The sequence below is a fragment of the Hoplias malabaricus genome, chromosome 10, assembly GCF_029633855.1.
Source record: "Hoplias malabaricus isolate fHopMal1 chromosome 10, fHopMal1.hap1, whole genome shotgun sequence".
Classification (NCBI taxonomy): Eukaryota; Metazoa; Chordata; class Actinopteri; order Characiformes; family Erythrinidae; genus Hoplias; species Hoplias malabaricus.
The window spans coordinates 40,541,160-40,685,338 of record NC_089809.1 but is presented as its reverse complement, the minus strand read 5'-3'; the positions used below and the strand labels follow the sequence as shown (position 1 = coordinate 40,685,338).

General features: G+C 44.9%; 3 protein-coding genes across 14 annotated transcripts in view; 2 read left to right on the top strand and 1 right to left on the bottom strand.

The window, feature by feature from the left end:
• cobl (cordon-bleu WH2 repeat protein) overlaps positions 1-34,524 on the top strand; it is a 112,410-nt gene extending 77,886 nt beyond the window's left edge. For 3 of the 7 annotated variants that reach the window (XM_066682375.1, XM_066682373.1, XM_066682372.1), the window contains exons 9-16: positions 3,144-3,654; positions 8,962-9,117; positions 24,448-24,721; positions 26,564-26,670; positions 27,731-29,343; positions 30,655-30,771; positions 32,445-32,720; positions 32,928-34,524. In XM_066682375.1, the coding sequence (XP_066538472.1) occupies positions 3,144-3,654; positions 8,962-9,117; positions 24,448-24,721; positions 26,564-26,670; positions 27,731-29,343; positions 30,655-30,771; positions 32,445-32,720; positions 32,928-33,011 (3,138 nt within the window). In that variant the 3' untranslated portion in view covers positions 33,012-34,524. The remainder of the gene's footprint in view (positions 1-3,143; positions 3,655-8,961; positions 9,118-24,447; positions 24,722-26,563; positions 26,671-27,730; positions 29,344-30,654; positions 30,772-32,444; positions 32,721-32,927) is intronic. The other 4 variants (XM_066682379.1, XM_066682377.1, XM_066682376.1 and 1 more) reach the window with 3 other exon arrangements.
• Positions 34,525-44,452: 9,928 nt separating this feature from the next.
• grb10b (growth factor receptor-bound protein 10b) lies at positions 44,453-129,804 on the top strand. Of its 6 annotated transcripts, none has more exons than XM_066683716.1 (18): positions 44,453-44,867; positions 64,907-64,991; positions 65,078-65,196; positions 76,931-77,027; positions 84,248-84,470; positions 86,862-87,003; positions 110,975-111,131; positions 114,912-115,027; positions 117,880-117,954; positions 118,062-118,199; positions 118,556-118,666; positions 119,845-119,943; positions 120,065-120,142; positions 121,390-121,506; positions 121,732-121,798; positions 122,635-122,722; positions 124,042-124,135; positions 124,247-129,803. In XM_066683716.1, the coding sequence occupies exons 3-18, from the start codon at positions 65,182-65,184 to the stop codon at positions 124,391-124,393; spliced, it is 1,764 nt and encodes a 587-aa protein (XP_066539813.1). In that variant the 5' UTR covers positions 44,453-44,867; positions 64,907-64,991; positions 65,078-65,181; the 3' UTR covers positions 124,394-129,803. The 6 variants fall into 6 exon arrangements, with proteins under 6 accessions (XP_066539813.1, XP_066539812.1, XP_066539809.1 ...); XM_066683715.1 differs by having other exon boundaries at positions 44,453-44,871; XM_066683712.1 differs by lacking the exon at positions 65,078-65,196.
• A 3,998-nt stretch (positions 129,805-133,802) lies between these two features.
• On the bottom strand, positions 133,803-135,246 carry LOC136708058 (sericin-2-like). Its single transcript, XM_066682319.1, has 2 exons — positions 135,204-135,246; positions 133,803-134,527 (listed from the first exon to the last, which is right to left on the bottom strand). The coding sequence occupies exons 1-2, from the start codon at positions 135,244-135,246 to the stop codon at positions 133,803-133,805; spliced, it is 768 nt and encodes a 255-aa protein (XP_066538416.1).
• Positions 135,247-144,179: the final 8,933 nt, after the last annotated feature.

Sequence of the window (144,179 nt, the reverse complement as noted above, 5' to 3'; positions counted from 1 at the left end):
TCACTGCTGGTCCCTTCATCCCTTCCTCCTTGTGTAAATGCCTTCTGGATGCATCTATAAATACCATTATATCAGGCCAGGTAAATATTTTTACAGACTATTATATTGTGTAGAAATCAGAGAGCAAACTTGCTTTGTTTTATTTCCAGTCAAAACACTCAAGTGCCTGCTATTTTTGAAGCAGGAGATAAGTTTATAGAGCACCTTTCGAACACTGTGGCAGTACAAACTGCTTCACAAAACTGTACAGGAATGTTTCAATAGTAGAATGAAAAATGTAGAAGATAAAACACTTTAAACCCAATTACAATAGAAATTTAAACTTGTAAAACGAATAAAATAATGCAGTAAAAGAAAAGACATGATTTAACTGAGAGAAATCAAAGCACAGATTGTTGCAATGAACAGAATAGTAATTGTAATAGTACGTGAGCTACAGAGAATATAAATATCCGAATACTCCTTATAACCCTCTGGTAGTTCAGCAAATCTGTCATGTTCTGTCCATGCTTCAACTCAAAGTCCTATTTGGGTGGAGGTCCCATGTTCTCCCTGTGTCTGCGTGGGTTTCTTCCGGAGTCTCCGGTTTCCTCCCACAGTCAAAAAACTGTGGTGAGGTGAATTGGCTTCTCTAGTAACTGTCCTGGTGTGTGAGTGAATGTGTGTGTATGTGAATGAATGTCTCTGTGTGAGTGAATGTGTGTGCCCAGATATGGATTGGCACTGTGTCCTGGGTGAAACCCTTGTGCCTGATGCAATCCTCCAGGTGGACAGTCGTTCCTGGTCGAGAGGACGCTGTGCGTTTGGCTGCCGCTTCCCACCTCTCTCTCTCTCTCTCTCTCTCTCTCTCTCTCTCTCTCTCTCTCTCTCTCTCTCTCTGTGTGTGTTGTAAAGCACCCTTGGGTTTCTAGAAAGGCACTATATAAGTGTAACTTTAAATTAAATAAATGACTGAGCGAATGATATAAAGAAAACAAAAATGTAGTGGCCATGCCAGAGTAATGTGTGTGTTTTCCATCAATGAAATATGATTAACCATTACAGCTGCACTGTTGATATAGGTGTTACAGGTATTTGGGTTGCTCTCCATACCCCAGCACAGCCGTGAGGAGCAGAAGCTCTGGTTTTTAGCAGTTTTCACTCAGTTCTCTTCTCTTTCTGAAGAGACACGGGTAAAAAAAAAAAAAAAGCAGGACATTAAGAGCAGCATGGTTTCTGACGGGGTGGTTTTGTTTCACAGTGTGTGTGTTGGTGGGCTCCAGATACAGGGATTTTTCCCGACCTCTCTCCTTTAAAGTACATTTTCAATGATCAGTAGAACTCAGGAGCTGCTCCTTGCAGAAAATGCGCTCTGATTTCAGCCGCTACAAATCTGCAGGATCAAGGTCATGAGAGTTCCTTTGAATTACTGTACCCCTTTGGCAGGAGCAGAAGAATTCATTCGTCTCCTCTGGCCAAGAGAGTATTTCAGAGCTTGACAGGCATTTAATAGCTTTAGCTCCGTGCTCCGCGCAGGTTCTAGGCTCTCAGTGTGGGTTCACACCAGTCAGTGGAGCCTTTATAATAAATCTCTCAAAAAGAAACATTTGAATATCAGACCCTGCTGTTTTTGGTGTAGTCTACAGTGTGTTCTCTGAACACAAGTTTGCAGGACCAAGGTTTAAACGTCCTGCGGGACTCTGGACAATACCCTTGTGATTCAGTGTGGTACAATAATATGAAATGCAGTTATGTGTTTGTCTGTGGTCTAACTGTAGTTTGCTCAGTACTTTTTTCCTTTGCTATTCATTAACTGTTCTTAGAATCTTGTGTTCATTCATTTATTCATTATCTGTAACCGTTATCCAGGGGTCACGGTGGGTCCAGAGCCTACCTGGAATCATTGGGCACAAGGCAGGAATACACCCTGGAGGGGGCGCCAGTCCTTCACAGGGCAACACACACACGCACACACACCCCTATGGACACTTTTGAGTTGCTAATCCACCAACCAATGTGTGTTTCTGGACTGTGGGAGGAAATCGGAGCACCTGGAGGAAACCCACACAGACACTGAGAGAACACACCACACTCCTCACAGACAGTCACCCGGAGGAAACCCACGCAGACACAGAGAACACACCACACTCCTCACAGACAGTCACCCGGAGGAAACCCACGCAGACACAGGGAGAACACACCACACTCCTCACAGACAGTCACCCAGAGGAAACCCACGCAGACACAGGGAGAACGCACCACACTCCTCACAGACAGTCACCCAGAGGAAACCCACGCGGACACAGGGAGAACGCACCACACTCCTCACAGACAGTCACCCGGTGGAAACCCACGCAGACACAGGGAGAATGCACCACACTCCTCACAGACAGTCACCCAGAGGAAACCCACGCTGACACAGGGAGAACGCACCACACTCCTCACAGACAGTCACCCGGAGGAAACCCACGCAGACACAGGGAGAACACACCACACTCCTCACAGACAGTCACCTGGAGGAAACCCACACGGACACAGGGAGAACGCACCACACTCCTCACAGACAGTCACCCGGAGGAAACCCACGCAGACACAGGGAGAACACACCACACTCCTCACAGACAGTCACCCGGAGCAGAAATCGAACCCACAACCTCCAGGTCCCTGGAGCTGTGTGACTGCGACACCTACCTGCTGCATCACCGTTTTTGTTTCCCAATTTTAACATCGTAAACCGAATATAATAGTGAATAATTTTGAATGTAACTCTATATTTATGTCCTCCTGGTGAATTTAAATCTACAATCTAGATTCTCTCAGGCCTTGTGTACTTTATGAGGCAGGTCACATGAAATGTTGCATGAAACACAACACAGTACCTTTCACGTTTTATGTCATGGTTCACAACACCAGGGCATTTTTGAGAATGATGTATATATTGAATTCATATGAGCGCCCCATTACTGACACATTGGTCACGAGTGTGTGGCAAAAGTAGGCGTGTCATATTTGTATCATGCAAACGTTAATGTGATTGGCTTTGTAGTTAATCAGAATCATGTTGAAATAAAGCAAAATATTATTTTAAATTCAAAGAATTATTGTACTATTTTTCGACTTAAGTCTCTCCCTGTAATCTCCTGTTTGTTTGTTTTTCTATAAAGAAAAGAGACTCCCCACGGTCGGACAGTCAGATGAAGAAGCGCAAAGCCCCGGCCCCCCCACCCACGCCGACTCTCAGCACCCCGGAGCCAGCCATCACCCTCCCTGCTGTTGTCGTCCATGTACCACCTCCTGCTCAGTGCAGGACCTCGGTACCGGCCCAGGTTCTCCGCTCCACAGTCGCAGAGGACTCTCTCTCCGACCTGAGCCACAGTATCGAGGACTCTGAGCCGGCCGGCTCCATCTGCAGCAGCTCCAGCAGCGACGCAGCAGCGGAGTCAGCCAGCAGCAGCATGGCCGACGAGCCCATGTCCGAACTGCTCTACGAGATACCGGCCAGCTCTATAGCAGAACCACTACCAGAGCCGGAACCAGAACCGGAAGCAAATCCACAGCCTACTCCCAGACGCGCTGGAAAGCAAGAGCCAGGCCCGAGTTCCACACCCGAGGAAACGGAATCAGTCCAGGTGCTTAAGATGGAGGAGATGGAGAACAACCGCCACAGTGCAATAGGTATGAGTTTGGATCAGATTCTGAGTAGTTCTCAAACACATATATACAGTATAATAATATATATACAAACTAACAGAGATATTCAAGGAATTCAAAGGTCCTGAAGTGGCTTAAAAGTTAGAGAAGTGGGCCTGGGACTAAAGGTCGCTGCTTGGATCCCCGGGAGCTATAGGAGAAACAGGCAAAGTGACGGAAAAGTGCTTTCTCCTCCCTCAACGTCCATGCCTAAAGTTCCCTTACCACATAACCCTCAACCTCTCAGATGGCAGCTCACTCATCCAGGGTGTGTGTGTGTGTGTGTGTTCTGTAAGCAGCTGGCAACAGTGCAGTTCAGTTACAGTGTATGAGTAGGTGTGTTAACAGCTGATGCAGAAGATCAGGGTAAACACTCGTCATTTTTTATTGCTGATGTACAGTTAGCAACCACCACCCTGCTTTTTAAAATAAAAATAATGTTATGTTAAAAGCTACTGCCCTGTCACTGCTCGCACTTTCTGTGCACTATATAACAGTTGGAAAACTATCCTTCTTTCAAGATAAAATATTAAATTCCTGTAAAGAGTGCTCGTGCAGGTTTGTTTTTACGCACAGCGCTGGGAGTCAAAGTCATCATTTTTAGAATATTTTTATAGGCTTGTATGCTTTGTAAGCAACTGGATAGCTCCATTCCCCACTCACCAGAGCACATCATCACCCAGTGCTCTAATATCAGGCCTGGCATTAACTCTGCATACTCGCTGAAGTGCCAGAGTGGAATGTAATCGGAGCTGTTGTTATTGCAGCCCTTAAAGGCACAATAGACCATTCTGGAGAACTATAATTCTGGCAGAAAACAAACTCCCCTCCCAACTGTGTTCATTCAGAACCTCTGTGTCTTTAAAGGTGGAATAGTGTGTTTGAGTAAGTAACCACTCTGAGTTTACTTTCAATCAGTTAGTGCACTCCTGAATTTAGAGTGACTGTCTGTGAGGAGTGTGGTGTGTTCTCCCTGTGTCTGTGTGGGTTTCCTCCGGGTGACTGTCTATGAGGAGTGTGGTGTGTTCTCTCTGTGTCTGCGTGGGTTTTCTCCGGGTGACTGTCTGTGAGGAGTGTGGTGTGTTCTCCCTGTGTCTGTGTGGGTTTCCTCCGGGTGACTTGTCTGTGAGGAGTGTGGTGTGTTCTCCCTGTGTCTGTGTGGGTTTCCTCCGGGTGACTTGTCTGTGAGGAGTGTGGCGTGTTCTCTCTGTGTCTGCGTGGGTTTTCTCCGGGTGACTGTCTGTGAGGAGTGTGGTGTGTTCTCCCTGTGTCTGTGTAGGTTTCCTCCGGGTGACTGTCTGTGAGGAGTGTGGTGTGTTCTCCCTGTGTCTGTGTGGGTTTCCTCCGGGTGACTTGTCTGTGAGGAGTGTGGTGTGTTCTCCCAGTGTCTGTGTGGGTTTCCTCCGGGCGACTGTCTGTGAGGAGTGTGTTGTGTTCTCCCTGTGTCTGCGTGTGTTTCCTCCGGGTGCTCTGGTTTCCTCCCACAGTCCAAAAACACACGACTGTGGAAGGACTGGTGCCCCCTCTAGGGTATAATCTCGCCTTGCGCCCAAAGTGCCATTGGTTGGCCATGGCTGAGAGACAGAGAGAGAGAGAGAGACCGAGAGACCTGAGCCAGTTTGGACTGAGACACTTGGTTTGCGTCCCATTTACCAAGCCAGGCCTGTGTAACACCGTATTTTTGTGGCCTAACAAGGGGGCAGCCCGAGTGTGTGCTCACTACCACAGATGAGTTAAATTTGAGTGAATATATTAATTTACCAGTTACAAAATCATCCATTTGGGGACCAATTTAGACTACGCCCATATCTCTCTCATTCAGACTCCGGAGGATGTGTCTGGTGCAGGGAAGCCCTGCTCAGTTCAGTGAGTGCATGCCTCGCTGAGCAACTTTCCGCTTCAGCTGGCCTGTGCACTGTAATGAGCTTAAGTAATAAATACTATCGACCGCGTTTAGAACCAACCCAACATCGGGGCTAACGTTCCGAGCACTGACACAAAACCACGCTCCAAGGAACCTCTTTCCAAAAGCCCAGTAATGAAACCTTGGGTCCCTGGCTGATTAAACAGGGTTTGCCTTCACCTTACAGTTCAGAAAATGTGAGGAATGCTGGGGGTTATCACTGAGCCTTCAACAGTTTGACCCACGTCTGATCTGGAGTAGACATTTTATCTCAGCAGGTTGGAGCTTGTAGGTCAGAATACAAAATTGTGCAACCAATATCATTGGCATAAGTGCAGAAACAACACCCAAAAACGCTCTGATCCCAACTGTGATGGGCAACCATACAGTTCTCCACGTGTACGGGCAATAACACACTGCTCTTACATCAGCCTCAGCCTGAGGTACAGCGCGTGTTGATAGGAGGCGCTTTGTACTAAAAGCACGTGGCCTTCTCATTTGGGAGCGTCTTTGGCACAAAACCAAAAGTTGTGTTTTCAGCAATAAAAACGGTCTTTTAGGAAAAAGCTTACCCAGCACTGACCACAGCGAGTGTCCACCACCTGTCAGTGACAGAAGCAAGTGGAAGGTAAGGCAGGGAATGGAGGGAGTCCTTGTATCGATCTCTCCACCCACACTGTGTCTGTGGGAGCCAGTTAGTGTGGACAAGGTTTAGAGAGAGAGAGTGTCACAGAGGTGTCCTAAGGCTATAATTTACCAGCTATAAGCTAATCAGCATATATGAGCTGTATAATTTAATGCATTTCCAGCACCTACCTCTCTCTGTCTCTGTCTATGTCTCATCTCTCTGTTGGTGAGTCATCTATCACCTGTCTTTTTACATTTGAATTACTAATTACACTGTTTACACTAGGCATTAACACACATCCTCAGTGGTCCAACTACAGTTCTGGTGTTAGAGGGAACATCTACGGCTGTGGAGAAATGCAGTTCTCTCTGATTGTTTACATTCTGATTCTCAGCATCATTTAAGGTAGAATAGTGTGTTTGAGGGGGAAGAATAACTGTTGTTTGTAAGCGGCTGAAGTGTAACTTGTCTAAGTTTTCATTCACTGCTTGAATTCCCACAGAAACTCATTTGTAACTGGAGTTGTTTAGTTTTGTAGCTCTGTCGCTAATGCAGTTAGCTGTCTCCTGAGTTTCTACCTTAAGGGATCCAAAATGGCAAAAATAAGTCAGTGTTACCCACCTATGGAGCAGGAATAGAGCAACATCCTCATCTCAGTTCGTGCTTTTCAGCGTTTGTCTAACAACATCAAGATGGCGTTTATCTGTCATGAGCAGAGAGGGGGAAAGCCTAGCATCCAGGACCAAGACACTTTTTTTTTTTCTTCATTTACTGACACTGGGGCTTCGTAAAAACTTTAGACTGGTTTCCAGCGGGTGGCACGGTGGCGCAGTAGGTAGTGTCGCAGTCACACAGCTCCAGGGCCCTGGAGGTTGTGGGTTCGATTCCTGCTCCAGGTGACTGTCTGTGAGGAGTTGGTGTGTTCTCCCTGCGTCTGCGGGGGTTTCCTCTGGGTGACTGTCTGTGAGGAGTTGGTCTGTTCTCCCTGTGTCTGCAGGGGTTTCCTCCGGGTGACTGTCTGTGAGGAGTTGGTGTGTTCTCCCTGTGTCCGCGTGGGTTTCCTCCGGGTGACTGTCTGTGAGGAGTGTGGTGTGTTCTCCCTGTGTCTGCGGGGGTTTCCTCCGGGTGACTGTCTGTGAGGAGTTGGTGTGTTCTCCCTGTGTCTGCGGGGGTTTCCTCTGGGTGACTGTCTGTGAGGAGTTGGTGTGTTCTCCCTGTGTCTGCGGGGGTTTCCTCCGGGTGACTGTCTGTGAGGAGTTGGTGTGTTCTCCCTGTGTCCGCGTGGGTTTCCTCCGGGTGCTCTGGTTTCCTCCCACAGTCCAAAAAACACACGTTGCAGGTGGATTGGCGACTCAAAAGTGTCCATAGGTGTGTGTGTCTGTGTTGCCCTGTGGGGGACTGGCGCCCCCTCCGGGGTGTATTCCCGCCTTGCGCCCAATGATTCCAGGTGGGCTCTGGAGCCACCGTGACCCTGGATTGGATGAGCGTTTTTTTTTGTTTTTTTTTTTAAATCAAAAAAGTGTTTTTTGATTAAAATCATGAACGGCACCTTTAAGTGTGTACCTCAATTACACTCTTACCCCAAACAATGTTGAGCTGGTGAGTGATCTCACTCAATAAAACAACGTATCTGATGTGTATGAAATGTACGAGTATAGAGTATAAAACAATTACAGGAGATATCTGGTGTTCTAGGTACTAAGGACATGGTGTAAATATGAATTGTCAGTAAAATATGGCAGTTTTGAAATTCTCACAGCTCGGCCCCTGACTGCAGCTCTTATCGGCGGTTTGCTGACAGCAGAGAAATCCATCACCTTAATCTGTCTTTGCTCAAAGCCCATAAACACAGCATCTCTGCTCTGACACCCGGCCTGTCACGGCGAGCGTGAGTCTGCACACGTCCTCCCTCCGCCCTCAGTGCTAAATGATCGTCATTTCTGCTGAATAAGCACTGCTGAACAAACACCACCCCCGCACAACACACACACACACCTTCGCAGACGCCTCACGCCAGCTGTTCTCTGCTCTCGCGAGAGAGTTGGTGATGCTGAGTGATATAGTGATTAAAAACAAAATCTAAAGACTACAGAATGTAAACACTACGTTTGCTATTATCTCCACTAAACTTTAAAGTAGCAGTGCTGCTGGAGTTTTTAAACCCTTCAGTGTCACTGCTGCACTGAGAATCGTCCAACAGCGACCTGTGGGGGGCGTCCTGTGTCACTGATGAAGGACTAGAGGACGAGCGACACACACTGTGCAGCGACAGATGAGCTACTGTCTCTGACTTTACATCTACAAGGTGGACCAACGAGGAAGGAGGGTCTCACAGAGTGGACAGAGAGTGGACACAGGGTTTAAAAACTCCAGCAGCACTGCTGTGTCTGATCCACTCTACACCAGCACAACACACACTAACACACCACCACCACGTCAGTGTCACTGCAGCGCTGAGAATGACCCACCTGCCTTGTGCCCAGTGATTCCGAGTAGAACTGTGTTAAATACTGTTAATGTACCCTTACTGTAATGTGTTACCAGTGGCATTAAGAGGATAGAAGTGAGCTTTTACGCTGTGACTTATTGCTAAAGTGTATGGTGTAATCCTGGAGAAGAGCTCATTGGTACATGGCGTTTTGAGAAGAGGCCTGAAATCCACTGTGACTACCTCCAAACATGTCAAAGATCCACACACAACTTCCATAAATTGTTTCGTACACGGATTGTGTTCAAATGCTGTTTTCATCCCGGTCTGTAGGGTCCGGGCGCAATGTGCCACTCAAACCCAAGAGGAGTCCTTTACAGGAGCTGAAGCACTCGACCGACTCCTCTCCCACGTCCAACCTGCCAACACCCCCTGGACAGGACCACCAGCAGACCCTTGTGGACATCCACATACATCCAGCTCCACACTGTAGGTCTCAGGCCCTGAACTCCAACCTCAGGAGTCTTTCCACAGCCCTGCCTCTGTCCTGTCTCCTCAGCGTCTACTCGCCTCTCACTAACGTCCTTCTGTTTCAGCTTCACCACCTGCTTCCTCCTTCATCTTCTTCTTTCTACGAGCAGGATCTCTTCAGAGATGTCAGGAGAGATGCTGAGATGAACACGCTTTGTTTAAGCTTGGTCTTTTCTGTGGAGTCAATGGATTTGATGTAAGACCAGAGGCATGGTCTCCAGGGAAGTCTCAGGTGTCTGAGGCCTGAAGTCAGAGGGAACACAACTGGTGTCACTCTGGATGGATAGGACTGGTCCTTCCTGATCTCTGTGATCACGGTGCCAGTTGCCATCCTTCATATGATGTGACAGATCTGGGCAGTTTGCATTCTTCTCTGGTGTGCTAAGCTGTTCAGTTTGCATTAGCAGCAGTTAGAAATGAAACGGTGGCTTGGCTTCTCATGTCTCAGAGGAAGCATGTGTTCACGGTGTTCTATTGCGGGGGGCGGGGGGGAGGGATGTCAGACTTCGAGCTGCACAGTTGTGTTTACATTAGCAGAGCGTGTTCAGAACTCAGGACAGTGTGGGTGTGTGTGTGTGTGTGGCAGCAGGGAGCACCAGCACGCTGCACTGAGAAACATCACACCCCTCTTAACTGCCATCGAAAACGCAGTGAAAAAGTCCTTACGGCAGTTTTAAGATTTTGTTGCAATTTGCCTGAGAGCTGCACTAAAGCTAAGGCTTTGAAGACCGGCAGGATACAGAGACCACAGTGGCCTCTCCATGACTCAGGTTGTTTACATCCGAGAACCAGCGATTCCAAATATACACAAGGAGAATATACAGCAGAAGTATTGTTCTGTCTCTGCAGTTACAGGGAGCCTGTTTTTCTGGAGAAGCCACTGTCGCCTGTCTCCATGAGAAAAACATACCACGAATTAAATCAGGAACTGTGCAATGAGTCTGAACTATTATAGAATCCAAATAAAGTAATGAAACTGTATCTGTGAGAGCAAGAGGGAGAGAGAAAGAAAGGAGGGAGCAAAAGACGATATAGAGAGAGAGAGTAGAAGAGATTATCAAACAGAAAAGAAAGAGAATGAAAAGAGAATTGTGTTCTTGTGAAGATGTGGATTCTCAGTCATTCGCGATGCAGCAGCTGTTTTGCGTCACGTTTGAGGCACTGTATCAAACACAAGGCTCAGCATGACCCTGCTGACATCATCACAACACAAACCAATGCAGAAGCACCAAGAAATCAATACAGCACCTGATCTGATCTGATCTGATTCACTAACTCCAGCATAGACAGTCTTTAGAAACTCTCCGTCATAACGACCGTGGGATGGGGTCAGGAGGATTGCTCTGAGATCTTTGATGCATCCTGTTTGTTCTTTAGCTTAATTTTCTTACTGTAAAAGATGTTCTCAGTGATGTGACAGACCGCTATTGTGCCAGCCAGGTTGCGTTATACGGCTTTATATCAACTGTGAAATTAGTTTGAGGTTTTTTGTCCTGGTGTTAACTGGTTTTATAGCATGTGATTAGACTAACCACGTCGTTAGAAAACCCTCGTAACATTGGCTCTGTTCACACAGCAGGTAAAAGTGGCCCAAATCTGATCTGTTTCTTCAGATGTGTGGTTTGTGTCTCTGTGTGAACAGCACAAATCAGATTAAAGCCACCTTCACATGTGATATTGAGATCCGATCTATATCTGATCTATGGCAGTGTGACTGTGCCTGAACGGCCAGATCGGAATTCAAGGACACTCCGGCGCTGAGAATGATCTCCAGGTTATGGTCCAAACCATTTTACTTTTAGTTTGAGGTGTTTAGGACGTGGAGACGGACTGGTCAAGGGTTTTTTTGTTTTGTTTTGTTTTTTTTTTGTTTGTTTGTTTTGTAAGATATATTGGGAAACAAACTTGGGGCGGCACGGTGGTGCAGCAGGTAGTGTCGCAGTCACACAGCTTTAGGGACCTGGAGGTTGTGGGTTTGAGCCCCGCTCTGGAATGTGAGGTGTGTTCTCCCTGTGTCTGCGTGGGTTTCCTCCGGGTGACTGTCTGTGAGGAGTGAGGTGTGTTCTCCCTGTGTCTGTGTGGGTTTCCTCCGGGTGACTGTCTGTGAGGAGTGTGGTGTGTTCTCCCTGTGTCTGCGTGGGTTTCCTCCGGGTGACTGTCTGTGAGGAGTGTGGTGTGTTCTCCCTGTGTCTGCGTGGGTTTCCTCCGGGTGACTGTCTGTGAGGAGTGTGGTGTGTTCTCCCTGTGTCTGCGTGGGTTTCCTCCGGGTGACTGTCTGTGAGGAGTGTGGTGTGTTCTCCCTGTGTCTGCGTGGGTTTCCTCCGGGTGACTGTCTATGAGGAGTGTGGTGTGTTCTCCCTGTTTCTGCGTGGGTTTCCTCCGGGTGACTGTCTGTGAGGAGTGTGGTGTGTTCTCCCTGTTTCTGCGTGGGTTTCCTCCGGGTGACTGTGAGGAGTGTGGTGTGTTCTCCCTGTGTCTGCGTGGGTTTCCTCTGAGTGACTGTCTGTGAGGAGTGTGGTGTGTTCTCCCTGTGTCTGTGTGGGTTTCTTCCGGGTGACTGTCTGTGAGGAGTGTGGTGTGTTCTCTCTGTGTCTGCGTGGGTTTCCTCCGGGTGACTGTCTGTGAGAAGTGTGGCGTGTTCTCCCTGTGTCTGCGTGGGTTTCCTCCGAGTGACTGTCTGTGAGGAGTGTGGTGTGTTCTCCCTGTGTCTGCGTGGGTTTCCTCCGGGTGCTCCGGTTTCCTCCCACAGTCCAAAAACACACGTTGGTAGGTGGATTGGCGACTCAAAAGTGTCTGTAGGTGTGAGTGAATGTGTGTGTGTGTGTGTGTGTTGCCCTGTTATGGACTGGCGCCCCTTCCAGGGTGTGTTCCCGCCTTGCGCCCACAGATTCACAAGCACAAGAAGAGCTTCTTTGTAGTATTTCTATATCAGTTTTTCATTGTTCATGTCGTACTTGTGAATGTGGGTCAGTTTAGGAGAGTGATGACTGATCACTCTGATGCCAGAAATAGATCATATTACACAGACCGTGTGAACAGCCAAACACAGCAATTAGATTTGGGCCATTTGTGTGAACATAGCCATAGACGCACTGCTATTTTTATGTGACCCCACTGTGGTCACAGACATTCAACTGTGCACAATCTTCATTAAAAACAAGTATGAAAAGATCCAAGTGTGTTTTCGCGAGGACTGTCACAATAACCACAATAGAGTGATACCACGCTATTGACGAGCCATCCACAAGGAATGGCAAGAACCGTCACCACCACAGTGTAAACATGTTTTCCCTTTCATTGCATGGTCATTCTTGTTTTACACTTTGGTGTGTGTGTGTGTGTTTGTGTGATGAATGTTAAACATATTTGTTTTTAAAAAAAGCATAAAAAGGTCAGGCCGGTTCTATGTGATAATTAGCACTAGTGTAGCACTAGAATCAGGATTCTAGCACCGGACATTCTTTCACCGCCCTAGTGTTCACAGATGAAAGTCCAGAACTAGGTCCAGACCAAGACTGGTGTTTTATTACATTGTTTACAATTGGACAGTTTTAGATTCACACTTCAGTTTAGCACCTACATCATCTCCTACATGAGCTGCATCCCCACATGCTCAGCTCTGATGGGTTTGTAGAGCTGTATGAACAGATGGATCTGTGGCAATAAGCACATACAGCAGTTACTTTTGCAGCGTTTGTCCTGCTTTTTTAGAAGCTACTTATTCACAATTTCAGTTCCAACTTCATTCATTCATTCATTCATTATCTGTGACCCTTATCCAGTTCAGGGTGGCGGTGGGTCCAGAGCCTACCTGGAATCATTGGGCGCAAGGCGGGAATACACCCTGGAGGGGGCGCCAGTCCTTCACAGGGCAACACCGACACACACATACACTCACACCTACGGACACTTTTGAGTCCACCTACCAACGTGGGTTTTTGGACTGTGGGAGGAAACCGGAGCACCCGGAGGAAACCCACGCAGACACAGGGAGAACACACCACACTCCTCAGTGTCACTATCTGTTTACCACAGTGACACGAGGTAAAACCGTGGACAGTGTCTGTGTGAGACTGGAGAGAGGTGTGTTGTATTTTATTCTCAGTTGTGAACATCTCCGAACGTTGAAACACACAGAACCACTGAGAAATGAGCTACGTCTTGTGTGTGATAGGTTTCGTGTTCCTCATCTGCCGACAGCTACATATCCACTATCTACTATACTCTACAATATCCACCTTAAATCAAATCCAACGGGATCTGATTCACGTTTACCTTAAACCACAAAGTCTATGTTTGCTTTTCTCTCTTGTTTCTCTTCTTCTTTTCTTTCCCTGTTTCACTCCCTCTCTCTCTCTCTCTCTCTCTCTCTCTCTCCTCTGCAGTTTACTGCTGCGCTCCCGTCCTGCTGCACTCTGGACGCCGGTGAATGGACGGCCAATCTCTCGCTTCTCTCACCCCGCTTCATCCTCCTCTTCCTCCCTGCTCCTTCTCCATCTGCCCATGGCTTCTCCTCTCTGCCTTCTGTTCACCAGAGCTGCCTTTTCTCATCTGTTCTTATGAGTTTATCTGTTCCAAACGTTTTTGTACATGGCCCCCATCTCCAGGGCTTTACTGGGACATGGGGCGTGAACTGTGTGTCCAGATTTGAAGGTGGGGTCAGGTTATGACCACAAGGTAGTAATCCAGACTGTGCCGTTTAGACCGACTGAAGAGAGAACTGCTGCATGCTGTCTTAACTGGTTTTTACATAAAACTGAGCCACCTTTTAATCCGGGGAGGGCTCAGCTCGCGTCCTGGAGGCTCTGACCCCACCTCGGGTTTATTTCCCCGCTCTAGTGCCACAGTTAAACCTGTCAGTGTGTGGGGGAGTTAAATCAGCTGTGTTTAAATAGCACATAAGCCCCCGGGACCAGCGCTGAGCCCCTCTCCCGGTCTAAAGTGTGGGACTCTGGGACACTGTGCAGAAAGCCCAACTTTTCATTTAACTTCAACTTAAGTGTGTCTTTATTTATCGGCTTTGGAAAAGAAACATGAAACACGTTTAACACATAACCACACTGGAGCCTGGGACTGAGCTTAAGTTCAGTTTTTAAATCCATCTCCATTAGTCTGCTTCTGATGATCCAAATAATCCCTGACACAGATTTACAATCATCTCGGATCCGTCCGTGAAGACGTCTGCGTCCGGGGTGTGATTTCAGTTTTCTCCTGCTGCTCAATGCTAAAAGCTTTCAGAGCTGTTTGAGGTGGTGAGTTTTGGTGATCTGCCTGATGTTGTACAGTTGTGTGGCGTGTCATAGTTAAACACATAGGCTTTTATATATTAATGTGGATTATTTAAAATCTAATCTGATTTTTGAAGTGTGTTTGTTGTGAATGTATTGACTCTTTGAGACCCCTGAGTGCAGGTTTTGCTGGGAGGGCACAACTGTAAGTAGTTTAAGGGCGTTAAAGATTGGAGAGATGGAGCGGTGTCTGAGGCAGTGGTGGAGACAGATTTGATAAATAGATAATAGTAGGTTTTTCTGATTATTTCCTGATATTAAAAAAATAAATACCTTGAGAAATACTAAAAAAAAAAGTGCTCTGTGGCTTGTACAGTGTGTGTGTGTGTGTGTGTGTGTGTGTGTGTGTGTGTGTGTGTGTGTGTGAGTGAGAGAGAGATTGTTACTTTGTTGATAGCTGTCATGTTGGTCTTGAGCTGCTCAGGAGCTCGTGTCCACACAAGTGCAGCGTCTCATTGTTACACTCCCTGAAGTACAGTGTGACACTCTGTTGCCGTTGTCAGCTGCAGTGAAGGAGGACGCCCTGCCGCTGACAGAACTGAGGGCAGGTGTGTTCTCTGTGTTTATTAAAGCGTGACAATCTGATTTTTGACATTGACAGCACTGTCGACATTGACTCTCTCAAACGGCAGGTTTTATTTGACTTGGAACTGGTCTCTCCTGCAGGGGCTGTTGGAAGTTGTCGTCCTCTGCCTCGGCCCATCACACAAACATCCAGCTCCAATCTAGACATCATGTTATCATTGGGATGATGTCATTGGAGTGACACAGTTAGTCCACATTGAGAGATCTCACCTGGTCTGAGCTACATTCATAAACATCAGCTTCTGAAAAGTCAGCAGACAGCAACCAGTAAATACTGAGACTTTTGGGTTTGTTCTAAACCAGTGGTTCTCAAACTGTGGTACGTGAAGCAGCAAGAGGTGGTACGCCAAATGACATCAAAAGATGTGCTACTTGATTAAGGAACTTATTCATAACTGAAATCTTAAGTTTTATGTGTAAATTAAATAATGTTTCACAGTTTTCATAATTATAATATATAATTATACTACTATATATATTATATATAGTAGTATAATTACTACTATACTATACTTATTACTACTATACTATACTTATACTATATTATATAATATACTATATTATATAATTATATAATATTATAATTATAATACATAATTATAATAATTATGTCCCAATGAAATTCATTTGTGTTGTAGAAACGTTCAACGTGCTACGCATACACCATAGTTGATTACTTCTGTTAGGGCACGGTGGGTGGGGGGGGGGGCGTTCCTATGCTTTTTTTTCTCAGGGAGGGAACACGAACCCCCAGTTTTTGAGAAATCCGTATAAAGAAAGCCCAGTTTCAGTTGTTTACTGGACGTGAGCAAAGACTAGAGACAGACGTGAGGAATTTGCATTTCATTATAAAAAGGGCAAAGCAATAATGAGAGAAACAAGCTGAGACCAAGCTTGAGAAATACTCCGGAGCACAGAAGGACTAAATCCAAAGGCAGAAATAGAGAAAGACTAATCGTGAATTATGTACACATAAAGACGACATAAAAGAACACTCAGCTGAAGGAAAACATGGCCGTTCTTCGCATCACAGCACCGCGCCTCCTTCACCTACTCCTACAGGCGCCGAGAGCCGCTGTGACCTGCTCCCAGCGCCGCACTGTGTTCACTTGTAGCCTGTTAAAGTATCTAACTGATATTAAATCGACCTCTTCTGATTTATTTCTTTCAAAACATTTATTGCCCGTAAATTTTATATGTTCTCATAAATGTATAATTGTGTTTAAAACATTCAGCTTAAGCCTATAGTTATTCCTCTATATTCTCTTTATAATTTTAGTAATTACTTGAGATCATTTTGTGTAAAGCAAATTTCAAGTAAATAAAAAGCAACAAAAACTCTCCTCACAGACAGTCACCCAGAGGAAACCCACGCGGACACAGAGAACACACCACACTCCTCACAGACAGTCACCCGGAGGAAACCCACGCGGACACAGAGAGAACACACCACACTCCTCACAGACAGTCACCCGGAGGAAACCCACGCAGACACAGAGAGAACACACCACACTCCTCACAGACAGTCACCCGGAGGAAACCCACGCGGACACAGAGAGAACACACCACACTCCTCACAGACAGTCACCCGGAGGAAACCCACGCGGACACAGAGAGAACACACCACACTCCTCACAGACAGTCACCCGGAGGAAACCCACGCGGACACAGAGAACACACCACACTCCTCACAGACAGTCACCCAGAGGAAACCCACGCAGACACAGGGAGAACACACCACACTCCTCACAGACAGTCACCCGGAGGAAACCCACACAGACACAGGGAGAACACACCACACTCCTCACAGACAGTCACCCGGAGGAAACCCACGCAGACACAGGGAGAACACACCACAATCCTCACAGACAGTCACCCGGAAGAAACCCACACAGACACAGGGAGAACACACCACACTCCTCACAGACAGTCACCCGGAGGAAACCCACACAGACACAGGGAGAACACACCACACTCCTCACAGACAGTCACCCGGAGGAAACCCACACAGACACAGGGAGAACACACCACACTCCTCACAGACAGTCACCCGGAGGAAACCCACACAGACACAGGGAGAACACACCACACTCCTCACAGACAGTCACCCGGAGGAAACCCACGCAGACACAGGGAGAACACACCAAATCAAATCAAATCAAATCAAATCAAATTTATTTATATAGCGCTTTTCACAACTGATGTTGTCACAAAGCAGCTTCACAGAATTCCAGTAAGACAAGATTTGACATGAAATGTAAAGACAAATGTAAAACCCTCAAGTGAGCAAGCCAGGGGCGACAGTGGCAAGGAAAAACTCCCCCAGCTGAGGAAGAAACCTTGGGAGGAACCAAGGCTCACAAGGGGTGACCCATCCTCCTCTGGTCAATCTACTGGTGATGATAGTTAGTAGTCCATGAGAACTTCAGTGTAGGGACAGCTTCAAGGCACTTGGTGGTTGCTGGAGCGTGGGCAGCTGGTCTGAAGCGTGGAGGAGGATCTCGACAGTCATCCATCAGTGTCCAGACAGACAGGTGGGCAGTCGTTTACTCGGAAAGATGTAAAGGGATGGAATTAGTTTTGAACTGTTTTGTGTTTGTAAAGTAGAAAATATAAAAATTTCCAGAGTGTGGCTAATGACTCCGGCAGATCTGACTATGACAGCGTTAACTAAAAGGAGAGAACCAGGAGGACACACAGACACGGGAGCATCCTGAAACACTGGCATCCCTCCGCTCCACCGTCAACAAACCTGAGTGATCGCGAGAAGCGGCGGGACGACAGCACCAGCGTCTCAGTTTACTATAATTCCCTGTGTCCATGCACCCCCCGGATCTGCCGCCTTTATCTATGGGGGAGCATTAGCTACCAAATGATAAACTAAACAAATGAGTTTTTAGCCTACATTTGAAGATTGCGACTGTGTCTGAGTCCCGAACATTTTTTGGAAGATCATTCCAGAGTTGGGGGGCTTTATAAGAAAAGGCTCTTCCCCCAGCTGAGGCCTTCTGAATTCTGGGAACATTTAAAAATCCAGTATTCTGTGATCTGAGTGAACGTGGAGGCTCATAATAAGAAATTGTATCTTGAAGATATTCAGGAGCAAGCCCATGTAGAGCTTTATATGTTAATAACAAAATTTTGTAGTCAATGCGGAATTTAACAGGCAGCCAATGAAGTGATGATAAAACTGGGCTGATATGTTCAAATTTTCTAGTTTTAGTGAGGACCCTAGCTGCAGCATTTTGAACTAGTTGAAGTTTTCTTAAATTGCTGCTGGTGCATCCTGACAGTAGTGCGTTACAGTAGTCAAGCCTTGAAGTAATAAAGGCATGTACTAATGTTTCTGCGTCCTGGAGGGATAAGGCATTTCTAATCTTAGCAATATTGCGAAGATGTAAAAAAGCTGTCCTAGTGATACTACCTATGTGTTGATCAAATGATAAATCCGGGTCAATTATGACACCAAGATTTTTTGCTGCTGAACCAGGTTTAACTGGAAAGTCAGCGAGATTTAAAATTAAATCTGATAATTTATTTCTTGTCACTTTTGGACCCAAAAGCAGGACCTCTGTTTTGTTGCTGTTTAGAAGGAGGAAGTTACGCAACATCCAGCCTTTCACGTCTTTTACACAGTCCTCTATTTTCTTTAATCTGTGTTTGTCATCTGGCTTGGCTGAAATATACAATTGTGTGTCGTCTGCGTAACAGTGAAAGTTAATGTCATGGTTTCTTATAACTGTGCCTAGCGGTAACATGTATAATGTAAATAATAATGGTCCTAAAATAGAGCCTTGTGGAATTCCAAATCTTACTTTAGAATAATTTGAAGTTAGATTGTTTACTTTTACGAATTGATAACGTTCCGTTAAGTAAGATTTGAACCATAATAGGGCTGTCCCTGTGATTCCAACCATGTTTTCTAACCTTTCTATGAGAATATTGTGGTCTATTGTATCGAAGGCTGCGCTTAGGTCAAGAAGCACCAACAGGGATACGTGGCCTTGATCAGAGGCAAGAAGAAGATCATTTGTTATCTTGACTAGAGCTGTCTCTGTACTATGATGTTGCCTGAATCCAGATTGGAATTTTTCATATATATGATTCTTATGTAGATATGAACTAAGTTGTTGGGCCACAGCTCTTTCTAAGATCTTAGACAGAAATGGCAAATTAGAAATAGGCCTGTAATTAGACAGTGTACTAGCATCAAGATTTGGTTTCTTGATCATAGGTTTAATAACTGCTAGTTTAAAAGCTTTGGGTACATGGCCCAGACTAAGCGATGAGTTTACTATAGTTAAAAGAGGATCAATAATAGCTGGTAGTACTTCTTTGAGCAACTTTGTGGGAATTGCGTCAAGTGTGCAAGTTGTACAGTTTGCGGAGGTGATAATCTTCTCTAGTTCTAATTGTGGGAGTGGGTAAAAGGTTTCAAGTCTTTCTTTTACAGTTATATTATGTTTTATTTCATTCACATCGGGTGGCAGCCAGGATGGATTTGATCCTGTGGCTAGAGTTTGTTGTCTAATATTCTCAATTTTATTATTAAAAAAGTCCATAAAATCTTTACTGGTGAGAGTTGCTGGAATTAGTTGTTCAGAACCTGCTTGATTTTTTGTAATTCTAGAAAACACACTAAACAGTGCTCTCGGATTATTTTTATTATTGGAGATCAGCGAGGCCAGATATGCTGAGCGAGCTTTAGTGAGGGCATTTCTATATTCTATAAGGCTGTCCTTCCAGGCAGAATGAAACACTTCAAGCTTGGTTGATCGCCATTTCCGCTCTAGTTTTCGTAATGTTTGTTTTAAAGTACGGGTCTTATCGTTATACCATGGTGCGAGCTTTTTCTGTCTTATACTTTTATGTTTAAGTGGTGCTACCTTTTCTAAAGTAGATCGACAGGTATTTTCTAGGTAATCAGTTAGTACATCTAGGTCCATTGGGTCTGATGAAGTTGGAACTGGGGTCGATAGTTCTGGTAGGTTTTCTATAAATTGTAGGGCGGTAGATGGTTTTATTATACGCCTTGTAGAATAGCGAGGGTTCTTACATATATTATGGATAAAACGTAGCTCATATGAAATTAAGTAATGATCGGAGATTGCTGAGGATTGCGGTAAGATATTAATTTTGTCAATGTTAAGACCTAGTGTCAGAACTAAGTCTAAAGTGTGGCTGCAGTAGTGTGTAGGCCCTGTTACATTTTGAGTAATACCAATAGAGTCTAAGATTGAGGTAAATGCCTTTTTTAGTGGGTCACTTTCCTTCTCAAAATGGATATTGAAATCTCCTACAATTATAACTTTATGATTGCACACCGCTAGGTTTGTAGCAAAATCGCTGAATTCTTTCAGAAATTCTAAGTAAGGCCCTGGTGGTCTGTAAATGTTGCATAATAAAAATGCGTCCTTTTTTGTGACCGGATTTGTAATAATAATGGAGAGAACCTCAAAAGAAGAGAAGGTGTCACATTGTTTAAGACTAATTTCTAGGGTATTTTGGTAAATTACACATACTCCACCTCCTTTGCCCGATATTCTTGGGCTATGTGCATAATTATAGCCTAGGGGGGTGGCTTCATTTAGTGCTAAATATTCATTTGGTTTAACCCACGTTTCCGTGAGACAGAAAACATTGAATTTATGATCACTTATAATATCATTTACGATGAGTGCTTTTGAGTTTAGTGATCTTATGTTGAGTAACCCAAATTTTAGTTCTGAGGTGTTGCTGCTAGGTGTTGTGTATGATTTAATATTGATTAGGTTGCTGAAACAGGCTGATTTTGTTTTTCTACTTTTACATTTAGTTCGGGGGAAAGACACAGTCTCAATACAGTTGAACCTGGGTGACGTCTCAAGACAGTTCGCAGACGGTCGGTTTAGCCTGTCTGTCTGCGGCCTGGTCCCGGCTCTGGATTGTCAGCAGCTATCTACACTACTCTGCTGACTAACTAAAAGACTATGTGCTATACTGCAAGAAAGTAAGGCAGCACCCTCCCGCGTGGGGTGGATACCATCCCTACCTATAAGACCAGGCTTGCCCTCAAAACGTAACCAATTGTCTATAAAGCCCACTTGATTTTCGGAACACCACTTGGACATCCAGCAGTTTAACGCCCAAAGTCTGCTGTAAGCTTCGTCGCCACGCCGCATTGGTATGGGGCCAGAGCAGATTACGGCATCGGACATCGTCTGGGCCAGTTTAATCACCTCTGTAATATTACCCTTAGTTACCTCAGACTGCCGCAGACGAATATCATTGGCCCCTACATGAATGACTACCCTCGAATATCTCCTATTAGCTAACAGTCTAAGGTTGCCACTAATATCCGGCGCTCTGGCTCCCGATAAACAGCTAACTGTTACTGCCGGCGCCCCTAAAGGAGTAGCTAATTTCACGTGCCGAACAATAGAGTCTCCTATAACCAGAGCACTCTTAACAGGCTCCTCAGCGGGTGCTTCGCTGAGCGGGGCAAACCTGTTTGACACGCGAATCGGAGGAGCGTGGTGTCCCGGTGGGCTAGCTTTGGCCTCAGCGTTAGCATCAGCCTTCGCTTTCCGGCTATGACGCCGAGACGTCACCCATTCACCCCGCTGTGAGGGCTCTAACGCCGGAGTCGTGGGGGTGCTAACTCTCCCTAAGGCACCCGGAGTTGCTAACACTGAATCTCGCTGTTTATCCCTCAACAATAATAAGCTCCGGATGCGCACTTCTAGCTGGTCCACTTTATCCACCAGAGAGCTAACTAGCTGACACTTACTACAAATACAACCACTATATTTATCGCTAGAGGTGGAAAAGGGCGTTAAACTAAACATGCCACACTCTGAGCAGGCAAAACAGCCAGTAGTAGCCATGGAATTGCAGGTACTTACCGCTTTTAGTGAATTTTAGTAACTTACACCAAGAACGTTACTCCAGGGTCCGGTGGCAGTTTTAGTGCCTCTGTAATGAATATTCCTGCGGAGACAATCTAAAAGATAGATCTATGGATGGTTAGTAGGTTATAAAAACAGATATAAATATAGAAATAACAATGGAAACGAGTAAACAGGAAAACCCGAGCGATCAAAACAGCTTCCAAACGGGTACAGAAACAGCCAAACGGGTTGCCAGATCTCCAAAAGAGTCCAACAACCACCACCAGTCAAAGATTTTGACACCACACTCCTCACAGACAGTCACCCGGAGGAAACCCACACAGACACAGGGAGAACACACCACACTCCTCACAGACAGTCACCCGGAGGAAACCCACACAGACACAGGGAGAACACACCACACTCCTCACAGACAGTCACCCGGAGGAAACCCACACAGACACAGGGAGAACACACCACACTCCTCACAGACAGTCACCCGGAGGAAACCCACGCAGACACAGAACACACCACACTCCTCACAGACAGTCACCCGGAGGAAACCCACGCAGACACAGGGAGAACACACCACACTCCTCACAGAAAGTCACCCGGAGGAAACCCACACAGACACAGAGAGAACACAACACACTCCTCACAGACAGTCACCCGGAGCGGGACTCGAACCCACAACCTCCAGGACCCTGGAGCTGTGACAGAGACACTACTAGAGACACTGTTGCTTTTTGAAAAAACTTTCTCCATTTTAAATGGAAGTCAATGTAAAACATTTCATTCAGAGTAATTTTGGAGTGTTAATTCACACACAGTGTGACGGATGGCTGCTGGGTTCAAATGATGTAGTAATGTCAACATCCACAAACACGGAGATACAAGTTTTCCTCTGGACAGCGACGACATGCCAGAGTTATTTCAACAGTTTGTTTAAATGTAGACAGAAGGCACAGAGATGTTCATCGTCGCAGGAGGACGTCTTCCCTGTGAGACCAGCGCTCCCCAAACCACACTGTGGAGCTGAGATAAGGGAGCGTGGTGGTGTGGGGTGATGGGGGAAGGGTTAGGACCTGCTTTTACCCAGAGATGTGCTTTTGTGTTTGTGGTTGTGTGTCATGGCTTCACTCGTGCATGTGAGAGAAAGGAAGAGAGTGAGAGTGTATGAGACTTCCTACTCACGGCTGTGGCATGTGCTTTGCCATTAATCGTGTGTGTGTGTGTGTGAGATCTGTGGTCGCAGCTGCTGTGTTTTAATGCTCTGCTGGGAAACGGTTGGGAAACAGCACATGACTCATGATATATCCAGGAACAGGCTTCTCTTCACCCTCTCTTCGTCCAGATCTGACAGCGCACACACACACACACACACATGACCCGAGGTTACCTACAGGTTGCATCACTTTCTCAGGTTGCAACTCTTTTTCTCCATTTCTCTGAGCGAATGAAATCTAAACCAGACGTAGCGTTCTTCTCTGTTTGGCCTCCTGCGCTGTAAAGACGCTTGAGAGTTTTATTTAAGGAGCAGAAGCCCGAGAGAGTGTCCTGTCCTGGAGCTGGAGCTGGGGAGTGGGGGCTGGTGTCAGGGCGGATTAAAGAAAGCTTCAGAGCGGGTGGGAGAACAGGCTGCACTCTGGGAAATGAATGGAGAGGGCTGTCGTTGGAGAAAGTAAAAAAGAGACTTGGACTTAAAGTGGAGGGTTTGTAGATGAACACGGTGAGAGCGGAGAGGGCGAACGTTGAGCCGCCTGCTTATTTTGGCTCTGTTCCATGACTTTTGCTCCATTTGGCCCCGATTCCCAAACCGAGGTTCTGACAGAATTGAAACAAATCTGCTTTTCTCTTTCTTAACTGCACACTCTGGCCAGAAATGAGCAGTTTTTGTGACATCACTCCTTACATTGTGTAGTAACCTTATGAAACACCCTTCAGTCTTAAGGGGGTTAAATACAGAGGCTCGGTTTCTCCAAGGGGATTAATAAAGTAACACTTCTTATGTCTGACTCACACTAGAGTCTGGTCTTGTTCTGCGCAATAAACCCATTTCCATCCTCTGCACTTGTGGGAGTCTCACTTTCTCAGCTCCTGGTCGGAGCGTCTGTGTCGTTTCTGTCGCATAGAACAGAGGCAGGAGTTGGAGGGATGTCTGTTAAAAGCCTGAGGTCGCAGCTTTACTCCGGGGCTCTAGGGGGCGCTGTGCTGTATGAGCAGTAGGTGTGAACAAGCTGAAATGTCATTGTTTACTGATCTATTCATCAACTTTTCCACTTGGCCCAAACGTAACCATCTTTAAACCTCATGTTTGGGAGTTTTGGCCGATTTTGGGCCTGCAGGTATACTCACAAAACCCCCCGGTCTGTTTTCCCCTCTCGTCCTGTGCTTGACTCCCCCTGTAAGCCTCTCTCAACCAGGCATGGTCTGAAATGAACTGCAGTGTTTGAAGCATGCACCCTGTAATTACACCTGATTGATCATAAATAATGGACCTAATGTCACTGACTCTTTTGTCTCATTGTGGACCACTCTTATCGCAGCCTGGCTGCACTCCGTGGACGGGAAGGCGGAGCAGGAAGCGGAGACGGTGTCCGTGTGCAGCAGCGAGAGTTTGGCGGATCAGGGGTACGCAGCTTCCGAAGGCATGGCGGACGACTCTGGTCTTCTCAGCTCTCCGTCCGACCTGAGCCAGCCCACCTCCCCCGAGGACACCATCTCCCTGAACCATGACCCCTCGCCCACCCCCGGCCACCAGCCCAAAGACTGCTCCAGTGACAGCGACGAGGGCTGCGCCACCTGGGGCTCACGGCAGAGGTACCGCCGCACGCCAGGGCATCTTAGGCTAGCTTGTTAGCATAACGGATTTCAGCTCAACACGCTTAGAGGAGAGCACAAATATTCAGTAGCTCATACATAGATAATACCAGCTTCAACTCAGGAAAAGTTTTTTCAATGAGCTGAGCTCTGAGTTTAATACCCTGCTTCAGAGGTTACATAGTGCAGTTTCTGCAGTGCTGAGCCCAGAGTAGCAACCGCAGAGGCTCTGTTCTCCATTTTACAGCTCAGTGGAGCATGACAATGATTTTGAAGCTGTAATTTTAGGGTAAAATATGACATAATGTTGCTTTAAGTTCAGCTGATTTATTCTTTCATCACTGCCTTCCAACAGCATCCTATACTGCCAAAAGAGAGTGACCTCTGCTCACACCATTGCGGTTTGGGTTCGGCCCGCTTACAACACTCTCACAGTGAGGTGCATGTTCTCAGTGCACGTTTTCAAGATCATACATCACCCACCCTCTCCATCTCTGGCAGCTGCTCTGTTTAAACTGCTGCAGCGTGAATCAACTACGTCCGAAGTGCACAAGCTTTTAGACAAGGAACCCACAATGGTTTCTGTAAAGTTGAATTGTTATTGCCGTCTGGCCTTGTGCTCTTTTCATGAACTGGAAACAGAGGCGGCTTTCTGCTGTTCCTTATTTTGAATCAGAGTGCTGTTCATTTCAAGGTTAACAGTGTTTATTATTATTATTTTATCTCGTGTCCCTCCCGCTCGGGTTTCCTGGCAGGCGGCAGCTGCAGCTCTCCACGTCCAGAGGAGCTAGCACAGAGATTTATCTCCCAGTCCATCAGCGCGTTTCGCTGAAGCTGGCTCTCTCCCAGCCTTCATCGAGGCTAATGTGCAGGCTGCACAGTTTCTGAAGGACCACTTTAGGAAAAGTCTAATTTGCACATTTGTCCACATCATAGGTTTGTTTATTGGGCCTGTGTCTCATCGTAAAAAGCCCGTCCGAGTGGTGGAGGAAGAGACCTTTTAGAGCTTTGACTTTTCAAGGTGATGGTTTTGCAGCAGTGTTTAAATAATGCAAAAGCTTTCCTCAGATGGAGATTCAGGAGAAAACGGGCCGCTGAGTGTGATCAGGATGGACAGGTGCCACATCAGATTCTGGAGCTTAATCCCAGATCGTGCATCCTGTTGAGAAACAACCCTGTAGTAAACCTCTCCAGGGCTAGGCTTATTATTCTATTAATGAAAAGGTGATTATACCTCAGAATATCTTTATAACTTTCAGTAATTCCAGCACGTTTTTATCAGCAGCCAGTGAGAGCAACAGTAACTTCATACTTACAGCCAAACAAATGTTCCTTCACTGGTGCGAGTGGATCAGACACGGCAGTGCTGCTGGAGTTTTTAAACCCCCTCTGTGTCACTGCTGCACTGGGAACAGTCCACTGACCGAAAGCATCCGGCCGACAGCGTCCTGTGTGTAGACCACTGCTCAGAGAATCATCCACCGCCCAGATGATATCTGCTCTGTGTTGGTCTTGTGTGGGTCCTTATCATGGCTTACAAAGTATGCAGAGCAACCGACGGACTACATCTGTAGATCTGCACCTGTGTGGTCAGTGGAGTTGATAAAATAGACAGTGGGTGTGTGTACGGTCGAGTCTAAGGGTTCCACTTGACTGCACAGTGCGTACTGACAATGAAGAATTTCAGTAAATTGCAGTATTATTACAGCTTGACTATAAAAGTAGTTTGAAAGTGTAGTCGTGAGGTTTTGGGGTCGTTAGAGGGTCTTTTAATCAGTGCTGCATATTCCTGATGACGTTCTCTCATGCTGTAACTCCTTGTAATTCTGTAATGTGATGCAGTGGAGGGGTGCGACCGCCAGAGAGGAAACAGAACAGCTACGAGGAGGAAGCCGAGATCACTGCCCAAATCCACCTGACCTTGGCTGATCTGGACGCGGACCTCGCAGGTGAAACGCACTGATATTTGTCATGCACTCTCAGTCCCAGGGAAGGAAGTGAAGTGGTTAAAAATGGGGATTTAGGTGGATGTTGTATTGAAGAGGGGACATAATTCTATGTTTTCCACAAGTGGAAGACAGTTTAGACAAAAAAAAACCCCACAGCAGTGTTCTCCCCCTGTGTAAACAGCCCCTGTTCAGAACGCCCGCTTTCAGCACCTGTTCCTTTAAATGATAATGAGCCGCTCGCTGTTCACCCCGACCCCGAGCGCACAGCAGTGAGGAGCGAGGAACAGAAGCTCTGGTTTTTAGTCGTTTTCACTCTGTTCTCTTTCTTCTCTCTTCTCAAAGTAGTGTAAAAACGGTGAGTGAAGAATTTATTGGGTGCTGCGTTTGTTACGAGCTCCATCAGGAAAAAGCGCTGCTAAAGCATTGGATGGATTTGTTCTTTTCTTTGGGATAATATTGTATGAAAAAGTACATGTGAGTTTGGGTTTAGCTGATTTAAAGATGGGGATTTCGATGATAGCCATCGGGAACGTAGCATAGTAAGGCTTTTCATAGCAAGGCGTTTAGTTTTTTAAATAAAATGAAAATTGTAATTTTTTATTTTGTACCAGACTTATGAAAAAATGACAGAAAAGTGGGAAAATGCTTGAATTCTGAATTACAACTGTATCATCGCTGTCCAGTTAAAAACGTGTCTCTGTGTGTGTGGGTGTTTAGTTTACTACATCATTGGAACACAGCAGCTGTCCTTCACACTGTGTGAATATTTCCAGACGAATGACCAATAGAAACGCTCCAAAATCGTTATAATTGTAATCGTTAAGTTTGTATTTAGACAGCGACTAGATGTAACACATAAACATTTTAAAATATAATTATACTCTGTAAACATCCCCTTTAATGAACTCAAAACTGTGCTGACACTGTGATATTGCTTTGTTTTACTTTAATATTGTTTTACTGATATTAGCACAGGGTTGATGTGAGTGGGAACACAAATACGACATGAGCTCTCTTTACGAATGACTAAAATCTGGTGAAACTCTTTTCTTTGTGTTAGAAGTTAATCGCTCAGACGAGGCGTCTGTGAGCGTGGAGGAAGAAGTCCCGGTCTCTATTGTTGACGTGGACGTTCCAGTTACTGCCATCGACAAAGTCCTTGATGATGACAGACCCGGTCTGTGTGTCCCTGAAGCTATGTGCACAACACGAACCGAGAACAAACAAGACGTCATGGGTGGCTCAAACAAGCTGAGTGTGGAAGACCAAAAGCGAAACAACAAAGGAAGCGTTAGTAAAACCCAGACAGATCAATGTCGGCGCAGCCCTTTCAGTCAGGCCATTAAAAACAAAGTGGAGCTGGAGAAACCCAGTGTTCTCAGTGGAGCGGTGTCACGGAGGTCTCAGAGTCCTGTGGTACGTCCTGCTGCCCAGAGGCCTCCCACCATGGCAGACAGCACACTTAGGCCTCCACCCTTTGTCCGGAGCTACAGCATGGAGAACCCTCAAGTGGAGCCCTCAACCTTGCCTTCTAAAACTCCCACCGCTGCACAAATCAAGATCTCCCACAGCCCTGTGTCTAGATTCGGATTAAAAACCTTCACCGTCATCCCGCACAAACCAGCCATGTCCCTCTCCCAAAAACCTGCAGGCTCCCTCGGAACCGGCGCCATTAAGATCGACGAGCTGGGTAACATGGTCAAACACAGAGAGGCCAGGCCATCCTCGGCCCAGGACCGTTATAGCGGTCCCCGTGAATCGGCCGAAGAGCTGGACTCTCCGCTCCTGGGCAAAGCCAAAGCTTTCTGGAGTTCAGCGGAGAAGCAGGATCCGGCCCTTGGAGCCAACAAAGGGGCTTCTGTGAAGACTTGGGAAGCTGAGCTACCCAAACCCGTCCCTGTAAAAGAAATATCTTGCCCTCCAGAGAAGCCTACAGTTGAGGAATGCCCAAAAGAGGCCATTGGGTCAACAAACCCCCCAGAATCAGCAGTGATAAACAAGCTTCCTGTTTCAGATCCAGCTGAAAACAGCTCTGTCTCAGAGCAGAGGAGAAATCTTTCTTTTCTGAAGCCTTCCAGAAGAACCTCCAGTCAATACGTGGCCTCGGCTATTGCTAAATACACAGGGAAAGCCTCGGCTAGGGTAAATGGAATTCAGGAAACGGCTGAATCAGCTTTGGATGGACAAAGTCAGCCAGCTAACCGATGCTTTACACCTGAGATTAGACCATACCATAATCCAGTGGCTTATTTTTCTGGCCCCAAGCGTTCACAGAGCTACCCTACTCATGTTTCTGAGAAGTGGGAATGCTCTGAGGAACCACAGTTCACAAGCACAGCAAGCGCTCAGTCTCTGGATCCCAGCCCCGTAAACAACAAGCCTCCACAACAAACCCGCACTTCTACATACTCTGAATCCACGCAGTCTAAAGACAACACGTCCAGGAACGACTCCCCTACAAAAAGTCCATCGAGACCTACTCGTCCACCCATCCCAAAGAAGCCGGAGATGCACAGCCCCAGGGTTCTGCCCGAACCGAACCAGGTCACTCTGTTTGGGCCGGTCAAGAAGTTCAAGCCTGTAATGATGAAGTCGGTGGAGAAGGAGACGTCTCTGCACAGCTCCCTCATGGAGGCCATTCAGTCCGGAGGAGGAGCTGAACGTCTCAAGAAGGTAATACAAGCATGAGGGTTTGTCAGTCAGAGGCACAAGACGCTCTTTCAAGGCTCACGCACTGCTTCTTCAACTGCCACAATTTTAGGGCCATAATTGCTGTGGAAACACACATCCACTTCCAAACCTCTTTGGAAGTGAACGTCTTAAATCACTTCTACCTGTGTGCCCTCGCAGCTCCAAGCTTGGGCTCTGAGAGTTGCGCAGAGTCACATGTTTGGTCACAGTTCACTCAGTGTAGGTTTCTTCTTAAAGCAACATTAGGTGGTGATATGTGGTATTTTTGTTCCTGGGCTCCCCTTCAGCTGCAGAGTGTAATTCACTTTAACATCACTGTACTGAAATGAAATGGAAGAGAGAGTGGGCGGGTAGGGTTCCTCCACTTCTCCAGAGGCTACATAGTGCAGTGTCTGCAGTGCAGGCTCTGTTCTCCCTATAACAGCTCAGTGGAGTGTCATGGAGATTTTAAAGCTGTAATTTAAAGTATAAATTATACCTAGTGTTGCTTTAAAGGGGCGTAGATGGCAAGGTATGTCTGAGGTCAGAAGGTCTGATGTAAAACAATATCTCAGGCTTCTTACAACATATTAAACCATTTTATGTAATGACCATTTGCAAGGAAGCTTTAAGATTAAGAATAGACCTTAAAAAGTACTCCAGAACATTGCCTTTCACATCATTCTCAGCGCTGCAGTGACACTGACGTGGTGGTGGTGTGTTAGTGTGTGTTGTGCTGGTGTAGAGTGGATCAGACACAGCAGTGCTGCTGGAGTTTTTAAACTCCTCAGTGTCTGGACCGAGAACAGTCCACCGACCAAAAACATCCAGCCGACAGCGTCCTGTGTCACTGATGAAGGACTAGAGGACGAGCGACACGCACTGTGCAGCGACAGATGAGCTACTGTCTCTGACTCTACATCTACAAGGTGGACCAACGAGGGAGGAGTGTCTCACAGAGTGGACAGAGAGTGGACACAGGGTTTAAAAACTCCAGCAGCACTGCTGTGTCTGATCCACTCTACACCAGCACAACACACACTAACACACCACCACCACGTCAGTGTCACTGCAGCGCTGAGAATGATCCACCACCACATCACACCTGCTCTGTGGGGGTCCTGAGCGCTGAAAAACAGGGGAAAAGAGGGGTAGCAAAGTATGCAGAGCAACAAATGGACTACAGTCTGTAACCATAGAACTACAAAATGCTCCTGTGGTGTGTCATTTGCCTGTGTATCTTAATGATCTAATCATGCAAAAATGTAAACCGCAAAGACATGTTCCTCATAACTTTGCTGTGTTTGTGTGTAGGTGACTGGCTCATTCACCACCAGCACCAAGAAGCCATCCTACCTGGAGAGCGAGAACGAGCGGACTGCTCTCCTCTCTGCCATCAGAGCTCAGAGTAACTCTGCAAGGCTAAAGAAGGTGAGCATGACAGGGTGGGAACAGGCAGGGCAAATCAGTTTTACTTCTAAGGAGTGTCCACTTTGCAGATTACAAGTGACCAGATTAGGGTTGGGTGGTATAACAGTAGGTGATGCAGCAGGTAGGTGTCACAGTCACACAGCTCCAGGGACCTGGAGGCTGTGGGTTTGAGTCCTGCTCCGGGTGACTGTCTGTGAGGAGTGTGGTGTGTTCTCCCTGTGTCTGCGTGGGTTTCCTCCGGGTGACTGTCTGTGAGGAGTGTGGTGTGTTCTCCCTGTGTCTGTGTGGGTTTCCTCCAGGTGACTGTCTGTGAGGAGTGTGGTGTGTTCTCCCTGTGTCTGCGTGGGTTTCCTCCGGGTGACTGTCTGTGAGGAGTGTGGTGTGTTCTCCCTGTGTCTGCGTGGGTTTCCTCCGGGTGACTGTCTGTGAGGAGTGTGGTGTGTTCTCCCTGTGTCTGCGTGGGTTTCCTCCGGGTGACTGTCTGTGAGGAGTGTGGTGTGTTCTCCCTGTGTCTGCGTGGGTTTCCTCCGGGTGACTGTCTGTGAGGAGTGTGATGTGTTCTCCCTGTGTCTGCGTGGGTTTCCTCCAGGTGACTGTCTGTGAGGAGTGTGGTGTGTTCTCTCTGTGTCTGCGTGGGTTTCCTTTGGGTGACTGTCTATGAGGAGTGTGGTATGTTCTCCCTGTGTCTGCGTGGGTTTCCTCCGGGTGACTGTCTGTGAGGAGTGTGGTGTGTTCTCCCTGTGTCTGCGTGGGTTTCCTCCAGGTGACTGTCTGTGAGGAGTGTGGTGTGTTCTCTCTGTGTCTGCGTGGGTTTCCTTTGGGTGACTGTCTATGAGGAGTGTGGTATGTTCTCCCTGTGTCTGTGTGGGTTTCCTCCGGGTGACTGTCTGTGAGGAGTGTGGTGTGTTCTCTCTGTGTCTGCGTGGGTTTCCTTTGGGTGACTGTCTATGAGGAGTGTGGTGTGTTCTCCCTGTGTCTGCGTGGGTTTCTTCCAGGTGCTCCAGTTTCCTCGCACGGTCCAAAAACACATGTTGTGGATCGGCCACATGCAGGTGGATTGGCGACTCAAAAGTGTCCGTGTCCGCACTCACAGATATGAGGCTCTTGCAGCCCAATAGAGAACCCCCTCACCCTCAGTTATACCATATACCATACCATATAGGGATACCACCCATCCCTAAACGAGATTCCCATTGTTACCTGCCTTTGCAGAAGTATTTAGCTTTTCGTAGTAACAACACAAGCATGAGTATGTGACGCCTCAAACCCAGTTATGTTCACAGACCTGGATTTAAAATTTAAAACCTCCTTTAAGTGTGGTTTGAGTCGGACTGGGAGACACCAGATTTCATGTGGAAATTCCATGCTGCTGGAACAGAAGTGCCGCAAATATGATTCAAATTCAGATTCAGATGGAACCATTTGGTGCATTTACACCAAACATAAACTGGCTCCTGAACCATGCGTTCATTCTTATGTTGTAAGCGCTTCATCCACAACACGAACAAACTGAGAAAATCTGAGCGCACGGAGTAAGTCTGAGCGAGCACATATATGGGCGCTCCATTAATATTTTCCATTAGAACACATTCTTGATGTTGGTGTTTCAGTGACATGGGATTTGTTATTTGTGCAGTGGTCGGTTCTAACAATTCCGCTCCCAATGTCCTCAGACCAGGTCAGAGGCCGCAGTGGAGCTGGAGCAATTCAAGATGGCGGAGGACAGGGCCATCAAGAGCGACATTCCCTCTCCAACTTCATCTGATTCTCCTGCCTTTGTACCTCCTCCTCCACCTGCCTTCGCTCCCCCAGCTCCTCCTCCTCCTCCTCCTCCTCCTGCCCCGCCCAAACCAGCACTGGTGCTGCCCCCGGGGGGGAACCCAGAGTCAGCCAGAGAGGCCATGCTGGAGGCCATTCGCTCCGGAGCTGGAGCTGAGCGCCTTAGGAAGGTAAATATCCTTAACATTTTAAAGAGATACTGCTGCAGGAAATGTAAAACAATAGATTAATTAATATAGTAAATAATATTTTATATTAATAATTTTGATTAATGACTTCATTTAAGCATCTGTTTGTTTTAAAAACTGCTTTTAAGAGTTGATAAATGTAAAATGAATTCTGAATAGTGATCTTATTACTGACGGTTTGTTCCTCAGGTCCCTGCTCCAGTGAAAACACTCACAGTGAACGGGAGGCTGGGCATCATCCAGGCACCTGCTCCTCTTCCTCAAGAACACTAGAACCCATTCCCAAATCAGCTCTTGCAGTTTCAGGAATTTCTGTAGCCAAATCTCACGCTCATCTTTCTAACTCTCGTAGCACTCATGATTATTTATTTTAATAATAGTCATCCGCTGCTTCAAATCTGTGCCAATCCTGTGTTTTACTTTAGTTTGCCTCCTTTCAGGCAAGATTTTTTGTTAAAATGTACCTACTGTATACGCAGAGGGCCCTCCGTATCTGGGTCTGCATCCACGGATTCAACCCACCATGGTTAGAAAAAATCTGCGTCGAGGTCAGGTGTCCTAGAGAGCACAATTTTTCTCGCTTCTTGTGTTTGTAGGATGCTTCCCCCTCTTCCCCATCTCTGCATTCATGATGCTAACTAGTGCAGGCGTCAGCTGATGTGACAGATCTGTGGTTGCCAATGTGCAAGAGATACAGTGTGATAGTGTGATACTCCGGAACATTAGCGGCTCTGTCTCAGACTTTACCTGGAGGTAGGAGGATAAAGGCCACGTAAAGTCCGGGAAGAGCTGGTGTTCACATTTACACATACAGCTAGGTCACTCTGCATGTGTGAAAGGGTCTCTAGGATGATTTGACGTGTATGGGAAGAAGTTATATGCAAATATAACTTATATAAAGGGCTTGAGTATCTGCCGAGTGTAGTCCAGTGGTGGGCCCCAGAACCAATCCCACACGGATACGGAGGGCTGGCTATTTTTTATTTTATTTTATTTTACCCCAGAGAAATCTGCTTCTGTCTTCTTTTATACAGCAGTATTGGTCTGAATATTCCCAGGTGTTTTCTGTTCGTTTTACACTTTAGTTCATCTGTTGTTTTGGTTCTTTTTGAAAGAAAAGCTGCTGGTGAAGTTGTGCAATTCATTAAATATGACACTAGACAAACTCAGAGCAGTGCTTACAGCAGGCACTGGATTTCTTTTTGAGGCATCGTAGCTGACATTTGACCCTAAAGCACAGCCTTTTTTAGGGAATTGAAAATTGATCCGTCTCTGAGTTATGTTTATACTAAAGTTAAAGCTAGATTTGCTTTTAAAACGGTCAGTGGCCGTAGCCTGTACTCACCTTCTAACACTAGATTCTGACCTGATTGACTCTGACGGTACCCATTAATCAAATCGTTGTCTTCACGCTGCTGAGAACGTCTGCTAAGACTTAGATTGCCATTTTGATTTCAAGATTAAATCAAAAGGTACTAAACTTAGATTTGTTAATATATTCTTTAAGTTATACGTATTTGACGTTGTTGATTGAAAGGGACTGTATGACAGCTCCAGTGGATCTCGACAGGCCTCGCTTTTGAATCTGAGCGACCAGAATCAATGATGAATGCACTTTTTGAGAGCTGTATATTTTGTAGCAGTGCTTCTGGGATTCATTTAAAGACCGGACGCCACGGCATCAGTGGAAGGATTTTTCTTTTTCATATTTTGCTTTTTTTATGTAAAGGACACAATGTTTTTAAAGATTGCACAAAAACGGAATCACAATTTTTAATCAATAAAATATTTTGTAATCTTTGTGGCATTGGTTTACTGTTTTATCGGGGGTTTGTTCTTGAGCTCAGACTCAGAGCTGGCACACATTTACAGCCTGAACCTATAAGATTTTAAAGGGAACATCGGACATAACCAGAAACCATTCAGAATGACCTACAAACACTTACTCTGTCACAGTGTACACAGCGTTGAGGACACGGGCTGCAAACGCACAGGTGGTGTTTAATATAAAAATATAAAACTAAAAAGACCAGGCACAAGCAGGATACTAAACAAGAAAAATAACAACAGCACTAGATATAAACTACACACTCGACTGAGAAAAATAAACTGAAGCCAACAGGAACTTGAACTGGGAGAACTGAGCTAAGCCACAAATGGAATCTAAACAGTGCTGCGAACAACACAATACACTAACAATCACAAGGATCATCTGTAGATCATCAGTGATGAATCAGCTGAGGAGATATCTAAATGTTTTGTGCACAGTAATAATAAAATAATAAAACGGAGCAGGGAAAGGACAAAGAGCTTGTACTACGCACTTTCCCAATTGAATCTGATTTAAATTTAAATAAAATACTATTTGGATCTAAGGGTGGTGCAGCAGGTAGGTGTCGCAGTCACACAGCTCCAGGGGCCTGGAGGTTGTGGGTTCGATTCCCGCTCCGGGTGCCTGTCTGTGAGGAGTGTGGTGTGTTCTCCCTGTGTCTGAGTGGGTTTCCTCCGGGTGCTCTGGTTTCCTCCCACGCTCCAAAAACACACGTTGGTAGGCTGATTGGCGACTCAGAAGTGTCCGTAGGTGTGAGTGAATATGTGTGTGTGTGTCTGTGTTGCCCTGTGAAGGACTGGCGCCCCCTCCAGGGTGTATTCCTGCCTTGCGCCCAATGATTCCAGGTATGCTCTGGACCCACCGCGACGCTGAACTGGATAAGGGTTACAGATAATGAATGAATGAACTATTTGGATCTAGACAAAATAAGGGGCATTTGAAAAGATATTTGGTGTAGTGTTTATTAAAAAACAGAAATGGACCTTAGTCTTTAGAAGGAGTAAAACTGTTAAAGGTTCTCGGGTAGTGTTGCAGACAGTTCCAGATCCCAGGTCATTTATGATTATAACTAAAAAAAACCACTTCATAAAACTTATTTGCTGCCCTCCAGTCAGTTTAAACCGGTCTAATGTGTTTACAAAGCCCCATAACGTTGAAAAGCATGAACCGAAATGAGGATGTTGCTCTATTCCTGCTCCATAGGGGGGTAACACTAACTTATCTTTGCTGTTACAGTTACATTACTTAAGGTGGAACTGACTAAATTCAGTAAATCGATAACAGCATAAAAGTAAACACCTCCAGTTACAAATGAGTTTCTGTGGGAATTTAAACTGTGAATAAAAACTTCAGCCACAAACAGAGGTTTTTCTCCTGAAACACACCATTCCACCTTAAAAGATTCAGAGCTTCTGAATGTAAACAAACCAGAGAGAACAGCTCTTCTCAGCAATCGTAGGCAATACCTTTAATAACTTTGCCCTAATGTTACTTTCCCATTAGATATTAACGGATTGCATCTGCATGTGACTTTATCCTGTCAACCTTTGCTCCTGGTGTATGCTGTGATTTGACTGAGGCTGTGGGTCGGAGGCCTCGGGCTCGTACGTCTCCTCGCAGGCCCAGGGTAATCCCCTGTAAACACTTTTGGACCCACAGTCGCTCTGTTGGTCAGAACTCCAGCTCATTTGTGGCCATTCTGATCTGCGTCATGAAACTGGTGAATGACTTTGCTTCCAAACCAGTGCAGCCATGAGTGAAAGAAAACAAGTTCAGGAGACACAGGATTAAAGGCCTGGTGATCTGTGAACGTAAATATATCTTCGAAGAATGTCGCCTACTCGTTTTTTCAGCTGACTGACATTCGGCAACTCATTATGAAACACACAGCTCTGCAAACATGAGGAACTCCAGTTACCCCACAGCCCTGAGTTAAAGGACTCTCTTAAATGTCACAGAAATGTAAATGCATACCATCTCCGAGTAGTGCATCAGCTAGAGTAGAGATACCTGTAACACCGCTGGTACACAAAGCATCCTGGAGTGGTACATCAGAAATCCATCCATCCATTATCTGTAACCGCTTATCCAGTTCAGGGTCGCGGGGGGTCCAGAGCCTACCTGGAATCATCGGGCGCAAGGCGGGAATACACCCTGGAGGGGGCACCAGTCCTTCACAGGGCGACACAGACACACACACATTCACTCACACACTCACACCTACGGACACTTTCGAGTCGCCAATCCACCTGCAACGTGTGTTTTTTTGGACTGTGGGAGGAAACCGGAGCACCCGCAGGAAATCCACGGGGAGAACACACCACACTCCTCACAGACAGTCACCCGGAGCGGGAATGGAACCCACAACCTCCAGGCCCCTGGAGCTGTGTGACTGCGACACTACCTGCTGCGCCACCGTGCCTCCCGGTACATCAGAAATGACATCTGAAAATGTACTACCTCAACTGAAAAAGGAATTATTGAATAAATGAAAATCTAGTTTTCATGTGTAAATTACACTTAGTTCTGTTTTATTCATTCAATGTATGTAACCCTTATCCAGTTCAGAGTCGCTGTGGGTCCGGAGCCTACCTGGAATCATTGGGCACAAGGCAGGAACACAACCTGGAGGGGGCGCCAGTCCTTCACAGAGCAACACACACACTCACTCACACCAACGGACACGTTTGAGTCTCCAATCCACCTATCAATGTGTGTTTTTGGAGCGTGGGAGGAAACCTGAGCACCCGGAGGAATCCCACGCAGACACAGGGAGAACACACCACACTCCTCACAGACAGTCACTCGGAGGAAACCCACGCAGACACAGGGAGAACACACCACACTCCTCACAGACAGTCACTCAGAGGAAACCCACGCAGACACAGGGAGAACACACCACACTCCTCACAGACAGTCACTCGGAGGAAACCCACGCAAACACAGGGAGAACACACCACACTCCTCACAGACAGTCACTCGGAGGAAACCCACGCAGACACAGGGAGAACACACCACACTCCTCACAGACAGTCACCCGGAGGAAACCCACGCAGACACAGGGAGAACACACCACACTCCTCACAGACAGTCACTCGGAGGAAACCCACGCAGACACAGGGAGAACACACCACACTCCTCACAGACAGTCACTCGGAGGAAACCCACGCAGACACAGAGAGAACACACCACACTCCTCACAGACAGTCACTCGGAGGAAACCCACGCAGACACAGGGAGAACACACCACACTCCTCACAGACAGTCACTCGGAGGAAACCCACGCAGACACAGAGAGAACACACCACACTCCTCACAGACAGTCACTCGGAGGAAACCCACGCAGACACAGGGAGAACACACCACACTCCTCACAGACAGTCACTCGGAGGAAACCCACGCAGACACAGAGAGAACACACCACACTCCTCACAGACAGTCACTCGGAGGAAACCCACGCAGACACAGAGAGAACACACCACACTCCTCACAGACAGTCACTCGGAGGAAACCCACGCAGACACAGGGAGAACACACCACGCTCCTCACAGACAGTCACCCGGAGCGGGAATCGAACCCACAACATCCAGGTCCCTGGAGCTGTGTGACTGCGACACTACCTGCTGCTCCACTGTGTCGCCCACTAATTCGGTTTTAAATAAATTAAAATAACACGTAATACAGTCAGGGTTTTAGAGTGGTCTCAACACACACGGTCTCTATTTTGAGCTTTTTTTGTTTCATTTATAAGCTTAGCTGTTACATAAACAGCTAACCGCAGCTAGGCTAACAGTTTCCAAAGGTTTTTCTTAAAGGTGTTGTTAATAATTTTAATAAATAAGCACTTCTTACAACACTCTGAAGATTTCCTCTCCAGCTCCTCTCCAGTCGGTTTGCGCTGGAAACTGGTCAAATGTGTTTACGAAGCCCTAGTGTCTGTAAATGTTTTTTTTTTTTTTTTCAAAAAAACAAAGTGTCTCGGTCCAGTATGCTAAGCTTTCTCTTTCTCTCAGACAACAGAGAGACTCCAAAAGCTGAAACGCATGAACCGAGATGAGGATGTTGCTCTATTCCTGCTTCATAGATGTGTAACAATTACTTATTTTTGCTGTTACAGTTGCTGAGGATGCTGTTATATTACTTAAGTAACTGACTGACTGCATGAAAGTAAACACAAAATGAAACCGTTCGATTTACAATTGAGTTCATTGTAAAAAGTTACAGACAAGTCGCCTTCTTCTCAAACACACCGTTCCACTTTAACAGACATACAGCTTCTGAACAGAAACAAACCATAGAACAGTGTTTCCCCAGGGATGTACGCTGTGTACCTGTTGGGAGCGTGTGACAGGGTGCTTTTTGTCTATCGCAATAACCTGTTTAATTAAGTGGCTGTCCTCTTTATCTCAAACCGTTAATGACTGGTCATTGCAGAGTGACCCCAGTGTTGATCCCATCCCTCCGCAGCTGGCCTCTGTCTGCAGGCTGCTTCGCCCTCACCGTGGTCGGGATGGTTCCAGATCATTACCCTGCTGGACGGCGTGGGGCTGCGGCTTTTTCCCAGGGCTGAGCCGCTCCAGCAGGGGCACAGATGCTATCGGTTTACTCACAGGGGGCTACCGGCCTCCGCTGAAAGACAATAGCCAACTGTTTCCAAGGCAAACACAGAATGTGACCTCTCGGTTTCTCGCGTTGGGCAGTAACATATTTGACGAATTGGTCAGACACCTTTTCATCATTTCCGATAGAATATATAACGTGTTCTTTTGTGGAAACTTTATTTAAAAAAATGATAATAACATGAGCAACAACATCCCACCAGTTGTTCGTAATAGGAACTGTAGGAAAAGGCCTGGATTTAGACGTTCGGAAAATACTCGTACAATCTGCGTATTTAAACGTTCCAGATGATTTGGATATCATTTACGTGCACGCTAATCATTCGGTACATCGTTGTTTGGAGTCTTTGTTTCACGGTTCTTTACATTTTACAGCTACACTCTTAAAAAATGAAGCTGCTATAAAAGGTTCTTTGCGCGATGCCATTGAAGAACCACTTTGGCTAATGACTTTTAAATGAAGAGTGTAACTCATTTCTCAGAAGCATCATTGTGTACTTTATGATCGAGTTGAGGCCGTCCCTGAGCTTGAGGAGAGCGCAGCACTGGTATAATTTTATTTACAAAGCCTTTCTGTGTGAACTCCCTTCGTATCAGTGTAAATATTTATCACGTGTCAGCGGCCGTTCCATTCATCCATTTTCCAGAGAAAATCCAGCCGTAGCCCACGCTGCACCAGTGTAGATCTGTTACATAAACACTGATCAGCCACTGTAGTCCAGCTGTTGCTCTGCATACTTTGCTACCCCTCTCTCCCCCTGTCCCTCAGCACTCAGGACCCCCACAGAGCAGGTGTGATGTGGTGGTGGATCATTCTCAGCGCTGCAGTGACACTGACGTGGTGGTGGTGTGTTAGTGTGTGTTGTGCTGGTGTAGAGTGGATCAGACACAGCAGTGCTGCTGGAGTTTTTAAACCCTGTGTCCACTCTCTGTCCACTCTGTGAGACACTCCTCCCTCGTTGGTCCACCTTGTAGATGTAGAGTCAGAGACAGTAGCTCATCTGTCGCTGCACAGTGTGTGTCGCCCGTCCTCTAGTCCTTCATCAGTGACACAGGACGCTGTCGGCTGGATGTTTTCGGTCGGTGGACTGTTCTCGGTCCAGACACTGAGGGAGTTTAAAAACTCCAGCAGCACTGCTGTGTCTGATCCACTCTACACCAGCACAACACACACTAACACACCACCACCACGTCAGTGTCACTGCAGCGCTGAGAATGATCCACCACCACATCACACCTGCTCTGTGGGGGTCCTGAGCGCTGAAGAATAAAAGGGGTATAAGGGGGGTAACAAAGTATGCAGAGCAACAGATGGACTACAAAGTAAGTGTAAAACTACAGAGAGACTGGAGTGTGAACAGTGGAGCTGAGAGGGTAGTTTAATGTTATGGCTGATTGAAGTTGCAGAAATCGTTTTGGATTTTGTAAAAGCGTTCTTTTTTTTATTCAAAACGAATGAATGCCCACTTTGGGTCAGAACTTGTCCAAAATGCTGTGAATAATAGAAGGCTGCGCCACGGCTACGTGGATCAGAGCCATATCACGCGCTCTGTTTATCCAGTGCGCTCATTGGTCAGTTTTGGGGGCCTGGCGGAGACTCGGCGCGCTATTGGCTGAGCAGGGGGAAGCCCCCGCCCCTCCCGCACACGTTGTGTTCTAGCGGACTCGGGAGTGCACGAGGAGCGGACTTCTCTGCCCGTGAGGTAAGAACAGAACAGGCTTCTCTCCGGAACAGTTCACCCGAGTCGAGAACAACGCCGTTCCGCCGCGCCCGGGGGTGTTACAGAACTCAGAGGGAGAGAAAGTGTGGGGAGAGGCAGCGGGAGCCGAGGCGGGGAGGGGAGGGACCAGCCCCAGAATGAATCGACGAGTCATTTGTCAGAATCGAATCTTTGTAATTCATTCGAATCATTTTAGCCAACTATAAAGGTATGTTTCTACGTCATGTCTCTGTTCATTTTTTAATTGGTTAAAGATCAGAAAGGTGTCGCTGTCACATCTGAAGGGTCTCGGCGTCCTTGGTTCGAAACCCTCCTCGGGTCACTGCGAGGAGTGTGATGTGTTCTCCCTGTGTCTGTGTGGGTTTCTGCCCACAGTTAAACACACGTTAGTAGATGGAGTGACTGTGTGACTGGATGAATTTTTGTGTGTGTCATTTCTCCCAGGTGTGAATGTGTGTATGAGTTTGTGTGTGAGTGACTGTGTGTGTGTGTAATTCTCCCCAGGTGTGAGTGACTGAGTGTGTGACTAGATGAATGTGTGTGTGTAATTTTTCCCAGGTGACTGTATGATGATTGTGTGAGTGACTGTGTTAGTGTGTGACTGGATGAGTTTGTGTGTGTGTGTAATTGTCCCCAGATGTGTGTCTGTGTGTGTGTGTGTTTGTGTGTGTGTGTGTGTGTGTGTCACTGTCCCCAGGTGTGTGTGTGCGTGTGTAATTGTCCTCAGGTGTGAGTGAATGTGTGAGTGTGTGACTAGATGAGTTTGTGTGTGTGTGTGTGTGTGTGATTGTCCCCAGGTTTGTGTGTATATGTGTTATTAAACTGTCCCCAGGTATGTGTGTAACTGTCCACAGGTGTGTGTGTATGTAACTGTCCCCGTGTGTGTGTGTGTGTGTGTGTAATTGCCCACAAGTGTGAATGACTGGGTGACTATGTGAAACTGTCCACAGGTGTGTGTGTGTGAGTGACTGGGTGAGTGTGTGAAACTGTCCACAGGTGTGTGTGTGTGTGTGTGAGAGTGACTGGGTGAGTGTGTGAAATTGTCCACAGGTGTGAGTGACCGGGTGTGTGAGTGACCGGGTGAGTGTGTGAAACTGTCCACAGGTGTGAGTGTGTAAGTGACTGGGTGAGTGTGCAAGTGACTGGGTGAGTGTATGAAACTGTCCACAGGTGTGTGTGTGTGAGTGACTGGGTGAGTGTGCGAGTGACTGGGTGAGTGTGTGAAACTGTCCACAGGTGAGTGTGTGTGTGTGTGTGTGTGAGAGTGACTGGGTGAGTGTGTGAAATTGTCCACAGGTGTGAGTGACCGGGTGTGTGAGTGACCGGGTGAGTGTGTGAAACTGTCCACAGGTGTGAGTGTGTGAGTGACTGGTGAGTGTGTGAAACTGTCCACAGGTGTGTGTGTGTGAGTGACTGGGTGAGTGTGCGAGTGACTGGGTGAGTGTATGAAACTGTCCACAGGTGTGTGTGTGTGTGAGTGACTGGGTGAGTGTGCGAGTGACTGGGTGAGTGTATGAAACTGTCCACAGGTGTGTGTGTGTGAGTGACCGCGTGAGTGTGCGAGTGACTGGGTGAGTGTATGAAACTGTCCACAGGTGTGTGTGTGTGTGTGTGTGTGTGTGTGTGTGTGTGAGTGACTGGGTGAGTGTGTGAAACTGTCCACAGGTGTGAGTGTGTGAGTGACTGGGTGAGTGTGCAAGTGACTGGGTGAGTGTATGAAACTGTCCACAGGTGTGTGTGTGTGAGTGACTGGGTGAGTGTGCGAGTGACTGGGTGTGTGTATGAAACTGTCCACAGGTGTGAGTGTGTGTGTGAGTGACTGGGTGAGTGTGCGAGTGACTGGGTGAGTGTATGAAACTGTCCACAGGTGTGTGTGTGTGTGTGTGTGTGAGTGACTGGGTGAGTGTGTGAAATTGTCCACAGGTGTGAGTGACCGGGTGAGTGTGTGAAACTGTCCACAGGTGTGAGTGTGTGAGTGACTGGGTGAGTGTGTGAGAGTTTGGTGTGTTGTGAGACCCACACAGACACAGAGAGAACACACCACACTCCTCACAGACCAGAGATGGGGTTGAACCCTTAACCCCAGCGCCACTGAACTTGAGCTTTACTTGGTCACAAAATGGATTCGGTTGATACTAGTGACTCGGTTCTGCAGAGTCAGGTAATGAATCGGTTCTAATGAACCATTCATTCAGGAGTTGGAATCGGGTGGTGTGTTGGGAGAATCAGCTGAGTGTGTGTGTGTGTGTGTGTGTGTGTGCATGTATGTAAGAGTGTGTGTATGAGAGGGAATGTGTGTGTGAGAAGTATTGACTTTGTGAGTGTGAATGACTGCCCAGACAGCGAGTATATATCAGTCCACTGGAGTAAAAATGTTGGCACCCCACTGACTGTAGACCACAGTTTGTCCACCATCGGACCCCTCAGACTACTGTCCTGTACCGGATAGAACTCCTTTATAACCTCCTCAAAGAGACTTTACATTCACAGGGACTTTTATTCTGGAAAACACACTAATACATAATACTAAAATATTACCAACAACTCTGAGAGATATAATAAAGAGTATGACCCTGGTATAAAATGATTACATGCTGATTATAGTTATTTACTGATCTTATTAATAAAGAGCAACAGAAGAATCTACTGAAGGAGAAATTAATAAATAAGACTGTGAATGGAAAAGTGCTAAAATGTGGGATTTTGTCTAAAAGTCTGTTTAAATAAACTATGATCCGCCCAGAAAACGTTGTGCAAAACGACAATGGACTTTCAACTTTGTCCTCAGTCACCAGCCGTGGTCCGCCGTCTCCTCGCTCTGTGTGTGTGTGTGTGTGTGTGTGTGTGTAAAAGAGAGAGTGGCTGAGTGTGTGTGTGTGTGTGTGTGTAAAAGAGAGAGTGGCTGAGTGTTTGTGTGTGTGTGAGAGAGAGAGTTGTTGAGTGTGTGTGTGTGTGTGTGTGAGAGAGAGAGAGTGGTTGAGTGTGTGTGTGTGTGGGAAAGAGAGAGTTGTTGAGTGTGTGTGTGTGTGTGTGTGTGTGAGAGAGAGAGAGAGAGAGAGAGAGTGGTTGAGTGTGTGTGTGTGTGTGTGAGAGAGAGAGAGAGAGAGAGAGAGTGGTTGAGTGTGTGTGTGTGTGGGAAAGAGAGAGTTGTTGAGTGTGTGTGTGTGTGTGTGTGTGTGAGAGAGAGAGAGAGAGAGAGAGAGTTGTTGAGTGTGTGTGTGTGTGTGTGTGTGAGAGAGAGAGTGGTTGAGTGTGTGTGTGTGTGGGAAAGAGAGAGTTGTTGAGTGTGTGTGTGTGTGTGTGTGTGTGAGAGAGAGAGAGAGAGAGAGAGAGTGGTTGAGTGTGTGTGTGTGTGTGTGTGTGTGAGAGAGAGAGAGAGAGAGAGAGAGTGGTTGAGTGTGTGTGTGTGTGTGTACGAGAGAGAGTGGCTGAGTGTGTGTGTGTGAGAGAGAGAGAGAGAGTGGCTGAGTGTGTGTGTGTGAGAGAGAGAGAGAGAGTGGCTGAGTGTGTGTGTAAAAGAGTAAGTGAGAGAGTGAGAGAGAGAGAGTATGAGAAAGATAATTTGCTTAAATAATTAAGTGACGTCAATAAAGACCAGCTGAATCGAATTGAAATTGAGAGAGAGAGAGAGAGAGAGAGAGAGAGAGAGAGAGAGAATGAGAGTGTGTTAGAGAGAGAGAGAGAGAGAGCGAGAGAGCGTAAAAGAGAGAGAGAGAGAGAGAGCGCGTCAGTCGTGGTAAAGATCAGTCTTGTGGGAGCAGAGAGTGGAGCTCGGTTTAACCCGCGGCGCTGGGCGAATAAGACCCAGGTTCTGAGGCGAGAAGACCGGACTGTTTCTCTTTAAGGTTCGCGCCCGGAATCTTCGGCGGGTGACGGAAACACAGCTGGGACATTTCTGAAGGATATCGGACCGACTGTAACTCGGATTACTCGGAGCTGAAGCGGACCGGGGCTGTGTGTAGGTTTGTGTTTGAAACCTTTTTCGCTCCAAGTTTTCTTGTTTAAAACCCGTTCCAGGTGAAATCTCGGCGTGTTTCAGAGAGAGAGTGTGGGTAGGAGCGGGGTTTCTGTGAGATTTACACTTCTGTTTCGTGCTTGTTGCCGTTTGTGGAGGTTTATTCGCGTAAACGTGTCTCACGTGCTCAGCTGGAGGGTGTGAAAGTGACCGTTAAGTTTAGGGTGAGGTGAGAACATGGCCGACCCGCTCCTGTCGCGGGCTGTTGGCGTGGTCTCCACGCTCAGCGCACTGGCTTTTTTCTAGAAAAACTTCAGACCCTTCCCCACCCGAAGAGTTACAGCACACCCGTCCACAACACACTCCAGGACACCCGAACACCACACACCTGTCCACACAACAGAACACCACACACCTGTCAACACCACACACCTGTCCACACAACAGAACACCACACACCTGTCCACACAACAGAACACCACACACCTGTCCACACCACAGAACACCACACACCTGTCCACACCACACACCTGTCCACACAACAGAACACACCACACCTGTCCACACCACACACCTGTCCACACAACAGAACACACCACACCTGTCCACACCACACCTGTCCACACAACAGAACACACCACACCTGTCCACACCACACCTGTCCACACAACAGAACACACCACACCTGTCCACACCACACCTGTCCACACAACAGAACACACCACACCTGTCCACACAACAGAACACACCACACCTGTCCACACCACACCTGTCCACACCACACCTGTCCACACAACAGAACACACCACACCTGTCCACACAACAGAACACACCACACCTGTCCACACACCTGTCCACACACCTGTCCACACACCTGTCCACAACACACCTGTCCACACAACAGAACACAACACACCTGTCAACACAACACACCTGTCAACACAACACACCTGACCACACAACAGAACACAACACACCTGTCCACACAACAGAACACCACACACCTGTCAACACCACACACCTGTCCACACAACAGAACACAACACACCTGACCACACAACAGAACACAACACACCTGACCACACAACAGAACACAACACACCTGACCACACAACAGAACACCACACACCTGACCACACAACAGAACACCACACACCTGTCAACACAACACACCTGTCAACACAACACACCTGTCCACACAACAGAACACAACACACCTGTCCACACAACAGAACACAACACACCTGTCCACACAACAGAACACAACACACCTGTCCACACAACAGAACACAACACACCTGTCCACACAACACACCTGTCCACACAACAGAACACAACACACCTGTCAACACAACACACCTGTCCACAGCACAGGACACCACACACCTGACCACACAACAGAACACAACACACACAACACACACCACACCTGTCCACAGCACAGGACACCACACCGCAACACACACCTGTCCACAGGACAACACAACACACCTGTCCACAGCACACCTGTCCACAACACAACACACCTATCCCCACCACAGGACACCAGAATATATGTTGAGTGTTTCCCTTTAAATCATCTGTAACACATGCGCATTCATTTTCTCTGGGATGTAGGAAGAAGGACCCGGAACGTCAAAGGTTTACCACAATAAAAAGTTTATTTGCAAAGAGCTCTCTGGGAACGATGTCCACTCACTAGGAGTTCAAAGAATGTCACATACACTAGATTATACAGACAAACCCCCACGCTGTTCTGAGTTGTGCAGAGGCATCGCATTCCAACCACAGCACTGGTTTGAACCAGGGAATTGTCATTTGTGCAATGTTCATTTCCTGTTGCCGTAGGTCTCTTGGTTCTGAGTTTTCGTTCCCTGTTTAGATGCATTTGCCTCTGCACTCTCTTCACCCCACATCTTTCCCCTGATACTGCTAATAAACACACTCTTATTCTACTATTTGCAAGCTTTGAATATAATTCTTAATACTGCTGCTGTGATACTAATTGTTAATGCAAGCTTTAAATACATCCTTAATTACTGCTGGTGTGATGCTGATTAATGTGAACTTTTCTCACACACAACACAGGATACACCCATCCACAGGATACACCCATCCACAGGATACACCAGAACACAACACAGGATACACCAGAACACAACACAGGATACACCAGAACACAACACAGGATACACCAGAACACAACACACCCGTCCACAACACACCACAACACAACACACCAGAACGCAACACAACACAGGACACCAGAACGCAACACCAGAACGCAACACAACACAGGACACCAGAACGCAACACCAGAACACAACACAACACAGGACACCAGAACGCAACACCAGAACACAACACAACACAGGACACCAGAACGCAACACCAGAACACAACACAGGACACCACAACACAACACACCCGTCCACAACACACCCGTCCACAACACACCCGTCCACAACACACCAGAACGCAACACCAGGACACCAGAACGCAACACCAGGACACCAGAACGCAACACCAGGACACCAGAACGCAACACCAGGACACCAGAACGCAACACCAGGACACCAGAACGCAACACCAGGACACCAGAACGCAACACCAGGACACCAGAACGCAACACCAGGACACCAGAACGCAACACCAGGACACCAGAACGCAACACCAGGACACCAGAACGCAACACCAGGACACCAGAACGCAACACCAGGACACCAGAACGCAACACCAGGACACCAGAACGCAACACCAGGACACCAGAACGCAACACAGGACACCAGAACACAACACAGGACACCAGAACACAACACAGGACACCAGAACACAACACAACACAGGACACCAGAACACAACACAGGACACCACAACACACCCGTCCACAACACACCACAACACAACACACCCGTCCACAACACAACACACCAGAACGCAACACAACACAGGACACCAGAACGCAACACCAGAACACAACACAACACAGGACACCAGAACGCAACACCAGAACACAACACAACACAGGACACCAGAACGCAACACCAGAACACAACACAACACAGGACACCAGAACACAACACAGGACACCAGAACACAACACAGGACACCAGAACACAACACAGGACACCAGAACACAACACAGGACACCAGAACACAACACAACACAACACACCAGAACACAACACAACACAACACACCAGAACACAACACACCCGTCCACAACACACCCGTCCACAACACAACACACCAGAACGCGACACCAGAACACAACACAGGACACCAGAACACAACACAGGACACCAGAACACAACACAGGACACCAGAACACAACACAGGACACCAGAACACAACACACCCGTCCACAACACACCACAACACAACACACCCGTCCACAACACAACACACCAGAACGCAACACAACACAGGACACCAGAACGCAACACAGGACACCAGAACGCAACACAGGACACCAGAACGCAACACAGGACACCAGAACGCAACACAGGACACCAGAACGCAACACAGGACACCAGAACACAACACAGGACACCAGAACACAACACAGGACACCAGAACACAACACAACACAACACACCCGTCCACAACACACCCGTCCACAACACACCACACCAGAACGCAACACCAGAACACAACACCAGAACACAACACACAGGCTGTACTCTAGAGACATATACAGGACAGGGGATACTCTAGGGGATACTCACTTTTTAACCCGTTTCCAGCGCAGACCCACTGGAGAACAGTATACGGAGAGGAAACATCTGAAATGTATAAAAAGCCTGCCATTATGCTACAGTCTATTGATTTGATTATAACACTGAAAACACCAATCAGAGTGAAACTAATTATAGTCCATTGGTTTTGAAGCGATCTGAAGCTGGTGACAACTAGAAGATTCATGAGATACCACTGTTTGAGCAGCGTTGGCAGCTGAAACTCTTTCAACAAAGGATTGGACCGTGGGTTTCAGGTAGAACTTCTGGATGGGTCTGTGTCAGTAGTTATTCTAATGAGACATTTGGGTCAACAGCACTAAAGCTTTAAAGCCATTTCTGTGGCAGTGAGTGAGCTTTCGGTTTTGGCAAAGCACAGAGTAAACGATAATGCACTTTAATGCAGTAGAAAGTTCTTGTTGTCTAAGTATTGGATGGAGATGGTTTTGGTTTGGTTTCAGATCTCCCCCAACCCTTCATTGATTTAAGTCAGGGGCCACTGAATGAATGTTGATGGCTATCTCAGCAGGGTTTGAGAAGTGTCTCAGGGCTGGTCTTCATTCTGTTGACCCATGTTTGGCTTTTCTTGCTTTTTCTGTAGAATAAAGCTGGTTTGAAGTGAATCTGCAGCTAAGATGGAATTTGTTTGCTTTGTAGATGTTATTGTTTCTCTTCAAATAATGAAAACCTTACCTTTTCAACATAGATCAGATCTGTTGTGAAGAGAATGACTCAGTTCTTAATGAGAGAGCCCCACAGATGTCGGTATTTTCTTCTCTAAACACTAAGGTCACCGGTGAATTATCTTAGTTTAATGTTGGTTCAGTTGATTATGGCTTTTTACTTCAGAACAAACAGGGGAAAAAAAAGCATGGCTAGTATCCGATGTCTTGGAATTTCCAGTTCCACCCTAAGTGCTGAAGCGAGTACATGCTAGTGCTTGATGCTACAGCATCGTTTAAGGTGGAACTGGAAGTTTGAACTGAAATCTGCAGAACGAGAATTCAAATTTAACTGCTTTCTGTCTCACTTCAAATCTCTTCTCAAAACTTTTGTTTTCTTCCTTGTGTCTTTTACATATTTTAGTTTTTTCCCCTACGATTGTGGGCTTGGAACACGTGTGTATCATCTCAGTCTGATCTGACCGTGCTGTAAACAGTGGATAAACCATGAGGGCTGTCACAGTAACTGAAATATGGTAATTTCTCAATATTGACCAGGCTCACAGCTACAAATGGTAGATATGCTTCCCAATATTTGAATGGTCTTGTTTTTGAGAAAGTAATTTCTCTCAACTGTTGGCATCTGAACGGCTGAGTGTCAGCCTTCGTTTTACAAAATGGACGCAATGGCAGCAAACCAGCCACAAATCCAAATGCAGCTTTGGCAGTTTGGGAGCATTTCAGCTTTTTAACCAAATGAAAAGGGTGTGCCAGGTAATATAGACGAGGCAATGTGCCAAAGCAGTGCCAGAAAAGATGCATTGAAACGGGGAAATGCAAATTTGAGATCTCATTCAGCTATCGATGCCCAACCGCCTCCAGCAGCGTCAGGTCACGGAGCAGCCTCAGAACAAACGGTTCAGGCCGGATCCAGGTGACAGTGAGAAGTGTAGAGCTAGAAACAGGATGAATTAAGTAATTTGGGGCGCATGTTGCACTGCTGAGTCTTGTTACCTCACAGCACGGGGAAATCTTTCAACGTGACTGCCCTAACTCAGCTCTGGAGCTGAATTCAGACACAGCGATGCTGGAACACAGCGCCCCCCCACTGATGAGGTTTCCTTGGTTCCTGTCACTGTTGGAAACTTGGGCCGGTTTGTTGCAAAGAACCAACGTTCGGAAAATCAGGAACAGACCATGTTCAGGATCCAGGTTTTTATTTATTTTTTTTTTTTTTGTTGGAACAGCGCTATGAGACACGGGCAATGCGATAAGACTAGGGCGAGGCCTGGACACCACTGCTCAGTGGAATGTAAATCCCTGCTGGACATTGTTTATCTTCTTATGGAGGTTGCGTTGGACTCTGGAAAGGTTAGGTCCCGTCGGCTGCTGTGATCAGTGAGATTACGACGTTCCTTATTTTGGTGAATCAAGCTGTGCACGTTCAAGCTCTGTGACAGCGTGAAGCCACTGAGTGACGCTAGCTCAGAAATAATTTAGAGGATTTTCTGTTTGATGCTGTAAACCCAAAACGTAGGAAGCGATTCATATAAGCAATGTTTATATAAGTCACTTTCAGAAAGCAATAACTTTTCTCTAACAACCTCCTCCTAGGATGAGTGCAGCTGTTAAATGCAACATTAAATGTGTGAATACAGTGTTTAATCTCTGGAGCAGGAACGCAACAACTCTAGAAGGAACACTAGTTTCATTAAAGTGACTAACTTCTGACTGGAACGTCTGTGCTTCTCAGGCTCACAAGATCTGGCAACCTTCCAGCAAATATCACACAGTCTATACACTGGAATCTTAATCCCAGCTCTTAAACAAACTAACTTCACGAGCGACTTGCCAACCAGTGCATTCTGGAGTACAACTGAGCCCATGTAAGATGGGTAGTGTTTTTTAATTTTATATATTGTTTTTTCTGTTTTGTGGAATATTTCTGATACATTTCCAGTAAATTAGTAGTAACTTTCCATGGTACAATTAGCTTGGGAACTTAAACTTTTACTTTGAGAATTTATTGGAATTAATGGATAATAAAGAAAATATCATACACTATCATCAATGTACTTTTTTCTTTTTTAAAGCAGACATGAAGGCATAACAATACAATAATTAATGACACCTGTGATGTCATAATTGATGCACATGGCATTCTTCTGTTGAATAAAATGACAATGGTCTTCAAAATGTTAAATAATAAGTATTAAATCTTGGTTAGAGAAACCTGTTGAGGCAAAAACTATAGGTAGCTAGCCTATGCTAGCCTTGTTAAGCTAACCTTTTGCTAGCCTGCTTGCCTTGATAAACTACTCTCTTAAATGAAGTTGCTTAAATAGTTGCTCAAATGTTTCAGTGCTAATACTGTCAATACAAATATGAACCTCGTTAAAGCTTGCGTTTAGACCAAAGCACTACTGAAAGTCAGGTGTGTTTTCAGGAGGTGACTGTCAGGTTTCTAGAAATCATCTGGACATATGCTGTACATGTGATGGAGGAATGAACAGTGCAGGGGCTTGGTCTCAGTAGCCCTTCAGTGTGTAATGTGCCATGTGCTTGGGATTGAGGTGCAGCTTTGCTATTCTAAGGTTTTGAAATCATGTCTAATTTTTTTGAGCCAAGATTATGCTTCAGTATATTTTTTTTTTACCACAAATATGTAAGTTTCCCACCTTTAGCTTTGATTATATCCATTTTATTCCGGTTAATTCCCATAATTACCTGTTAATCCCCATGGTAAATTTCCCAATTTAGAAAGTTCTTGGAATTTTGCAACACTACACTCTATCAGCTTCAAAACAGTTACATTCAGACCTGCCAGTGAGTGTATATTGTGAAAATTGTGGGAGTGAGTGGTTCTCAGGTGTGTTTGTTGAACTTTATCGTACCCATACTGTGAGGAACAAGGATAATCCTGCCCTCCAGGTAATGCAGTTCACGTTGTCCTCAGTTCACACCAGGGCTGAACGATTTGGGGAACTATTTTCGGACCAATATTGTGATTATGATTTAAAGTAGCACTAGGTATTTTAAACTGTGTCCTGAAATAAAGGGAGGGAAGGATGGTGGTGGGTGGCGCTGCAGGTAGTGTCTCTGTCACGCAGTTTGGGGTGTTTGTGGTTGTCCTCCCATGGTTCAAAAATGCATCTTGGTAGGTGAATTGGTGATGCAAGTGTCCACAGGTGTGTGTGAGTAAATGTGTAAGTGTGTGGTCCCTTCAGGGTGTGTTCCTGCCTTTAAAGCAACACTAGGTAGCATAAAGTACAGCTTTAAAATCATTGATGTTCCACTGAGGTGTATTTTAGCGATACCGACATTTTTGGCGATATGACAATTGATTTAAAACTGTCTAAAAAAGTGTAAAGTTAAGCCTAAATCAATCTTTAATGTAAATAAAACAAGAATTTCCCTCTTTCTGTTGATCGTCCCTCGCTACAAAAAAGCCCAACCAGCAAATGTATGGGAGACTGTGAGTGGTGTTGACGGAAGCTTCCCGTGCCTACAGCGTTCAGTGTGAAAGCAGCGTAAGACCATGACTCCACCAGATGTGCAGATTAAAGAGTGCATTTACAGAAACGTGTACATGTCACCCATCTGGTAACACACCAGTCTTAACATGATGGAAGTACTCTAAATTATTAAGGCACGGTAAAACACAAATATTGTTTGTAAAATCCCGCTACATGAAGGTCGATGCTGTAGTTATTGAGGCTCGCTCTAGGTGGTGAGGTCAGATGGTGGCAGTAGACCCTCTCTCTGGAACAAACAGGACTATTCAATTCGATCCAGAACACAGACGACGACACACAGCAGAGTCTAAACCTACACACCGCCGACTGTCCAGAGCTGATCCAGAGCTGCTGATTCCTCAGATTCTTCCACGAGCGCCAAGTCTGTACTGTGACTCTCAGGCTCCGTAAACCAGTCAGAGGACGCTGACGGAGAGAAGCGGTGAATGTTCTCATTGCATCGTACGATACTTGCTCCATATACTGGGGTTTAGGGCTGCGTCTGTGGCGCGTCGTGCTTTCGTCACTCGGTCCAGTCTCTCCACAGCTGTGATCGATGGAATGAATGAAATGCCCCTAGAGTAAAGAGACGAGAGCAGAGCCGTGTTTCTTTTGGAGCTAATTTCTTCTGTCTGTCTTTGGGAAAGCTGAGGACTATCAGTATTTCCTGTGCTGTTCCACTGGAAACGACACACAACAGCAGCACAATGAGGCCTGATATTCTTTAAGATGACCTTCACTAATCTCAGGTTTAGCGCTGTGCAAACATTTGACATCATTCGCCCCAAAATCCATCGCCCGTTTGGAATATTAATGGCAGCTTCCGTAAATCAAATTATTTATTTAGAGTCATTCCATCATATTATAGCTTACTTGTTACCAGCTGTGGTTTTTTGATTTGGACGCACAGCTCCGTGCAGAGTTTGCCAATAGTCCGTGAAGCTTGATCATCTTCCTTGTTCATACTTTTGTGTAACATTTTTGTTTTTCTCTGAAGCATGGATGGGACCTATTGAATTTCGTATTTAGAGTTTGGGGCTGGGGGGGGTTGGAGGCAGGCAGCCAGCCCACCCACACAGCAAACATGGGCACAGGCGTTACAGCTCCCATCCCATTTTTCAGTCCGGCTGCATAAAGGCCTGTTTCCTAGAACCCTCATCCAATTAGTGATTGTCCATGTTCCCAAAAGCCTTTCTCCAAGCGCAGCCATTCATCTCCGTGACATCAGGCTCTCCCCCGCCTTTCGCTCCACAATGATGACTCTAGTCATTAATAAAATCATCCACTAGTGCAGTATCTACCGAGATGTGACCACTGTGCTGGCCACTGGTTTGGGAAATTCCACCAGGAAGCTATAATGAGCATAAATGACTATAATCTATACTTGGATACAGTTGCCGTCTTTTAAAGACCTTGTCCGATTTGAGTTTGTTCTCTGATTGGACTCATAGATTATTCAAGACTTGGTGCAAATTAAATCACCACACAGGGAATTCTTTCACCGCAACAGCTCTATACATGGGGCAATGGATCCTCAGCTGCTCTCAGCACAGCTCCGCAGACTTCTCCTTGGAGCCACCGTGGCTTTGTTTCAGAACCTGTCCCCAGTGAATCTGAGATCGTCACCACTATATCAGCAGCGAGAACTGATAACTGTCTCTAGAGCTGTTGACTAGTTTGGGCTCGTTCTTTTGGCTAAGAGTTGACCCAAGTTCTTGTCATAGTTTTGTTCCATGCTGCCAAGCCCAGTTTGTGGATCTACTGGCGCACAGCTGCTGGGAATCTGCCGGGCCCCTGGGCAGCAGTGCCAAAGCAAACAGATATTTTAAGAACTGTTTACAAAGTACGCTCTTAATGATCGTAAGGAAAGTGCTGCCAGAATTGTTTGTTTATACGAAAGAAGAGACTCGGCCTCATGATTTTGAAAATGTTTGTGTCTCTCTCTCTCTGTGATGAATTTACTCAGTGGATCTAATGCCTGCTGTTGTCTGGGGCCAGTTTGACTCTTATTCTCACTTTAGGGTCTGGCTTCGTATTCCCTCTGCTTTGGGGCCCAAACCTGTTTTTTTGCTTAAGGAAAAAAAAAAGGATGGGGATATGTCCATTTTACATCAAAGCTGTCAAAACCTTTCAGCGCCTGTTCCTTTAAATGATAATGAGCCGCTCGCTGTTCACCCCGACCCCGAGTGCACAGCAGTGAGGAGCAGAAGCTCTGGTTTTTAGCCGTTTTCACTCTTCTTTTACGTTCTCATTTTCTGTTTTTACTCAGTGCTTTTTGCACTCTGCACTCTCTTGTCTTTACGCTCCCACATTAACACAGGTGCAGCGCTGCGATTGGACAAACTCAGGCGAGGGGGCGGGGTGATTGTAAAATCTCTGCACTTGACGTTAGAAGAGGATCATATTCAAAACAGCTTGTTTTATCCCTTGTTTTCTGATTGTTTCACAGCATGTGTCTTGGTGGGCTTCAGATGCATTCAGGGTCGCGGTGGATCCAGAACCTACCTGGAATCATTGGGACGCAGGCGGGAACACACCCTGGAGGGGGCGCCTGTACTTCATAGGGCAGTATTGAGTTTAGAAAAAAAACAAAAAACAAATCTCAGATGAAGTTAGGTTGAGAGTTCAGGGGTCATCACTCCACGTTCTCTCGTCTGTCACTGAGCCATAGTGGAGAAGGCAGCTCTGACTCCAGGTCTGACAGGGTACCCTTCCCTCCACACCCACCTGCTCGCTCAAACACATGAACCCAGGAATGTTATTGTTTTGATAGATGGTATCGGAGAGCAGCCCCTTCTTATTGTCTGCGGAGTATTTGCTTTGTGCCGCGGCCTGCGTGCGAGTACGTGTCACGGCACAGCGGCGGATCCTCGAGAATAAAGCTCTCGCACACAAAGCTGACGTAAGGGGTTTGAGCGCTACAGTCGTGTCAGATCTGCGCTAAGCTTGTCATAACACGATGTTCTGCTGATCCTTGTGGTAATCACAACCTTGGAAAAGGTATGTGGGGATGTGCCTTAAGGGGGTCTCGTGGTGTAGGAGTCAGAGGAATCCTTGATTTCAGCAAGTTTGAAGAATTCAGTCATGTTGAAAAAAGATAGACAATGTAGAGTCTTCAGTGTTTAAGAAAATAAAGTAGTGCTGTCAGCGTTAACATATTTAATGATTAATCTGGAATTGTTAATGCTTGCTTTTTTTATGCAAATAGATCATTTTACCAAATTTCGTAACAAATTCCTCCCATAATGCACTGGTTTTACAGAGTGTAGTGATGTATTAGGAGATGTAAACACAGTATCGTTGAGTTCAGAAGCCGCCTTCTCCTTCTTTTTCTCCCTTCTCCCCCTTTCTTTCTTCTTTTTCAAAAAGAACACTTCCCTTGAATGCCTTTGTTGCATATGTCACTTTATACATTTGTTTTATTGCCCTTCCAAAAAAACAAGGAAGTACTAGCGTTTTGACTTGTGATTAATCACGGAATGTCCCTGTGATTATTTTTTTTAATTTGATTGACCCCCACTAAAGGAAATGTTTCTGAAATGATGTAATGCTATTTTTACTCCTGAAGAACAGACAGAATTTCAGTTTGATTGTTTTAAACTTTCATGTCTTTTCAAACAGTAAATTGCTATAGTTTGAGGCAGGCTTGCTGTTCCCAGTCACTTCATGTCCTGAGCGCTCCATCAGAGAGGTGTGGTGATCTTTTTATTTATTTATTTTTTTCCCCTTATCCTTCTCCAGAAGTTACATAGTGCAGTGCCTGGAGTAGCAAAAACAGAGGCTCTATTTTCCCTGTTACAGCCCAGTGGAGCATCACAGTGATTTTGAAGCTGTAACTTTAAGGTAAAAATACTACCTAGTGTTGCTTTAAAAGCCATTCTGTATTTGTAACCTGCAGTGAGTGAGACTGAGTGTTTGACAGAAGTCGCCTGTCTATAATCTGACCCACTAGTGATCTGGGTTTCAGAGTTAGCTGTGGAGTGTGGTCTAAAGCTCTTATCTCTTACATTTCTTGCACCCAAGATGCAAACTGCTGACTCACAGCTGATCAAAATGCTGACCCCATGGCTGGTGTTGCATATGAATTAAGTCCAGTATCGTCTTGGCTACTGTACGCAACCGAGCCTCCAACATTTTGACACCAACATCCATCAAAAGCCTGTACGTGTTCCAGCGTTCAGATCATTTAAAAGGAATGCAGCAGGGGTGAGATTAGTATTTTTCCAGAGAATGTACAGACTGAAGTAATGTGGGAATTTATTTAATGAGGGGAAAAAAAAAGTCTGGGGTTTGTACACAACCCTGGCTCCATGAACAAGAAACAGAACAAACCAAACGGTAAAAACTAGTTCAGTCAATCAGCAGCACTGGGCTTTCCTGGTTATTAAAAGGACGGGGGAAGGGGAGGAGCTTACAAGCAAGTCAGGGTGTTCAACTTAAACCATTCACAAGCTACGACTGGATCAAAGATGCACCTTAAAAGGTTCAGAAACTTAGCTGCCTTAAAAGAGAGCTTTTGGATGGTAGCTGCAAGGTACAGCGATGCTAGAATCCAGTTACGATCATTCTCAAGAATCATATACTGCACCTTTAATTTTGAGTGTTGAAGTTAGAGCTGCCTCTGTTTTTCTAGAAGATACAGGGCTTAATTTTAATTTAATTTTGTTTATTTTGCACAGTTTAAACCGATCACAAAAGTAGATGTGCGTGGGTTTCCTCCGGCGACTCTGTGAGGAGTGTGGTGTGTTCTCCCTGTGTCTGCGTGGGTTTCCTCCGGCGACTCTGTGAGGAGTGTGGTGTGTTCTCCCTGTGTCTGAATGGGTTTCCTCCGGGTGACTGTCTGTGAGGAGTGTGGTGTGTTCTCCCTGTGTCTGCGTGGGTTTCCTCCGGCTGACTGTCTGTGAGGAGTGTGGTGTGTTTTGTGTATGCGTGGGTTTCCTCAAACATGTGCTGCTGTGTTTACATCACTGAATAAAACCTCTAAAGCGTCACTAGAGTAAAAAAGAGAATTATGGGAGGAAGGTGTGGTGACATTTGGTAAATGATTAATTAGCTTTAAAAAAAATAAGGCATTTAATTCCACGCGTTCATTTTGACAGCACAGTTTTAGTGATTCAGCAGATCTGTCTACAGCCGTGTCCAATCAGAACCTAAACAGAGCGAGGTCTGAGAGCAGTGCCGTCTCCCGCTGGAGAGGAGAGAAGGGCTCGGTGTTATGGCTTAGACTGGGGGCTGAGGGTCATGGGCAAGACTCTGTTGCCTCTGGACATCACAGCTGGACAGGACAGGCCAAATTCCCTAATCTCTCTCCACCCTCCCACCCCAGTTTTGCACTTTGGCCTACAAATCAATGTGTGCCATTCAGCTGCTCTTCTCCCAATACCCCATGTGGAAAGAATGTGCTCCCAGCATTCCCGAGGAGTGTTTGGGATAATGGTGTCCAGAGGTATTCCTCGCTGTGAGCGGCTTGTGTTTGGACAGAGTTAAAGAACCAGAAACCGCTTCACTGAGCCGTGATCATCTTTATTTAGCTGAAAGCATGAGGGGGTTGAGCAAGACGTACCGAGTTGTAGTTGGCTTGGTTTACAGGCCTTTCATATTAAGGCAACTCTGGGCAGAATTTTTACCTTAGAATTACAGTTTCAAAATCCTAGAGAGATTAGAGGCATTGTCGTTACTCCGGGTTCAGCACAGATACAGATCTATTAAAAATATACATGCACACAGCTCCTCGCTCCCTCTACAGTGAACTACATCAGTCATAAACTACACTGTACACACACAGCTCCTCGCTCCCTCTATAGTGAACTACATCAGTCATAAACTACACTGTACACACACAGCTCCTCGCTCCCTCTACAGTGAACTACATCAGTCACAAACTACACTGTACACACAGCTCCTCGCTCCCTCTACAGTGAACTACATCAGTCACAAACTACACTGTACACACACAGCTCCTCGCTCCCTCTACAGTGAACTACATCAGTCACAAACTACACTGTACACACACAGCTCCTCGCTCCCTCTACAGTAAACTACACTGTACACACACAGCTCCTCGCTCTCTCTACAGTGAACTACATCAGTCACAAACTACACTGTACACACACAGCTCCTCGCTCCCTCTACAGTGAACTACATCAGTCACAAACTACACTGTACACACACAGCTCCTCGCTCTCTCTACAGTGAACTACATCAGTCACAAACTACACTGTACACACAGCTCCTCTCTCCCTCTACAGTGAACTACATCAGTCACAAACTACACTGTACACACACAGCTCCTCGCTCCCTCTACAGTGAACTACATCAGTCATAAACTACACTGTATACACACAGCTCCTCGCTCCCTCTACAGTGAACTACATCAGTCATAAACTACACTGTACACACAGCTCCTCGCTCCCTCTACAGTGAACTACATCAGTCACAAACTACACTGTACACACACAGCTCCTCGCTTCCTCTACAGTGAACTACATCAGTCACAAACTACACTGTACACGCACAGCTCCTCGCTCTCTCTACAGTGAACTACATCAGTCACAAACTGCACTGTACACGCACAGCTCCTCGCTCCCTCTACAGTGAACTACATCAGTCACAAACTACACTGTACACACAGCTCCTCGCTCTCTCTACAGTGAACTACATCAGTCACAAACTACACTGTACACGCACAGCTCCTCGATCCCTCTACAGTGAACTACTGGGTCCTTAGTGCTTGGTACCAATGCTGTGGGTCTGTGCTATAAAAAGTTGTTAAAGGCCTTGTAGGTGTTTATATGTTTCTGGAATTAATGACAGCATGGAGTCAGAGTTGTGTAAAATGAAAGCGATCAAACGATGGTGTGTGTGGCCTCTTTAAGCATGTGCACTTCGTGTTGCTGTTTGCATTCTGGAAAGCCAGGTCTATAAATGACGCTGGTATTTTTAAGCATGCCCAGTTTAGAAGCTGGAATTTATAGCCTTGTGAATGCAGGAGAGTGGGGGAAGACTTGTTGTAAACACTGTTTAGAAGTTGCACTGTCCCCAGAAACATCCCGCAGGTAATTTGTGTCGTCATTCGGGCAGAAATCTCAGTGTACTAGGGGTGGGTGATATTCACAGATCCACAGCTACTGTGCAGAGTGGGTGTGGTCTGTGTAATATTGTTTACAGCAGTTATTTTTTGGGGCAATATATTTATCGTTGTTGTGTCATTAAATCGCTTCGGTCTGTTAGCGTCTGCATTTCGGTGTCCAGTGACTGACGTGCTCAGGTAAGGATCAGTTCAGAGAAACACTTTCAATCAGGATTAACTGTAAATAGCTGGTGGTGATCCCAGACCTGGCCTTTGCTCCAGTTCTAATCGCAGCGAGACATTAAAGCTCACCCTGCGCAGTGTCAACCCTCGTGAACTTCTCACCACAAAGCCATGATGTCGTCTCAGCCTCGGCACCATTTAACTGTTCTGATGGCTGTGAGACTCCTGCGCACAGATGTGCCAAACCTCATCTTACATGTGTAATTCAAACCCCCTGCCACAGTGTTAGTCCTGTAAGGTTTAGGGTGCTTCCACACACGCCTGGTTTGGACTCTTCCGTTTGGTCTGAACCAGAATAGCAGATGTGATCGATGCCAGAGCAAAGACCAAAAAGTGGTCTTGGTGCGAATTAAACTGAACTGGTTTGTGTGTGGTGTGAAACACCTGTTAACCCCCAGCTCTGAGAACTGTCCTCATCTTTTATGATCTTCTGCATCAGAAAAAGATATTCTCTCTTTTCTCTTTTCTTTCTTTCTTTTTCTCTCTAGCCAGTTCTGGACCCAACACTGAAATTCTATGACAGATTTGAGTGTAGGAGGCTCAAGCCACTGTTGCTTTATTTATACACACACAAGGCCACTGGTGAACAGTGTTTCTTTTCTTTCCGGAAGTCTCAGGGATCGTAAAAAATAATTATTTTGCGTCCAATATGTATGAATAACATGCGTTATTAACAAGAGGCCCCTGTGGTTTCAGCTTTTGATTTCACCTCGGGAATTCTCAGAGGACCCCTGTCTCCTGCAGGGAATCCCTAGAAATCACAATTAAAATGGCATTGACTTTTTCCTGCACTTTCGCTCAGAGAAAGCAGTGCATGTTCCACCTTGTTGCGGGGAGATTGACATTCTCAGAGTCCCTGCTTTTCCTTCACTTCTAGTCCACTGTCTTTTAAAATACTCAGTAATAAGTCACATAACGCTGGTGCTTTAGACATCTGTGCAGTGCTGCAGGAGAATGTTCTAAAGGCTTAAGGTTCTTTTAAATGCACACATTTTGAAGAACTAAAGAGAGTGTTTCCTTGGATATTATGCAGATTATAATTAAAGAGAATGTCTACAATTGTGGGCAGTAGTCTCGCCGTTGATTGTAGAGCAGCAAATGGTGAGGAAACCTCCTCAATTTTATATAAAATATATATAGTTTAATAAAATTTATCAGAGCATTGTTAAAGTTCAACAATTTATCCATGGGTTGTAGATGACATCACAGTACAGAGCAGCTGCCATATTAGGGACCTACTCAAATAAAAAACTGATGTTTATGTAGTAGTTTCTGTCGAAACTTCATTCTCATTTAGACGTTAAAATGATAAAAAAAATATAACTATGAAACGCTGACCCATTAAGCCACGTCACATCTGTAAACAGAGCTCTGGTCACTAGAGGAGCTCAGGCCGTGTCCCAAGTAGTGTCACACTCCCTACATAGTGCACTTCACAGATAATAAATCTAATAATACTGCACCCAGACCGTAATTAGATGCTACTTCCACAGGGAAACGTGAACCTTATAGCTCACTAAGCATTATTTAATACGTGAGTGCACAGACACTATGTGGGTGTGTAAGGAGACATTTGGGATTCTGCTTCGCTGCTGCATGAAAACGTCTCTCACTAATCACACTCGTTTTCAGACAAGGAGAACTACTTTATTAAACTTTAAATCAAACCAAAGGAATAATTTAAGCCGACAGTCACAATAAAACATTACCCTCCAAGAATCTGTTCCACTCTCAGAGCTCACGGACACCGGGATCAGGTTATTTATCTGTAAACACGGCGAAAAGACTGAAACAGATCATACACAAGCACAAGAGACTACAGACACAAGGCACATATTCCTCTGTGTATGAATAAATAATGAAGAGCAGAGAAACGCATACCATTAAATCCTATGATGAAAATGCTAATATGGCTAACAGTTGATAACTTCTCATAAAATCTCTCCTCATTATGCTCCACTGTGGGATCCTTTACCACCTGAGAAACAGGCAGTGGGCATCTGTTTGTAAGTGCTGTGAGACTCTCTCCAGCGCAGGGAGTAGAATTGTGTATGAGATAAACGTACCTGTCTTTCACTTCTGTTTACGTTGCCGATGTGCTCTGAAACACTTGCTCCTCAATATGACCCCGCCCACTCCACAAAATAAATCAAAACAATTTGGGGTGGAACTTAATGTTGGTAGCAGCACGTTTACGGTACAAAGTGTCTCTCAAATGTATTCTTAATTTAAAGGGGTGGGGGGAGGGGCACTGGAATATGATTATAGCACCATTTAAAGTAGGACAGAGCACTGCACATTTAAGGTGGTACAGGCAGGTTTGTAATTCTGGCTTTAATGTGTTCTTTATTGTTGTTTTACTTTGTATAGGTACATACACATGGTGTGTGTTCGCAATTCCTAGTGGTTTTCCTTCTGGGTGAAATGTACTTGAATTTTCACAAAGAAAACGCCATTGCTGATGATGGCACACCGAGTTGGTGCTGAAGCCCAGGGTTGAATCTCAGCAGGTTTTCTTCATCCTGAACATGTTGAAATGTAATGAATTTTCTTTCCCCCCTGGCCGTAATTCGACTGCATCCCCGCTCAGTTGCGTGACTGTGTGTGTGGATGCATGCTGCCAAGTGTATTCGATGAGGCAGGATCGCCGCTCCATGGCTGAGTGAACCCCAGGCATTGAGCGTTTGAGGAGTGCCATTCAGCGGTACTCAGCAAGCCTGAACACCCAGGCTGGGCACAGGAGGGTGTGCTGAATGAAAATGCTGTGCTACTGTATTTCTGTCCCCTGATAAAATTGTGGCAGATACCTGTTAACAAAAGAGACACTGTCTCCCTTCCACAGCCCACGGTGGGGTCATGTGATTTACGGCCATGACATCATCCCCCAGGGCTGCCCTCACTTTTGTTGTCCTGGTGAGTAGAGACCATTGACCACTGAAACATTCAGATCCAGCTCCCATTATGTAAGGCAGGGCCCGGAAATGAGGCCTTCTGGACCTAACCCAGACAACAGTGAGCTCTTAGAAGGCTGGGAATAGTCTGCGGTCACCGAGGTGCCCCTCCTGAGCCTCCACACATCAATTAATGGCTGTTCAAGTTAGCGTTATATTGTGTTATAAACGGTGATGACAGTGGAGTTTGTACATGATGGAGCTCAGGGAGCGATGAATGTCTACGATGGTGGGCAATTGCTTATCTCTCTGGTTGTTTATGTTCCGAAGCTAAGCATCTTTTAAGGTGGAACATTGTGTTTCAGTAAGAAGTACGTACGTTTTTATTCACTGTTTGAATTACCACAGAAACTCATTTGGAACTCGAGCTGTTTAGTTTTGTAGCACTGTTGCTAATGCAGTTAGCTGGCACCTGAATTTGTAAAATTTTAAAAAAAGTGTTGTAAGTAATTGTGTAGTGCTGGACGTCATCTTTCACTGCACAATTTATTCTCCGATATTCAAGAACACAAACCTAGAACTATTAAAGTCCTTCGATGTTCTTGATCTCGGAGTATGCGTTGATTTTAAAATGTCGGCAAGAACCACCTGAACGTCCCATTGTTTATGACTTTTCATTCTTCACGTACTTGCTGTTAAGAAACGGCCTGTATCAATCAGAAGCAGGATGTAGTGGTTACTATTAGGGTTGGGCAGTATAACATTAATAACGTATGGTATTTAAAAATGTGGACGGTATCTTGAAATGAGGGCGGTATTTAAGACGTGTGTCAAATTTCTGTTGTTTCTTTAAGAACATGGCCAAACATATTTGTACATTTAAGTGAGCCACCAGAAGGGGGCACTGTGGGATAAAAAAAACAAGGTCAGTAGCCCACCGCAGTTGAGTTTAGTGCTGCGTTTGTGTTAAAAGAAAAGGGAATGAAGTTGAAAACAGACAAAATACTCAGACACAAAAGCTATGAGGCGTTAACCTCTAATTGTGTGTGATTTGAGCCTCAGTTCACTAGAACATTGTGCTGTGGTGTGCTAAACCAAGCCACCTCTGCTTCTAAACAGTGTAGAACCATCTCAGTTCTTATATTTTGCAACTTCTCTTCCTCCAAAATGAAGTCGCTGAAATTTGATCTCTACGAAATGGGTTTTTATCGTCAAAATATGCGTAGGTTGAGCTGGACTGCACATCACAAACGCTCAGAAAACCCTTCACTCGACTTTGTGCTCACAGGTATAAGGCTCAGTGCAGCATGAGTGCACACCCTCGCCACAGTAATACCGTACCCTGTGATAAGATTGAGACTGTATGATAGTACAAAAATATGGGTACCGCCCATCCCTAGTTACGTTCTCCCCCTACGAAACCAGACGATCCTTCAAGATCCTCATATGGCGTCAGAACACAAATAAAAAAGCAGTTCTTCAGCGGCTGTCTGCTTATTTTGATCACAGCTTCCCTTTCCACCTTAAATGCTGAAGCAATTACATTCTAGCACCTGTGGCATTTAAGGTGGAACTGGAATTTCCAAGATGTATGCTGTTTTCTGCTTGTTCTGAAGGACCGTAATCCTCTGAAACTACATTAAACTAAGATGATACACTGGTGATGAGAGTTTAAAGGAGTAAATTCTGACATCTGTGGGTTTCTTTGGGCGCTGCACAGCATCTTCACAAGGCGTCATAACCCGCCGTTTGGAGTGTGACTCTGAAATGCCTCAGGTTCAAGGGGTACATAACCCCCAGCCCCAGACAAAACGGAGAGGTAGGGCTAGGGGGTAAAACGGGATTCACCTTTAGGCTCATCTCAGAGTGTGTACCTCTTGCTGTGCTGGATTTTTAAATGTACCTCTGTATTTGTCTTTTTCTAGGCTCTTTCTTCAGCTGAGGTGAATTTTTGAGAACATGGCAGTAGCTGAATGTCCAGATTATTTCGTACACCACCCAAAATACCAGGTGAGAAACATGGTTGTGTCTTTGTGCGTTTTCTTTATTTCTTTGTGAGAACTCAGCAGCACACTGACAGTTTGCCTGGTGTTTAGTAACAAGTCTGACGTCCTCGTGGCCCACCCCGCGTTTACAGAAAAGGGTCGTCTACGGTGATACGTTTTTGTGGAGCTTCTTCATTATTTTCTGAGAGAAAAACATGGCTCAGGAAGAGGTAAGAAGAATACCCAAAATGTAAAATGAAATTTATACCCAAGATGATGAAGTTGTGGCTGTAATTCTGAGCGCTGAAGGTAGAGCTGCAGATGGTCAGTCAACTGTGGTTGTGATCTACAGCACAGTGGCTTCTGATTGGTCTAACTCTGTTATATAAGCTAAATATTTACAACTTTAAGATGTTGCTGATGCTGCAGTTCTTGTGATTTCAGTTGTTTAGAAGTCAAATGTATTTTTATAGCATTTTTCACACCTGAAAATGTTATAAACAATTTTTATTCACACTGGAATTACCTTTTTAATGACCTTATCCTTCCCTTCATATAGAGATTTGGACAGAGATTTTCTGATATTTCGTCCTACTTACTGTTTTATTTACATTTACATTTATGCATTTGGCAGACGCTTTTATCCAAAGCGACTTACAAAAGAGGAGCTAACATTCGAACTACAGCACAAATTATGCAAAATACCTTACATTAAGTGCAGTATGCCAGGAAGTAAGTGCATTATTAAGAAAGACATTCAGTGCAAAAGATACTCTCGGAAGAGCTGGGTTTTCAATGATTTCTTGAATGCAGAGAGGGTTGCTGTTGCTCTGATAGTGCTTGGAAGCTCGTTCCACCAGCGTGGTACCAGAGATGAGAATAGCCTCAACTGACCTGTACGCAGGGTTGGTCGTGTTAGTAGGCGCTCCTTTGAGGAACGGAGAGGGCGGGCGCTAACGTATGGTTTTAAGAGTCTATTGAGGTAGATGGGAGCAGAACCAGTGAATACTCTGAAGGCCATCATTAGTGATTTGAATTTGATGCGAGCAGCTAAGGGTAGCCAATGCAGCTCAACTAATAGGGGCGTGAGATGTGCTCTTTTTGGTTGGTTGAAGACCAGGCGTGCTGCCGCATTCTGGATCATCTGTAGCGGTCTCACAGCACAGGTCGGAAGACCTGTCAGGAGGGCGTTGCAATAGTCTAGACGGGAGATTACTAACGTCTGAACGAGGAGCTGTATTGTATGTTGAGTTAGGTATGGCCTAATCTTCCTTATGTTGAATAGGGAGAAGCGGCACGATCGAGCTACAGCGGTAACATGATCTGCGAAGGTCAGCTGGTCGTCAACCATGACACCTAGGTTTCTTACAACCTTGGTGGGAGCCACTGATAGGGACCCTACCTTGATGCTGATGTTGTGGAGTATAGCTTGCTTGGCTGGGAGGACCAGTAGTTCAGTTTTGGATAAATTCAATTGGAGGTGATGTTCCTTCATCCATGTAGATATGTCAGAGAGACAGTCAGAGATTCGAGTTGCCACTGAAGTGTCTCCTGGAGGAAAGGATAAATAGAGCTGTGTGTCATCTGCATAGCAGTGATAGGAGAAGCCGTGCGAATGTATGATTGGGCCTAGAGAGGTAGTGTACAAGGCAAAGAGGAGGGGTCCCAGCACCGAGCCTTGGGGCACACCTGTGGTGAGGTGTCGCGCTGATGTTTGTCCAAGCCATTACACACTGAAGGATCGTCCAGTGAGATAAGACTCAAACCAGGAGAGTGCATTGTTCTTGAAGCCCATGTCAGTGAGTTTGTTTAGTAAGATGTGGTGGTTGACCGTATCAAACGCTGCTGATAGGTCGAGCAGAATGAGAACTGAGGATTGACCTGTTGCTTTTGCATCTTTAAGAGCTTCCATTACTGACAGAAGTGCAGTTTCCGTCGAGTGGCCGCTCTTGAAGCCGGACTGGTTCGAGTCAAGAAGGTTATGTTGGGAGAGGAATTTTGTTGCCTGCTTAAAGACAGCTCTTTCAATGATTTTAGACAGGAAGGGGAGGAGAGAGACTGGTCGGTAGTTCTCTACTATAGAAGGAGCAAGAGCAGGTTTTTTGAGTAGAGGTCTTACTTGAGCTTGCTTGAAGGTGTTTGGAAATGTTCCAGAGGTTAGTGAGGAATTGATTACATGAGTGGCTGCGGACACAATGGACGGGGCTATTGTTTGCAGTAGGGTGGTAGGAATGGGATCCAGTGAACAGGATGTGGGACGGCCACCTCTAAGAAGATTTGATACCTCGTCTTCTGTGAGAGGAGTGAAAGAAGGGAAGGAAGCAGTAGGTTTAGGAGGATTCAAAGGGGGAGCCGAAGGCTGTGTAGAGGGGTCAGAAAACCGGCTGCTGATTGCAGCAACTTTGCTGGTGAAGAAGTCAGCAAATGCGTCAGCGGTGAGGTTGGTTGCAGGGGGTGGAGGTGGAGGGTATTTAGGTGGCTGTACTTAAATGTGAACTGGTTGCACATCTCGACAGAGCTCTGGGGTGTAGATTGACTCTCATTTGTGTAGTAATTTGTAATCCACGTGAAATAGCTTTATAATATCTCCCAGTGAGTGCTGCCACCATGTTGGCTCAGACAGGGCAGAGACAGAGGAGCAGCAGTGGTCAGGGACGTGAAGTTCAGTGTCAGAATTTACGGATACAAACCCTGTGACCGCGACTTTGTTTCTCTCCAAAGAGCCGCTGCGGATTCAAGGCGATAGGGCTTTAAAAAAATACAAAGATCGGGGTAGTGCCTTCATCTTGAACGTTTCTATTCTTCTGACTTAGTGTAAGAAAAGGAATAAGGTTCCATCGTTGAGATGTGTATAAACAAATCAGTGTGCACACACTTCACATTTCAGACAGATACAGGTCTCACATTTTTGAGTAAGAACTAGGGCGTCAAAATAGTTTCTAAAGTTCTGAGAATCCCAAAAAAACAGAATCCATATCCAATAAATGACATTTTATATTTAAGGAAACTGTCATTAATATTGAGAGTTATAAAAACAGGTTTATAAACAGTATATTTCTGAATATAATCGTCTATTTTGAGTGTAATCTTGAAAAATCCGTTTTCGTTTTCATTCCGCCTTTTCTCGCTTGCGCTTCTCAGTCTCGCTTTTGACTTTTGACGGTGTCGGGATCTAGACAGTCATTGGCTGCTAAAGTTAAGCCCCGCCCACCCAGCAGATTCTGCAGTTTTTGACCGTTTTTGTCCATTTTTATGGAGACTGCAAAAAATTTCACACTACACAACCCTAAACTCCCCAACCAAACACACAACTAATGTTTCCTAGGAGACACCGATTAAAAACGTACGTACAAATCTCTACGGTTATTATTGTCGATCCACAAAAAAATATGTAAAAATGTCTTTGGGTCATGGATGGGAAAGCAGTCAGCGCGATCTCTACACACTGCAGCGGGAGCTGGAGATTAGTTGAAAAGCACATAGTTCCACCTTAAATGGTTCAGAAATATTAGCCGTAGCGCGCTCCACAGTGCTGCGCCATTTGAGGTGGAATTGAAAATTAGAATAAAGTTGGATTAAAGTCTCACTATGTTCTACACGTAATGCTCGTTATTTGGGGACGTGCATCCAGCTCTATGTAGTATATCGTAGTTTTTAATTCTTTTACCGTTTTAACTTGTCGAGCTCCACTGTATGTGCCTGTGTTTACTTTCTGTGCTCTGTTCTCATTGGCTGTTGACAGGATTCGTTCGGAGTCGAGTTGGTGGAGTTTACACTACGTGACTACATTCAAAGTCGGGTCGATAAAATCAAACGTTTGATATTCTGCAATTTCAAGGCAAAAATGTAAAATCATACTAAGTCTTGTAGTTTAACCCCATCTTAAGGCGTGTTCCAAAGACCACTGACTTCATTCAAGCGAACACAGAAGCGCTAACACAGGTCAACACAGCCCTTAAAGTGCATTTCAAAATATCATCCTCTTGACAGTGTAAAAAGCTGTTCCCTCAGGTTTAGTAAGATTGCCTTCCTACTTGTACTTGTTACTGCTTTGTGGATTTATTTATTTTTTTGTTAATGGCTCTGAAACTAATGTGCATTTAAAAAAGTAAATGTTGTTCATTCAAGCTGCTTATATCTTATTAGTGATACAGAACACTGCTTTAACAATGTAAAATCTGCAAGTACAGTATAAATATCTGGATTTATAGTAGTTAAGATGGATAGATGTGGTGTCTGTACTCTGTATCGGCAGATGGTATCGGTGCATCCCGAAATTTACTCCACTGAATTAAATGGGGCACTTGTTTCTCTGTGGGGGATTATGTAACTGAGAGTGGTGGGATTCTGGGCTCCGGTCCAGGGTTTGGCTGTAGCCTGTCGAACAGAATGGCTGGTGATCTACTGATTATTATAATGTCCCTGTCTCCTTTGTGAAGTCCATGAAGTTGTGCTACACACTTAAAGCCACCGTCCACTTTATCATGTTTCTTCTGACATTAATCCTGTGATAAATGTGTGCTGAAGTGGTGCTGAGAAAACGACATTGGCTTTTGTCATTCTGAAGGTTTTTAAACTTTTTTCTTTAGTTTGTCTGAATTTTTAGTGGGCGGGATTAATTTGGCCCGTGTGTTGTCAGGTCTGCCACAGAACCAATCAGTAGTATTTTTACCTTTTAAATTATAGCTTCAGAATCATCATGATGCTCCACTGGGCTATAGCAGGGAGTCTAGTCAGGGTCTAGTGCTGGGCAATATGAGTGCAAATCTATATCACGATTGTTAATCGTAATCAAGGTAAAATACTCAACTAGATGTTTATTTTGTTGTTTTCCTTGGTACCAGCTGCTCGAGTCGCTCGGTCGCCCTTTGTGTTTACCCCATCCAATATGCCGCATGGAGGACCTAGAGTCCAGTAGTGTGAAATTAAAGGGACAATACATGATCACACCGTGGGGCCATAACTGAATTAACAAAAAGCTCTAAAGCCCTGCTGGGTGTGGAGTATCTCAGGGGGACGTCTCCTCGGCGATACCTCTGCTGGATTGTAACGTTAGGACGAGCAAGTTCTGAAACATTTCGCCGCCAGGCGCTGTACTGTCTGCGAATTAAATACTAGTAAAAGGAACATCTATGACTGTGGAAACAGTTCCAAGCACTGCATCTTTTAAGGTGGAACCATGTGTTTGAGGGGAAAAATTACTGTTGGTTTATGGATGAATTGTAATTTGTTTTATTCATCCTTTGAATTATCGCAGTAACACGTGTAACTAGCACTTTTTTTGTGTACATTTGGTAAAGCGTTTAGCCGTCTCCTGATTTTGGAGACAGTTCCACCTTAAATGATCCGCAACAGCATAAATATAAGTCAGTGTTACTCACCTATGGAACAGGAATAGAGCAACATCCTCATCTCAGTTCGTTTGGAGTCTCTCCGTTGTCTAATATCCTCCAGATGCCGTTTGTGTGCTAGAGAAAGCCTAGCATATCGGACTGAGCCGCTTTGTTTTTTTTACTGATTTATACACACTGGGTCTTCGTTAACACATTAGACTGGTTTCCAATGCAAATCGACTGGAGAGCAGCACATGAGGAGGAGTTTTTTCAATCGTGAACTTAGCCTTTAAACTGAACTACGGTGTAAATAAATGTTGAATACTTGAACACCGGGGTAAATGTTTGTTCCATGGACTTTTATTTATTTATTTATTTTTAACATTTTTCTACTGTTAAACACACAGCCCGTGGCTTTAATAGCTGAGACAAGTGAATGTTAGTTCATGTTTATTACTAAATCCTAAGCCAGTGTATAGTATTTATGACACCTTTTAGTTTTTCATACCCTGGGAAACAAACACTGATCTTCTGGAGGTGAAAAGGACCAGTGTCCTTGCTTGCCGTTTGCTTTTAAGCGGACTGTTTTCCTAGCCCAGTCTGAGCGGATGTCAGGCTTGTTTTGGACAGGGCAGCGGCACGTTGGCCAGTTCCTGAAGATCTGCTCCTGAAATGTGGGTTTGTCATTACCGTAACGGCCGTGTTGGCTTCATCTGTGCGCTGCTTAAGCCATTAAAGGCCCTCCTCCCCGGACACATCGGCAGTCGGAGAGCAGTACATTTTTCGCCTTGAGTTTTATAGATGTTTTCAGAGTGAATCAAGTGGAGTTTTGGCAGCGTGCGGTTCCCGTTCCTGGAAGTCAAACTTCTAGTTGTCTGCGTTTCTTGGAATCGGGAGATTCAAGATCTGGCTTTTTTTATTTTGTTGTCAAGAGGAAACGTTTTGGTTAGCGCTGAGTTGCAATGAAAGCCCTGTTTGCTTCCATTGAGACAGCACTGTCCTGTTTTACAGTTACACACTGCAGTCCATCTGTTGCTCTGCATATACCTTGTTAGCCCCATTCTTCAATGGTCAGGGGCCCCACTGGATCCCCACAGAGCAGGTGTGATGTGGTGGTGTAGAGTGGATCAGACACAGCAGTGCTGCTGGAGTTTTTAAACCCCTCAGTGTCACTGCTGGACTGAGAATAGTCCACCGACCTTTACATCTACAAGGTGGACCAATGAGGGAGGAGTGTCCAGAGTGGACAGTGAGTAAACACAGGGTTTTACAAACTCCAGCAGCACTGCTGTCTGATCCACTCTGCACCAGCACAACACACCGCCACATCACACCTGCTCTGTGGGGATCCAGTGGGGCCCCTGACCATTGAAGAATGGGGCTAACAAGGTATATGCAGAGCAACAGATGGACTGCAGTGTGTAACTGTAGAACTACAGATTGCTCCGGTGTGGTCAGTGGAGCTGAGAGTGGTCATTGAGGGTAGAAACAAGGTGGTTTTGCCTGATTGGGGTAATCCGTCCTCCTCTGGAATGCTCAGTAGTCTGACCTTTTAGGGTTGGGAGCTAAGCTGCAGTGTAACCGTTCTGTGCAGAGGGGGTGAGCACCGCTGAGTCGGACCATGGTCCAGATTTTACACTCCACGAGTTCATTGGCACAGGACTGACATGTAAATACACTGGAATTTTTTAATATGCTTGTGGCACACACTGATTTTGCTGATGTTTCACTGTAAACGTAGCTGAGGTACAAAGCTGATAATCTTCAAAAGAAAATATAATACAAATATCAGTATCAGCAGATAATTGCCTTTTTTATTTGTATATTATCGTGCACCTTTAGCAGTTATCTGCTGATACTGATATTATTTGGATATTGCTGTGCACCTTTAGTTAATCCCTTTTCCATGAAACGAACTGTGGTCGTCTCATGTCCCAAGCTTTCACAGCTGCTTCATGATCTTTAATAAACATTGTCTTCAACGGTTCGGACTATAGGGGAGAACCTTGACGTCTAGAGCCTTGAGATTGTTTGAGTCACTCGCCCAGAACAGCGTGGTGTCTCCTGCTCTGAGAACAGTGTGCTTAGGGATTAATTGGGGCGAGGCGTTTCACGCTAGTGTACAGATGTCCTGTACAAATGAAGCTCTGTGGGTACGAGTTCTAGGAAAGGAGGTCAGTGGTTGATTACGACTCAGTCCTGAGCTCTAGAGGTTCTGCAAACAAGTGCACCTTCAACAGAAACGGCTAAAAACACCAGCATCGTTTAATAATTCCAGAGTTGTCAAATGCTGTGAAGATCTGAGGGCAGGCAGTAGGAAGGTTACAGACTTTAGAATGATGGCAGTGTGATCTGTACCATCATTAGATGATCTGCAAGACACTGAATAGGGCTGGGCGATATAACCCTAAAATAATATTGTGATATTTCAGGGTTATTTGGTGATAAAGATATTGTTGGCGATACGATAAAACACTTAAAATGAAAATAACAAACAAAAAATAGTAATAATAAATATTTACATAAATATATTACTCATAAAATTCAATGAAACTAAATAAAAGTTAATATTAATTGCATGAAATATATTTAGAATATATTAATGTTTGTTTTTATTGATACAATTTTAACATTTTCCTACAATGTAACAATTTCACAGTCAGTAATTTCACAGTCCAAGTGTAGACTGGAAACACAAGTGTCTGAGGCCGGAGCGGGACACCTCCTGCCGTGAGATTGGGTGGAACTCTGAATGGATCTGTCACACTTGGCTAACTCGGACCTTACCTCCGTCACTCTGGGATTAGTTTGATGTATGGAGATATACAATCAAAGTAAACCCCAGTAGGTTGCCTTTGTATGTGTCAAAGCCTAACGTTAGTCCAGTCTTAGCCAGGAATTTAAAATATTTAATTTATGGAATACGTAATTGTAAAAACTAGACACGCACAGTGCAAATGTTTTGCTGTTTAATATGAAACAGGTTTATTGTTCACTTGAGGGTGGTATGTCGTGTCGGAGGAAGCAGAGGTGTGTTGTTAAAGAGAGATTATTTATTAATTTATGGCAACAGATTCCCACAACCACCAAAAATTGCACAGTAAGAAGGGTCAGAGAGCAAGACATAAAAGGTGTAGACAAATGGCACACACCGTCCACATAGTTATTTATTCAATGCACAAATGATTCATTCATTGTCTGTAAATGCTTATCCGGCGCCCAATGACTCAGGGTAGGCTCAAGGTGGATACACACACTGGAGGGGGCACCAGTCCGTCACAGGGAGACACACTCATAACTACGGACACTTTTGAGTCACCAGTCCACGTAGGTGTGTGTTGGTAGCAATGTGTGTTTTTAGAGCATGGGAGGAAACCGGAGCACCCGGAGGAAACCCACGTAGACACGGGGAGAACACACCACACTCCTCAGACGGTCACCCGGAGGAAACCCACGCAGACACAGGGAGAACACACCACACTCCTCAGACGGTCACCCGGAGGAAACCCACGCAGACACAGGGAGAACACACCACACTCCTCACAGTCACCTGGAGGAAACCCACGCAGACACAGAGAACACGCCACACTCCTCAGACAGTCACCCGGAGGAAACCCACGCAGACACAGGGAGAACACGCCACATTCCTCACAGACGGTCACCCGGAGCGGGACTCAAACCCACAACCTCCAGGACCCTGGAGCCGTGTGACTGAGACACTACCTGCTGCGCCACCGTGCACAAAATAGTTTTATACACATAATGAAGATGTTCTATGAACTATAGGTTGTAGTTCATGTTCACGCCCTGATTATGACGGATTACAATATAAATGCAAATGAAATGGATGAAGTGTAAGCACTGCCTGTAATGCTGTTAGCCGTCGGCCAAGTTTGGAGACAATAATACCCACTAATGGAGCTGGAATAGAACAATATCTTCATCTCAGTTTGTGCTTTTTAGCGTTTGGAGTCTCTCCAATGTCTAAAAACCACCAAATGCTGTTTCTTCTGCCGTGAGCAGGGAACGAGACTAGCACACCGGCCTGAGACACTTTTTATTTACTCGTTTACCGACTGGAGAGCAGCCAATGTTGAAGAAATGTCCTCAGTGTTTTATATTATTTAAAAAAAAATTAATTAAAATGAGTTGTGAATGTCATCTCTGTATATTACTGACATTAACCTGGCCCTCTGATCCCAGAACTGTGAACTTAGTCAATGAAAACCTACATTAACCTGCGTTATAGCGGTCTCCACAGTTTAACCCTTAGCCGTCTCACACCAGCGCGAGTAACTGGTTCAACACGAGACACGTCAAAACGAACATTGCTGTAAATTTTTGTCTAAATTATCCTTTGTTTTGAGGACAGACAACATAGGAACAGAGCTTTCGTGATTGAAATGTGACTTTTAAAAAGAGTCCTCAAGAATAAATGTAGACAAAATGGAACAGGAAATACGCTGTTTATTTTAATCTCTTCATTTCTTGTCAAATTTTGTTATTTTTCACTTTATAAAGATACAGAAAAAAGTGAGAAATCTACTGACTCTTTACTACAACCTGAATACAGTATTTGGGGGTTGGGGTGAATTTGCTGAAAGAGAGAGAGGGGGCGAGACTCCTAAGGGTTAATCGTCAGTTCCACCTGTGTGGGGTCAAATCAGTGTCTAAAACATTGAGCTTGTGAAATCTGAACATGCCAGAGTTATCTCAGTCAGTGACTGTACTGTGTTGGTTCCTTTAAATGTTTCACCACAGGGTTGAGAAGTCTGAGTAGGAATTGCTGCTTTTGAAGGTGTGTTTTTTACCGTCACCAAACAAGAAGGACCAAATATCACTGTCTGTGGTGGGACGGCACCTGCAGCATTTCTGAAGCTTATACCGTAAACAGTGATTACACAAATAGGAACGTGACCTTCTGCCAAGCTCCTCTAATCGTTCATTACAATCTGCTGTTGTTGTTTCAAACCGTGTTCTCTTCTCTGTGTGAGACCCGTAAACTTTGTCCCCTGGCATTGGGAAAGTAAACAAGCTCTAATTCTGTAACGGTTCTGTAGCTGCTACTCGCGCCCACATTAGAGAGCGTCTCGCAGCTCTGCGGTCGGCCCCGGAACACCATCTCCACACAGCAGAGCCACAGGACGTTCTGTTCCCGTCTCCTGCTGTGAAAGCCCCAATCAGCACCGCTGCCTGAGGTATCCCAGTCTGCCGCGCCTTTGTACCACGTCCAAGACGCTGAGCCGTTCTCTGGTACGAGGAGTGCTGCGGACGGGCGGGGGGAACTGAATCAGGAGTTCTGTTCTCGCTCGGCCAAAAATGAGGAGTGTCTCTCTGCTGTCGGTCACGAGGGAAGCACAACAGACCGATCTCAGCTGAGCTCACGCCGTGGACTGGGTCGAACGCCAACACCTTGTGTCTCATGAGCAGCCCGAACACACGGCCATGATCCTGTCCAGATATAGCAGGGCACACAGAGGCCAACCCTTCCCTGACCTCACATTGCATTCATCACTGGAGATCCAGCTTTGAGGTCGTGTTTCACTCTCCAGAGATAAACCTGCGTCTCCAAGTTTGTGGATGTTTCGTTTACTACATCATTTGACATCATGAGCTGTCTCTCTCACACTGTGTTTGAACTTCATGATGAATGGACCAATAGAAATGCTCCTTAATTAATTCAACCTTTTTACATTGACCTCCATTAAAAGTTGAAGCTTTGTGAAATATTTTGGAAATAAAGGTTTTTCTTTGGACAATGATGAGATGCAGAGAGAGATCTAGAAAGCTGACTGCACACACTCTCTCACACACACTGATTGTAAACTGTACCAGCAGCCATTATATACGGTCACAAATGGGTCTTTCCCAGTAGTTACTGTAGTTAACAAAGACTTCCTCTCTCATATTTAAAGGTTTTATAGACAGTTCTGGACACTACTGCTCTCAGACATTCTCCAGTGTTTGTGTTCATTCAGGAGCTCCTCGTCTTTTAAGGTGGAACGGTGTGTTTGAGTAAGAAGCGACTGTATCTTGTTACCACGGAAGCTCATTTGTAACTCGAGCTGTTCCACACAGTTGGCGTTCTCCCGAATTTATAGTCGGTTCCACCTTAAGACGTGTAGCTGTAACAGCAAACAAGTGTTGCTCACTTAAGGAGAAGGAATAGAGCAACATCCTCTTCTTGCTTCATGTTTTTCAGCTAACCTTTTCTCTACTGTCCAAACACCTCCAGATAGTTTCTCAGTGTTGGCTCAGGCAGCGATGCACAGAGAAACCTGAGCCATTTTGGACCGAGACAATTTGTTTCCCCATTCACTGAGTCAGGGCTGTGTACAAACAGCAGAGAGCAGCAAAGGGTGAAGAAACATTCTCTGAATTTTTTAAAAACGTGTATTGGATTTAAATCGCAAACATTGCCTTTTAATGTGTGTATGCCCTGGATGAGTCACCTTTCATTTAAAGGGAACATATGATAAGGAGTGATGGCTGAATATTGGAGTGTTGTCTAAACCTCTGGCACGCTAAGGATTGGCTGGGTTTGTGGGTTAAATGTTCATGAGAGTGTAAGTATTTAATACAGTCGTTGACATTAAACCATATTCAAGTTCTCTATCCTTTCCCTCCACAGGACAATGTGGACAGAACTGCCAGTCACACAACAGCACAACAACTCATCGGGTCCAGTTTCCAGCAGGCAGCCAATCGGAACTCTTCAAACCATCAAGGTTAGTCCTGTTCAACATTTGTGTCCGTGTTCATTAATGTTTATAGTTCTAGCTTCACTGTCGAACCACTGCAACGTCACTGATTTAACAACACTGTGTTGGATGGTGGGTGGGTGTACAGGGATGCAGGAAATGGTCCTGAATTTTCAGGATTATTACAAGTTTAAGTGCTAAAAAAAATGTAACAATGTGAACTATTTTATAGTTTATAATAAAATCGGAGAAGAAAGAATTGAGAAAAAAAAAAGCTTCTGCTCTTCGCTCCTCACTGCTGTGCGCTCGGGGGCGGGGTGAACAGCGAGCGGCTCATTATCATTTAAAGGAACAGGTGCTGAAAGCGGGCGTTCTGAACAGAGCTGTTTACACGGGGAGAACACTGCTGTGGGGTTTGGACCAAAGCAGGTCACAGACGTTTCATTAAAAACCAGAACCACATGGAGAAGAGGTAGAACTGTGTCAGAATGTAAAGTCTGACATGATGTGAAGTCTATCTTTAGCAACTTTGTTGGTATAAAGACAGTAAACAAGTCATAGAAACGCAGATAAGAAGTTTACACTTCCCAAGTTATGATGCAAAGCAGGGCTCTGTCTTTCTCTTCCAACTGTTCTTCGTTTGCTGAACATCTTTGGTGCCAGAACTCCAGAGACATCTGTGGACATTATCTAGTGCGTGTCGAAAGTCAGACAAACATTGCGTGATTTTGGAAATCTTATTTCTGTGGTTGAAAAAACTGTGCTCATTTGAATTGTTTGCCATGTACGAACAAAACAGGCATCTTATACGCTGTCTGAAAGTAATCAGTCGGACACATGCTGTGGCTGAAACACAGCCCCTCAGCAGAGTTCTCTCTACGTACACACACTCAGTGCGGCAGAATACGGCGCCCTGTGTAACAGAACATTTAAAAAAGTGCACAGCTGGGCTAACTTGTAACTTTTGCATGCTGAAATGCCACGAAAGCAAGCGTGGAAGAGACAAGTACCCGCAGGTGGCTGGGAAGACATCGACAATACGGTTTGTTCACTTTGCCGAGAGAGTTGTAAGTGAGCTGTGACTGCACTGTGTAACTCTGTCCAAATCACTGTCAGCTCGCTCTGTTTTCTGAGACTGCGATGTTGAGAAACCGTGTGTCACAGCGAGACAAGCGACAAATTTCTGACATGTAAGAAATCCATCCAGTCGTCCAGCAGCTCACTCGGAGCTCAGTTACGTAATTAATCTGGCGTCTCTTCTCCCGTCAGACCTCAGCCAGTGGAGCTAAAAATTCACAGATCCTGAAATTCAGGGCCAAAATTGCAGTGTGTGTCTAGTTTAAAATGCGTCATGTCTGAACTCTGTTTAGGCTTCAGTGCCCTGCTTTTAGCTGTCCACACCCTCCGTTTCCTCTGCGCTGCTCTGGTTCGGTTTACAGCTGCAGTAAAGCCAGGTTTGTTGAACGCAACAAACATCCCTCATCCTCCTCTGTCCACTAGTAAACTAGTTTCAGAAAACACTTTCTTGTATCTTTACCAATTCAACCACGTTGCCCCTGCTCAGCCCCCTCAGGATCACCAGAGGTTCAGGGGACATTGCTGCAGACAGGAAAGGGAATCCCAAGATGCTCTACACAGCCATCTGCTGGCAAACCACAGTTCTCTGAGCTGGAGCAGGCACAGAGTGATCTACCCTCAGTTGGCCATGATCCCTGCTTGGCCAAGCTTCACAAGAAGAAGAGAAAAGCAAACAATGTAATACTCAATTGAGTCAAGCCCTCGCTACAGTCTACAGAAGGCTACAAAAGAGAATCAGTGACAGGGCCTAAAGCAAACCGGAGCACGAGCCAGGCTTCGGACCAGCGTTGTAGTCTTATACTGAGCTTCATAAAACACGCCTTTTAAACCATCTGCAGAAAAACACGAGGGGTTTTCCAGCAGAAAAACTCTGGAACCAGTTTTATTCCTGATTCTTGGAATTTTGTTTCTCTCCAGTGAACCGTTCTCCCATGTTTCCACCAGTTTTGATGGGAGCTAAGGATGCCTCGCCAGCTGGGGGCGCTGTTTGGGCTAAGTTACAGCGTGGCTGTGTCTGAATTCAGCTCCAGTGTCAGAGAAACAAATGGAGTCAGGACAGAAGTGGTTTAGCCACTCTTTACAGCACGGTCAGATCACAGTGAGATATGATGCACATTTTCACAGAAAGGTCCTGCTGAGCTCAGTGGAGAAATGTTGCAAACGCTCCTAGTGCTTCACTTAACGCAGCCACAAATATAATGCAGATGTGGCATTTATTTCGTATTTTAAAATGAAAAGCTCCACAGATGCTTCTGGTTCTTTGGTCTTTACCCAGAACAACATCGAGGGCAATATAACACTCTGTAAATGACCCGTCCACCTCCACTACACCATAATGCTTTATTTAAGGCTGAGCTCTTTCTGGAGCTTCTTTATCTCGACTCGTCCACAGACGCCTTCACGATTTGAACTGAACTAAGTTGGGAACATACTTCTCTGGTTTAGGAACCGATATACACTGGTAGAAACGCTTCAAACTGTTCCATGTTTAAGTTCACAAACTGTTCATATTGGTGGAGACGTGCTAATGGAACAGGGCTAATACACTTTATATGTGAAAAGTGGCAATTGAACTGAAAGCATTTCATCAGAAGATTAAGTCACATACTCAATTCTAATCAGCTTTGGGTTTTGCCTTCCCCTATTATGCATTTTATGGTCAGTGCTTATTCTTGTGCTCATCCTTGTTTCCATTTTCTACACAGTGCACGTCTCTCACAAGCAGTGCCTTATGATGCTATTCAGAGTGGCTTTTTGAGACCTGGTTCTACTAGCTTTACCACTACCACAGCCTCCACAACTTCTAATAGGAACAGTGAAGTTTATAAACCACAACAGTGACCACAATAACGTTAAGCAGTGTTTACTCATGGTGTATTGGCGTGTTGTTTTTGTTTGGGACTGAACACAGCTCCGTCATCAGTTCAGACAGATCAGTAGAGTTTGTAGCGTCCAGCTCTTGCTGGATTCTTTCGTTGGCCACCGATCCAAGGAGCGTTTGAACCTCTTCAAAAGACCACAGCGTAATTTTACGAGCTGCCGTCGTGAGTCGGATAAAAACAAACGTGATCTCTGCTGCAGCTGTAGATTTTACAGATGGAGAGTTGGTGCTGGTCGTCTGCGTTGCGTGGCGTAGAGTGACGACTCTCTCTGGACGATCAGCGCTCTGCAAGGTTTACACGCCACGGTTTAGTCCCTACTCAACTCGCTCTGAACCACGATAAATCAGGTCCTGGAAGCAGGTTCTTGTTTAGCGGCCGTTCTATCTGGTACCTTGGAGTCTTCCTTTCCAGGTGCTGTAGATGAGACCCTGTCAGTCTCTGTCTCCCTTCACCTTTCCCTTCCCTTTCTCTGTCCCAGTTCGACTTCCCCCCTCCCTGTCATGGTACTCCCTCCACATTGTCTACAGCACTTCAGAACTCTGTACAGTGCGGCCTGCTGCATCTGTCTGAAGAGAACAAAGCTGCACCGCTTCCTATCACATGTCTGCTTCCGCAGGCCTTATTTTGGGGTTTGTCACTGCTCCCCCTCCACTCACTGTCACTCTCTCTCACACACACAGAGACAGGGAGGGAATCCTCGGCAGGACGCCTCTGTCCCAGCCCCCGCATCCTCCATTCCCATAACCCCTCTTTGTTCTACCTCTATTTGGATGTTAATTGTCATCTACACAGGACTTGTTCAGAAAGTTGTAAACATGCTGCTTTGGAAAATACAAAACACAAACAAGTTCCTGTTCAGTTGTCTCTGGGTCAGTGGGGGTCGGAGCGGTGCGTCTCTCTGATTGGCCGCTTTGCTTTGACTGGACACATGCGTCCTGTTTACACACAAACTACATTCTCCATGGATTTATTTTAAAGTTGTATTTTCCTCAGTAAACACTAAATCTGTAACAGCTTTTTAAAATATTACAATCTTCCTCCCCCTTCCCTCCGTCACGAAAGCTTCAGGTGCGGATTTTGTCTGGAATGTTGTGCAGTTTTTAGAAGTCTCGGTTTTTGGCTTTAATTCTGAGCCCTGAGTGTCAGGTGCCGGAGAGTCGTGGCTTGGTGGGGAGCACGTTCTCCTCTCAGCGCTGGGATCTTGGGTTCAGAGTTCCCATGTTCTCCCTGTGTCTGCGTGGGTTTCCTTCCACAGTCAAAAAAACATGGAGGTGAGGTGAATTGGGTTCTCTAGTAACTGTCCTGGTGTGAGTGAATGTCTGAGTGAATGAGTAAGTATATGAATGAATGTCTGTATGTGTGAGAGTGTGTCCTCCAGGTGGACGGTTGTTCTGTCTGTGTGTTTGTGTGTGGATTGAGTGTTGAATGGAATGGTGTTCTGTGCAGTGTTTGTAAAGCGTCCTTGGGTGTCTAGAAAGGCGATATATAAGTGTAACGGTTGTTGTTGATTGTACACAGCACTGTGCTATATATAAATTTATATCTGATGCATCCTCATTTAAAGCATGTAAAGTTGTTGATGATGGTGCTGACTAGAATTAAGAATGCAGCTCTTGTGATTTGAAAATGGCACCGTTTCAAACTGATTTCAGTTAAAAAAAAAAAAATAATAATAATAATTATTCAAAAAAGTTCAACATCCAGACCTTCAGTGAACACTGAAATGTTTTAAATGTGATTAAAAAAAAATGAAATCCACTGCTCTTACTGCTGACCCTGACAAACTGTTGTTGTGGTGGTTGTTTTTGTGGCTGGTGTTCTTGTTGTGGTTGATTTTGTTGCGGTTGTTGTAGCTGTGGTTTTTGTTGTGGGTGTTGCATTTGTTTTTGTGGCTGTTTTTTGTTGTGGTTTTTGTAACTGTTTGTTTTGCGGCTGTTGTGGTTTTTGTTGTGGCTGTTGATGTATTTGTTGTTGTGGTTTTTGTGGCAGTAGTTGTGGCTGTTGTAGTTTGTTTTTTGTTGTGGCTGTTGATATAGTGGTTTTTGTGACTGTTTTTGTGACCGGTGTTGATGTTGTGGATTTTTTTTTTTTTTATGGCAGTTGTGGCTGTTTTTGTGGCTGTTGCTGTTGTGCTTTTTATGGATGTTGTTGTGGCTGTTGTTGAATGATGATCCATCAGCCTCAGATGTTGACCTTGTCCACTGTGCTCCAGTCTGTGGCGCTTTTCTCCGTCATGAAGCTGCTGTTATGGGAATTTGTGCAGGAATAATTCATCATTAATCAGAGGCCTCCAGCTGTGAGACTAAAGAGCTCCTGCCTTTTCGGGGAAACATTACCCATTTCTAGACGTTCTGCAGCTGATGTGGTGCGTAGCTGTTATGGCGAGGACTGATGTCATTAGAGGTTTTCGTTTCCGGAACAGTGCCCCTCACAGGATACAGGAGGTCAGGAGGTCATGTGGTCAGGAGGCATGATCAGTTATCTGAACACTTCTGAGGAGGTTCTTGTTGGTGACAGAGGGCACATGTTAGACGGTTATGTTCTGTTAAAGCTGATCTTATTGGGAACACGTTTTAGTGAACTCGGGTGTTGTTGTTTGGAACTGAACACAGCTCCGTCATCAGTTCAGACAGATCAGTAGAGTTTGTTCCTTCCTTGTTGCAGTGTCCAGCTCTCGCTGGATTCTTTCGTCAGACACCGATCCAAGGAGCATTTGAACCTCTTCAAAAGACCACGGCGTCATTTTACGAGCTGCCGTCGTGAGTTGGATAAAAACAAACGTGATCTCTGCTGCAGCTGGAGATTTTACAGATGGAGAGTTGGTGCTGGTCGTCTGCGTTGCGTGGCGTAGAGTGACGACTCTCTCTGGACGATCAGCGCTCTGCAAGGTTTACACGCCACGGTTTAGTCCCTACTCGACTCGCTCTGAACCACGAGAGAACAGCCACTAAACAAGAACCCGCTTACAGAACCAGGACCTGATTCACCTGGTGGAGGAGCAGGAAGGATGTGTTGAGTAAAGGAAAGAAAGGCGTGAAATACTTTTATAGTATTTTTTTTTTTTTACTTTATTTAAACAACAAACTTAATGAACAAATGAAAATGGATATTAGTTGTATATTGAATACAGCCCTCTGTGTATGCTTGCAGGGGGGTGTGTGTTTGTGTCTTAGCTCTCGAGGATCTATAAGCAGTGAAGGGGATTACTGGGCTCTATTATTGGTGCAGGATTAGTCAGCAGTGATGAGGTTAGCTGACACATTTTCAGGAAGAGGTCTGTGAGGCGCCTGGTCGCTCCGAGACAGAGCAGGTCAATAACATTTAGGGCCCAGTGCACCCAAAATACCCATTCACATTATCCATTCTCCTCATCCGCTTTCTCCGAGCGCACCTCAGACCATCTCGGGCCGAGCAGACTGGAGGGTTTAGAGCTGCTGTAGACCGACTGACCTCGGGACAAAAGGCTAAGCCCAAATTAATCAGCAGATATTTGAGGCGAGGGCAAGGGGCCTGGCCGTGTGTGTTAGTGTCCCGTGGCTGGTAACTCTGTTTTGAAATGTTTGAGTTTGTTTTTTTCTGCTGTGCACTTGATCGAGGGAATATTCCTGATTAATCTAAATCTGTGGCGACCTCTAGTGGACGAATGTAGAAATGAAATGAGAGACTGTTTAGACTTAGAAAAAAACACCACATGCTCAGCCTGTCACTCATGCCATGGACAAACACCACACTCTCACCCTGCCTCACACACACACACCTGTGGACAGTTTCACACACACCTGTGGATCCAGGGGAAACCCACACTAACACAGGGAGAACACTACACTCACAGACAATGACCCATGAAGCGGGTCCCACCCAGGACCCCGAGCCTCTGCAGCAGTGTGGCGCGGACCGTCCCTGCAGCGCCCCCTAGCTGCTCTTGATAAACAATTACTGTTTCATTATTTGCAAAAATTGCAGGGTTTGTGTTTTTAAAGTTGATTTGGAATGAAGCAGTCTGTCAATGATGTGCGGCTGGGTTTCACACGTTCCTCATTATAGCCGTGGTGTTCAGCCAGCTGGGGGCGCCAGATACATTTCACACAAAAACGGATGCTGTGACCCCTGGTCCATCATAAACAGCTGAAAAGTCTTTTAAAACGTCTCTTATCTCCTAAAATACAGTATGATGCATGGTCTCTTTCTCTCTCTCTCTCTCTCTTTCTCTCTCTCTTTCTTTCTTTCTCTCTCTCTCTCTCTTTCTCTCTCTCTCTTTCTCTCTCTCTCTCTCTCTCTCTCTCTCAGAGGATGACGTGGACCTGGAGGCACTGGTGAATGATATGAACTCTTCGTTTGAGAGTCTTTACTCCACCTGCAGCGTCCAGAGCGAGACTGCCCCCCTGCTGCGCAACGGCCAGCCTCATCGGTCCAGCGAGCTCACGCCTTCACACAGTCATACGCGTGCCCAGCCCACATCCCCGCGCCAGAGACTGCGCCGCTCCCAGCCCATGCACATCCTCGCTGTGAGGTAACTATCTCTCTCTCTCTCTGTCTCTGTATCTGTGTCTCTGTTGCGCTCTCTCTCTCTCTGTCTCTCTATCTCTCTATCTCTCTCTCTCTCACACACACACACACATACACACACTGAACATATGATACATCTTAGCTGGGGAAAACTGCACTTGACCTCCGAGAAGAATTTCATGCCTCTTGGCTTTTTCCAAAACAAACTCAGTCCTAATAACAGTGCGTCTACTTTTAGAAAGTTTTCATTCTTTCCTCAAACCGCAGGCGCTCTCTCACACACACTGCAGAGAGCTGAAGTCTCTCAGAATCCAGAACCAGATCCATACACTACAGCGTGTTTATAATGTGGAGGATAACGAACCGTTTGCTTTATCAGCGTCTCTTTATGGACATAATGAATACATGTGTTAAGGTTGTATTAACTCTTGCTGTTTACAAGCAGTCTGCCTGCACTGAGAGTCCATGGAGGTGTCCCTCTCGTCCGCTGCTGCGCTGCATGAATACACACGTAGCTTAAGAGGGACCTCCACGGGTCACGGGGGTGGAGCGGCACCGAGCCCTGACACACTGCTCCCCGTCCTGTGACGTCAGAATTACTCAGATGTCACACGAACAGTCCCTGATGATGATGATAAGGTCACGGCTGTGGTCGGTTTTAATGATGTTATTGAAAAAAGCAATGTTACGTTGTGGTAACGAAGTAATAAATATGACCTCCTCCTCGTCATCAGCGGCGATGCCAGTGTAGATTTAGAAAATACAGAAAGATAACAGCTGATTTAACGTTATAGACATGTCACACTTGTCTGTCTACATTTCATTGTACAGTGACAAATAATTACAGACTTACATTCCCACTCTCTGTATTCATTTCTATTAAAACCTATTTTAAATATTAATATTAAATATTCATCGTCTCAAACCAGTGCACAGGCCCTACATCTCTCCAGAGTTACAGCTGTTATCAGCTTTCACACAAACACAAGCCCTGAGCAAAGGGCACTAGGACCCTGAACCCGGAGATTTACAGAACATTCTCCCAACATCTGAGACCCAAAACACGCTGTAACCAAGGCTCAGGGTCTTTATGGTGTGCACTGAGAGGGCGCTATGTTAATTCTCTCTGGGTTTAATGCATATTAATGTTCCCAGACGTTTGATGAATGTGTTTGTCTGGTTTTTATGTATTTGCTCATGTGATTATGCCGTATACAGGTCCTAGTCTGGACGACTGTGTCCCGAATGGTACCATATTCAGGTGTGTGTACGCAGCTCAGAGCTGTGGGTCAGGGCAGGCTTGAGTGTTAGAGTAAGGGTAATGAGCTGAGGTAGAGCTGCTTTTTATGGGTTCACTCAGAGGTTCACATTCAAACTAAGCCGTGACCTCTGTGGGACACACCTCTCCTCTGTGTGTGCCATGTCTGAATGTTAACCTTAAAGTGAACCTACACACACACTGACCTCTGCGTCATACAGGCAAATCTGCTCTGAAGTGTGTGTCTCTCTCTCTTCCCACTTCAAAAGGTCCTTCTCTCTAAGACCAGCCTCCAAAAACACCCCATATGGCGCCAGAGCAAAGCACAGAAACACTATCAGTGACTAAACTTAGAGCCCTAAATATCTCCCTCTCTTCTCCCTATTTCTCCTCTTATCTCTCTCTCCTTTCTCTCCTCTCTCTCCTCTTTCCCTCTCTCTCCTCTTATCTCTCTCCTTTCTCTCTCTCTCTCTCTCATATTAAAACAGTACCTTACACATTATCATATAAAAATGTTTTGTAGATGGTCAAAAAGCGTTAGTAATAAATGAGTGAACTGAACAAAAAAAGATTTTCAGATTAAAAAAAAAAAAAAAAACACTGCATTTTTGTTTTCAGCACTTTTTTTTTTTTGTTGTTGTTCAAATGTTTCCGAGCCCTGAGTCTGAACACTTCTGGCTCCAGGGTTTTGGACGGTGTCAGTGGGAGGAGGTTTCTTGCCTCGGCTGTTTCCGTGTCCAGTTCAGGAAGAGATTAGGACCGAGGGGGGTCAGGAGTGTGGTTAAAGCCTCACTGCACAGTCTCCAAACTCGAACTAATCACGCTTTGTGCTGTAACGAGAGACGGAGAAACTGAGTGTAAACAGCTCATTGTCTTTTCTAATGTACAACGTGGGATAGAGCTCTTCATTGTCAGGCTCTTTTGAGGCCTAATGTTGTACTCTGTGGAAGAGCTGGAGGGTAATTTGAAGATGTGGGTGTTTGATCTGTGCAGCACACCCTCTGTTTCAAACACACGCTGTGGTCGTTTACACGCACACACACACACTCTTAATGCAGAAGTGTTCACCAGTGGAAGGAAAAGGATGCTGCTTTTATTTTAGTTTATTTGCTTATTTATTCTCTCTCTCTCTCTCAGGAGGCTGCAGGAAGAAGAGCAGCAGTATCGAACATCCTCCCTCCCGGCCATCCCCAACCCCTTCCCAGAGCTATGCAGTCCGGCCGGCTCCCCCACGCTCAGCCCTGGCTCCTTACCTCCAACTCAACCCTCAGGCAAATATGTAAGCCCCCATTCCTCTGTCTTTCTTCTGCTGTGCTTTGCTTTCAAGACAAAATGATGATGTCGTGTGATTGGTCTGTTTAACTGTCATCTTTGGTGCAGTGTTGTGGGTAACGCCGCTGCTGTCTGCGCAGTACACCAGGGTTATGGCACTTTTCCACTGCATGGACGCGCAGAGGCTTGTTTTTTCCGCTCCTCCACCAGGTAAATCTGGTCCTGGTTCTGGAAGCGGGTTCTTGTTTAGTGGCTGTTCTCTCGTGGTTCAGAGCGAGTCGAGTAGGGACTAAACCGTGGCGTGTAAACCTTGCAGAGCGCTGATCGTCCAGAGAGAGTCGTCACTCTACGCCACGCAACGCAGACGACCAGCACCAACTCTCCATCTGTAAAATCTCCAGCTGCAGCAGAGATCACGTTTGTTTTTATCCGACTCACGACGGCAGCTCGTAAAATGACGCCGTGGTCTTTTGAAGAGGTTCGAACGCTCCTTGGATCGGTGGCCGACGAAAGAATCCAGCGAGAGCTGGACGCTGCAACAAGGAAGGAACAAACTCTACTGATCTGTCTGAACTGATGACGGAGCTGTGTTCAGTCCCAAACAACAACAACACGCCAATACACCATGAGTAAACACCGCTCAACGTTACCGCCGCCATTGTTGTGGTTTATAAAGCCCGCTGTTCCCCTTAAAGATGGGGTTTGAGACGACACTGGATACAATTTGGGGAGGAGCTGTGGGAGTGGTGAAGGGACCAGGGAAGAGCGTTGAGCCGAAACCATGCAGGGGAAAAGTGCCTTTAGATTTCCTGTTTAAGTGGCAACATCGAGGGTCCTATGTCAGGATTCCTATCACTGCCTGTTGTCTGTGTGAAAGAGCATCTGCCAAATGGGGTAAATGTAAAGAGATTGATCTCATAGTTAGTGATATCACAGGATATTTACACCGTATCGAGACTGACAGGTCTTAAAGGAGACATTGAAGTAACTTGCACAGAGCACATTCACATTAAAGTATGAATCTGGAGCCCACCAACTCACACACTGTGAAACAAGACCCCCTCTGTCAGAAAACATGGGATAAAGAGACGTTAGAATTACCCCACCCCTTCGTCAGTGTCTGCCCAATCACAGCGCAGGACCCGTGTTTTTTGACGCAGATGTTTGTGAAGGAAAAGTGATGTTCGTTTCTGTCTTTGAACATTTCAGCTCTGTGTGAATCATGTTTGCGAAGTGTACAGAATGTTACAGGCGTCTTTTGAAGCCGAGTCCAGAGCGGAAACAGTCTGAACTTTTGTCCAAGGACTGTGTTCAAAGCCCGTTCCCTGAGGGTAGCGCTGTTCCACACTCTGCGCGTGACACACAACAAAACACTCATCACAGCTCAGAGAGATGGGCCACAGATTTCTGCTAATGTCTGCATTGATGTGTGTGTGTGTGTGTGTGTGTGGAGTCTGTGGTCTTCATGGTCAGTTATGATTGTGTTTGTGTGTTTCCTCCCTATGTGCTGCTCTACAGTCGGTTTACGCTGGAGGTTCTTAGACAGTGGAGACACTCCAAAGTAGAAGTTTGAACAATTAATAAAAGAGAAAATAGCTAAACAGTCATCAATAGTGAGCTAAACTCATTTGATGTTTTTGCAAAACGACCAATCACATGGACCCCACGTGTGTGTGTGTCCACCTTTCCATGTAACACTGACTTATCTTTGCTGTTTGTAATTATTCAGGTAGAACCCTACTCTAAATACGAAACACAGTTAAATATATTGTTGCTGTCTGTTTCCAAAAGGAGAAACCTTAACTTTCAGTGGAGGTTAATGTAAAACTATTATATTCAGAGTAAAGTAATTTTGGAGTGTTTCTATTGGTCCATTCATTACGAATTGAACACAGTGTGGAGGACAGCTGCTGTAGTAAACACCCACAAACAGATACAGGTTTACATTTGGACACTGACGATATGAAAGTAACGTGATGGGGTTGATCTGTTCTTGGGGGTAATATTGTAATGATGTTTGGTTTTTAGGTGATTTATTGAGAACAGAGCATTAGTGCTTCATTTATAGGTTGTTAATTTTAATACGACACCAGTTACAGTAAAAGCCAAGAGCGGGAGAATGTACACGTTTAATAATTGATTTTTAATTGATAAAACACTAATTAAATTAGTCCTTAAATGAGCGATCCAAATTTAGCAAATACAGTGATTAAGAATAATCAGACACTGGAATATACGATTGTTTAAATGCCCTAAATTAGCTAAACACATAAAGAACCATTGCTCCAGAACCGAGCGAGTGGCGAAAACACTGGAGATGTTTATTCTTCTGTAAACACTGACTGTCGCTGACCTCAGTGTTGTACACAGAGTAATGTCCGTCTACTGAAGGTTAAATCAATGATATCACGGTGACAGACGGAGTTGGAGCATAGAGATAGATGCTGAATACATTGAGACGACTTGGATCCTCTGAAACAGGTGTTGAAATGTTTTCCTGCAGGAAGCTGAAGACCTGAAAGGTGGAAAAGCGATGCATGCGCTGGAATTTCTGTTTAATTTCTATGTAAAAGCTTCTGTGTAATTTCCTGTTAGGGGTGTTTCCGGTTTTCCCCTGATGCCCAGAAATGAAGCTGCGTTGACTGGAAATTAAGTAAAAATGCGGTCGCACATGTTGACGAGCCCCCGTCTGTGTCCCTTCCCCAGAATGTGTGTAACAGTTTCCACCCCATCATCATATTCAGCCCTGCTGTATTTCCAAAACTCACCCCCCTCCCTCCTTCATAATCATCTCCACATGGAGCTCTGCTCTCTTACTGTAACAGTCATCATTACTGTAACATCCGCCTCACATTTGATTGAGTTGCTGTAATCCCCCATGTTTGATTTAGTTTTGTCCCATGGATGTGTCCCAGCAGGCCTCTGACACCAGCCCCAACTCTGTGTAGCACCCCAGTGTCGCGGTGCAGAGCCAGAACCAACAAAGTCATTGGAGCGCCCCCTTCCTGCTAATATCAACCGCGTGGTTGCCCTCGTTTGCACGTGAGACGTGTGTGAATAGCTGGGATTCCTCTCGTATGAAGAGATGCATGCGTTTCACATGTCTGGCGCAGTCTGGAATGCAGACAGGGAGCGGTACAACGGCAAACGTGTGACACCTTCACACGCAGGTCCTGTGTCAGAGCTGGTGAACACCTGAGCACCAGGACGTAAATCAGCGTACAGTAGGAAAGAGAGGGAGAGACGATCATAAATGAGGTTTATTACCTGCACAGTATCATTCACTGGATATTGATTAGACATCGTTCAATATCAATCATGGACACAGACTTGGTTGCTGTTCTTTTTCAATGTGTAGCTGCGCTTTTATTTGTCTATTTTTAGTGAAAATTACTCTTTAAAGTAAGGTTTTGCCACTTGAAACTCCCCACTGTGATACTGTAGCCGTGTGTAAAGAAATGTAGCTTCCTGTAATCTCCTGTATCCCTTCTAGACACATTTCCCCCGCACCGTGTGCTGTCTCTGCCTGCGTCTCCCCCTGTGCCTTTTTACATACAGACAGACGTAGTTTGAGACAACAGATGTCCTCCTGGCTGCACCCTCTCTCGCTGAGAAGTGAAATGTGGTGTTTATTGAATTTTCCGAGCTGCAGGCTTTTTTCTGACAGGGCCCCTGTTCCCTGGCAGCCCCCCCACACGAGAGGCACGCGAGCTGTAGAGCGTCCCAGAGCTGTACACGGCTGCGCAGATGCACTGCCTTTATTTGCTGCCCTTTCTTTAAACCCCCCACCGTGCACGTGATGTGGGGAGGGCCATGTGTTGTGATTTTCAGAGCGACCAGTTTAACCCCTTTTAAACCAGACCAGTTTAACTCAATGAGACTCATGAACAGCAGAGGGTCTCAATATAAACACAAGCATAAGTGTCCTCGGTGTGATCAAAGTCCTAACAATGTTTTATAAGTTAATCCTTTGCTGGAAGCTGTGATAGTGATGATGGTTGGATGAGGATGGTCCCTGAGTCTTGACACCCTTTCACACAGGCGCAGTAACCCCTCAAAGTCCTCTACACATACAGCTCCTCCGGGCAAACACAAACACCCACTTCATTCATTCATTCATTGTCTGTAACCCTTATCCAGTTCAGAGTCGCGGTGGGTCCAGAGCCTACCTGGAATCATTGGGCGCAAGGCAGGAATACACCCTGGAGGGTGCGCCAGTCCTTCACAGGGCAACACAGACACACACATTCACTCACACCTACGGACACTTAAGTCACCAATCCACCTACCAACATGTGTTTTTGGACTGTGGGAGGAAACCGGAGGAAACCCACGCAGACACAGGGAGAACACACCACACTCCTCACAGACAGTCACCCGGAGGAAACCCACGCAGACACAGGGAGAACACACCACACTCCTCACAGACAGTCACCCGGAGGAAACCCACACTCCTCACAGTCACCCGGAGGAAACCCACGCAGACACAGGGAGAACACACCACACTCCTCACAGACAGTCACCCGGAGGAAACCCACGCAGACACAGGGAGAACACACCACACTCCTCACAGACAGTCACCTGGAGTGGGAATCGAACCCACAACCTCCAGGTCCCTGGAGCTGTGCGACTGCGACACTAACCTGCACTCGCTTTAAAATATAGTTTAAAAACATACATTTTGACAAAGCCAATGGGTTTTTGTTTGATGGTTGTCTCATTTTATTTTTAGAATATTGTATCAACCCAAATTAAGAAATATATCACGACATACATTTTGGTCACATCGTCTAGCACTAGTCTGGACCATGTCTGTGAATTAAAAAGTTTGTTTATTCGAGGTGTGATGTCAAAGCGCACTTTGGGGCCCTTAGGCTTCTCTTTTTAATCTTGACATCAGTCGATACTTAATCGTGGGATTTCGGTGCCGATGTGAAGTGCTTCTTGTTTTCAGAATCGGTTTGGATTTTATTTGTGGACCCCATTACATCGACACTCTGGGTTCCATAATTTATCTTTATCACTAAATCACCCTTTCACACATGTTTCCGGGATGACAGGCCTGTGGTGCCCACTCTTCTTCATTGTGTTGTTCCTCACTCTTCTTCCCTCCACCCCCACATTCCTCCAGAAGGGAAATCACCTCGTCATGCCTCCTTTGCCTTCTCCACGCCCTATTCCCATGCTTTCCTGCACCTCCACCTTAGGGCACACAACTTCCTGTGTGCGTGGGTTTTAATCCATTTAAAGCTTTCACTGACCTCACTCTGGCGCTGGCAGTAAAGGAGTGGGGCAGGAATAAAGGGATGAGCAATATCTGTAATAGCATCTTGCCTCGCTTTACTGTGGTGCTGCCTGTTTACTCCGGGGTGAGGTAAGTGTCTGGAAATAGCCCAACTCCGGGCCGGCCGCGCCACTTAGACTGCAGCGTCGGCTCCTATCTCGGGCCGAGCCGATCTACTCCTGCAGGTCAGAAGTTTGGCGATGCATAAAATGATCCAAAGTAATGCCTGTGCATTCAATCAAATCTAAAGCTAAAGCAGAATCAGTATCTCGACCGGGGACGATCGTCATATTCGGGCATCTGTGAGGGTTGATTAACCACAACGACAGAGGAGCACGGTTATGAACAGACCGTGCGTCGTTATTCTGAACAGGTGAGGGAGACTGGTGCTGGACTGGTGTAAACCACATCTGACTCATCTTATTAGGGATGCGCACGAGGACTTGATTGTTCTGTGTCAGTATTCAAACTCGGATCAACTTCACGATCCAGTAAGGGTTACTCGAGAAGCTATTTCAAAGTCTCTCCCTCTGTTAGAGAGATCTAACGCCCCTCGGTTCTTTATAAAACTATTAGAATCACTTTATTGGCCCCTGTGCTGCACACAGAGGAATTTGTTCTCTGCATTTAGCCCAATCCGTGCAGTGAAACACATTTACACACTAGTGAACACTAGGGGGCAGTGGGCAGCCCTAGCCACGGCGCCTGGGGAGCACTTGGGGGTTAGGTGCCTTGCTCAATGGCACTTCAGTCATGACCTGCCGGCTCTGGGGATCCTTCTGGTTACAAGCCCAGTTCCTCATCACCAGGCCATGGCTTCCACAGAAAGACTGAACAAAGAGCCATGCCATGAAAATGAGACTTAAACACGTGGACAAACTTAACAAGTGTCCTACAGGACAACAACTCATCGTCTCGCACACGACTGGGACCTGGAATGTCTTTTTAGACACTGACAGTGTGGTGCTCGTTAATGGCTCAGGGGTCTGTCTCTGTTTTAAAAATGATTATTAATGATCTTTTAAGATGTTTACAGATGTTAAACCTTTAAGTGTAGCCTGTTTAACATGGTACTCTTTGTAAAGTGTATGGGCATATGTAGAAAACACAGTTCTGGTCTTGTCTGCTGTTCTGAGGACGGCGAGGGAAGCTGGAACTTAGTCAGCAGCTCCGTCTCGAGGAAAGTAAGGCCTTCGTTCAGTGGGCGGGTGCTAGGAGACACACCGCTGTCACATGTCAAATGTTAATGAATAGTTTGGACTGCTTTCTATTCTGAAGCACAGGTGCAGCCAGGTTTGTTCAGCGCTGAGGGATTAGCCGACCTCACAGGGCTCAGACGCATTCAGCAAGGAAGCTGGAATTCAGACTGGGGCTGTGCCGTGCGGTGGGGGGTGGGCGGAGGTGAAATATAATGCGATCTGAAGACATTTTCACGAAACAGAATGTTCCAAATACGTCTTTGTGTTACATATAAGTGTAGTTCCAAATGAACTTTTGTCATTTTGTGGTGACTGTTGTGTAGTGTTAAAAAGGACAATTATCTAAAAATGAAGTAGTGTGAAAACGGTGGGTGAAGAATGTATTGGGCGTTTGTTATGAGCTCCATCAGGAAAAAGCACTGAAGACGACTGTGATGGGTTTGGTTTGTTCTTGGGGATAATACTGTGTCCAAAAGTACGTGTGAGTTTGGGTTTAGACGATTTAAAGCTGGGGGTTTTGATGTTAGCCGCCGCCGGGAACCTAGCATGCTAATACTTTAATAAAATGTCGCTTCACTGTTGTTTAAAGGGGACATTCTGGAAAATATAATAATAATTGAGTGCCTTGTCACGTGAATGAGTGAATTCTGTTGAAATGAATGGGATTTTGCTGATTTGGCTTTTCCTGGTCTTTAAATCACAGCAGACGATGTGTGGCTGGTTGAAAAGTGGCTCATCTGTGGGAACGAGGGCTGGACTCATGTAGGTCATGCTGACTCCAAGTGTTCAGGCTGCACACTCTCGACTGGAGCACGGACCTTGAACAAAGTGGGGCACTGAAAGAGAGGGAGGGAGGGAGAGAGGGCACTTGGGAAAGAGAAAATCTGTATCTGCTTTTTATCCATGTTTAACATCAAACACGAGCGAAAGATTTTGCTTTGAGAGATCACTAATGTTGTCCAGAGAGAGAGATCCCAAACGAAGGAGTGTAGTGAACACTGAACGCTGGCAGAACTTGGCTCCTGTCCAGCGAAGCCTCATTATGAAGCCCACTTCAGGACAGGATGTTGTACTGTACAGAGCGGCGAGTCACGTCTTAGATCTGAGAACTGTCTTCTCTGGCCTCATTCTCCTGCTTCAGACTGCCCCACTTTTAGAGCCCTGCTCTTTTCCCAGACACCCCAGCTCTCGCCTGTTCAGCTGATCTCAGGCCTGAGACGGTGTGGCTGTGGACTGAACGGAAACTCGAGGCCAGAGAGATACGCCACGTCCCTGGCATCAGTGCTGCTTCCAGGTTGTTTATGAAATGAAAGCTTTGTTTCTGTTTTATTGCCCTCTTTCTCAGGAAGCACACTTTTACCTTTCAGCTGGGTGTTGAGTGAGCGTTCGCCGTTCTCCTGGAGCTCGCTGACGGACGCGCTTGCCAAGCAAGATAAACTGGTGTGCTTGAAAATAGTCTTCGGCTTAATTCCATGTCATCATCTTTATGAGAACACAGACTGCATTTAACACACTGCGGCCTGTCATTACGTGCCCTGTTGGACTCTGCAGTATCATTAGTTAAACAAATCTGCAAACCGGATTGTCTTTCAATCACGTCTGAAGTTTTTATTGCTTTTTTTAAAAATGTGATGCTGCAGTATACGCGAGGCCCTCTTTCCAACTTAAAGACATATGAGACACAAGGGTATAAAGGAAGATATTAAAGAAAATAAATATTGTTTGCTGCATGTTCACGTTAATGTGTGACTCTGGAGGCCACCAACCCACACACAGTGAAACAGTCTGTTTTCTGAAAACACAGGATAAATCGAGACGTCAACTGCAGAGACTTTAAAATCGCCCCGCCCCCACGTCTGAGTCTGTCCAATCACAGCGCTGGCCCTGCGTTTATCTGAGAGAAACAGAGAAAACCAGTACAGAGAAGAGAACAGAGCGAAAACAGCTAAAAACCAGAGATTCTGCTCCTCGCTCCTCACTGCTGTGCACTCGGTGTCGGGGTGAACAGCGAGCGGCTCATTATCATTTAAAGGAACAGGTGCTGGAAGCGGGCGTTCTGAACAGGGCTGTTTACACAGGGGGAGAACACTGCTGTGGGGCTTTGACCAAAGCAGGACACAGATGAGGTATGGCTCCTTTTTAAAGTATATTTCAACCAGTGGCTTCAGAGGTGTGGAAAGACCTGAACATTCCTGCTGATGTTTCCACTAATTATTCCACTCATTTTTATGCTTGTAGGAGTTCCTTTTCTTTGTTTTACAGAAAACAGTGAGCGAAAGATGAAGTCTGAAGCTGAAATAGGACTCATTTTTCCGTCAGTGTGTGTGGGGTTCTCTGGGCAGCGTGGCCAAAAGAGCGAAAGTACAGTGGCGCTTGTCCCGAATTGATTTGTTCAATTAAAGTGTATGATGTCATCCTCTGTGGACACTCGGTGGCCGTCCCCAAACAGACAATGATCCGCTGTTGGGCTGAATGGCCTCTCCTCTGCTCCGGGCACACAATTAAAGCGCCTGTTTTTATTGGGGAAACACTTGGCACATCCCCGTCTTCATCCCAGTCGGGAGCCACGGGCTAAAGAGGTCGTCCATTCAGAAGTGGATTGTTAGGGCCCGATGTGTGTGGCGGATGGCGAGATGAGGGGCCACAGGGCCAAGGGGACCACCGGACTTTAGGAATTTCTGCCTGCTGATGGGCGTCGCATGTGATCTATATATAGCCTCGCTGTGCCACGGCTCGCACACTGAGAAGGGGACTCTGAGTTTGGTTTATGGCGGTTATATATGATCCTCTGCAGTGAAGCTGCTCGTCGTCGTTTCCTGGAATTAGCTCTGAGTCAGAAGATAAAATCTTAGATGCAGCTGTGATTCATTGTTTAGGGAAATTTATGGGAAATCTGGGCCAACACCAAGATCACATGAGGTTTAGTGTCACATTATATAACACAAGGTCAAGTGAGTGGAAAAAATCTCGGTGATTAGTCCCTCATTGTGTTAAATACAAAAATAGGAAAAATTAAAATATACAAGTAGAGTATGTACACAGCTTAACTGGAAAAAACAGACGAGTTTATTACGGTATTATGACGATACCAATGCGGATGTACACACTTATAAAATACAAAAGTTACGTTACACTACATTAACGTTATAAAGGAATATTGCATTTATTTGCATAAGATTTTAGCTTCCAACCAACTGTAGGCGAACAATAACATAAATTCTTAGCTACATTTTTTATTTATTTATTTATTTTTTAAAGCTTAAAACCAATCAGCTAAAGAAATGTCACTAACATTTTTCACGTTATTGTTTGCCCACAGTCGGTTGGAAGCTAAAATCGTATGCATATGGTCCGAGCTTAAATTTTCTTTAAAATTAACAATTTAAATTAAATCTACGCAAAGTAATAAACATAAATGAAAGTTCACTGTACGTCAGTAGCAGTGGTGGACAGTAACAAATTAACGTAATTTGTTACTGTACTTAAGAGGTTTTTCTGTGTATCTACTGGAGTAGTTACATTTTGGGCGCCTTTTTACTTTAACTTCACTACATTTCTAATCAAATATCCACTACACTATGAGAAATCTGTCGTTACTTTTGTGTTATGCGTGTGTTAAAAACTTGCATGTCACAACGAAAGAAGCGCATAATTGCACCAATCACGTTACAGCACGCACTTTGTTAAAGAGAGTCGGCCCAGACGGTGCTCTCCAGTTCAGCGTCAAGTGCCGGCAGGTGTGTGTTTGTAAAAGAAAATCCAAACCTGCCACAGGTTTATTTTATTGAATTAAAAAAGATTTTTAACTAAGGTGCCAATAAATCTTAAACTTGAATGGCTTTTTTAAAAATGTAATTTCAGTGTTTGGGTTGAACCTGATGGACAAAGTTTGCCTTCAGTGTTTTATGCTTTGATACTTTAATAAATCAGTGTCAGACTAAAACATGACGTTGTAATGAAATATCAGTGAACCGAGAGTGACTCCGACTCATTTTAGATAAAAAAAATACCTCAATTACCCAAGAGTCTTGTTACAAAAATGATAATAGGACATTAGCTCTGTAATAAATCATGATACTTTTGACACTTAAGGACATTTTGAAGACTTTAGAGCTTTTATTCGTGTGAAAATCTAAACGTAGGGAGTAATATTTGACACGGGTGTCTGTACTGAAACTCAAGAACACGATTCGTGCCCTTGGTCCACCGCTGATCAGTTGTAGTGTTGTCTTCCTGTCATAACACTGGGTTATTTTTGTTGCTGCCGTCTCTGGCACCGTGGTCAGAGTGTGGGAGGGTGATGATGGTGATGAGCTGTTACTGTGGCTGTAGAAAACCTCAGGGTCACAGTTCTCAATAGTCTGAGTGTTATGAACACTCGTCTCGTGGAGCGAGCTCAGCACTTTTATTCTGCCAGGGACTGTACAAACCCTGCAGGACAGCAGCCCGTTTTAGACTCCGCTTAATCACATGTTTGCCCCAGACTTGTCTGCGTGCCATGTCAGCTGCTACCAGCCATGGGGCTGTATGAGCCTAACTGCACCTTCACCGTGTCTTTAGTGCTATCCAATGCTATCAGAGGCTTCTCTCCGAGTCCCCGCTGAGATGGCTGGACTTATCCAGGGATAACTCTGTACTGCTTATCCTGCTCCACTACAGACCTGGCGTCCAATCAGAAAGCAGCGGGGCCTGACAAAATATTTCAGTATGGACACCACACACAGTAGTGCACTAGCAGTGGTGCTTAGTCTCTTTTTCTTTGGTAATGTACAGTGATCGCTCGTTTTTCGTGGGGGATGCGTTCCAAGAACACCCATGAATTTCCATGAAGTAGAAGAAATATATATATATTTTATGTATTTAACAAGTATTTGGACTTCTCTAATGTTTTTCAGCTGGAACTACATGTGATATTCTACCAGTTTCTTTAATAGAGTCATTCCTAAGCTGTGATTTAGTCAGTACATTTCACTCGGATGTGGACGTGAACAATAGAGAGACAAAAAGGGGCAGATGAAAGCTTTAATCTATGCACCAATCACATTCGTCGTCTCTCCAATTGCCCCAATCACAGGTCATCTTACAACACACTGTCAGCAAGACGTTACTGTGCAGTATGATGCATGTCGTCTGCTACCAAGAGGATGCACAGGGTCCACTACATTATTCAGATTAATAACATGTAGAATAATAAATGAACTAAAAAGAAGAGGAAAAGGATTTGAAAATGAAATCATAAAGATGTGTGCGCTCTTCTTTGCTGAGAATGGGCTAATAGCAAAAATATAGAAGAATTTTATGAAATTAATGCATTTAATGAAATATTTTGGCTAGTCAGCTTTGAGAGTTTTCCTAGATTTTCCCTCAGTATCCGCGATATAGCGGCCATAAGCCCCCTTGAAAAAACCCGCGAATCTGCGGAAGATGAACCACGAAGTAGCGAGGGATTACTGTACTGAGATCTGAACAGTGGCTTAGGATACTTAATACTAACAATGCTGTGCATGTCCCCATCGCCTCCGGTCACATAGAAAATGGTACAGCTGAGAGTGGGCTATGGTGGGACTCAGTGTCTGAGGCTGTACACTGTCTGTAGGAGCTGCAGAGTTATGACAAGTTGTGCTACCTATTGATACCTATTCTACAGCAGCTCTGCGAAGGCTCAGACCCACAGTTCTGAATGTTCCCATGTGGTGTTTTTTGGTAAATCTGTTCTCCTCTGATGCATTACCCAATCGGAGTTTACTGTAATGTCCTTCAACGTTCAGAAACTGTACCTGCTGGAACTAATGTGGGGAAAATGATAACTTTTATAAACAATTTTTATGACTGGAATTACCTTTAATTACCATATCTTTCCCCTCGTACTGAGGTTTAGACCTGTGCATATCTCCTGCTTATATTCCTCTTTTAGCTTTCCGAAATATCATCCTTACTGTTTTATTTAGGCGGCTATACCTAGTTACACATTTCTACAAAGCAGCACTTGCACTCGACAGAACACTGGGGTGTAGTGTGACACTCGTTTGTTTTGTAATCCACATAAAATATATGCATCTCCTTTTCCATTTTGAAACCACAACCATTAGCGCTGCCGCCATGTCTCAGACAGAGCAGCAGCACTGGTCAGGGACATTCGTCTGTGCCCACTGTGTCACAACTCAAACCTACTGTCCCCCCTCCCCACTGAAAGTGCACCACACCCACTCTCATCCCCCCCCCCCGATTGAGACTTGAAGGGTGATTACATAACAGCAAGTAGTTCTTGAGCATAGGGTGAAATTTAATCCTGCTGTAAGGCACTGTGCACTAGGGCCTGTCCCAGTGGAGGACGAGCGGTTGGGTGTCTTGCTCAGGGTCACTTCAGCCCTGGATGTTGAGGGAGGAGACAGTGCTGTTCCTTTATTCCCCCTCACTGTAGTTTTATGACTTGTGTAGCGCACTATATAGGAAGTATGGAGTGATTTGGGATTGAACCTCTGTTTCTCTCATGCTTGGTGGTGTTTTGATGTCTCTTTGAGGTAATATGGCCCCCTACTGGACTGGCATGATAATGCAGCCATTTTCTTATTCGTCTGGATGGGCATCTCTCTTTTTAAAAAGTATCTGTGTGGAAGAGGCCTTAGGCAGTACACGCAAAGTTGTTTGGGTGGTCTTGCTTCAGTGTGTTGGTTGGTGGACTCCAGATTCACACATTAATGTGCACAGTTTTTCATTGCGGAGGTTAAAGGTGATTTCACATTCTAAAAATCACAGCAGTTTTGTTTTGACTGAAGCCCATTGTGAGTCGTCTTGCCTCTGTGCTGCGTCTGGGCTTTCAGACCCAATTTGACGGGATAATTAGACGAGTCGAGGCTCTACTCATGAGTCAGCAGAGTTATCCAGGCGGGTTGTGGCATTAAAGAGGCTAGAGCCAGGATGCGCACTGAAGGGAATAGGACATGGCTTTCAGGAGCTCTCTGATTGTTCTGACTCTGGTTTTGTCTCAGTATCTCATTAGCGACAACGTCAGGCTTGGCCTCCGTGTACGCAGCTGCACGGTGGAGCAGGGCATTCATTAAAGAGGCACTCGTAAACCTGAGAGAGTCCTGTTACTGTATAGTTCCCATTGAATAAAGGTTCTGGGACAGTGCATTCACCACCTCACAATTTCCTTTGGGCTCAGGACAGAGTCTGTCACAATCACATTATTGTTTTATCCTGCAGTATACGGACATTACTCAGTGATTGTTGACCTCAGTGTTGTCCACTGTTTACTGTGTGTTTATTTACAGAAGACTGAACCTCTCCAGTGTTTTAGCCGCTCGCTCTGTTCTGTTCTCTGGTTCCCTCTGGTCTCTCAGATCTGGAGCTGTTATGTGGTTTTATTTAAACAGTGGTTTAATTTTATTTATTTTCTTTATTTCAAATATTTAAACATTTTCTTCTATTCGGGCGTCACGGTAGTGTCTCGAACCCATAACCTCCAGGTCCCTGGAGTTTTGTGACTAAGTCCCGCTCCAGGTGACAGTCACTCTTCAGACAGTCACCCAGAGGAAACCCACGCAGACACAGGGAGAGCACACCACACTCCTCAGACAGTCGCCCAGAGGAAACCCACGCAGACAAAGGGAGAACACGCCACACTCCTCAGACAGTCGCCCGGAGGAAACCCACACAGACACAGAACACACCACGCTCCTCACAGACAGTCGCCCGGAGGAAACCCACACAGACACAGGGAGAACACACCACACTCCTCACAGACAGTCACCCGGAGGAAACCCACACAGACACAGGGAGAACACACCACACTCCTCACAGACAGTCACCCGGAGCTGGACTCGAATCCACAATCTCCAGGACCCTGGAGCTGTGTGACACACTACCTGCTGCACCACCGTGCCACCATTGGGATATCATTTATCACAATTATTTCTGGGGCTAAATACCAGCCACAAAATATGGTTATTATGACAGGCCTACTCAGGACATATATATATATATATATATATATATATATATATATATATATATATGGCTTTAAAAAATATTTCACTAGTGTTTTCCTCTTTGGAAATAGAGGGTTGTGATCTCAGGCCTCATTTCAGTGAAAGTGTGCAAACTGTGTAACCACTACTTTCTGAATAAGAGCAACCATAGACGTATGGCATATCACGCCCCGAGGTGAGTAGGGCAGTCTCGCATGAAACAAATCTCATGTTTCAGCCTCCAGAGGCTCGAATGAAGCAGGCACAGACCTTCAGGAACAATGGTTAGATCCTGATTGGAGACGGCAGGCCTGGACACATGCGCTCAGCTCAGCACTCGTGAAGCCTACACCAGTTACGATGTGACACGCTCTTGTAGCCCTGAAGGATAAGGTTATCCTTGAAATTGAACACATGGAGACCATAACTCTGGCCAAACATGAGCAGTCTGCTAGCCCCAGTGACAGGGGGCCCCTGGGCAGACGTAGGCCTCCACAGTTCTGCTAGGAGGATGCTAATCTTCAAAGACTGAAGTTATCTGAACCACAGGCTGTGGCAGATATTTCCATGCATACGAGACTAGGCTCTTGTTGCTTTGAGTGGTGAGAGTCTGATTACCCTGAAACTGAAGCCAGGATGTTTCAGAAACTTATTTAACATTAGTTGTAAACCTTGGATAAACATTTAAATTATTATTGTGAGTATTACAAGGGGGGGAAAAAAGGTCTTTACTCTTTAAGTTGCTGCACACACACATCTAAGTATGAGGGACTTACCCCACACACTTTATTATTTTCAGTTCTGTCAGTCGATTAAACAATGTAATCACGTTAATCACAAGGACATTTCGTGATTAATCGCTTAATCATTAAAATGTTAGTACAGTGGAACCTCTACTAACGAACTTTCCAAGATACGAACCGGGCATTTGAATATTTTTGCCTCCACCAACGAACCACGACTCTAGAAACGAACCCGAGACTCCTCCGAGCCGGCGGCTGGAAATAGCCACTGACCCCAATAGGCGAGTCTCCGAGCGCCCAGACTTGAGCCATTGACCCATTTTCTCTCGTTCTCTCGACCCTCGAGTTTTTAAGATTAGCAAATTGTAGCTTTAGCAATTTAGCATTAGTGTAAATAGCAGACATCGAAATTCGTGCTAAGATAAACCGTATCTACGCTTCGTCTCCCCACATTCACCGCCTACTCTCGTTATTCCCCCCCCCCACCTCCCGTCATACAGCCAGGGCCTGTGTTACTCCTCCAGCCAGTCGTCACGTCTTCAAGGTAGCGATGTGTAACCACTTACAACTTTATTATTTATTTTTATTACTGTTTCCACTGTATTTCTCTTTTATTTTTAGTAACGCTACATGTATTTTTTACTAATTTGAGAGTGTTGTAAACATATATCAGTGCAAAAAGGGTGACTTTCGGGGCGGGGGCTGGAACCCATTAATTGCTTTTCCATTATTGTAAATGGGGAAAATTGACTCGAGAAACGAACTTTTCCACTTACGAACCGGGTCACGGAACGGATCATGTTCGTAAGTAGAGGTTCCGCTGTATTTCCTTGTTCTTTTTGGAAGGGAGATAAATGTGTATAGCAGTATGCACTACAAACTGTTTCAAGGAAACTTTATTATAACATTTCAGAGTAGTTTTTATGGCATTTGAATTCGAATCTCTTAATTTGCTGAGTAAAATTTGAGGGAGAGAGTTAACATCAAACACAATGAAGCTCGTTGAGTTTTCCCAATTTACGATTATCAGAACTGTCTCCTCCTCCTCTCTCATTTTTGTGGAGAGGCTTGACTCATTTAACAAAACAGAAGTACACTTTCAACACTGGACAGGAGCTAAAAGTACTTGGCTCTCTGGACTCTGTAGTAGGACTCCAGTGTTTTTGTATAAACATGACCTAAACATCTCAAAGTAATGCGTCTGTAAATAAATGAGTCCTGTTTCTTCATGTTTTTAAGACACAGACTTGTGGTGTTGTGCAGATTGATGCAGAAATACAGAATACTCTAAAGGGTTGGCAAACATTGAAGCCGCTCTGTACAAATAGCAGCTGCGCAAAAGACCACCCCCACCTTGTTAGGGAAGCGTCTGTCATCACTTCCCTGCGTTTAAGACTCTATCAGCGTGCCCTGATGCCTTAGGTGAGGTTCCCTTCGTGGAGATAACAGTCGCACACGTCTTACTTTCAGTCATTGTTTCCTGAAGATGAAGAATAGGAGATGCACAGGGTTCGACACCATTCTGTGCAGCTGAATGGACTTTGTTAGAAGTTTGTGTTATGCTGCGTGTCCTGTGTCAGTGAATGAGATTATAAAAGTTAAAGCTCTCAGCTCTGAATAAGAAGAGGTTTAATTTTGCACATTGGATGTTGCGAGGTCAGTGTGGCTCTGGTTTAGATAAATTTGGATTAAATTCAGCTTTGTACGGATCGGGTCAAGCTCAGGGAACATTGCTAGGCTTTGGCCTCAGAACCCAGGTGATGTCAGGGTTGTTTGGACATTTGGGTTCAGACCAAAGTCCAGTTAAAGGAAAGAAACTACTGTGAGGGGGCTGTGGCAAAACCTCTCCTGTTTGTTCCCTATGTTCAGAAAGTCATGCGCTCCACAGGGAGAACACACCACACTCCTCACAGACAGTCACCCGGAGGAAACCCACGCAGACACAGGGAGAACACACCACACTCCTCACAGACAGTCACCCGGAGGAAACCCACGCAGACACAGGGAGAACACACCACACTCCTCAGTCACCCGGAGGAAACCCACGCAGACACAGGGAGAACACACCACACTCCTCAGTCACCCGGAGGAAACCCACGCAGACACAGGGAGAACACACCACACTCCTCAGTCACCCGGAGGAAACCCACGCAGACACAGGGAGAACACGCCACACTCCTCACAGACAGTCACCCGGAGGAAACCCACGCAGACACAGGGAGAACACGCCACACTCCTCAGACAGTCACCCGGAGGAAACCCACGCAGACACAGGGAGAACAGTCCTCCTCACAGACAGTCACCCGGAGGAAACCCACACACACAGGGAGAACACTCCTCACTCCTCACAGACAGTCGCCTGGAGGAAACCCACGAAGACACAGGGAGAACACACCAAACTCTTCATACTAAATGAGGCATTCTTATTCTATTTCAAACCGATGTGACACAAGATGTTTCCTCAGTGTCTTTTTTGTGAATATTTTTTTTTAGTTAAGTCGAATGTGAAGTGTGTGAAAACAGTGACTAACGTCTCAGGACTTGTTGGCCTCATTTGGTTGTGGTCACCCTGAATATAGTCATGACTGCTTCTGAGTTTGAATGGCTTGAATCACCGTACATTCAGAGGATTATGTTTCCATGTCTTAAACTCCCTGAGGCATTCCACAGGTTGGGTTACATCACCAGGACTCGTCTGGCCGTCTCGCTGCTCTGTACGTGACGAATGTCTTATGTAATTTGCAAAAGAGGTATCAGGAAGCGTTGCTCTTTAACACAGAAATACAGACACAAAGAAACACCTTGTTCAGCTCCAGGGCTTCAACAGAGACAGGTGCCAATGGCCCAGAACCTGCTCCAGCACAGGGATGAAGGGGGTTTGAGTGAAGGTACTTGAATGCTTAAAGGGAACGTGAATTTTAGTCAAAAACACTTTTTATAAATTCCTGAGGATGTTACTCACCGTCTGCTGCTCTCTAGTCGGTTTAGGCTGGAAAACTGTGTTTTTACGAAGCCAGAGTGTCTGTAATTGTGTAAAAAAAAAAAAAACGGTCCGGTATTCTACGCTTTCTCCCTCTGCTCACAGCAGAGAAGCATCAAGGAGGGAGACCTCCAAACGTTGTAGATCATAAACAGGGATGAGGATGTTGCTCTATTCCTGCTTCGGTGTGTAATATAGGCTTATTTTTCTTGTATATGGAACCGACTCAAAATTTGGGTGAGCACTAACTGAATGAGAGTAAAAAGAGCGAAAGCCCTACAAAAGGAAACGGCTTTAAGTTACAACTGAGTTTCTGTGGTAATTTAAAGAGAACTTAGACTTAGTTACACTTTAGCCACCAACAAACAAATGTTGCCCTTCTCCTCAAACACACCATTCCTCCTTAAAAGGCAAGGGCCTCTGAACGTAAACAAACCAGAGAGCTCTGCCGTTCCCCACAAGTGTAGACGTTGCCTTTAACTCTCTAACACAAATGCCAGTCTAGTTCTGCATTAGAAGCACACACCAGCCCTCCGCAGGATATTCACCTCCTCTTACGGCTGAACCCTGTCTGATTATTTATTCTAGCATTTCCATACTCCTCTGAGTCAGTCCTGAAGCCATAACCAGCAAACAGAGATGATGATGCTGGTTTTATTGACTGTTTGTGATGAGGGCTTTAGGGCTGTGTTCACATTACACACCTCATTCATCAGTTCTGATGAGCTCAGATCAGATTTGGCGGTTCACATTCATATGTTAGTAATCTCTATCTGTCGGTAATGTGAACAAATCTGTCCCTGAAATGGCACGTGTGCACAATCTGATGCTTTTATGCACATCGCCTCGGGAACCAGCAACAAAAAGCATTGTATTTGTGAGATGACTCCTTGTATTAAATCTGGAAAAACACATAGTAGCTCGTGTGTGTTGCAACAGTCGAGGAGTACGTTATTAGGACGAGAAGGTGGGTTGGATGGAATGCTCGCCAGCTTGTTTTTACTGCTGCGTAGAGAGATCAACCGAATCCCCAATGTCTTCCTACACCCTATGTAGTGCACAGTGTAGGTCATACAACGGTTTTGCACTTACACTGTTCGTCAATTTATGAAACCGTTTATTATCAGCCATTTGCTTAAATCATCCCATCGAACTGGTGATCTGTCTGTAGTTTTATAATCTAAAGTGTACTATGTAGGGACTATAATGCTATTTGGCACACAGCTCGAGTCTCTTCTGTTGTTTTGCTGCAGTGCTGCTCCTGGAGGCGACAGCTCTAGGTGTATAAGTAAAGACAAAACAAAAGATCAAATCAGATCTGACTATTCACATTCATGTCACATGCCCCCAAATCTGATACATATCTAGGATCAAATATGTCAAGTATGAAACTAACTCAAATCTGATTGGACATGTCCGCACAGCCCTGAAAGCATCTGATTTGAGTTACTTTGCTCTGATAATGTGAACGTAGCCTTAGTCTGGACACAAACTAATGAGGTTTGTCTCCTTGCAGCTTTTATGCGACCTGGAATCAAATTACAGGAGGTCCTCAGGTTACGTCAGTCCCGAGTTACGATGTTTCGTGGTTACGACACATCTCCCATTTACTGTATAAAGCTTTGTTTCGACGCAAGTGGTTTTGCGTCGTAACGTGAACTTCGTGTGTGGTGTGCATGGCGGAAGAATACACGGTTAACCGGCTTGGGAATGAGGAGGACGGTGTCACCCCAGTCCCATTGTACGCCATTTTAGCTCGCTGCTACGTCGTTCTCTCTCACGTGTTTGATTTTGTGAACTTTTTGCCCTTCATTATGGCTCCCAAGCGTAAGGCAGATTCTTCTGATGGCAGTCCATTGGAGAAGAAAGCCATCACCATGGAAGTGAGATTAGATAATCATAAAGCAATTCGATAAGGGGGAAACTGCGACAAACATTGACTGGTCGCTTGGATTTAGTCGTTCAACTGTCGCTACGATAATCAAGGATCTGCTCCTATGAATTGTGTTTTTTGATAATTACTGTTAGGATAGGTGTTAGGATAGGATAAGTGCTTACAGTATGTTATTTATGTACGTATGTTCCAACTTGCATAGAAAATCGGTTTACGACGCGGCGTAGGAACGGATCAACGTTGTAAGTCGAGGACCCCCTGTATAGCACCGTCCACTTTTTTGCATCTTTCACAAACTACCTGAAAGGAGTTTCCCCAATGTATTTCCTCAGCTGGTTTCATGAATGATTTAAGAGGACATTTTATACCCTTTACTCCACGACTGAACTGGACTTAAACATCTGAAATGCTTTGGTCAAAAGAGCACAAGGAACAATCGGTACAACTTTTTTCTTACCCTGTCTAAACAGCCCTGTTCAGAACAACTGATTTTAGCCTCTCTCAAGAATGAGCCTCTGTTTACGCCGAGCACAAGGCGCCATGAGTCAAGCCCTAGGAGAAGAAATGCGGGATTATATATAAACACTGAAGTGTACAAAGGAAAATTCTCAAAGATTTAATTAATAAACAATTGTAAACCATTTCTTAACCTTTATTGGTGTAGTCTTTTAATAAGTCATTGTTATTGCTTCAGAGAATGTTGTTTTTCTGATTGTCGTCTTGTGAAATGTTTATCCTTCCATTATCCCCTCGTTACCATTTGATTACTTGAAGAGATGGATTATCTAGACTTTAATGAATGTGTTTAACTCGCATTGTAATCCTCTGGCAGGCTGTAAAACAAATGATATGGTAGTAAGCAAATGAGTTTTACAAGCGCAGTGTAATGGTGTTTCCTGACTGAATGTGAAACCTGAGGTGGAGGCGGGCGTCCGGCCCAATTCAGGGTCTCTGGCCTGGCGTAGACGTCTGTGGTCAGCATGGAGACTGACTGCTGTCTAATGAAAGGCTTTGTTTCTTCACTAAATATGTGCCGCTTGGCTTTGGGACAAAAAGCAACTACTCTGAAAACACTACCTTTGGACACATTTGATGATGTCCACCCTTAAAATCCACAACGTATGTTTGTAAACTGACTTGACTTGTTTCAGCTCTTAAATATTTCACCTCCTTGTGCTTACAGCTTAAGGGTGGATTAGTTTTACCTGAGATGTTGGTGTAATTAGAGGGGATTGCTTGCAAGATCTGTGATTGATAGGGGACATAATGAAATAAATCAGTGCACATTAACATGTGAAACTGGAGGCCACCAACCCACATATGGTGAAACAAGACCCACCCCCGCCTAAGTCAGAAAATATGGGATAAAACGAGCCGTTCTGATTCTGCTGTGTCAAGTGAAGAGACTTTAGTGAAGACACTGGGGTCTTGTAGGGTCTGATGGGTTCTTATGGGACCTGTCGGTCTGTTAGGGCCTGCTGTGGTGGAGGGTCTGTCTCTTTGCAGGCTTTTGTGGACTGAACTATATTTAAGAAAGCGGAACACTTGAGAAATGTTGACTCTGTGGACGAGGAGGATGATGATACTGTGTGGAGTGGAGAAGTAGCGTTGGGCCTGCAGGTCATCGCCCCCCACCCCCACTCTCTGACTGTCTGGGTGATGGAGTGATGGGAGGAAGAGGGGAGGGGCCGTCAAGCCAGCTGGAGCTCTGGAGAGTTAGCATGCCTTTTATGTGACTATCCTACCAAACTTTTTTTTTTCTTCTTCTCTCTCTCTCTCTCTCTCTCTCTCTCTCTCTCTCTCTCTCTCTCTCATTCACTCTTTCCCCACCCCCAAGGCCAAATTCTCCCCCCCTGGAGGCACTGAAAGAGCTTGAGTCATCCTTTCTTTCCGACACTGCAGTTTTTGGTGATCACTGAAGTTAAACTCGGTCGTTGCCTGTGTCCAAACTGTAGTGGTTTTACAGGAACTGCTGCGGAAGTCGGTTCAACCAAAATTCACAGTAATAGGCAGGGCCCAGTCTTCATGCCACCCCTCTGTCGTATGAGCAGCTTCAAGTTTGAAGGTGTGGTGTGTGTACACGCTGGGTTGGAGTGTGTGCGTGCATTGAATTGGAGCTTGTGTGTGTGTGTGTGTGTATACACTGGATTGGACCGTGTGTGTGTGTAGGAATACGTTTCGAGGCTTAGCGTTTTCCCGTTCTAGCTCCTGGACCAAGCCGAGTCGGTTTCATTGCAGCAGTAATGAGCCTTGCCTTGTCGTGACAGAGGTTTCAGACTTCAAACTTCAAAGCTGAACTTTCTGAGGGTTAGGGGTGGGGTGTGGGGGGGTGGAGTTTGGAGAAAAAGAAACAAGCCTTCACTTGAAACTTGTCCGGAACTCCTGCAAAATGAAAGTTCAAACGGCTGATATTCCTCCCCCTCCTCCTCCCCCCACCCTACCACACACACACACACACACTTCTTTCTCCTTCACTCCCTGTTAAACCTGCTAAAATGTGAGCTCTGAAAAAAAAGAAAGGGGAGAGTGAAGCTATGCAGCAGGCAGGAAGAGAAAAAGTTGGCCATGCATGTGTATGACTGTGTGTCTGTGGGAGTGCATGTGTGTGAGATCTTGTGTGTGTGTGTGTGGGAATGATTACATCAGCCCGAGCCAGCTCTATGATTGGTTAGGGAAGTGTGGTTTGATTCGCTACCTAAAAGCCTGCGCCTGTAACCCTTTGTGAGGGGAACAGAACGAAGTTGTCTGCCAAGCTGGAAACAGTGCCATCTGCTTCCTCTGTCCCGAACCAAAAAGCCAGGAGGAGAGGGGGAGAGGGAGAAGGAGAGAGAGCAAGAGGGGGAGAGAGGGATTGAAGCAGAGAGTGACAGGTATGGTACAGTGAGCCACTGACAGCCAAGGACCTGAGAGCTTGGACCAGCTTTTGGACACCCCCTTTTTCTTTTTTCCCTCCCCCTCTTTCCTTTCGTTTCTTTTTCCCCTCATCTTTGCCCCCTCTCTGGTGGAGTTGTGGAGAGCAGTGGAGAAGAGCTTGGGCTTTCCGTGCACGGAGGAGGCAGGCTGCCAGCGAAAATGCCATCGTGTTCTCCCAACTGGTGCCTGCTGAGGCCAGTGGAGGTAAGATTTCTCTCAAATTGCATGCCGCCTCCTCGGGGAAGGGAAGAGCCCGTTTCTCCTGCTGCGGGGACGGGCGCCGGAGGCTGTGTGCAGAAGGGCTGTCTGGGTGCTGTGAAATGGGGAACTTCAGTGATATTTTTTTCTGAGGAGGGGAGGGAGAATCACCAGAGCGTGGACTTGTGGACGCTGTGACGTTGAAAGTTTGAGGGATAGCTTGACGAGGATGCGGTGAGGCCGGAGCTGTGTGCGCTGAAAGGAAGATGTTGGAAGGCTTTGAAATGTTGACGAGATGGGATTGGGGACCCGGGAGCTCAGCGGTAGGAGAAGGATGTGTGCGTCTGTGCAGGCCGAGGTGAAGGATTAGAGTTTGCGGACGTGAGGATGAGTGCGAAACATCCAGCGTAGCGAATGCAGAAAGGGAATTTTCCAGAAATCGGCCACAGCTGTGAACCGAAGTGTGTTGTATCTGTTTGATTGCTTGGGATTATGCAAGTCATGTGTTGGGGTTTAAAAAATAAAGGCATCACAAAATGCAGACACTTTATTTGATCTCACACACTAGATCTTCCAAACTGTGCGTATTCGGGAAACAAAAGTATAAACCGAACGTATTCTCCTCGCTTTAATATCCCTTTATTTCTTTTACTTTTAAATGAATGTGAGGTGGAGCTGTGACGCAGTTTAAAAAGCCCTCCGTCTTCTAACGGGAGACTTTTCTAACGTGTCGTGGCTCCCTGGCCGTTGTGCCACAGCTCGAGCAGGGCTTGAATTGTTTGTTTTCTCGTTTGCAGATCATAAAAATCTTCAGCGAGGACGGCATGGGGAAGGTGGTGGAGATTCCGGCCGACATGACGGCGCGAGACCTGTGCCAGCTCCTCGTGTACAAAAGCCATTGTGTGGACGATAACAGTTGGTCGCTTGTGGAGCATCACCCGGCCTTGGGGCTAGGTAAGTGGGCAAACGCCAGACGGACACTGAGACAGTGAGAGATTGTTGGCCTCTTTATGTAGAAGCCAATGAAGACCTTTTGGAGGGAGCTTTGTGAGGGGTGGACAGTGTCCACGTCTGTCCTTTCATGTCTGGCTGCTGCGTGTAATTGATTAATGGCAGGGGGAAAATCCCATCACATGGGGGAAATGACGACGACGATGGGGCAGAGGTGGAGATTTGGTCGTTGGCTAAAGCCACAGGAGAACAGCGGTGAGGATTCACACCAAGGCGATTCACGAGCAGCTGTGTTTCACTGTGCCTGAATTTGTGGGACTCTCAAACACGTACAAGGATTAACCTTGAGCTTTATACGCATAATGCATGCAAGAATGAGGTGAGCTCATCTCTACTGAAGCCTCTTAAAGCTTGTGTGTGACGCTGAATCCATCCATCCATCAGTCAAATGTTATTTATATAGCGCTTTTCACAACAGAAATCATCACAAAGCAGCTTTAGATCCAGGTCTGATCTCCTCTGAGCAGAGGGCGTCGGAGTCAGTAAAGACTCCCTCAGCACAAGGAAGAAACACTAAGACAAACCCAGAATTGCAAAGAGCCTGTCGTCCACACCGGAGACACAACAACACATCTGTAACAGGAACTGAAAGAGATGGAGTTATAGGAATGTGAAGGTGAAATATCAGTGATGAACCTGTGAGACGAAGCAGGAGGTGGTCAGTGATTCTGCGGGAGAGGAAACACTGGTGTAAAGCCCATTTGGGCAAAAACAGACCCTGGCACGGCCAAGCAGGATGCTGTAGGTGAGACGAGGCCAGGATCTGGAACAGGATGCACAGGGGTGAATGCTGGATCAGGGCAGCAGCAGGAAAATGGGCATCTCGATACATGAGGGAGAGAGACCGGAGAAAGGACACCAGACAGGATGGGAATATATAAGGGGGTTAGTAGGTTCGTGTTAAAACAGGAGAAATATCACCCTTCAGAAAGGAGAGAGAGAGGTCTGGTTGGTGGTTACCAGAAATCTTACTAAAAGCGCCACAACTCGGTCATTAAGACAGGGTTAATACAGAGTAGTTGTGATGTGTGAAACAGCTGTAACACAGAAAAAAGAGTGGCCTGAGAGTGGATGATTAACCAAAGCTTGTGTGAAAAGGTAGAATTTCGATTTAAAGACTAAGATTTTATGAGACATGGAGGAGACGATAGATGGCTCCACAAGGGTTCTTTATTGAAGGGAATTGTTCTCTATAGAACCCTGAACAGAATATTTTGCCCGATTTAAATGTTTCTTTGCATCATGAAAGTGTTTGTTACAAGAGAGGAACTGTTTTTGGTGCCGAATAGAACCCTTTATTTAAAAGGTACCACCCCGTCACGATGCAGAGAAACCTTTAATCATGCAGCAGGCTCCTCAAGTGTTCAGCTTTCTTTATAGAACCATTTTCTTTACTAAAGAACCCTTGTAGGAGCATCATTTTTCAGATAGTTCCGACTTGATGGCCAGATATATCCTGCATCTCTCTGAGCTGAGACTTTCACTTTCAAAATGACTTTTTCTTTCTTTATTCCCTTCTTTATCTCTTTATCTTTTCTTTTGCAATACTTTCTTGGAACTGATGGTTAATTTAACTTCAAGTTTCTTCATGACTTTTTGTTGATAAGAACTTTAAGCAGGCTGTTTCTATAATTAACTACAGTAGGACTGAATGTCTTTAGACCAGACTGGTGTAAGATACGTTATAGTCAAATAGTTACTGTATAATAAAGATTTAAATTGTCAAATTGTTTAAATCTTATGACTTTAAGAAAAATAAAAATGCATGTTCACATTAATATGTAAATCTGGAGTCCACCAACCCACCCACTGTGAAAGAAGTATGCTTTTTATCCCATGTCAGAAAACATGGGATAAAATGAGCCGTTCCGATTATGCTTCGCTTCTGACAAGCGCAGAGACTTAGAATAGCCCCGCCCCCTCGTCTGAGTCTGTCCAATCACAGCTCTAAATCCGTGTTAGTGAAAGCGCAAGGACGAGGTTAAACACAGTATAACAGACGCAAAGAGTGCAGAGAAATGAGAGCACTGAGTAAAAATGGAGAAGAAACTCGCTCCTCACTGCTGTGCGCTCGGGGTCGGGGTGAACAGCGAGCGGCTCATTATCATTTAAAGGAACAGGTGCTGAAAGCGGGCGTTCTGAACAGGGGCTGTTTACACAGGGGGAGAACACTGCTGTGGGGTTTGGACCAAAGCAGGTCACAGACGTTTCATTAAGAAGCAGAGCTGTGGAGAAGAGGGGGCTATTTCCACTTCAAGGCTGGGCTGTAAATTGATTTGATCTAGGCACAGCCCATTTTTAGGCCCTAAAATGCCATAGCGTTTTGGCACTGTCAATAAATACTAAGTGCATGACATCATCTGTGGTGGCCAGAGCAGGTCACTGGCTCAGAAGCAGAGGTTATTGCTAATGCATATTGTAATAATATTATATAGTTCTACAGTTACACACTGGTAGTTCATCTGTTACTCTGCATACTTTGTTATACCTCTTTCCCTCTTGTTCTTCAACGGACAGGATCCTAACAGAGCAGGTATGATTACCACCATCACGCCAGTGTCACTGCAGCGCTGAGAATGATCCTCTGGGGGTCCTGACATTTGAAGTACAGGGGGCTAACAATCTATGCAGAGCAACGGGGGATTACCATTTGTAATTATTGAAATGTAGAGGGACCAGAGTGGTCAGTGGAGCTGTTTAATTGTAAATACAGCTCTTTAAAATGGATTTATTCGTAAAAAGCCGCTAAATTTTAAATTGCTCTGCAAAATGCGTTAATAGCTTAAGGTTTAGTTACTAGCTTTATATAGTGTGTGACTGATGTGTGTGTTGTTGCTACACTCTCAGAAATAAAGGTATTGTTCCTAAAGCTACAGACAGTGTAGTGTACCTTTTAAAGGTACAGACGGTGATGTTAGAGTCCAGTTGTGTTCCCTAAAGGTTCATTACATTCTCTTCTTCAGAAGGAGAGGGGGATCTCTGTAATCTTTCATTCTACAACTGTGGAGAATAAAATAGAGAATAAAAGTCCTGGAGATGAAATGGGGCGAATGTTTGAAACGCAACTTTACCATATTCTATATTCATTGTAGATTTTAAAGTTATGATTCCTATAGGAACACTCTATAATGATGGTTCTACAAGGGTTCTTATTAAAGACAATTGTTCTTTATAGAACCCTGAACACTCGAACATTTGCATGACTAAAGGCTCCCTCTGTTACGACGTCAAGCTTGTTACAGTAGAGGAATCGTTTTTAGTGCCCTATAGATGCAGCAGGTCCTTCACATGTTCAAGGTTCTACATAGAACCATTTCCTTTCCTAAAGAACCCTTGAAGAGCCATCATTTTTAAGTGTGTAGAGAATGAGGGTGACCGTGACAGTGTAGGGGTGATAGGTGTTTGTGCTGAGGTGGCTGTCCCCTTGCTGTCGACGACGTCTCGCGGACAAACAAGACTCTCTTGGTTTTGCCAGCTCCCTCTTCCCTGTTTGTTTTTCAGTCTTCTGGGAGAGGGCAGGTAAACAGAAGATGATATCATTCCGAGTGCAAATAAAAGTCCGTTCAAGGCTTTGTTTCGCAAATATTCATTTGTACTTACTCGAGGCTGTAATTTCCGTGGATGGGCAAATGTTGTAATTAGGGAAATGTGTGGCTTTGTAGAGAACGAAGGGTTTTGGCCGTGTCTGACTCTCCTTTCTCTCTCCTTTCTTTCCGTCTGCAGAGAGATGTTTAGAAGACCATGAGCTGGTGGTGCAAGTGCAGGCTTCGATGTCCAGCGAGAGCAGATTTCTCTTCAGGAAGAACTATGCCAAATATGAATTCTTCAGAAATCCTCTGGTGAGTTGATTCTCCGCGCCGTCTGTTCACCGGGTGTGTGATATTTGACCTGTGTGATGGACGTGAGCATAGCTGGATGTGTGTGTTTGTAAGACGTGGTCTGGGGTGTGTAAAGAAACTGTTTTTGTTCTTTCTTGGGAGATGTAGATATCAAGTGACAGGCTTCCACTTCAGTGAGCTCGCCTCGCTCCCACTCAGACCCTCCCCAAAGGGAACTCATTCTTCCAGATGCAGTTTCACTGAGACGGAGCTCACTTTGGCCTGTTGTCAACATTTTTTCCACTGAAGTTTAAGGCAGGAAACACAACACCCGACCAGCCAAACTATTACAGTGTTACTAATTTCAGTTACAGATTCAACCACACGGAGAACCCTGACGGCTTTTATAGACTGGAACATGGTTTGTTCCCACTCGTCCACGTTTTTGAACGTCTGAACCTGACCCAAGCTCAAAACTGCCACAAAGCCCTGAACATGACTTGAACGTTTTAATGATAGGCGCCTGTTAAATTACATCAAATAAAACATTTAAAATAATGATGTAATAAAACAATAATTGGCGATTTACACATCGCTTTCCAAAGAAAAACCTGTCTCTGTTTGTGGAAGTTTAGTTACATCATTTGAACACAGCAGTTGTCCTTCACACGGTGTGAAAAACTCACGATGAACCGACCAATAGAAATGCTCCAAAATGACTGAATAAAATCTTTATACTGTGACTTCCACTGAAAGATGAAGGTTTTGTCCCTCTCCTGTACAGCTACTGTTTTGGGAGATACATGGACAGTGATGATACATAAAATTAAAATAATTACCTTGGCCTGACAAACGAATACAAACATCCTTTTGGCTGCACTTCACCGTCCTTTCCTGAATCTGTTTGTGTCGTATTTACCTCATGTTTCCAGGATCTCCTGGGGGGGGATTAAACCTACAGCAGGGGAAACATGTCGACAAGGACGACCTCTTTAAAGAGTGAGAGGTTCCAGCTGTAATCCACAGTGCTGCGTGCACTCTGACACACTGAGACCTATCATTATAAAGGATTTACGCTGAACAAACTTCTGTTATTTACACAGTTCTGTGAGTTACTTGAGCGTCCGTGTCGAGCCCGAGTTGTTGGTGTGGGCCAACGCCATGCAGATGGAAAACCGTTGACAGGCAGATGACAGGCAGAACGGTCGGAGAGGTTTCTTCAGCACTTGGCTCTTTCCAGTGGATGAAGAAGTGTCTGGAATTATTTTTAATTTCCTCAGTTTCCTCTTCTTTCACAGAAGGAAAATGTGCTTTTTCAAACGAGGTTTACTTTAGAGCTGTTTTCTTTCGTCATGCACCACCAACCCAATGCATCCTTTAAACTCCAGTGGGCTTTGGTGTGTGGCGGTTAATAGCTGTTTTCCTTTTATTTTTTTATTTATGTTTTTAAACAAACCTTTTGCATAATGGAAATACCGGTTGTTGGTTAATGTTCAGAAGTCTTAACCCTGTATTAATCCTATGGTTTAAGGCTACTAGGATCTACCGTAATGACCCCGTATTAATTATGTATTCATTATATCAGTGGTTCTCAAACTTTTTAGACCAAATACCACGGATGAGTCACGGTGGGTCCAGAGTCTACCTGGAATCATTGGGCGTAAGGTGGGAATACACACTGGAGGGGCCGCCAGTCCTTCAAAGGGCAACACAGACACACACACACTCACTTACACTTACGGACACTTGTCACCAATCCACCTACCAACGTGTGTTTTTGGAGGAAACCCACGCAGACACAGGGAGAACACACCACACTCCACAGACAGCCACCCGGAAGAAACCCACACAGACACAGGGAGAACACACCACACTCCTCACAGACAGTCACCCAGAGCGGGAATCGAACCTAAAATCTCCAGGTCCCTAGAGCTGTGTGACTGCAACACTAACCTGCTGCGCCACCGTCCTTCATTAATAATTAAGTATTTAAGTCAATTTTATAAAAGTTGATCTGGCGTACCACCTTTCGCAGCTTCACGTCCCACCAGGGAAACACATACCACAGTTTGAGAGCCACTGCATTATTAGTATGCAAATTACGTAGCTGCAACAGCCAAGAAGCGAAGTGTGAACTGTGGTTCAGAGCGAGTCGAGTAGGGACTAAACCGTGGTGTGTAAACCTAGCAGAGCGCTGATTGTCCAGAGAGAGTCGTCACTCTACGCCACGCAACGCAGACGACCAGCACCAACTCTCCAGCTGCAGCAGAGATCACGTTTGTTTTTATCCGACTCACGACGGCAGCTCGTAAAATGACGCCGTGGTCTTTTGAAGAGGTTCAAACGCTCCTTGGATCGGTGGCCGACGAAAGAATCCAGCGAGAGCTGGACGCTGCAACAAGGAAGGAACAAACTCTACTGATCTGTCTGAACTGATGACGGAGCTGTGTTCAGTCACAAACAACAACAACACGCCGATACACCATGAGTAAACAACTTTACCTCTGGCGTTGTTGTGGTTTCCAAAGCCCAATGTTCCCATTAGAGACTGGGTCTTGAGAGGACACCAGATACATTTCGGGAGGGGGGGGGGTGGTACTGGAAAATGGACCAGGGACCAGAAAGAGTAGAGTCCAGTAGAGTAGCCACCATGCTGTGGACAATTTACACCTTTCACCTCGATAAAGACAGTACCTTTTGTGCATTAAGACTCAAGTCTTGCTGGGAGTGGAGGAGTGTCTGTGTATCAGTAATTAAGCTTTCTCCCTAATGATAAACCTTCCACATGTGGACTGCATTTTTCTTTAAGGCTTAGAATCTATCTCTCTCTCTCTCTCTCTCTCTCTCTCTCTCTCTCTCTCTCTCTCTCTCAGACCTTCTTCCCAGAGCAAATGGTGGCCTGGTGTCAGGAAAGTAACGGTACCATCCCCCCCTCTCAGCTCTTGCAGGTAAAGTGTGGATTCTCCTGCTCCATGTTTCTGGCCTCTTTCCAGTTTATTGTTGTCTTTTTCTTCCATCATTTGTTTTGATATCCTTCTCGTTCTTTGCTCTCCAGAACTTTTTAAACTCCACCAGTTGTCCTGAAATCCAGGGGTACCTGTACGTAAAAGAGACTGGCAGGAAATCATGGAAGAAGCTGTACATGTTTTTGAGACGCTCAGGATTGTACTTCTCGACGAAAGGAACGTCAAAGGTCCGTATTTGCGGCTCTCTGAAAGCGTGTTGATTTTTCAGCTCATCAACAGTTAACGAAGGTGTACAGGGGTGTATTCCCTGAAGTGTGTTGTCTATAGACAGTGTGTTTTCACTTTGGAAGTGAATGTGTATGGCACAGTGGCGCTGAGGGAAGTGTAGTGACCCCACACAGAACCAGGGTCCTGGGGTTGTGGGTTCAATCCCAAAATCACACAGATTAATGGAGTGGCTGTGTCTGAGTGAGTGTGAACCTGGTGTGCCCACATTGTGACAGAGGGGGGGTCAGGCTGGCACTGGTGGGTTTTATTTATAAATTTGCTGCACAGTGACAAGTTCTGGACTGAATTTCCACAGGAACCAAGGCATTTGCAGTTACTCGCAGACCACGAGGAGAGCAATATCTTCACCGTGATCACAGGCAAGAAGCTTCACAACGCGCCGACGGAGTACGAGTTTTGTATAAAGGTAAGGCCACACCACTACGGTGGCCTGCTGAGTCATATCACATGAATATTTACAACGTAAAGAAAAGCTGGGAACACTACATTTTAAGAAATCTGCGCTCGTCCAGAAATGTCCAACTGACTGTGATGAAGACCCTGGAGGTCCACTTCCCTGACCCACTTTCTGATCATAAAACATTAGGGATCAAACCCGTCCTCTCAGCAAGATCCCGTCTCCTTCATCACAGTTCAGAAACAACAACCTGGCTTCTCTGCTCTATTTTTTTTAATACTTTTTTCCTTCTTTCATTTTTTTTATTCCACTGTTCATTCTTTCTTGCGTCCTTTTTTTAAAATTAAAATTCTTTCTTTATTTAATTTGTTTAAATTGTCATCCACTCTTTGTCTTATCTAGCTCTTTCTGCCTTCTTTCTTTTTTCTGAATTCTTCATTATATCTATCTTTTTCTGCTTTTTCCGAATTAAATTTTTTAAATTTGTTCTTTCTTTCCATCTATTTTTTTTTCATTGTTTTAATCGTCTGTTATTCTTTCTGCATTTTCCTTCTATCTTCTTCTATCATCTACATTTGTGTTGAAATAATTCCGATAAAGGACCCATCTGTTAAGTCCAGTCCTAGTCGCTCAGATTGGCTGCTTAACTCTCGTAGCTGTCTCCTAGCTCTCCACACTAAGTAGCTCCCTAACGAGCGCGAAAACAACTCAAGTGCCGATAAACCGACATCTCTGTGCTCTACAAGTGTGATAACACCAGTCAGAGGTGAGAACGTTTGATGTCCGCCCCACGATGCCCCCGGCTCATGTTTATACTTCAGCTCGTCTGATTAAGATGCACTCGGTTCACCTTCTGGGTTTTGTGATGTAAACATGGTTATGAAATCCAGCAGTGGAGGAAAATAATTGGGCTGTAATAAATGTGATTATATAATAATTATTCATGTGCATGGACCTCTTTCGCTCTGTTTCTTGGCCAGAGCCGAGCCCAGAGTGTATTCCATCTGAATCAGCACAGTTCACGTAAGGCTAGCGGTTGGAGGTCGTCTGAGGATGTTTTGTTAGCATGCAGATTAATGACTCGAGGTTGCCTGAGGCTGTGTTTGCGTGCCGGCTGAGAATCGGAGATTGCTCGCGGCTGTCGGGTTAGTGAGCGAGCTAACGTGTCTCTCTGTGTTTATCTTCAGCCCAACAAGGTGCAGAGTGAGCAGAAGGAGATGAGAATGTTGTGTGCGGAGGACGAACAGAGCAGAACCTGCTGGATGACGGCTTTCAGACTGTTCAAGGTGCGCTAACCTTTCAATTGTTTTTGCTCCTGGCTGTGAAGGAGTAATGCAGAAATGGCCTGAGATCTGTAGGGAAGTGTTTCAGGATTCATTTGATGTCTTCTGTGTGTTTCTCCTACAGTTTGGAATTCTCCTTTATCAGAACTACAAAATCCCACAGCAGAGAAAAGCTTTGCTCTCGCACTTTTCAACACCAGTGGTGAGATCCCCATTCCTCTCTCTGTTCTTTCTTCTGTTTTGTCTTTTTGTGAATGAGTGGGGTCCTTTTACTTCAGAAGCAGATGTGAGGGTGTTGGGCTTTATGTTGTTGAACGGGAAGGCCTGCAGATACGAGCACTTTTCCAACACTGCCCTCGACAGGTGATGTGATCTTAAATGACCAAAATGGAGTAGGCCACACAGCCCTTTTTTCAGGTTCGACTCCCATTCGCCGTTTCCACCGACAAAAAATTGGTTAACAAACCAGAAAAGTTGATTCCCAGCTGGAACCAAAGAATCAGCAGGAACCGTGATGGCGTCTGTGGGCGAGTCGAGATAAAGAAGCTCCAGAAAGAGCTCAGAGCCTGAAATAGTGTTGTGGAGCTGGACCGGTACTTTACAGTGTTGTATAAGTAAATAAAAGTTAAAAAAAAAAAAAAAAAAACCCTCACACTGATCTGACCGTTCCGTAAACAGTGGATAAACCATGACTCTTTCTGTTTATCTCTGACTCTGGAGCTGAATTCAGACACAAACCAACACTCTCACAACGCCCCTGGGCCGGTTCACTGGAGAGCACCAAGGTTCTAAGATTCTGGAGCGGACCCTGTTCAAGAACCAGAAATCTTTTGGTGGAAAAGGGTGACCATCCAGGCCTTGGTGACCCGGTTGGTCGCGCTGTCACTGAACAGTGGCTACCAAGCGCAGTGTGTAAATTTTGGTAGCACTGAAGGGTGTGTTGATGCCGCACAGCTCCAGGGTTCTGTGTGTGTTTATGTTGTGAGAGAGATGTTCAGTGGTAATATATTGTACAATAATAAAGGTATTTGTCCTGTGGTAGTGTTGCTTCTGGAAGATGAATCCACATTGCCTTTTCTGGCAGCATCTGTTTTCACATAACATCAGTCACTGCCAGCGAGGAGCGTTCCCACTGCTGCTTTCGTCGCCCCTTTTCTATTAGCTGTCTACAGACTACTGTTCTCTCTTTGTAGGCTTGCAATAGATGACTTGCCTTGAGGCACATGATCATGGGATTTGCTGTTTGTTCTGGTCACTGTTAAGTACGACTGCTCCCCATGAAAACGCTTGTTCCTTCAGCCACAGTTTTGCCCTAACACTGGCCCCGGGGGATTGTGATGTGGTTTGTTTACACGTCATCCTGTGTGTAACGTGAGAATGATGGAGCGATAGATGATGCTAATAAACCTAAACAGCCAAGTCATTAATTCCAGCGTGGTCTGTCCACAGAGGAGTGTGTCCGAGAACTCTCTGGTGGCCATGGATTTCTCAGGGAGGATAGGCAGGGTCATCGACAATCCTGTGGAAGCCCAGAGTGCAGCGTTGGAGGAGGGACATGCCTGGAGGGTAAGCATCAAAACCTGTCTGTTTTGTAGTTACTGACACTAGCGGGGTGTAGTTACTCTTTAACTCGGCGTGTAGTGGGCAGAAGTAAACAGTGTGGTTGGTTATATTTTTAAAGTGAGGCAAAGCCAAAGTAGTTAAAATATTGTTTTTTACTTTATCTAAAATTTTATGGAATGTTTTTGTTGCTGCAAAGTTGATTTCCTCCCCTCTTTCTTTTCTTTACAGAAGAGGAGTCAACGCATGAATAATCTGGGAAGCTCCAGTCCACTACATCCCTCATCATTAAGTGGAGGTACTTCCATTCTAGATTTAATTTCTAAACGTATGACGCTTTACCACTGCAAGGTTCCTGCCCCACTCTCCTCAACTCGGTTCTGCTGGTCTATTTAAAAAAATAATAATAATTTTTTAGCCGCTGTTCTCTCGTGGTTCAGAGCGAGTCGAGTAGGGACTAAACCGTAGCGTGTAAACCTTGCAGAGCGCTGATCGTCCAGAGAGAGTCGTCACTCTACGCCACGCAACGCAGACGACCAGCACCAACTCTCCATCTGTAAAATCTCCAGCTGCAGCAGAGATCACGTTTGTTTTTATCCGACTCACGACGGCAGCTTGTAAAATTACGCCGTGGTCTTTTGAAGAGGTCCAAACGCTCCTTGGATCGGTGCAAATTCTATCTGTCTGAACTGATGACGGAGCTGTGTTCAGTCCCAAACAAAAACACGCCAATACACTATGAGTAAACACCGCTTAACGTTACCGCCGTCGTGATTTCCAAAGCCTGCTGTTCCCGATAGAGACTTGGGTTTGAGACGACACCAGACACATTTCAGGGTAAAGCAGTGGGAGCGGAAAACCAACCAGGGACCAAACTGAGATTAGAGTAGTGTAGCTGCCATATCGTATAAAAGAGGCTTTAGTAGGACTTTAATAAACTTTGTACTGGATTCATATTTTAAATCCAAAAAGAACATTTCCCCTTGCCTTTCATTTTGCACTGACCTCTATTTAAATCCTCTTTTGTGTACTACACTTAAACACAGTGTTAATAACTGTTCACAACTACAGCTTTTTACTCCACGTACTCTGACATTGCTCTGAGTGTTGTTTCCTGTCTTCTGCACTATCCAGTCATCCACAGAACTCAGCTTTGGTTTCACGGTCGGATCACACGGGAGGAATCGCACAGGATGATTCTGCAGCAGGGTCAAGTGGACGGGTAGGACGGGTTTCCCTTATGCACTTTGTTTTACAGATGGCTGTTCATGCTGGTGTTTTTATTGAGGGGAGATTTCACATTTCACAAGATCTTGAATTTCCCCTGGGGATCAATAAAGTATCTATTATAAGGAAGTCCTGTTACCAATGATGCAACTGATCTTTATAGCCTGGTTTGAGTACACGTGACTGGCTCCAGAGATGACCTGCGCCTCTGTTTTCATTCCTGCATTTATTACGTTCCCTCCATATCTTCTGAAAAACATCACAGAATAAAAAACACTGATATGAAGCACCAAAGCTAATGGCGGTCCGACTAAATTAGCCTTGTCTAGCTTCTCTTTGTTTAAAAAAGGTCCAAGCTAACAGCATTAATCTCTTCATTTGAATCTTGCACTTTCCTATCATTGGGTACGTTTACATGCTAAAATTTCTTTGAATCTGATTGAATTCATTCCAATTATAGATCGGACAGAGGTGTTTATATGTACACTCCACTCACCAGTCCGACTAATACCACAGTTTATAATCCGAGCCAAAATAATGTGAGAGTGTCACTAAGTTTACTGACCTCCAGAGGAAGATATGCTTCATTCACAGAGTCGGACCTAGAGAGAGAATGTGCGTCAGTCAGTGAGAGGTTGAGTGTTTCCTCTTCCTTAAATTGGTTTCCCTCTGGAATTATAAATGTAGAAATATATAAATTAGAAATTCCGCATCCACTCAGTCATGATTTTGAGACTTGAAAGACCCCTGGTTCAGTTGTGTGCTGCTGCTGTAGCCTGGTACAAGCTCAGCTCGTGCAGGACGTACATAACTTTTCCGATTGCATGTGTGAGATAGTATTGGAGGTGTTTATATGGCGGCTATTCTACTATTTATCTGATTATTTAAAGGATTACCACCTATAGAAAACGTAATCATAATAACTACTCTGTTCCGATTTAGCTATTACTTGGATTATTAAAATGAAATGTAAATGTGGCCACTGTCACGTCTTTTAGTCTACAGTACAACCCAGTTCTCAGGGATTCATACATTCATTCTGTTATTTATGAGGACTCTATGTACACTACTCTTTATGTAGCTGGACTGTGTGCTACATTGCACTTCTGAGCAGTTCCACTTTATATTACTGACCCTGTAATGTTTGTGCTTTATTTGCACACATGGGGTCTTTGTGTTTCATTGTATTTCATATTGCTTAGTTTTTCTTTTATTTATTGCATTTATTAAGGAAGTGGAAATCTTTGTGCAGTGACAGATACTCTTTTGTATTCTATTTCAGCTTGTATTTAACCTCCTCTCTCTTTCTCTCAGATTGTTTCTGTTAAGGGACAGCCAGAGCAACCCTAAGGCCTTTGTGCTGACACTGTGCCACCATCAGAAAATCAAACACTTTCAGATCTTACCGGTAAGCTCATAGCACACGCCTCATTATCAGAATGTGAGGGTGAAATTAGCGAAATCAGAGATTCACTGACGGCTCTGTTGATTTTTCTGATCTCTGTCGTCCTGTGTCCAGTGTGAAGAGGATGGTCAGATGTTCTTCAGCCTCGATGATGGCACCACCAAATTCACAGACCTGATCCAGCTAGTGGAGTTCTACCAGCTCAACAGAGGAGTCTTGCCTTGCAGACTCAAGCACCCCTGCACCACCGTGGCCTTATGACCCTCCCATCTGGACTTTGCCTAGAAACGAGCCCCCTTCCCTCTGAGAACCAGGCGACACTTCAGTGGTTTAGAGCCGTGTCGAGACTTGTTGGATGTGTAGATTACAGGTGATCCTCTGTGCTTTTGAGAAGACCACAACTGCAAAAATGACCATGGATGCCAACATGCCTTCATCTGCTTGGGTACAATCTGTAGATGGCTTTCGTTGGGTTGGAAGGTCTTCTGATGGACGACGTCTCTTCGCTCAGAGCTGAAATGATGTCTTTTGAAGGTCTTCTGAGGCGAGAGCAGGAATGTGAAAGAGCCACTGGACATGGTTGGCGAAATCCCACATTCTGCCCTTACCTACCACCACCTTTCTCCAGCTTTCCCTGGTCCATCAGCTTTTTGAATATGGTTCAGCCCCCAACCAAGTTCCTTCGTTTGATTCCATGTCAACACTGCAGCAGTTTGCACCAAGCGCTCCAGCATGAGATATTTCTTTAAAGTGCCTCCTGCCTCAGACAGACATCAGCATCTGCCACCACTATTAGGAACAGCACCTTGATGGCGAAGTAGAGCTCAGTGGAAAATAACCACTATGTAAACCCTCACCCTCCATGAGGAAGACGGCAGGGAGCTCTGTTGCATGCGCAGGAACTTACGTTTCGGAAACGGGAAATCACCTGAACTGTTTATCACCGGCCCTCTCCTCTACAATCTCTCCTCCACGTCTCGACACGTCGTGATTAGGACGGTGCACTGTGAAGCCTGGCATAGTCGGGGTGGGGGGGTTCTGTTTTCTAATCTGCCTTGTTCAGCGGTAGCAGTAAACACAGACTGATTTGTAAAGATATTTTTTAATCGTGACGCAACTTTACGGAAGAGCCATGTTTTTAGCATCTGCCTATAATGTATTAAGCTACATAGAGGAGGCCTAGCCGCAATGTGTACGAGCTCCACCCGGGCGACCATTTACCACACGGATAAAATGCAAACAATGCAATCATTTTAAGTATTGTTTCCATGAATCTATTTATTTATCTGGATTTTAATGATTACTTGAAACCGAGTGAATTTCTCAGCGCTGTTTAAAGCTGTTCTTCCACATTTTCAGGACTTGAGCCTCATGTTGTTTTTTGTTCTTTTGAATTTTTGTTTTTGCATACACTATCCCTGCTTTCTAACTCTTCATCGTCGTCTGATGTTGGATTGAACTTGTACGGCTCGCTTGTCTCTCCTGACTTCCACCACAGTTCCTCTTACTCCGCAGTTTTATTCTTTCTTCGAGAAAGTGCTGTTTTATAGTTAACCTCGGAGTAGTTGATATATAAATAAGCAGCTGATCTGAATACTCTCCTAGAGGCAATGAGATTACATTACGATATCATTAAAGGAACACTGTGTAATATTTGCACCTTAATATCACAGCTTCAGATTCGTTGAGATGCTCCACTGAGCTGTAAGGAAGATCAGCACTGCAGAAACCGCACCATGTAACTTGTTGAGGAGGGTAGGGAACCAGCTCTTCTCCACCTCCCTCCCCATTGATTTCAGTCAAGTTCGGTACAAATTAATTTACACCAGGAGCAAGAAACCCCTAGGATTCCTTTAAGTGAGAAACCGATGGCTTCAGCAGTGGCCTGAATTTGGCCTGAGCTCATTTCAGGAAACATGTCGTCAGTTACATCCGTTCACAACGCTGCTTTCCTCTGCTGAGGGTCAGCCGACATGGTCCACCACAAGCCGTCTTAGCTTACGCTGTAGAAAAGTGTTTTGAGTGTGATTCCCTCATTAACACTTCGTTTATCGTGCGTTTAATGAGAAATGCCGTGGTTAATCAGCGCTCGCTCCACACACAAGTAGCAAACATGAGAAATGCACTAAACACCCAACCGAGGACTAGTTTTCCATATGTTTTGTGTCCCACACAGAGCCACTAGCCTGGTTTGTCCTCGTAAATCCACAGCGCGAGGCCAATTCGAAGAATACACCGGCATTGAGGTCATTGTTTACGTTAATCAGTGGTCAGTTTCTTAGTGCTGTTCCTCTCCGTGCATCGACTAACCGTATATCTGCAGTGAACGTTTGTGAAGTCAGGGTTCAGGAGCCTTTTCAGGTCACGGTCGTCTAATTTAAGGCTAGTCTGTGAGCTCCCCGACCAGTTCAGACTGTGTTTGACCCGTCAGTAATGTTTCAGTTCCTGTCACACGCGGTTTCAGGTTGATACCGATGAGCTTTTGTGGAACTGGAGTGAGGCGAGTTCTGTTGAATACTGAGCTCAGATTCATGCTGGATTTGTGTGTTCCATGCTTGGCTTGATCATGTAATACTCAGTTCAATAGCAAAGACATATGGCTCTATAAAACCATGAGACGTTTATAGATATGACACTGTACCTTAGGTTTCTGATCACTATCTTCTGCATTTAGTTCGAGTCATTTTTTTTTTTTTCCACAATGACGTACAAAATGAAGAAAGCTGACTGTGCTTTTTTACTTTTTTCCTTTTTGAGCTGTAAATATTGTTTTCTTTTTTTCATGTTTAATGACCTTAAAGAATGCGTGTAATGTTTATGCTAAGCAGGTAATAACTGGAGTCAGAGGACACGGTCTTGAGGTCAAAGGTCACAATTAAGCTAATCTTTTTTTCTAATTTTTTTTTGAGTGTGGGTATATATTTTTTCTTGTTTTGTTTTGGTTTTTTGTTTTTAAATTGCTGAACACTCACAATGAAAATGCTAACGAACTTAGCCCTGGCAGGACTCTGCGTTGCTAGTGTTTTCTTGTATTCACAGTTCAGAAGCTACACTTTAAAGTCTTTGCATCACTGTCCTGTTCAGATGAGCTGGTAAAAGCACCGTTTGTGACATGTGTGAACTGTTTTTAAGAGTTCTATCAGTGAATGAAATAAATGTCGATTTTTATATTTGAGATATGAATGTAACTGGGTTGCTCAGGGTTGATTGGGGAGCCTGATGAGGTCTGGTTAATGGAGACAGATTTGTGTCCCAAAAAAAGTAAAATAATTTAATCAAATTAGAGGGAGAGTAGATCTTAAGGAAATCTCAAATATTAAGCTTGTAGTTTCCAAAATAAGTGATGTTTAAAAGTGTAAAGCTTTGTCTTTAATATTTTGGTGATCTGTAAGTTTGCTGACTGTTATCTCAGACTGTAACTCGCTGAGCTCTCGCTCACACTGCTTAGCTGTTTATTTTTGCTTGTAGTGGTGTTTCAGGGTGGATCCCCATTGGCTAATGAGTTTTTGAGTGACAGCTGAGTGTCCCAGATGTCCAGTGCAGTAAGTGTGTGTAATTCGTCTGGAGCCCTGAGGAGCTGTCACTCAAAAGCTCATTAGCCAATGGAGACACGTCGTTAATCCCTAAGAGCCCAGACTGAGTTCCTCGTAAAGACACACTACGAGAAATGTAAAAACGTTTTTGAGTTAAAGTCATAACGTAACAAACATCACAACTTTTGTTTCAAAATGTACTTGACTAGAGATCAGAGTCGGTGATGTGTAGCAGAGGACTGGTCACTGGAATTCACCGTCATGTCCTCATCTCATTCTGTAAATGAGGTCACACGTTCACACGCGGTCACATGACTGCAGCCAGGAGGTTCAGTATATGTCCCTTAGGGAATTTTCCGGACCTTATAAAGGCTTTGTGACACACAACACCATGGGCCTTTATGGGTTTATAAACCCACCCATCACATGTTTGTGACTCAGAATCAATCGTAGTCAGATATCGAGACTGGGAGAGCGGCAGCTTAACTGCAGCAAGTCCACAGCGAGTCTGAACGCTTGGAACAAGCCGAGAGAACTGTCAGCAAAATGGCAAGAGACAAATAATTTATCACCGTTAACACGAATCATACATTTACAAGTTATAGGTTTTGTGTTTGAGATGACAACTGTTTTCTTCGGTAAGTTTCTCTCCAGTTCTTATTTATTTTAGATATTTAAGTTTTGTTTGATTATATATAATTATTATTATTTTATATTTCTTTTAGGACACAAATCTGCCTCTGTCAGGCTCCCTGGACCGGCGCGGTTCCTAACACTTTTTCCTTGCTATTTTCCTCTGACAGCTCGCTGTCTTCTGTTTCCCTTTCTCTGTTTGTCCCTGTGTTAAAACTATGAAAGTGGAGGTGGAGTTCTGTCGTTGCTCAGAGATGCTTCCGAGCTCCCGCATCCCACCCTCTTTCCCAGACTAGAGCTGCTCCTATGGCTGCGGTCATAAAGCCATGACACCCCACCCCAGACTCCTCCAGGAAACCCCACCTGTCTGCAAAGTACAGAGAGGACAGCTCTAGAGCAGCGTTAGAAAAAAGTGGAAAGGTTTAGAACAGTGTGAGGCATAAGAGGACATGCCGATAGCAGTGTGAAGGACGAGAGGGCAGGTCTAAAGTGCTGTGAGGGACAAGTGGACAGGTCTAGAGCGGTGTGAGGGGATAGAGCAGGTCTAGAGCAGTGTGAGGACATGTTTTCTAGAGCGGTGTGAGAGGCGAGTGGACAGGTTTAGAACAGTGTGAGGCATAAGAGGACATGCCGATAGCAGTGTGAAGGACGAGAGGGCAGGTCTAAAGTGCTGTGAGGGACAAGTGGACAGGTCTAGAGCGGTGTGAGGGGATAGGGCAGGTCTAGAGCAGTGTGAGGACATGTTTTCTAGAGCGGTGTGAGAGGCGAGAGGACAGGTCTAGAGTACTGAGGAATGAGAGGGCAGATCCTAGATCACAGAGAGCGCTGTGAGAGACGAGGACAGGTCTAGAGCGGTGTGAGGAGAGAGGGCATGTTTTCTAGAGCAATGTGAGAGGCGAGAGGACATGTTTTCTAGAGCAGTGCGAGAGGTCTAGAGTACTGAGGAATGAGAGGGCAGATCCTAGATCACCGTGAGAGGCCAGAGGGCAGGTTTTCTAGAGCTGTGTGAGAAGTGAGTGTCTAGAGCGGTGTGAGGCCAGGTTTTCTAGAGGGGTGAGAGGACTGGTTTCTAGAGCAGGAGGAGACGGCTTACTCAGAAGGTGTGAGGACACATTTCAGGAGAATATTCAGTGGGGTCAGTAGGACACAGGAGAGAGGGAACAGAGAAGTGCGAATGGACAGAGGACAATGAAATGATAGGGAGCTACAGCAGTTGGAAGAGAGCTAGAAGAGTGTGAAAAGGAGAGAGACAGATGAACACTCCTCTTCTGTATCAGTTGAATGCTCCACCTGATGATGATGCTGAGGAAGATGAGGACCACGTCTGTGTCTTTCAGAGAACGCAGAGCGAGGGGGAGCTGCTCGGCGGTGGAGGAAAAGCCAATGTGGAAATGTCTGTGCTTTTGTAAACGGCGTGTACAGATCTCACTGTAACCGCTTCAGATATTTTTGTACAAATAAGGGACTGCTATATTCTCTTTATTGCAATTAGAATAAAACATTAATACATTGCTATAACTCTGTCTGGGCTTATGTTCTGTCACAGGAGGAAAGACTGGGGTTTTGGGGGTTTTCCAGCGATGAGAGGGCCAAAGATGCTTTGGGTATTATTTATTTAGTACAAGATAAAGTATCCTCTTGATTAAAAATCCGGTGTTTAGCTTTCACAACACCTGTCCAGAGCGCACGTTTGGTCTGGGTGGATGGGATGGGGCCCCTATTTCCCATGATCACTATGCATCTGTCGACTGATGTGACAGATTTGGGCAGTTTGCATTCTCCTCCGGTGCATTAAGCTGTTCACTGGAGTATGTTTACAACACTTTGAAAAGAAGCGGTTGAATGGCCTCCCATGTCTCGAAGGAAGCACGTGATCGCCCTCAGTCTCATAAGGGTGGAATTACAGATGACTAATAACTGGAGAATATTTACAGGAATTAAATAAGAAAGAGGTGGGCGCTAATTCCATGTTCATAGAGCTGTGTGTACTGAATAAAGGCGAAGGTGTAGAGTTACATCCAGGGTGTTTTCACACCTGTAGATCACTTGCTCAGGTCTAAATCAGTTAGAAGTTAGTGTGTGGTTGGTTTTCACACACACAACAATCCAGAATATTCTCTGCTCTGATTGGTCAGAGCTGACTTGGATGGGAGTGAGAAAGTAAACCCAGGAAGATGCTGCTGTGTTCTGGACGAGTTCAGGGCTGTGTCTCAATACCAAGAACACAAAGAATGAACTTGTGTTCTCTAGAAGAACATGCTTGAAAAGAACATTCTTGAGAAGTGACCTTGCGAGAGGAAATTCCTGATGCCGCAGCGAATGATGGGGATTTCAGGCCCTTCTCATTGGTGGGTCATGAACCAATGCTGCAGCGTTATTTTGGATGTAATGTGAACAACATCGAGGATTTTTTTTTTTTGCTGCACTTGGCATTTGTGTTCTTTGAAACGAAGATGATATCAAGCAAGAACACAAGCACTAGAACCTAAGAACGCACAAGAACATGCTCTGTGGGATGGCACAGGTTTCTGTTCTGTTTCTCTGACTAGGGACTAAACTTTACCCAGTTCCCTGCTCCACTGCGTCTGATACACAGCGCCCCCTGGCTACAGGAGTGTTCAGCTCAGACCTGCTGAGTTCACCTGAGAGTCAGATCAGATCCAGGTCTGATCATGTTCTCACCAGAGTTGGTTTGGAACCTGACCAAGACCACCACCTCTCGAGGGTCTCAGAACGATTGTTTTGATTGCTTCATTCACACCTGCTCAAACCGCCCAGAGGGTGAAAACAAATCAAAGTCTAATCGGACTAAACGGTACAGGTGTTTTTTCATTTATTCATTATCTGTAAGCACTTAACCAGTTCAGGGTCGCGGTGGGTCCAGAGCCTACTTGGAATCATTGGGCTCCAATCCACCCACCAACGTGTGTTTTTTGGACTGTGGAATCTGGAGCACCCGAAGAAAACCCACACAGACACAGGGAGAACACACCACACTCCTCACAGACAGTCACCCGGAGCGGGAGTCGAACCCACAACCTCCAGGTCCCTGGAGCTGTGTGACTGTGACAGCTACCTGCTGCGCCACCATGCCGCCCCATGTGTTTTTTGTTAAGCATTCAGGACCTTTTGAATTCTTGACTTTTGTCTTTTTAAACATTTAAATGTATAACAATGAGACTGGACACAGGGTTTAAAAACTCCAGCAGCACTGCTGTGTCTGATCCACTCTACACCAGCACAACACACACTAACACACCACCACCACGTCAGTGTCACTGCAGCGCTGAGAATGATGCACCACCACATCACACCTGCTCTGTGGGGGTCCTGTGAGGGAGCTGACCACTAAAGAACAGGGGAAAAAGGGGTGATAAAGTATGCAGAGCAACATATGGGCTTTATTCAGTAATTGTAGAACTACAGAGTGCTTCTGTGAGATCAGTGGAGCTCAAGAATGGACAGAGAGGGGGACCACAATAACATAAGCACAGAGCAGGCACTTGTGACTGTTTATATCTACATTCCGAGAGTCTTTATTCCTGTTTTCAATGTGAATATGTCGTCACTGCTGCACATGCATCATGTTCCACTAGAGGGCACCCAACACCTTTACAACAGTGTAGACTCTCCTGCTGAACTGGATTTGCTCAAATAACTTCCAATTAAGAGGACATTACGATTGTGGGGATTGTGTTGTTACTCAGATACGTTACTTTTAATCTTTAAAGCGTCTCCTGGTTCCTTCGGTGGGGCTAAAATGTTCAGTGCCAAAGACAGAAAAGGAAGAGGTGGCATGGGATCATTCAATAATTAATAACTATCTCATAGACCACGCAATATTGTCAACTTTTACATTCCGCCTTAAAATCAAATTTACCGATAAGTTCAAGTGATTCATGTTTCAGAATCTACTCCTGATGATTAGAGGCTCCAATTAATAAACATCAGGGCTGTTTTCCCAGAGAGGGTTAAGGTTAGTCCGGGAGGACAGTACCAGTCAAATGTTTGGAGACACACCCACTCAGAGCGTTTCCTTTTTGTTTTGGGCCATTTTCCAAATGTTGTGAATGTATTCCAGTAAACAAGGAGCGTCCCTGGACGTTCAAAATAGGTCTAAAAGTAGTCTGTCCGTCAACGACATATTTTAAACGTCAATGGACGTCCAAATTCCATCTTAATAAGTTAGTTAAGTGGTGACCAATCGATAACGTCAGTGGACGTCCAAAACGCGTTTTATACAATAATTTATTTCGGGACCAATTAATAACGTCAATGGACGTTCAAAATACGTCTAATAGTCGTCTTTTCAATGTCTGTGTTTGGACGTCTTTTCAACTTTCATTTTCAACCTTAAGAGAACGTTGATTAGACGGCAGTCATTACGTTATTTCAACGTTGAATCAACGGCTAAATGTTTACTGGGATAGCGCCAGTCAAAATTTGGACGACATCTAATTCATTTTGGGGGATTTTTTTCTACGTTGTAAATGAATGTGGAAGACATTAAAACTATGAAGGAACACATATGGAATTATGTAGTAAACACAAAAGTGTTAAACAAACCAGAATATGTTTGAGAGGGGGTTCAATCTTTAATTGGCAGCTGGCAGCAGGAAGGAGCAGTCAGTGGCAGCAGGAAGGAGCAGTCAGAGGCAGCAGGAAGGAGCAGTCAGCGGCAGCAGGAAGGAGCAGTCAGTGGCAGCAGGAAGGAGCAGTCAGCGGCAGCAGGAAGGAGCAGTCAGTGGCTGCCGGCGTTCGCTAGTGGTGTTAGGCTGGAGCTGCCAATGACAACCTCCTGTTATGAGTCTTAAGCGCTAACTGGAGACTGACTACAGAACGGTTTTAATGACCGCTGGCAATAGGTAAGCGTCTGTTTGTATTCATGTAGCCAGCTATGTGAAAATTAACCAAACGAAACATAACAGACTTTATACTACGAACATTTATTAAATTAGTAACTTTGAAAGTGTAAGGTTTGTATTAGCTAGTAGAATGATGACAACGTATCGTAAACGTGTACTGTGCTTTTTTTTTTGCTAGCTCTGTTGCTAAGTTAAATAACATTATACCTGCTAGAGCTGTATCTGAGTATGTATGATCATTTCAATTATATTTATTTAAGTCTTGGTGTACTACAGAAATTGAGACGAAGTGCCACTACAACTGTACTAGTAACAAAAGTGTATTTCATGCATTTTGATGTACAGTATTCCCCCTTTTTCTTTGTTTGCTTTACTTAATGTTACTTAAAACACACATTAAAAAGTATAAATTCCAATGTGATAAATATAATGAACGTTTACAGGCTGTGTAAATAAATGAGTACAATTAATCTTAGGTAAGAATATCCTAAACTATAAACCATATTTTTTTTTTTTTAACGCTAAGCATGCATTGTCTAAAGGTTTCAGACAAACAAAGTTGCTACATGAATACAAACAGACGCTTACCTATTGCCAGCGGTCATTAAAACCGTTCCGTAGTCAGTCACCAGTTAGCGCTTAAGACTCATAACAGGAGGTTGTCATTGGCAGCTCCAGCCTAACACCACTAGCGAAAGCCGGCAGCCACTGACTGCTCCTTCCTGCTGCCGCTGACTGCTCCTTCCTGCTGCCGCTGACTGCTCCTTCCTGCTGCCAGCTGACTGCTCCTTCCTGCTGCCACTGACTGCTCCTTCCTGCTGCCAGCTGACTGCTCCTTCCTGCTGCCACTGACTGCTCCTTCCTGCTGCCGCTGACTGCTCCTTCCTGCTGCCGCTGACTGCTCCTTCCTGCTGCCAGCTGACTGCTATTTCCTGCTGCCGCTGACTGCTCCTTCCTGCTGCCAGCTGACTGCTCCTTCCTGCTGCCAGCTGACTGCTCCTTCCTGCTGCCACTGACTGCTCCTTCCTGCTGCCGCTGACTGCTCCGTTCTGCTGCCGCTGACTGCTCCTTTCTGCTGCCGCTGACTGCTCCTTCCTGCTGCCGCTGACTGCTCCTTCCTGCTGCCAGCTGACTGCTCCTTCCTGCTGCCAGCTGACTGCTCCTTCCTGCTGCCAGCTGACTGCTCCTTCCTGCTGCCAGCTGACTGCTCCTTCCTGCTGCCAGCTGACTGCTCCTTCCTGCTGCCACTGACTGCTCCTTCCTGCTGCCGCTGACTGCTCCTTCCTGCTGCCGCTGACTGCTCCTTCCTGCTGCCAGCTGACTGCTCCTTCCTGCTGCCACTGACTGCTCCTTCCTGCTGCCAGCTGCCAATTAAAGATTGAACCCCCTCTCGAGATTTGTGCGTGCTGCGCGCTCTCTCTGACTGTTTTGTGCAGCTTCGCTCTCCACCTTAGTGTTTTGTGCGTGCTGCGCTCTCCCTCTGAGTGTTTTGTGCGTGCTGCGCGCTTTCTCTGACAGTTTTGTGCAGCTTTGCTCTCCACCTGAGTGTTTTGTGCAAACTGCTTGCTCTCTCCAAGTGTTTTTATGCGCGCTGCGCGCTCCCTCTTAGTGTTTTGTGCGTGCTGTGCGCTCTCTCTGAGTGTTTTGTGCGTGCTGCGCGTTCTATCTTAGTGTTTTGTGTGTGCTGTGCGCTCTCTCTGAGTGTTTTGTGCGTGCTGTGCACTCTCTCTGTGTTTTTTCGTCGAGCTGCGCCCGCTCTCTGGGTTTTTTGTGTGAGCTGCGCTAACGTAACAGGGATTTCCTCTCAATAGAGTTAAGTGTTGAATATATTGGAATTAAACAATGGCTTTAAAGCAGTTGGAGACACTCCTCAGTCATCTCTCAGTGGAGAAAAGGGCAGACTTTATATTTTGGGTGCAGTCTTTGGGTGCAGTTGCTTAAGGATGTGCCAGGTCATATCGGGCAGCTATTTGAAAGGTTGGAAAAGGCCGGATTGGTGGTCAACCTTTCGAAATGTGAGAATGCCCAAGGTCAGGTTACCTATCTTGGTCATCATGTGGGATATGGCACAGTGAGGCCACATGCGGCTAAAACACAGGCTATTTTGGACATTCCAGCTCCTTCTACTCAAAAAAAGCTCATGAGAATTCTAGGTATGTGTGGATTCTATCGTAAGTTTGTGTGTAACTTCGCTGCTGTCACTGAACCTCTCACTTACTTGTTGAAAAAGGATGTTAAATTTGTGTGTTCCAGGGACTGTCAGACAGTGTTGAATCAGGTTAAGGCCATTTTGTCCTGTGAGCCAGTTTTGGTTGCTCCTGATTTCTCTTGTCCTTTTAAGTTGATAGTTGATGCTTGTGATGTGGGAATAAGAGCTGTTTTGTTACAAGCTGATGCCAATAGGGTGGATAAACCTGTGGCATACTTCTCAAAGAAGTTAAATAGGCACCAGAGGGCTTATTCTACAATTGAGAAGGAAGCCCTAGCTCTTGTGTTAGTGGTCCAGCATTTTGAAGTATATATCTCTAGTGGTAGCAGGGATGTGGTGGTCTATACAGATCACAATCCCCTCACCTTTTTGTCCAAGAGTGTTTCAATGGAGTCTGGTTCTTCAACCTTACAGTCCGGTGATTGAACATGTGCCTGTAAAGGATAATGTGATTGCAGACAGTCTGTCAAGAATATGATTCCTGCAGGACTAAGTTTGTTTTGGTAATCATCTTTAAGACTGTAATAAATTTTGGTAAACGTCTATAAATGAAATGGTTTTATTGCAATGAGTAGGAGGATGCGGATACATAACTCCTAATAAAAAGGGAAAAAAATAATTAAATAAATAACTCTTGGGTAGGATTTTTTGGGTCTCACTTTTCTTGAGATCCTGAAGTGGAGCCTTTAAAGGAGAGGGCCGCTGGTATTGGAGGCCGGATACCGGAGCGTGGTTTTGGATATATTTAAGATGGTGGAAGTTTTGGGACCGTTTTTTCTCTAGCGCTCTGGGAACTGTTGCACCTGCGGATTACTACCTACCCTTTTGAATAATCTCTACATGCTTGGGCTGGTCGACCATGGAGTCAGCACTTGGGTTCTTCGAGGATCTTTAGGTAAGAAGAGTGAACCCTCCCCAGTTCTCATTTCATCACAATAGCTTTCAACACCTTATTTTCATATTGAGGTACTTGCAACACATAGCCTTTAGGCTAGGGACACTAGTTACCCTTCTTTCCTCTAGACAATTTCATGATGAAAAGGGGTTGGCTTGTGGTTCGTAGCACTTGTTATACACCCAGTAAAACACAAACGTTACAGGTTTTGTGACACAACAGAAGTGTTTCTGCACTTTTTGGCCCATTTCAAACCAAAGTCTTCCATTTCCTTCATTGCTTTAAGGTGTCTACAAGCTACTTAAAGAAAAATCCATGGTCAGGATTTTAATAAACAAAACTACATCATTAATCTCTTCTTACAGCCTGAGCCTGTCAGCTACTGTAAAAATGCTATACATTTTATGGACTAGAACAGGTCACCATATCTCAGCTTTGGGATGTGGTAGGGCAAAAATAACCATACCACTGTCTTTGTCAGAACTTCCCTGACACACTGAGTGGGTTTGAAGAAGATCTGAGGTCACATTTTTCACCCAAAAAATACTCAGCCCCTTTGATTTTTTTAGACTAAATTTTTGACCGTCTCAGATTTCCTCCAAACTCACGTTGTTGATTAAGGAGGCCCTGACTTACACAGGGGTGTGATTGTTTTCAGCCTATCTCATCCCAAAGCTGAGATATGAGAACTGACGTAACTGGGACTTTCTCTCACTAGAGTTTATAATAGTGTTGAATATATTGGAATTAAACATATGTGCCTGTTATACGTCCAATAAAGCACAAAATTTACAGGTTTTGGGACAGAGTAGAGGAGATCCTGCACTTTTTGGCCCATTGTAGCACACAGACGAAACCCATGCGGACACTGGAAGAACACACCAAACTCCTCACAGACAACAACTTGAACTCACAATCTCCAGGTCCCTGTGAGGGTCTTGCATTCCTTAATTCAATTTCAGATATTTGGCAAATATAAGCAGAATATATTGCGATTTTTTTTTTGTAAATAAAATTGCTATCTGTCCTTAGACGTCAGGAACACAAGGGCTGCCTGCTGTGACAGTATTAGCCATGATCTCCGAGATTAATGGATTCGCGAAAAACAATATTGTTTCTTTCCAATGAAAGTTTATATAACAGAGATTTAAGGCCACTGTACTGAAGGAGAAATGATTTGATTATTTCGTTCCTATATGTATATATTATTCTTAATTTTAATTTAGTTACATTCATATTTGTTTATATTTATTTTTATTTTAAAGGTTTTAATGTATTTTAAGTTTATTTTAGTTCCATAAATGTAATATTCCTTGTTTATTTAAACATTTATTACTTAATTGGTTAATGTGTTGTTTATTTGAAGGTTGTTTCAGTTCGTTTACAACTAAGCCTACATATTGTTCTTTATTTATATTAGCGCGAGTTTAAAACGTTTAATGTCCCTGCGGAGGCTGATGCACAGATAGAAGCCTAACCAACTTCACAGGAATTATGTAAAATATCTATGGCTCCTAAGTTATAAACAGGACAATTGTGTGAAATGTGTTTAAATGACAGCTATGAGCTTCTAGTGCTCAGCCGAAAAGATGATGCACGCCGTTTACTTCAACACTTCCGTACACTCGCTTAATAATCCATATGTACACACACTCTAAAAAGTCATTCTGGTGGCCTTTAGCCAATACTTAAATATATGCACTGCTTTAAGATAAAAAATGTAATTGAATGACTTTTGTAGAGTTTTTATATTCATGTGGTGTTTTATTGAGTTTTGCTAACATAAATAATGTGTTGTTTCAACACAGTTTCCTGACTAACCAGAACTCAATATATTCCATTAAATACTAAAAACCAAAAATAATTTTCTGGCAACTCAGTTATTTGTATTGGACAAATAATGTATTGGATCTCTGAGTTTTCTGTGCATCTGCACGAGTGTTCTGTGCGAGCTGTGCTCGCGATCTCTGAGTTTCCTGTAAAGCTGCCCACAATCACAAGCTATCACAAGCTGTTCTAAACAATAATATTAAATGATTTACCCAAATACAATAATTAATTTATATATAATTACCTGAGTCCAACTACAAATGATTGATAGTGTTTTAGTGATAAAAACTAAAGTTAGTTTTTTTTAAAAACATTCATTAGTTTATTATATCTTCTCCCTTCAAAAACGAGATAGGACTCAATGTTTTTTGAAGTGGGTTCTTATCACTGAGGTGTGACACACACACACACACATACATCATTGACACACACACACCCCTTCACCATCCCTTGCTACACACACATACAAGTGTCGTTACCATGACGTGTTAATCTTGTATCTAGTCTAACTATGATACTTGAAAGAATAAGTTCTAATAAATGTTTCTAGTTCTTAAAAAAATACTTGAAAGATGAAGACGACCTCTTGGAAGATCAGCAGGTTCTTTATTTGGAGAGCAATCACAGAAGGCCTCCTGCAGACTCACTCACAATGACATACTGAAAACCAGTTTACATACACTTTTTGGGGTGAGATCATCTCACCCCTCCTATTTTTTTAAATTAAGTTGTACTCCATAGAACCCCAATTTAAATGGTACCCTCATCTTCTAGGTATGCAGTGTATCATAGGTGCCCAATTAAAAAGGTATCCTTATCTCCTAAGGATGCCTTATCATGCTGTACCAAACAATCTCATGCTACCATTCGCCTTTTTTCGCACAGAGTTCAGGCCTGAATTTTAAACTCAAGTATCCTTTTGACCATTTTAATATTTTTTTGCCATAAAACTCATTTGTTTAAAATAATTCTCATGTCTTTATATTATTTGTTTATTTCAGTCACATGTTTTCTATATTCTTGCCTCTAGGGAAATGCCACATGCCTGATCTATGAATAAGTGGATTCATATGTTTTTCATATGCTCACTTTTCCTAATTTTCCATCACAAGTATAAAATTGTTATATATATATATATATATATATATATATATATATATATATATATAATTTTATAAATTTATTCATGAACATATTTGTATCTCTTTAGTCAAGGATCCTAAACAGTTATGAACTGGAAACACTTTGAAACTCTTGATGAAACTTTTTCCTGTAAGTAAAAATATATTATGTAATTTGTAATTTTATGTGTATTTCCTAGTCCTAATTGAAACATTGTTTTTATCTTTATATTTCAGTAAAAACATTCTGGCACTATTATGATGCTACTCTCTACGAATGTTGGTGTCTGTGAAGAGCCATCGATTGCTGACTCAAGAATGCAATACTTATTTTAATGGCAAGGCAAGGCAAGTTTATTTATAGAGCACCTTTCATACAGAAGCAATTCAAAGTGCTTTACAGAAAAAGAAACAATTAAATTAAAAGCCAGAATGAAATCATAAATGTCCAATAAGACAATTACATAAAAAGAGTAAAAGGAAGGGAGTGATGTGTTCTCTTCTTTTGCTCCTAGTGAGAACTCTGGCAGCTGCACCCCTTACTATTTATTTGGTTGAAAAATGTGACCTTTCAAACCAGCAGCGTTTGTCAGGGAGGTCCTGGAGAAGACAGTGGTGTGGTTATTTTTGCTCTACCACATCCCAAAGCTGGGATATGGGTACATTTTCTAGTCCATAACTGTATAACTGTAAATTTCATGATGGGACTCCTTCTTCCAGTGAAGCTACGTAAACACATGAGTAGAAAGGTGCAATCAGAAAAGCCTAGTCAGTCCAATATAGTCTACACTGCATCTATATTTTGCTTTATGGGACGTATAACAAGTTCATAAATTTAATTCCCATATATTCAACACCAATAAACCTATTGAGAGAAAATCCCAGTTACGTTAGTCCTCATATCTCAGCTTTGGGATGAGATGGGCTGAAAATAATCACACCTCTGTGTAAGTCAGGACCTGCTCAATCAACATTGTGAGTTTGGAACAAATCTGAGACGGTCAAAAATTGAGTCTAAAAAAACACAAATAAACCTATTGAGAGAAAATCCCTGTTACGTTAGTCCTCATATATCAGCTTTGGGATGAGATAGGCTGAAAATAATCACACCTCTGTGTAAGTCAGGACCTGCTCAATCAACATCATGAGTTTGGAACAAATCTGAGAAGGTCAAAAATTGAGTCTAAAAAAACACTAAGGGGTTTTTTTAGTGTTTTTTTGGGTGAAAAATGTGACCTCCTCAGATCTTCTTCAAACCCACACCGTGTGTCAGGGAGGTCCTGACGAAGACAGTGGTGTGGTAAATTTTGCCCTACCACATCCCAAAGCTGAGATATAGGGACATGTTGTGTTGCATAAAATGAATAACTGTAAATTTCATGATGGTATTCCTACTTCCAGTGAAGCTAGGTAAACACATGACTAGAAGGGTGCGATCAGAAACACCTAGTCAGACCAATATAGTCTACACTGCATCTGTATTTTGCTTTATTGGACGTATAACAAGCTCATAAATTTAATTCCCATATATTCAACACCAATAAACCTATTGAGAGAAAATCCCAGTTACGTTAGTCCTCATATCTCAGCTTTGGGATGAGAAAGGCTGAAAATAATCACACCCCTGTGTAAGTCAGGACCTGCTCAATCAACATCGTGAGTTTGGAACAAATCTGAGATGTTCAAAAATTGAGTCTAAAAAAACACAAATAAACCTATTGAGAGAAAATCCCAGTTACGTTAGTCCTCATATCTCAGCTTTGGGATGAGATAGGCTGAAAATAATCACACCCCTGTGTAAGTCAGGACCTGCTCAATCAACATCGTGAGTTTGGAACAAATCTGAGATGTTCAAAAATTGAGTCTAAAAAAACACAAATAAACCTATTGAGAGAAAATCCCAGTTACGTTAGTCCTCATATCTCAGCTTTGGGATGAGAAAGGCTGAAAATAATCACACCCCTGTGTAAGTCAGGACCTGCTCAATCAACATCGTGAGTTTGGAACAAATCTGAGATGTTCAAAAATTGAGTCTAAAAAAACACAAAGGGGTACCCCTTAGTTTTTTTTTTGGGTGAAAAATGTGACCTCCTCAGATCTTCTTCAAACCCACACCGTGTGTCAGGGAGGTCCTGACGAAGACAGTGGTGTGGTAATTTTTGCCCTATCACATCCCAAAGCTGAGATATAGGGACATGTTGTGTTGCATAAAATGAATAACTGTAAAATTCATGATGGTATTCCTACTTCCAGTGAAGCTAGGTAAACACATGACTAGAAGGGTGCGATCAGAAACGCCTAGTCAGTCCAATATAGTCTACAGTGCATCTGTATTTTGCTTTATTGGACGTATAACAAGCTCATAAATTTAATTCCCATATATTCAACACCAATAAACCTATTGAGAGAAAATCCCAGTTACGTTAGTCCTCATATCTCAGCTTTGGGATGAGATAGGCTGAAAATAATCACACCCCTGTGTAAGTCAGGACCTGCTCAATCAACATCGTGAGTTTGGAACAAATCTGAGAAGGTCAAAAATTGAGTCTAAAAAAACACAAAGGGTTTTTTTTAGTGTTTTTTTGGGTGAAAAATGTGACCTCCTCAGATCTTCTTCAAACCCACACCGTGTGTCAGGGAGGTCCTGACGAAGACAGTGGTGTGGTAATTTTTGCCCTACCACATCCCAAAGCTGAGATATAGGGACATGTTGTGCTGCATAAAATGAATAACTGTAAATTTCATGATGGTATTCCTACTTCCAGTGAAGCTAGGTAAACACATGACTAGAAGGGTGCGATCAGAAACGCCTAGTCAGTCCAATATAGTCTACAGTGCATCTGTATTTTGCTTTATTGGACGTATAACAAGCTCATAAATTTAATTCCCATATATTCAACACCAATAAACCTATTGAGAAAAAATCCCAGTTACGTTAGTCCCCATATCGCAGCTTTGGGATGAGATAGGCTGAAAATAATCACACCCCTGTGTAAGTCAGGACCTGCTCAATCAACATCGTGAGTTTGGAACAAATCTGAGATGTTCAAAAATTGAGTCTAAAAAAACACAAATAAACCTATTGAGAGAAAATCCCAGTTACGTTAGTCCTCATATCTCAGCTTTGGGATGAGATAGGCTGAAAATAATCACACCCCTGTGTAAGTCAGGACCTGCTCAATCAACATCGTGAGTTTGGAACAAATCTGAGATGTTCAAAAATTGAGTCTAAAAAAACACAAATAAACCTATTGAGAGAAAATCCCAGTTACGTTAGTCCTCATATCTCAGCTTTGGGATGAGATAGGCTGAAAATAATCACACCCCTGTGTAAGTCAGGACCTGCTCAATCAACATCGTGAGTTTGGAACAAATCTGAGATGTTCAAAAATTGAGTCTAAAAAAACACAAAGGGGTACCCCTTAGTTTTTTTTTTGGGTGAAAAATGTGACCTCCTCAGATCTTCTTCAAACCCACACCGTGTGTCAGGGAGGTCCTGACGAAGACAGTGGTGTGGTAATTTTTGCCCTATCACATCCCAAAGCTGAGATATAGGGACATGTTGTGTTGCATAAAATGAATAACTGTAAAATTCATGATGGTATTCCTACTTCCAGTGAAGCTAGGTAAACACATGACTAGAAGGGTGCGATCAGAAACGCCTAGTCAGTCCAATATAGTCTACAGTGCATCTGTATTTTGCTTTATTGGACGTATAACAAGCTCATAAATTTAATTCCCATATATTCAACACCAATAAACCTATTGAGAGAAAATCCCAGTTACGTTAGTCCTCATATCTCAGCTTTGGGATGAGATAGGCTGAAAATAATCACACCCCTGTGTAAGTCAGGACCTGCTCAATCAACATCGTGAGTTTGGAACAAATCTGAGATGTTCAAAAATTGAGTCTAAAAAAACACAAATAAACCTATTGAGAGAAAATCCCAGTTACGTTAGTCCTCATATCTCAGCTTTGGGATGAGATAGGCTGAAATTAATCACACGCCTGTGTAAGTCAGGACCTGCTCAATCAACATCGTGAGTTTGGAACAAATCTGAGAAGGTCAAAAATTGAGTCTAAAAAAACACAAAGGGTTTTTTTTAGTGTTTTTTTGGGTGAAAAATGTGACCTCCTCAGATCTTCTTCAAACCCACACCGTGTGTCAGGGAGGTCCTGACGAAGACAGTGGTGTGGTAATTTTTGCCCTACCACATCCCAAAGCTGAGATATAGGGACATGTTGTGCTGCATAAAATGAATAACTGTAAATTTCATGATGGTATTCCTACTTCCAGTGAAGCTAGGTAAACACATGACTAGAAGGGTGCGATCAGAAACGCCTAGTCAGTCCAATATAGTCTACAGTGCATCTGTATTTTGCTTTATTGGACGTATAACAAGCTCATAAATTTAATTCCCATATATTCAACACCAATAAACCTATTGAGAAAAAATCCCAGTTACGTTAGTCCCCATATCGCAGCTTTGGGATGAGATAGGCTGAAAATAATCACACCCCTGTGTAAGTCAGGACCTGCTCAATCAACATCGTGAGTTTGGAACAAATCTGAGATGTTCAAAAATTGAGTCTAAAAAAACACAAATAAACCTATTGAGAGAAAATCCCAGTTACGTTAGTCCTCATATCTCAGCTTTGGGATGAGATAGGCTGAAAATAATCACACCCCTGTGTAAGTCAGGACCTGCTCAATCAACATCGTGAGTTTGGAACAAATCTGAGATGTTCAAAAATTGAGTCTAAAAAAACACAAATAAACCTATTGAGAGAAAATCCCAGTTACGTTAGTCCTCATATCTCAGCTTTGGGATGAGATAGGCTGAAAATAATCACACCCCTGTGTAAGTCAGGACCTGCTCAATCAACATCGTGAGTTTGGAACAAATCTGAGATGTTCAAAAATTGAGTCTAAAAAAACACAAAGGGGTACCCCTTAGTT

Coding starts and splice junctions, on each gene's coding strand:
- grb10b (XM_066683712.1), top strand. CDS start 64,941: ATGGCAGTAGCTGAATGTCCAGATTATTTCGTACACCACCCAAAATAC. Junction 118,200..118,555: donor CGACGAAAGGAACGTCAAAG/GTCCGTATTTGC, acceptor GAATTTCCACAG/GAACCAAGGCATTTGCAGTT. Junction 124,136..124,246: donor AACACTTTCAGATCTTACCG/GTAAGCTCATAG, acceptor TCCTGTGTCCAG/TGTGAAGAGGATGGTCAGAT.
- LOC136708058 (XM_066682319.1), bottom strand. CDS start 135,246: ATGTGGCCTCACTGTGCCATATCCCACATGATGACCAAGATAG. Junction 134,528..135,203: donor CCACATGATGACCAAGATAG/GTAACCTGACCT, acceptor TTTAATTGGCAG/CTGGCAGCAGGAAGGAGCAG.